A 144,179-nucleotide genomic window follows, 5' to 3' on the forward strand; every position below is an offset into this window, starting at 1 on the left:
TAAGGAAAGACAGACAAACAGACCCGTGGACAGTAATTTTTGGCCAGAGAGTTTACAGGACGTGAGTCGCCCCGGGCAGCCTTACTCTCCTGCCCGCGGGCTGGCCTGAAGGAGCGGAGCGGCGGGCGCGGCGGCCCCCGCGCCGTGCTCTTGGCCCGCCGGCCCCGGCCCCGGCGCCGCTCCCGCCGTGGGGCGGCCCCGCCCGCGGGGTTGTCGGCGCGGCCCGGCCCGCCCGGGGGCACCTCTCGCCGCCTGCGGCCGCCGCCGCCCCACGTGACAGCCCGGCGGGGATAATAAGCCGCAGCAATGAGCCGCGCCGGGCTTCTCCGCAGGGTCAGCCGCAGGGACCTACAGCAGCACCACCAGCACCACCAGCGAGAGAGAGAGAGAGAGAGAGAAAGGGGAGGAGGGCAGGAGAGACAGAGAGGGAGCGAAGGTCACCGCAGGTCACCGCAGGTCACCGCAGGTCAGCACCTACCTGACAGTTTCAGCCCCTGCTCTCAGCAAGACTCATCAATATTCAATCCCCGTCACCTTGGAAAAAGAAATAAAATTAAAAAAAAAAAAAAAAGAATAAAGACACTGCTACCTACGACCCATCAGCAAGTGAACTCAGCTTAACTATATATATATATATATCTCTAAACATAGTAGAAGCCACAACAGCTGAAGCTGAACCCCAGGTAGCATGAGTAGCATGAACCAGATAGAAACAAACATGCAGTACACCTACAACTATGAAGAAGATGAGTACATGACCCAGGAAGAAGAATGGGACAGGGACCTGCTCCTGGACCCAGCATGGGAGAAACAGCAAAGGAAGGTCTGGAAATAATGTGTCTGTGTATGTGCTTCTGTGTGGAATGGTGTCCTCTCTTACTGCATTGTTGCATCTGGAATTGCCAGGGCTGTGCAGTAAGGTGCTCTAACTTTGTAAGAGAATATATTTTACGTCGTACAGAGTGTATAATATATATTAGCGATGCCATACTATGAGGATAAAGCGTTCACCTTTTGATTCTTAAGTGAAATCTACGTAAGGTAAAACTAAGGTATGAGAGTCAGTAGTTTCTTTTCATATTGCAACTGGAAATACTCTGTCAGTACCTCTAGACTTATATGTTAGTATTTCAGTAATTTTTAACTTTGCTTCCTGGGTCTTTTGGAAAGCAGGCTGAATTGGTGTGTGTGCCTGATGGCTTTTCAAAAACAGTCAATTGTAATTATAAACAGGGAGATGAATGAGGTGGTTCAAAATTGGTGTGCAGAAAAAGTTTGCAACATTTCTGAGAGCAGACTGAAAAATTGCTTTTGAAATTGTGATGTTGTGAGTCAGCTCTTATTAGAATTTACTCTTAATTCTGACTGAATGATCTGACAAGGAAAATGTTAAGCTAGATTTGGAAAACTCTGTTTCATGATTAAGTTCCCACATGCCAATTCACTGTCTGGGAAAAAACAGGTCTGTAAAGTCCTTGGAATATACCATCATAGAGGAAATGCTTCTTGCTTTTTAGGTGTAAGAAAGCTGTTATGCCAGCAAGTACTGCCCATGCTCTTTTTCTGAATATAGGCAGAGATTATAATCCCATCAGCAGCCTTGTCAATGGTTTGGTACTTCAGTAATATTTGCAACATCTGATTTCAGAACACTGAGTTTTAAGCAGCATGGAAATGAGAGAGGTGAAATATTGTAAAGGATTTGTTGCTTCCTAATGTAAAATGTGATATTGAAGTCACAGCTGAGAGATCTGAGATTAATAGGTTATCTGCTGGTTACAAGAATGAAAAAAAAAAGGGGGGGGGGAGAGGGGCTGAGAGAGAAATGGCACTGTAGACAATAAAGTTGATTATGCTTTTTGCTATAGCTGAAGAGCTCACTTCAAAGACTTAAGTAGAAGTTTCCAAGTCTGGCCCACTGTTACAGTCACAGCTTCTATAAAAGCTGTATTTAGTATAGCTATAAAAGTAAGAGCTGTTAGAATCATTGGGGCCAATGGGTTTGCTTTTCCATTAAAATCAACAGAGCCAGTATTTTCCTCTCAGCTTTTACTTGTAGCCTTCCCCCTTCTCTAAGTTCTAGCTAATTTTATTCATTTACGTTACAGTACGTCTCTTGACTTTTACAGAAGAGCAGGGAGTATCTAGTATAAGACCCCATAGCAAATTTTTTTGTTTCCATTCCTCCAAGCACACTGCATTTCAGCAGAAAGTCAGGTTTCCACATTGATAAATTAACCTAGACTCTGCTTTACTTCCATGTAGTAGAGGTATTGTGGCTTTGCTACTTTATGTTGCGAGTTCCTTGGGCTTAGTTTTAATATTGATACATTTAAATAAAATTTAGGAGAGATGATCCTCTTTCCTTGATCCTCCTTGGAAAGGAGTCTGAATTTATTATTACATTAAAAATAATTACTTTCATGATAAGGGGCCTGATAAACTTTATAAAATGTCAAGGCTTCTATCTTTTTCTAATTGGTGCTAAGACAGTCGCAGAAAGTGCTTTCTTTATTTTCTTATTTATTAGGACAATATTGCAAATACATGGGCACAGATCTATCTTCTCACTGTAATATAATATTGCAAAGTGATCTCAGTGAGGTCCTGGCAGTTGGCAGCATATATTTTCTATTAGACAGTCTTGGAACAAACCAAAAATAAATGCCATTGTTTCTATTGTGGGCTGCCCTCTCCAGACTTGCCATTTCAGTGATATGCCTGGTATGAGATCTGTCAACAGATGCTGGTAACACATGATGACGTCCATAGGATTACAATGGACGTGACGCCTAATTATAACCATGGTTCATAGAGTATTCTGATCTGCTGTAATCCAGGCTTCTTGGTAGTTGCAGATGTCAGAATAAATATGAAGTACACTATAGGAAAGGAAGCTGAGTTGTAGCTTAGCTCTGACTCTCTGAATGTGAACAACAATTTAAATGGTTTAGTTAGGGTAACATTAAGCCTGTGTCAAACAGAGAAATCAAGAAAATAAAACAATTTGACCATTTACTGCATTAGATGCTATTGGTAAAAACTTAAACAGGATCACATGGTTGGAAATTTCAGGCAGCAACTTGAAAGAAAGACTAAATAACAAAAAAAATATATTTTGGATGGACATGCTGTCTTCAGCAGGAACTAATTAGAGAACTACAGCCTTGGAGTCTTTTGAACATGTAGATGGGAACCATGAGATTGAAACCTTCTGAAATCTGCTCCCCTGGCCACATGCACTTAAGCAGAAGTTGAAAGATCTGTGGAAGGGGTCCCTTGTTTCTTCAGTATGACATGGAAATAGAGAAGTACTGGAAATCAAAAACTCTATCCAGAGGGAGTGGGATTCTCTTCTTCACTCTGCTCTGTAGCCTTAGGCAAGGTCACCTCATCTCAGACCTATCTTTTCCCAACAGTGATAGAAGTGGTTGGTTCTCTGGTATGTCAGACTAGTCAGATTAGTTGTCTTTCAGTCCCTACCCTGCTGGAGCAGAGTGGAAGTAAAAATCATACTAGCTCAGTGAAAGACTTAAAACCTGGTTTCTTTTCTCTCCATGTTAAATTTATTTCTTAAGTTTCCAAAAAAGTTCAACAAGCTCCACAAAGCTTTTAGTTTTCACTAGCCTGTATCTCAATATAACTAAAAGAAACAGGAAAATGCAGTCATTTCTTGGCTTAGCAAACCGAGCATAACAACGCTGCTCAAAATGCAACCATATTGTATTGTTTGCAATGTGTTTGAACTGCCAGCTCTAGTGAGCTGTGTCTTAAATGGTGCTGTCTCTTATTTGTAACTTTTGCTGTAAGTACTTTATTATAGGACTGTTTTTCTAAAATTTTTACATGAAGTATGTTTTTTTAGTTTGTCAATGAAGTCTTAAGCCTTCAGGATAAAGATCTGAAGGTTGTGAAAGAGATGTGATCCCTTTTTCAGGACAGTTGTGTTGTATTGTAAAGCACTAAACTGGCTCCGCATTCTTCATATGTGTCTTATCCAGTCATTCAGACATGTCTCTGACACTGTTGCACTAACACATGTAAGGAAAGAACTGGAAACATACTCCTTGTCTTACTGATACTATTATAGATGAATGTTTTTATTCTAGCTTGCTCTATGGCCCTGATACCACTGCTTTGTTGATGCAGAAGGATTTTAATGTAGGTGTGAATGCAATGTCTGACTATTTGGATTTTTTTTACACTGGTATAGAATAGACAAGAAGGCTCAGAATATTTATTTACCTTGATATTGCACTCTTTGTGAATGCAATTCTTCTTGATGACACTGAATGCTATGCATGAGTGAGGACTTCAGAAAAGGTTCTTTAGGAAAGAAGCTGCGTCTTTCCTGTCTTCAGCAGTACATATCAGATTACATTTTCAGTGTCACCTATAAGGATTTATCTGCATTACCTCCTTTGGCTGGTAATATAACTCCTGTTGTCCTTGCAAATAAAAAAAAAAATGCATTTGGAAGCCACATGTACAGCAGATTCTCCGGAAGAAGCTACCAGGACTATGAATTATGGACAACATCCTTCTTTTTCTAGTGTTGCTGCAAATTCATTAAATTCAGCAGATCTGAGAGGTTCATTGCAACCTGAAAGAGAAACTGACCTTGTGTTCAGTCTGACTTCAGTGTCTATAAATAGAGTTACAGTCAGTGTCCTGGATTCACTCTGAAGCTTGTGTGGTCTTCTATGGATGGGATCTAGATTGATTTCTTATCAGAAACCTCTTCCTGGAAGAAGTCTACTGGTGAGTGAGAAGACAGATGAAGTAGTGGAAGGAAACAGCTTCATTCTTCAACCAGGAAGAGAAGGCAAGAAATAACCAATCCTGAATGAATGAAAAAGAAATGTAAGACGGAAGAATGTTGCCAGGAGAGGCTGGATGCCACCAGCAAAATTCAGTACTGTAGAACCACTCCTCATGGATTTACAGGCTCTGGATTGAAATCATTGTCTTGGAGAATGTAACAGTATCTACAGTGTGTACAGGGCATTCCAGCCTAGGTCTTGCTCTTTTACTGAGATTATCTGGAAATAATCAAAATTGGGGTTTTGGGTGTGGGTTTGGGGAGGGGCAGTATTCGGGATTTTTTTGTTTGTGTTTTCTGTGTTGGGTTTTTTTTTTAGATTGTGCAAAATTCTTTCCTTGAATAATCAACCTTGGGGTTAAGCTCCCATAGCACACAGAGAAACCATCCATCTCTTGAGGGTTTTTAATGAGGTGACACTTTTTACCCACGTGAAATACCCGTTGGATTGTTGAGAAGGCACAGAGATTCCCCTCTGCAAGTGAGCAACATGAACCAGGGTCTGGATGAGAACCAGCAGTGAATGTAGGAGGTGTGAGGGAGACAAAAGGTCCACTCCTTTCCAAGAGAGATCAACCTTCTCATTATTTATTACTAGTACTTACCTGTTAACAGCTGGATACTTCGTATAAAGATGGGGGTCCTGGGTTGAGTACCTTTAGGACTAATTTCAGGAGAGTATTTAATTTTTTAGGAGGAAAGTCCTCCAGAGTTGAAAGCAGATTGATGGTCAGTGAAAAAATGTGCTATACTGAGTCCTACACTGCAATTCTCTGCTTCCCTTACCTTTTATACACAGAATTAGAATGATGTAGGTGTCTTGGGAATTCTGTAGGTTGAAATGGAGGATTTTCTGTTACTACTAATAGTTAGAAAAACAATTTCATATTTTTAGACTTGTTTTTTTCTAGTATTTAGCCAGTACTGTGACTGTCTTCTACAGAAGAACAAAGTCTTGCCAAATGATACATGCCACTATAAATGCAGAGTGTGCCTTATGGTAACACAAAGTTTCAGCACTCCAAGGCCAAATGCTTCTCCAGGTGCCTCAAGAATTTTCTTTTCAAACAGTGGGTGTCAAAACCTCTAGCATTAAGAGCACACACATAAAGCATCTCTCGTTTCCTTTTAAATCCTGGGTGCTCTTTAAGTGACCTTCTCAGTGGTAGGTGGCCCCCTGTAGGGTCTGACTCAGAACTTGGTAGTCAATGGACAGACAATTTTTTTCTGCCACAGCATGTCTTGATTTTTTTAGCATATACTATGAACTGTCCTAAATATTAGGCACTGATGCAACAGAAGGACATGGACTTGCAGTTTCTCTCATGCTATGAAGAGTTGCTGTGAGGGTAGAGGAACTCTACAGAAATATGGGATGTGTTTATGGCTTGTTCTGTATGATTGGCCCCTTAGAGATTAGTGCTTGTTAAAATAGCAACATGTTAAATTCCTCTTGCTGATGTTACTTGCACAGAATAGTGCTTGAGAGGAGCATGCTGAAAGGATAGTGGACAATCATATTTTGTCCGTGCGCTTCATATTCTGTCTTGGAAGTTGTCAGTAAGGGTGTGCAGCTAGAGAGGGCCCTGAATACTGTGGTGCTGGTGTATGAGGGAAAATTCAAAGCTATTATGAAATTCACTTAACTAGAAATTTTTATGGTGGTAGGGTTTTTTTTTGAATGAGAAGGTTTCTTTATAAATACTAAGCATGAGAAATCAGTATTTTACTCAGTATTATATTTTCTATTTAAACTCAAATGGCCCTCAATATTGAACCATTTCAGGCTCTGTGTGCTTTTGTTAGTGTTGTCAAATGGATAATTCCTACAGTCCCAATTCAGCTGTTAATTGTCACTCAGCCCCAAATATCTGCCAGCAACAGAACTGTATGGTTATGAAAAGAAATTATAAGAACCATTTTATAATGGGAAGCAAAGGCTGTGTCCTACCTGCACTCACAGATATATACCACAGCCTCCCTTGAAATTCATATAGTAAAATGTCTGCAGATATGCTGACCCAATTAGTAAGACAATAAGGATTGGAAGAAAGTATGGATCTAAGTGGGTTTTCATAGGCTGCAACCAAGGTGCTTAAGAGCTAGAGAAAAGCTGTCTATTAAGTACTGGAATTTGCTGTAACCTCTTGGGAGGTGGGAGGTCTGCATCTTGCCGTGCCTGAAGAGAGAGGCATGGGAGGTGTTTGCTTGGAAGAGCACTGAGGGTCTTCAGCCCTGAGACCACAGTAAACAGGGAATCCATTCTCGTACAGTTTGTAGCCCTGGGCAAGCAAAAGCAGGGCTCAAGTATATTCTGTAACCTAATGAATCACAGTAAAAATATATCGTAATTATGTCACCAATTTCCAAATCAAACCAAGACAACTCTGCAAACTGAATTTTGCCTGCTTTTTGCCAATGGGGTAACACAGCTCAAAATCTTTCACCAAACCCCTTGAATCCTTTTGCAAGGGGAGGAGATGATAGAAAAAGCAGATACCAAATGCCTAACATAAATTTAGTCACTGTTGCATAAATTTGGATCTATTTTGTGAGGTTTAGCTTAAGTAGTTGTATCTGTATTGAATTAAATTATTTTAATTGAATTGATTAAATTAATTGTATTGAATTAATTTCAGTGAGACTGAGCATTATCATAGAATCATCAGAGAATGGTTTGGGTTGGAAGGGACCTTAAAGACCATCTAGTTCCAACCCCCCTGCCATGGGCAGGGACACCTTCCACTAGACCAGGTTGCTCAAAGCCCCGTCCAACCTGGCCTTGAACACTGCCAGGGAGGGGGCAGCCACAGCCTCTCTGGGCAACCTGTGCCAGTGCTTCACCACACTCATATTAAAGAACTTCTTCCTTACCTCTAATCTCAATCTGCCCTCTTTCAGTTTAAAGCCATTTTCCCATGTCCTATCACTACATGCCCTTGTAAAAAGTCCCTCCCCACCTTTCCTTTTGGCCTCCTTTATGTACTGGGAGGCTGCTATAAGGTCTCCTGGGAACCTTCTCTTCTCCAGGCTGAACAACCCCAACTCTCTCAGCCTGTCTTCACAGGGGAGTTGCTCCACCCCACAATCATCTTCATAGACTCCTCTGGACCCACCCCAACAGGTCCATGTCCTTCTTATGCCTGGGGACCCCAGAGCTGGACACAGCACTGCATGTGGAGTCTCATGAGAGCAGAGTAGAGGGGCAGAATCCCCTCCCTCGACCTGCTGGCCATGTTTCTTTTGATGCAGCCCAGGATACAGTTGGCCTTCTGTGCTGCAAACGCACATTGCTGGGTCACGTTGAGCTTCTTATCAACCAACACCCCCAAGTCCTTCTCCTCAGGACTGCTCTCACTCCATTCTCTGCCCAGCCTGTATCTGTGCTTGGGATTGCCCCAACCCATGTGCAGGACCTTGCACTTGGCCTTGTTGAACTTCATGAGGTTTGCACAGGCCCACCTCTCAAGCCTGTCCAGGTCCCTCTGGATGGATCCCTTCCCTCCAGTGTGTTGACCACACCACACAGCTTGGTGTCATCGGCAAACTTGCTGAGGGTGCACTCCATCCCACTGTCCATGTCCCCAACAAAGATGGGAACAACAAAGGCCAACAAAGACAGCGCTAGTCCCAAGCCCTGAGGAAGGCCACTTGTCACTGGTCTCCACTTGGACATTGAATCATTGACCGCAACTCTTTGAGTGTGACCATCCAGCCGATTCCTTATGCACTGAGTGGTCCATCTGTCAAATCCATGTCTTTCCAATTTAGAGACAAGGATGTCATGCAGGACAGTGTCAAATGTTTTGCACAAGTCCATGCAGATGATGTCAGTTGCTCTTCCCTTATCCATCAATGCTGTAACCCTGTTATAGAAGGCTACCAGATTTATCAGTCACAGTTTGCCCTAAGTAAAGCCATGTTGACTGTCACAAATTACCTCCTTATTTTCCATGTGCTCTAGCATATTTTCCGTGAGATGTTCCATGATCTTGCTGGGCACAGAGGTAAGACTGACCAGCCTGTAGTTCCCTGGGTCTTCCTTTTTTCCCTTTCTAAAAGGGATCCTAAAGATCTGGAACTCCACCATTTGATGATCACTGCAGCTGAGGCTGCCCTTGAGCTTCACATGCCCCATTAGCCTCTCCCTGTTGGTGAGAAGAAAGTGCAGCATAGCACCTCTCATTGTTGGTTTCTCTATCACTTGCAAAAGGAAGTTATCATTAACATATTCCAGGAACCTTCTGGATTGCTTGTGCCCTGCTGTGTTGTCCCTCCAACAGATATAGGAATGGTTCAAGTCTCCTGTGAGGGCCAGGGCTTGTGAATGTGAGGCTGCCCATACCTGTCTGTAGAGGGCCTTGGTCTTCCCCATCAGGTGGCCTGTAGCAGACCCCCATGATAACGTCTCCTGTCCCTGCCCTCCTTTTAATCCTGACCCATAAACTCTCAGCCGGCTCCTCATCCATCCCCAGGCAGAGCTCCAACCACTCCAGCTGGTCATTGACATAGAGGATGACATCCCCTCTTTGTCTGCCCTGTCTCACCTTCCTAAAGAGTTTTCTGGATTTTCTAGGATTTTTTTCAGTTGTGAATGGTGAATACTATATAGATATTGGTAGTATTCTAGAAGTTGTACCGCAGAGCCTGCTTAGAGAAGAATGCGTTGGACTTGTATCTGGATGCAGGAAGAAGCATGTCAGTGAAACAGAGTTAGATGGGAAATTGTGCTGCTTAGCTTTATCCCAAGTCAAGACATCCCTCCTGTGTGTTATTTTATATCCTTGCAAGCAAACAAATATAAAAGTGCTTACACAGTTGGCAAAGTTGGGTTGTTTGGGATGGCTTTGCTGCCAAGCAGAATTTCTTCTGAGCCCTAACTGTTGGGATAAACAATGTGTAACTGATGTGTTATTCCTCTACTGTGAGCCGTGATAAGTTGCTGACTCTGAGCGAATGTGTTTTAGGGCTATGCATTCCTTACTCTCAGCTAATACCAGAAGGAGAATGTATTCACATCAAGCATTCCATTTTCTCCTAAATTAAATTTCATCCATAGTATTTTGGGGTGATTTTCAAATCTTCAATGTTTGAAGAACATAATTTCATGAAATGCTGTGATAAGTGTGTGTGGCACTTGTTTGTATAATATCACTGGCTTTGTTGGTTTTAAATATGCCTCATGTTGAGAGACTTGATGTATAAAGCTGATCATAACTATACAGGTGCTATACAACACTCTTTTTCTACCTAATAAAAATTGGGCATGTATTTAAAGATAAAAGTTACCTCTTTCCGCATCATTTAACCAGCAAACACAATGTTATGATCACCCTATGTGACTGTTTCTGTACATACTCTGTAGTAGCTCTTCCTGCTGGCAGTACAAGTAACTCTTCAGTACAGATCAAGATAGCATGGCCCGAGTAATCCTCAAACTACTGCTGTGAAAGGATTACAGGGCAGGTGGTACAGCTCTGCAGGAACAGAGCATCTGCAGATATAGAGGTAGAAGACTTTGAAATGCAATGCTTTCCTTTTAGGAAAGCGTCCCGCTTGACATGGTAGCTTGTGGAAATACACATCATTCTTTAGAAGGCTTGTCCAGAGGGAAGCAGAAGCTGACAGTTGGCTAATGTTTAGTTAGTTTCTATATTTGGACATTAAATTTCCACGTGTGCACACAGGTGAGAAAATTAGTGCTGAATGTATGTCCTAAGTGCAAGAATTGGCACTGCTGCTCCTATCTCTGGTCCCAGTTTTCACTGCTTTTGAGTTATAAGGACATAACACTTTGTCCATGTCTTCATCTCCAGAATAGTGGTTGTAATACTTAAGTGCTGGCTTTACAGATGGAAGTGCTAAGTGTTTACTGTACTTGGTATGAGTAAGATTTTCCATTTACTTCAAATGCTTCCTCCCAACTGCTCTTAACTGTCAGAATCACTTCAACTTGAAATCTGATGCTTGCTCTTATTTTTTCTTCAAAATCCTGCAAGCAAAATCAGTCCAGACACTCATTACTTTGATAAATAGCAGCACTTAATTTAGAGCAGATTGCTTCTGCTCTGAACTGCCCCCTAGAAAAGCCTTGCTCACCCCCACTACCATAGCAGGAGTCTGCAGAAAGTGACTACCCTGGTCTAAAATTAGCATCTGTGATTATTCCTTAAGCATCTAAGGAAACGCTCATATTTTTTATAGGTGTTGAACACCCAGGCATTTCCACTGACGTCAGGAGGAACTTCTGTCTATTTTGCACCTCTGAAAATCAGCCTGCTGTTCTGGCACTCACAGAAAGGCTTAACCATCTAGCATTAAGTGATACTTTTCTTTTTTTAAACTCCGTTTTATGTTTAATCTTGGCACCAGTGTAGCTTTTCACTGCTGCAAGACTTAAAACATTGCACTCTTTAATATGAAGAAAACTGGTACCCAGCTACACTAAATACAAAATCCAAAAAAATCATAGATGACTGTGTAGCTCTGAGGTATTATTTCTCAGGTAGAGGAGTTTCTTTAGCCTATGGAAGTCCAATATACTGCAAGTTCATGTCCAGCTGTAGTCTGTAGTTCCACCATGTTTTCTTTGGCAGAGCAGCTGATCGCCTTTGTTTCTACTCCTATTCATAGACTTCTAGTCCCCTTCATTTGCTGGTACAATGATCTTATGCTATATACCAGATCACTGAAGAAATTTGAAACAACCCTCCTTGTTTTTACCACTTCTTAATCCCAAGTCATTGCAGTGATGTAGTTTGCAGTGCAGCCCCACAGGCAGCTATATCTGTGCATGTACATATTATGTATAATACATTTATCATTCATCTGGGAAAAAAAAAAAAAAAAAGACCCAAGGGTGAAGTTGGCTTGCTTTCCTTTTGTCTATGGACTTCATTTCTATGACTAAGCACAGGTCCCAGCATGGCTCCTGTTAAGAATAGATACGCTTTAAACAAGGAACTGTGTGTTTAATTGACAAAGCAGTTTGCTTATCACAAACACCGTACTGTCTAAAACACAGGTCTTTATGTTTTCCACAGTTACAGCCATCATTGTTTTTTATTTATAAAACATTAAAGCTTAAAAAAACCAACCCAATATGTTTAGGTAGTATCTTTAACAGCAGAATTTCCAAATTTTAAAAAACCAGATTCTTAAAACAAGCATGAAATAAAAATTGAGGGTTTTTTTTTGTTTGTTGGTTTTTTTTAATAATTTGTTACGATAGTAAACAAATTCACATGGACAGTTTATATGCTTTATGCACTGAGAAATAATGCATTGAGTTACCTGGCATATATGCCACAGAGGAGCTCTTTGTTGCATAGATGGGAATTAATGCATGAGGTTTTAATTTTTCTATAAGAATCTCAACTGACACTTTAAGTGTAAGTAGATTTGGTGATCTTCAAATGTACTACATAACAGAGTGCAAAACCAACATTTACTGTGTGTAAATATCTTGTGGGCTGACTGTTGACATACTTTTCCCATTATTTATTGGTGTCAGGGACTTAAAGTGTTGGTGTGTGTAGAACTGAAAAAAGTTTCAAAATCTACTTTATCTTTATCAGTCAGAAGACATGCTTTTCTGATTATGGATTTGTTTTAAAGAATGTTGATAAATTGTGTAGGAACATTTATCCCATGCTGACTGACTGTATGGCCCAATTTATAATGGATTTACTTACTCACCTGGCAATGTAATATATAATTACTGGATAAAGATAACACGGTGAAGAAAACAACAGAGAAAGCAAAGGAAAGACATTTGGAAATCCAGTCAACTAAATCCTGGATTAGCCTACTTCAATTAATCCTTCTATTTCCAGAGGGCATACCTTTAATTCCTTCCATACTATAATGTGTGAGTGTTTCTTTCATCTCATCCTAAATGGTCATTTAAATATGTATCTGCTGAAACAAAAATGTTAGCCAGCACTATCTGTGATAGTTCAGGAGCTCTTGGGAAACCAGGAGGAGCACTGTAGGGCACAGTGGAAAAACCTGAGACTGGATAGGAGAATAGGAGATACAATCTCTTTATAAGAAGGTTCATTTGGCACTGGTAGGGTAGTGGTATTGCGTGTTCTTTGTTTAATACACTTGAGAGAAAGCCCCAAGCAGTATAAAGGACATAAACTTCTCCTTTAAAGCATACCTGCAGATTTGTCTTTTGCAGATCCACCACAGTATTTGTGACCCTTTTTGGACTAGCTATACTTTGTTTTTAACTTTCCACAGGAAGAGGCAAATATAACAGAGATTATGCTTTTGTTCTGTATTAGTGAAGAAGTGGCCAGTTGGAAAAGGAGAGAAAAATGAGAAAAATGGCTTGTCTCAAACCTTTTGTCATTGCTGAAACAGTTTCCTCCAAACCTGTTGGCATTTTTACCGTGAATCGTTTTCTGAAGATGCTTTCTAGTTTGTTGATACTCTTGGGAAGTAGAAATGTTGAGTATGGAAGGTGATGCTCCAGAATTAACTCCTTCTGAGCCATATAGAAATTAGTTAATCTCTTTTGACCCTATAACAGTTCATCTTTTCATTGGATATTTTGGTCTCATGACATACTAAATACCTTTTGCTATTCTGGTGTTGCTTAGCTTTTCTGTAGTTAGATCCAAAAGTGTGCCTTAAATATAGACCTTTGTGTAACTAGTGCTTACAGTGAGACCTCCGAAATACCACTTTGCTCAAAAGTGATCCAGAAAGCACCAGAATGCGAATAGCAAACTGTTCCATTAATTGAGTATGCCTTCAAAAGTATCAGGAGTTGTCTTGATTTTGTTCACCGAAAAACTGTATCAAAAAAACTTGGAGAGAGAGCGAGAGGGTGTATGAAAGGGAGGTGTTTGGGAGCATGCACACTGGAGTTTCTAACAGAGCCTATACACCTCATGCTCTGCAAGCTCTCTGCTTAGGTGGCTGGTGTCATACCTGATTGGCTGGGGAGAGGTATCTTTTGGACAGCACTTTATGAGATACGAATGCATATTTCTATATAAATGCAAAGATTGCATGGCTGATAGAGTCCGTTAATACTTTTATAAAAATCTACACTTCTTTGCTGCACTCAACTTTGTGCAGTGTAGTGGCAAATCTATTTTAATGCTCTGACAACTGGACGTGAAGTGATTTATTTGTAGGTATGCCCTGTAAAGTTTTGTGGTGTAAAGTGATCAGGAATCCTGTGTAAGACATTAGTTGCTGTAGCCATACTACTTCAGGTTGCAATGTCAGAATTACTTGCTTTTATAGTGTGAATTCAAGTTCTGCAAAGTGCAGTGTATTGCAACAGAGAATATTTGGTTAGTATGCTCTAAAGTTAGGTTACCCTGTTAGAGGAAAATACTGTTGTGCCATGCAAATAGTTGGCAGTCCTCAAGAGGTTCAGTCTGGATGCTGTACACTCCCAGTCATGCAGTGTGGGAGTACTGTGTCTCTATCCAAAAGGCACAGGTCCTTGTGGGCGATGCTTCTCTATTTCTGCAGATTTCAGTAGGAGACATTTTGAAGGGCAAAATTTGGCACTGTTGCATGTAAAAAAAAATTAAAATCTACCATGATCTGTTAGTTGTTAAATGCTAGAAACAATATGGCCTATTGAAAGAGATCGACATGTCCATAAACTTATCCTTCAAGGGAAATACAGAATCAACATCTGAAAATAAAACAAAAGTCATTGACCAAAAATAATTATTCAAAACTTCAAGTTTGTATTGTTCTATTAATCCCTTGTTTGTTTGTTTTTAAAGCTACACTCCCATTTAAGAACTGTGTTCTGATATGGTTGATTCACAGATACTTTTTTCACCTTTTTTGAGGCTTGTGAAATAAATTCTTTCACTTGCTGCAGCATTTTAAATTTGCAACACATACATGAGACTGCAAAGTACAGCACAATCACTCGATTTTAGGATGAACAGAGGCCTCCTAATTCTGCATTTAGAACTCTCAGTCCGTTGGGCATATTTACATTTCACCTCTACTGTAGGGAAAAGATTTTGGACATGCATGTCCAAAATGTTTTACTACTTGAAAGAGGTTGTACAAAAACCTGTGGAAGAGCAAGGACTCACATGCTGAGTCTTTACTCACTGTCTGTCTCTTCACTCTCATTAGAGAAAGCAATTTAATATGTGGGCTATTATAACTCGGAAATTTGTTAGTAATTTGAGAACTTCACGTTTACTTCAGAGATTATACCCTTTATTTACCATTCTGTAGTGCTAATCTTGGACCTTGAGCATTTTAATGCATTGAATAATGGTATGTAATCCAAAAATTCCGGAGGTATTAATTGTGTTATGGCAAGGTATTAACCTACCTGTTGTTACATAAAAGGCAAAGAGAATAGAGTCATCAGAAGGGTAGTGTATTACTGTAATGATGTCACGCATATTGTATTGAAGTAGGAGGGAAGATGAAGAGGTAAGATCATGGAAAGCAGCAAGGGATTGCTCCATCTAACTAGAATGGTTTATCTAGGGCTGCTTCAAAATAGCTGGACATTGCCATCTAGACCAAGGGTTCTCAAAGAATATTGCCTGAATGCTGTTTGTGACCATCCGTTTTCAACAATTTGTGCTTATGGTGTGGATGAACAAACTATACTGCAAAAATAGTCGTTCATGTCCAAGAGAAAGCTGACTTGCAAAACCCTGAACTTTGCCACCACTTAGCAAGATAGTGACAATATTAATTAAAAGTCTCAGTATTGCAAAGCCTTCCCAGTGTCATGTTCTAATAGCTCCTACACCGCAACTCGTAATGAAAGATAACCTTGTATTGAAGACGGACTTTTAATTTATTGGTTGGGAACGCATAGCTGGGGAGAACCTTTCACTTTTAGGTCAGTGTTTTGAACCCAGGTCAGGTGAGTAAGTGACAAGGTTGCTAACACATGCAGGCTGTTTGGTAATGTCTATGAAGTGAGTTGTACTCTCAGTTTAGCTCTCAGGGGGACAGGTGTCCCCATCACTTAAACAACCAGAAATGGCAGCTCCATTGGTGGTGACCAAAACTGACCTTATTAGTGAGAGGTATGGACAGTGACTTTTCATCCTAGAGGTGAAAGCTAAAACAATTTCTGTATGTGGAAATGCTTTCTCAGATTGCATCTGTGGGGTTACTCGCAGTCACTGCTATTCTTAACAGTTCCCTGAGCAACTTCTTTCTCCATACCTAAGTGGCTGGCACATTTTATAATTCACTGAGTTTGAGGAGGGGAGCATAGCTAGCATGGAACTAGATTTACAGTAGTAGGTAACTGGTTTATGCTAAACAGCCATCTTTGGTTTTTAAATGTAGAATTAACTTTGGATGACTGAGAACAGATGCTGAAGATGTTGGTAATTGTTATGTGTTGTTTTCCATCTGTTCACAGTAGGTTCTGGTTTTTATTAGTTTTACAGTTCTTTATTTGTGAGATATTTATAGTTTTGTCAACTTTCTAACCTTTCTTGCTGCTATTTCTTCATTAGCGTTTTTTCAGAGTAGTGCTTGAGCACCTCAAAAGCAATAGTGAATTTTCCCCCACAATAATGCTGTGGAATATGGAGGGTTTATTATTCCCATTATCCTTGAATACAGAAGCGGGACACTTAAAAGTACTCAGATATGGCTAACATCTGCTCTCATTGTTGTTAAAAGGCTTATAGTCCCATATGAGGAATCATGGGTCATAAAATGCTCAGCATTTAGGACAATAAAAACATTTTTTAAATTCCTGTCTTAAATGACTTAAAGGATGTCGCAAAGTTGGGGAGAAAACACAAGTGTCAGGATCTCTTCTCCGGATTCATAATACAGACCTCAGGAAATGTTTGTACCCATAGAACAGATCATTGAATCCATGTTCATTTTAATTTCGTTTATGTTTAACTTCCCATGAACACTATTCTGCCTATTGACTTTGAATCTTCTTTCCCTCTCTCCTGTTATATTTCTTCAGCTTTGTTTCTTTACTATTCTTTGTCTTCACCATTCTACTTTCTTTTTCTCCAATATGCCTGACAAATCTCCAGTACTATATTTCTTTTTGCTAAGGGAAATTAGAGAGTTACATGAAAGTAGGAGAGGGAAAGTAGGAGAGGGGATCATCACAGAAAGAACATCTTGACAGAAACAAAATTTACAGGTATCTGTTGCATGCCAGGTGCTTGGATTCCTAAAAGGGAGTTGGTTTCTGCTGAATGACTTTTTATTTTTTAGTCTTTGAATAACATATACACTTAAGTTTTAGGTCTTCTCAACCACAGAATCTGTAAGGATAAATAGTCTTCATGCCTGTTCTTCCTTTTCAAGGCTGCAGTGTAGATGTCAGTTAGGATGGGAATCTTCCATGAACATCATAGAAAGCATGACTGGGAGAATCTGGAAAAGCATTTAGTCCCCTATGTTCAAGCAGAAGCCAATATGCTCATGCTATTCTCAACACATGTATTGAACTTGATTTTGATGATGTCCAAGAAGAAGGATTCCACGTTTACTCAGACAATCTCTTCTAGTGCTTCGTTGCTTCTAGAAGCAAAAATTAATCTAAATCTACCTCGTTGTTTAAGCTTGTGTCTATCTAACTTAAGTTCTATCTTCAGTGAACACAGAGAACTAATTTATTCTGTTCTCTGTTGTGACTTCTTAGATAGCTAAGTAGTGCTTTCTTTTCAAACTTCTCATGATTAAACCTGCCCAATGGTTCTATATTTTTCATAGATTAAGTTTTCTAGAATTTTATTCTTTTCATGGCTGTTTTGTGGATTCTCTCCTACCGGTCCATATTGTTCTTGAATTTTTTGCCCAAAAGAGGGGACAATATCACAGCTAATTCCTTTCCAGCACTGAGATCTGAAGAAATACTTCATATGTCAATACACCATTTTTCTGTTTAGACATTCCAATATTGTATTTGCCTTTTATAACTACATTTTAAAATCACGTTAGGTTGTGATCCACTGTAATTCCTAGATCCTCTTATTCAGTGCTACTGCCCTACCGGTAGTTCTCCATCCTGTGTTTTTGCAGTTATTTATCTCTGGAGGAGGGCAGTACTTCAGCCTTCTTGCTAATCTGCATCCAGCTTTCTTTAAGTCATTTCACTGATTTGTCAAGATTAGTTTGAAATGTAGATCTGTCATGAAACGTACTTACATACCCGTCTTTTTGCTGTCATATTCAAATTTTATAACCATACACTCTATTCTGTCATATAAATGAGTATTTAAAGTGTAGTGTAGGAAATGGTTCAGGGCAGATTCCTACAGAAGTATACTTAATAAACCCTTCTGCTTAATAATGAGGCATTACTCACCATAAGTGGGAATAAACTCTCTGACTGGCTAAACGCTCTTTTTTTTTTTTTTTTTTTTTTTCCCCTCATATGGTTTTGTGTTTAGTTTTCCTCTTAGATAAGTAGATCTCTGCTGTTGCAACCAGCTTAGGTATGTGACATAAGAGATCTATCTGTAGAGTCATGGTGTGGGGACCTTTAAAATACTCTACCTTAACTAGTGGAACTAGGACAAATGGCTAGAGTTTAGAATGCCAAAATCCTGAAGGGAGGACATATATGTACCTAGATGCAGACTTAAGAAAGGTAGCACAATATAAATTTTTGCTTGCTTGTGCTTGGAAGTGTAACTTTTTAAATGCAAGACTGGATTTTGCAAAAGTTGATGCTACTTGCCTAGGAAAGTTTCCCACTTCTATGTAAATAAAATATGCCAAACCTTTTACCACCTATAAGACTGTGTTTCTCCCTTTATTATTAAAGTTACTACATGTAAATTTACTACAGTCCACTTTGGTCTGCTTAGTGATAGGAATGTGCTAAAAATATTTAGAGTTAAAAGAAAACACTAGAGGTAGACAGTAGTGGTTTTTTTTCCTTACGGTTCCTTTGTCTTTCTAATTCCTTCAATTTAAGAAATTGAGTAGATTGCAGTTATATTGTAAAGATAAGAATGGGTAAAGATAACTTGCAGTTTTTCTATTGCAGGGTAAAACCATGCCCATGCTTTTCCTAAGGACTTTGACTGGGTTCTTGCCTCTTTAATTTCTGTGTTATTTTTTCTGATCAGAATTATCTTATCTGAGTGATTTTTGAAATTCCAAAAATGAAAAGTAGGCTTAGACTAGAATTGTCCTACAGATCCTGAACACTTTTTAGTTTCAAATGGGATTTTAAGCATTGCATGTGCTCCTACTTCTAAAATATCAATGTTCCTGATTGAAAATACATTTAAAATACAATTATTTTAAAAATACAAAAGTGAACAATCCTATGGCACTGCATGTGTTTTGAGAATTCATACACTTGGATCATACAGATGCCTGCTGCTGTAAAACTTTCATAAGGGGGTGTCATCAACAGTAAGAAAAAAGGAAGGAGCTGCTTTCAGGGAGTAGAGCTGTTGTAGCATTATACTGATGGTCCATCAAAGTCCTGAGTTGTCTGAAGACTTACCTAAATTTTCATGCTGAAGACTGATGCTTGTCTTTCACATGTAAAGGTGGGTTTATGTGCCTGAAAACTTCTCTGTCTTTTCCAGCTATCTCAGGTGATCCAATAAAGATATTATCTGCCTCCTACTAATAAACCTTGCAATATTTTAACTGATTTAGCCCCTCTAAAGACCCTGTGAAACTTCTTATGTTCCTTCCTTTCCTTCCTGTTCTTCCCTTAAGAAGGGCTGAGGTGAGGACAGTGCATGCAGTGACCCATACTGAATTTCCCATTCATCTTGATGCCTCCTGAGATTTCTTCCATTTTAGATCTATAGGACAACATAACCTTTCTCTGTTGTCTCCTGTGAAAGAAAGGACTAATGTCACTCACTTTGTAACAAAAGGCACAATAATCTTCTTGACATTTCTCGGGGTTCAGCCTTGCCAAATCATTCTTGAAGGGACATGTACATGCCCTGTTTTTTTTTTTTTTTTTTGTTAATAGTGAGCACTGTAAACCAGACATGCAATCATTCAGTGCTGGGCGGGAGTTGCATGTTTTACAGGAAACCCTAGACTCACATAGGATTAGGCCACCTGCTTTGTAAGGACTGAGGTCTCCCCAGGTTTTTTCATGCAAGCAAAATGCAGAATGCTAGCAAGACACGTGCAGTGTCCTGTGTGCTGAATGCATACCTTTGACTATGTCTCTTGTGAGTGATAAAATTAAGGAACTGGGGTGTAGTTCCCTTAGTTCCTAGAGATCTGCTGACAGTGCTGAGTAAACTAGCATATCACCTCTGACACCAACTGTTCAGCTATATGGATGGATGTGCCAGAGCAGGGAGGGCTTTCCCCAGATTTGGATTTTGGGGACCTTGTGATGGAGCTTCTGCTAACTTCCTTTGTGAGACAGTTCTATGCTATCCTTTCTGTTCCCAGGAATTTGGCTTTGACATACTGCCTATAATTTGAGGGTTTCCTTTTAATGACCTTTTGAAACACACTAAACGTTTCCCTACATTAGCCTTCATGGTATCCTTCACTGTGCTTTCACTGTGCTACATTTGAGTTCTTGCTGTGCTCTGGTGTGTTTAGTGTTAAAATCCCACTTTCCCTACCAGGTGTTTTGGTATGATCGAGTGTACTGGTGGACCACCTCTCCAGTTACAGTTACTCTAGTAGTTTTACTAGCGTACTAATGCATTTAGGCTTCCACTGCAAGGGGAAATAAGAGCAAGGAGACAGTTAATAGTAATTCAAACCAACAAGTAAGATGTAGGATTTTATTTATTTTCAGTTCATAAATATACCTGTGTGTCTAATATACTAAAAGTACAACTGATCTAGATGTTCTAAGAATTGTTCTAGGCAATCCCAAGCACAAATACAGGCTGGGCAATGGGTGGATTGAGAACAGCCCTGAGGAGAAGGACTTGGGGGTGTTGGTTGATAAGAAGCTCAACATGACCCAGCAATGTGCATTTGCAGCACAGAAGGCCAAGTGTATCCTGGGCTGCATCAAGAGAAACATGGCCAGCAGGCCGAGGGAGGGGATTCTGCCCCTCTACTCTGCTCTCATGAGACCCCACCTGCAGTGCTGCGTCCAGCTCTGGGCCCCCCAGTGTAAGAAGGACATGGACTTCCTCGAGCAGGTCCAGAGGAGGCCATGAAGTGATGAGGGGGCTGGAGCACCTCCCCTGCAAGGACAGGCTGAGAGAGTTGGGGTTGTTCAGCCTGGAGAAGAGAAGGTTCCCAGGAGACCTTATAGCGGCCTCCCAGTACTTAAAGGGGGCCAAAAGGAAAGATGGGGAGGGACTTTTTATCATGGACCGTAGCAATAAGACAAAGGGTAACGGTTTTAAACTGAAAGAGGGCAGATTGAGATTAGAGGTAAGGAAGAAGTTCTTTAATATGAGTGTGGTGAAGCACTGGCACGGGTTGCCCAGAGAAGTTGTGGCTGCCCTCTCCCTGGCAGTGTTCAGGCCAGGCTGGACGGGGCTTTGAGCAACCTGGTCTAGTGGAAGGTGTCCCTGCTCATGGCAGGGGGGTTGGAACTAGATGGTCTTTAAGGTCCCTTCCAACCCAAACCATGCTATGCTTCTGTGATTCTATGATCTAAAAGATGCCATGTGTAGTCATTGGTTCACATCAAGCTAGGTTATAAAGGCTGTGCAATTTTCTGCTGTGTTTCACCTTAATGCCCCTTCTTTTAGGAGCAGAAATAGTTAAGAGAACGAGGACCAATGCAGACTGTATCCCAAGCCCAGAGAAAAGCCCTGATCCTGCAGTCATTAGAACACTGTGTGGACATAGGGGCTTGGAGATCATGTTGCAGGTTTACAACTTATATTTTAGAACATGGATAACAGACAGATGGGAAATTCTTCAAGGGGAAACCTCAGTCTGGCCTAGTGGGAATGTTCTGGCAGAGCTCTTTCTGTAACATCATTGCCATGTGCTCAGAGCCCAGTAATGTTCCGTATAACTACAGAGTGAATCACTGAATCCCATTTAGCCTAGAAGTAATGAAGACCCTCAGCTAGCAGAAGTAGAGAGCAAAAACGTTTTAGAAGAAGGGCTATAAAGCAGAGTATTAAGAAACAACTGTACTAGACTGAGGTAATTAGGGATAACACATGTATATAAACAAATGTGTTGAATGTTTATATTTGAAGTTCATTTTCTTCAGGTGTGTTCTCCTGCTCTGGGTATTAGAATTTAATGTCCGCTTAAAATGAGCTGTGCTTCTGCTTTACTTAACAGACACAGGGAGTGTTGTTTCCTATTAACACATTATTTTTCATAATGCGTAGGTTAAAATTGGATTTTGACTATATTTTCTTATATAAACGTTACAGAAAGACTAAAAAATAACCAAATTATTCATGTGGGTTGGTAGCCTTTCTGGTAGGTGTACAGACAAACAGACCTGTTAAAATCAATATTAGTTTTTAAAACTTGTAAATATTATAGCAGACAAATTGATTTGAGTTGGAGAGAGTGAAAGGCAGTGTTAACCTTTGTTATGAGATATACGTACAAAATGGAATTTGGGTATCCAATCCTTTACTGGGCTAGAACCATGTTTCAATTTCAATTCTGATTACAAGTAAATAAATCTTCCTGAACTTGTGGAGTATATCCCCTGTACATGTCCCCATGCAAATTTTGCTGCTGTTTTGGTGATATATGTTTTGGACTCACTGTCAGTGCCAAACTAGAAATTTACCCTGTATCTTCAGCAGGTGGAACAAGTTGTCTTGTGACCCACAGATGGGTAGCAGCATTGGAGAGGGTAGTAGCCTGTGCTTTCTCAATTCTCTTTATCCAATTATATGAAACTTGTTATTATAGCATCTTGTTTTCTGGCTTTGAAGCACTATCAAAAGTAAGTTATTATTACACTCATAAAAAGTACATGTGGGCTTTCTCAGGAGTGTAGGACAATTCAGTTCTCAGAGGTATCACTTTTTCCGTCAAAGTATGTCCTTCACTGTGCATGTGTAAAACATTTGCCCAGAGTGGGTATACCCTATTCTTTTTTGGCATTAGCTGCAGTTGATTGACAATTGATTAGGGATATCTCCTTTTTCTGCCCCTTGGTTGCAGTTCTACTTGTCAAGGGCTTGTAAAATGAAGTGGCCTGGGTAAATTATCAGGTAAGGGTTTGTTTGTTTGGTTTTTTTTTCCTCAGGTACACACTTTGCCATCACAGATCTAAGAGTCCAAATTATGGAGAACATGCTATTGGCAGTCTTCACAGTAAGACTAAGTGAGCATAGAACATGAACTGCACTTTCTTTTCTGGAGTTAGCTTTTCCAAAATAGACCTGTGACAGCAACAGACAATTAATAGTGCATTAAGAGAACATTTACCTGTGAGACTGCAGATTGTTTGGCTTCCTGCTCTGCATCCCCTCTTCTGTGGTCTGTCCTCTAAGGATGTCAGCAAAGTTTCTTTTGTAGTAACAACTTTGGAAAGAAGAAATTTTGATTTACTTATTTTTAAAATTTGTAGAGCCACCTCTGGTAAATAAATTCCAGAAAGAAATGTCTAGCTTTCTAGGCACTTATTTGTATCCTTCCTGGTATTCAGCTTGGTGCCTTCAGTCTTGTCTTGTTCCTCTGGGCAATCTGATACTCTGAAATGTGCTGTACAGCTCAGCAGAAAAAGGAATTTGCTTTGTCTAAGTCATTTAATAGCTTTTAAATCCTAGTGGATTAAAATTTGCAGGGTACTATATGCTGGCTGTATCTTGATCTCCAGGACTTAAACGTGCTTTGAATTGTTTCTTAATAACTATGAATAGAACTGTTAGTTAAAGCCAAAGCAGTGAGAACAAGTGGTATCGCAATAAGAATAGAGGGATGGGGGTTAAATAAAATATGGATTGTGGAAACTGTTAAAATTCGCAAGTTTTGTAGTAGCTTTAATACAGTCACTTATGGATTGCATCACTGAAACATAGTAAAGACTTCCTTAAGTAGCATTCTTATCGCCATGTTTAGTCCTAGGAAAATAAGCCAGTTCAGAAGGCACCAGGCTATGAAGCCATATGCCGAGAGTCTGCTGTAATGTACTGCAGCAACATTTTCCATGAGGCACAAAACAACTGTCATAAGTGGATAGCACCCTTTCATGACCTGGTGCACTGGTAAAACAGAAAGCTCTGAGAAACAGTAGTTTATTAAAAGATCTAAATCTCTTATTCTAGATAGAGAAGATAATCTAAACTGTCTAGATATGGATAGTCTAAATAAAGAATTCACGCACAGTAGAGTGCTTCGGCAGAACTTGTTATCTCATAAATGGAGGCTTTATAGGTAATTCCAAGTTTATCCTTCAGAATGCTACAGTGTCAATGGTAAACACCCATACTACTGTAAAGAGTCTTAAATAACCTACAGATATAAAAAGGCAGCCCATAAAACCAGTGATTGTCATCAAACTACTGAAAACAGCTTGACTCAGCAGTAGCAGTGTCTTTTCCTTGTTTATATCGTAGCAACATTGGCTGCTTGGTGTCTTCATAAAATGAACAAGATTGAGAAGAGGGTTTGTCTCTCAGCAAATTCAGTGTCATTAAAATGTCTGTTTTGAAGAGAAGCTATTTAAATTATTTGAAAACTTTGGGATCTCTGGCTAAAATTCATATTTTGTGTCTATCAGTGTGGCATCCAATAAGTTGAATCAGCTGTTCTAGAGGCCAAGTAGAAGACCGCAGTGAGATCAGTGGTGGACAAAGTTCTAATTTGCTTTTATATATAAATAAAATATATAGTCACAATTATATATGCATATAGCAGCTAAGAAGTGTCAGGTTTCATTTATTCTTTAAGAAACTAAGTGAGAAGTAAGAATCAGATTGGTATTTTAAGACTGCTTGACTGGTGGGGTTGTTGCCATTAAACTCTTAATTAAATGAAAAATAGGGAAAACTGATTTACTTGAGTGATACAAGGTCAGAACATTTGCCATAAGTGTCTAAAAGCAGAGATAGAAACAACTGGGGTTTTCCTCCAAATTCCGCTCAGAGTTTAGCATGGTGTGCTTGGAACAATTCTACAAACTGCAATAGCATCTGCAGATAAGCACGTGTCCATCACTTAAACTTAATTCATGAAAGGCTCATTCATTTATTGGTTCAGCTTTCTAATATTTGTTGCTAAATTGCCACACAAAGTTTGTGTGCATTTACCCTTGAGTGCTTTCAGCTGTTTTTTCTGTATCACTATAATGTTGTTCCTTCCAAGGGTGCTTGTTATAATTTTTAGTATTTGCAAATGACTTAAGGTGGTGCTAAGCCTTTTTAGATACCTATCACTAGAACAAGATACTGCTTGAGGCACACAAATCAGTCTTACAACTAGATCCTAACCCTATAATGACACAAACCAAATACCATCCTAAGACTTCATCATGTTGAGCCCTGGGGGTAGAGGTGCCTAGTATCTCTGTTGTGATGCTTGATACACTCTGGTCTTAGGTCTCCCATGAGCTCAGTAAAGCTAGTTACCTTACAATGAGGAAAGTTTTACCTTCCTGAATGACTGCTTCTCAAGCTAACATCCCTCTATTAAAATAGATGTACTCGCAGAGTTTTCAGTTGCAGCCATACTTATATCCATATGCACACAGAACGATTTTCTTATGCCTCTACATGCAACTCATCCTCTGCAGGTCAACAGGACCCCTGCCCAGAACCACTTCCAATACTGTCTTCTTTGTCCTCATTTCTCTGGGTATCTAGAATTAGAGGTTTCACTGCACAGCTCCCCCACATCCATAGCACTTCTTGTTTCTTCCTTTCAATTGGATGGGAGAAGCTGATAAAACTAAAGTTTAGCAAGCTGCTCCTTGTCACTGTAGGAGCTCTAAGAAAAGAGCCCAGCAAGCTGAACATAAATTCTTCATGTAAACTGAGTCAAACCCAACAACAATCAAAATGGTATTCTTTAACACAAAGTTGCATTTTTAAGAGTAGACCTTTTTTGAAAATTCAATACATATCTTCTTAAGGTATGAAATCTGTCTAGAATTTACAAGATTCAGCTCCAGGGAAAGTTTTTGCCTTCATCTACTGGCCTTTCTTATTCTGTTTCTGAAATATCAGAAATTAAATACTCTAAAAAAAAAAAAAAAGGCAAGAAGAAAGAAGGCCAAAGGAAATTTCATATTGACAAGTGAGATTTAGGATAGATTTTATTTTTTAAGCTATTTACATTAAATGTTTTTAAAACTATGGTAATTTGAAATTCCAGAAAAGGGGGATTCAAATATTTGACAGTTTTAAGTAGCTGAAGTCTAACTTATCAGAATATATGGCCTTATGATATACCTAGAGTTAAATACCTGGTGAAATACCAAGTAAGTACAAACTTGCTTTATATATCTTAACAGACACTGAAAAGTGAGAAGAATTTGTCAGAAGGCTGAGAAGTAATGGATATTTGAAAACAGACTAGTTTTAACTACTAGATTTTATAGTAGCCCATGTTTTGATTTCATTCATACTAAAGGTAATGTGCATATGACCTCTGTAGATCAATGGAGTTCTGCTTTTAATCTCTGTGGCTAAAAGCAGACTTGGTTATTCTCCATGGAGAGAGAAATGCTTTGTGACCATTGCTTTTGTGGTTCCTTTTGTGACCATTTTTGTCTGGCAAACAAGTATCTGCATTTCTGTCTTCGATGAAGTTGTGGTAGTTTTCTGAAAATTATATAATACACTTTAAAAATAAAACCCTTGGTAAGGCAGGCCATATCTGCAGGGTCTGAATGTGAAACTTCTGCACTTGAATTATTGTAAACTTTCAAAGCCTGTTCAAAGGCATTCTGTTTCTCATTGTAGTTACAAGTAGGAGCAGATGCAGTTTTGCTGGTATCCATGCTGTATAACGTCTCTCTTCAGTTACTTTATCCCAGAGAGTGTTCTCATAACTTCCTGCCATGTTACTTGTCCCTTGCATAGATCATCTGTATAAGAACTGTTTATCATGGCATGAATTCAGGTAGTAGAAATTTTTGCTTCTCTGCTTGGTATTGCCTACATTTTACTGTCACACAGCTTCCTTTGTACCATGTCAATCTTTCTTTTCAGGTAGAATGTGTAACAGATAAATCCCAACATAAAATTATGTGCTCATAAAATGTTAAATAACTATTAGAGAAATTTTGCCTTTATGTGTTTTGGGACGTATTTATAAGCAGAGTCTAGCACAATATTGCTTCTAATCAAGCAGTTCTTTGCATCTTCATGAACACTTGGGATAAGAATTTTGAACTCAGTGACATGTATAAAATTAATGGGAGCTGAATATCCAGATTTCTAAGGCAGTAGTGAAAATCTCAGATGCAGTGTTTACTCAGATGGCTTAGCAGTTCTTTTGGAAAATGCCTTGTTGATAAGGTGTTGTTGTTTTGTTTTGTTTTGTTTTGTTTTTTTAATCACTGTTACAGACGTTTACAGCCTGGTGCAATTCCCACCTCAGGAAAGCAGGCACGCAGATTGAGAACATTGAGGAGGACTTCAGAAATGGCCTCAAACTGATGCTGCTCTTGGAAGTTATCTCAGGTTGGCTAAAATAAAGTTTGCTATGTATTTACAGCATGCTAACTGAAACATAACTGAAGCGCTCTTAAAAGAACAAAAATTCTTAACAATTCCAAATAGTGAACACAAACTCTGAGTAGGCTGAAAAGTGAGAGATGAAACACACTGTAAAAAAAAAGGGAGGAAAAAAAGTTCTGATTTTTCCTTATCTCCAAAATCTTCTGTTTTGTACTTACGTTCCAGGATATCACAGTGTATCAGGATATCACTGACATCACAGTGTTGTTGGACAAACCACAAGGACCTGGTCTTAGCCCCTAACAATTAAAAAGCCTTTACACTTAGGTTACAAATTAGTTTTACTACACTTTTATACTAAAAGTTTTGCTTTGCTTTTAATGACTTTATTGGATGGACCAATGCTTTCAAAAGTGAGTGCCTAAAGTAAAATTAGATCAATATTTAGCCACAAGTAAAAGGTCTCATTTTTCAGAAGAGTGGAACATCCAAGAACTCCTTTTGACTAATTGTAAACTCACTATGCCACTCATTTTATGTGTTATTCAGAGGGGCAGTTCCCAAGGCACACTCAGAATGACCCTGAATGGGAAGGTAGTAACTCAAATTACAGAGGTGAAAAAGGACAAGAAGATTTTTAAGATGCCATTATGGAAAAGACAGTTTACATTTTCACTGGAGATTTTAGTGGGGAAAGAAGATATCTTCTTCTTTCTCTTTCTGAAATGGAGAATCATATTTTCAGAAATTATTCTTCTTTGTGATCATTTGTAAAGATAAGCTCATTCAAACACATCAGCCTATGCTCTGAAATAAGCTGCTCTGCTGTACTGGATGAGGTTGTTAAAAGCCATAGTTCTTGGTCAGCTGTGGAAAGATGCTATGGCTAATCTGCTGGATAGAGTCCAGCCTCTCTTAGCAGTCAGGCAGGTAAGAGCGATGAGCTCTGAGAACATCCTGATGCCTTATTATTCAGGTACTCTAACACAGACAGTAGCAATGAACCAGAAGTTGAATAGCAGGAAGCACTCACATATGCTCCAGATGTTTAGGGCAAACATAAAAATTTTACTCTGGTTTTACTGCTATATCAGAAAGATCTAAAACAGATGTTTCAACATTTGAATTTTCTCTTCAGGGTTTTGTTCAAAACCATTTGACATTCTTTCAGAAAAATACCTGTTAAAATAACTGCTAACTTTTAGACAGTGTTCAAGGCATATTCACTCGAGTTCTAATCATTTATGTAACTGTAGTCAGGTGTATGTAACAATAAACACATTAAATCTGTTATTCTACAGGGGAAAGACTACCGAAACCAGACAGAGGGAAGATGCGCTTCCATAAAATTGCTAACGTCAACAAAGCTCTGGATTATATCGCCAGCAAAGGAGTGAAACTTGTGTCAATTGGTGCAGAAGGTATGTGACAGAGCTTGACAATGCACCTTATATAGATCCTAGGCATTCACATTGCAAAGAAGTCTTGACCAAATTGCACAGGCTGTTCTCCATATATGGAAGCCTGAAAAATCCCTTAATATTATTGATGAATTGTATCTGTGAAAGGAGAAGAGGTGGAAATTTGTGGACACCTGGAGAGAGAGATGGGGCTATAAATGGGCTCTAAGATTAGTTTATCTTCAAGGTTAAATTGAATTGTCTGTGTTTCAGGGGGTGTTCAGATAATGATGATTTCTTTCAGAGCATTATGGTTTTCTTTTACATTACTAAAAATAAGGAACTTCTTTAGAAATCAGGTTGGATTCTAGGGCATGCTTTATCCAATCTGGGATCTTTTTTTATCTTTGGGAGATATTATTCCAACAAGATAAAGGCAGACATCACTATCAGGTGGCTGGGACCTATTCCCCTTTTATGAGACTGACGGAATGGCAGCTGTGTTTCTAAAATACAGGTGTAGAGTTAAGGGAGTGATAAAAAGAAATTATGGTAGCTGGAGAGAGACTAAACATATGAAGAAAGTGGGGTGGGATGTTATTTACTAAAGTTATTACTTTGTTATTGTTCTGTTGTTCAGGTGATTAAATAACAACATGCAGTTAGCTAGCTAAATGCTGGTAGATATAAACTCTGATCAAAAGTAGGCAGGCTCTCACTGTAAGTAAACCTATGCCTACTATGAGATCAATGAATTATTTAAGAAGGACAAAGGTCTGTGTAGAAGTAGCTGCTCCGTGGAGATATTTGCATAATGCTTTGTATAGCCATTACCATACAAAGGAGTGATGTGGCTAGCATGATATCCAACTACTTTTGATTCCATAGCCTCAGTGATGTGCTGTCCATTCTGGGGGCAGCCTCTAACATGTCCTTAGAGGAAAAGTCTGGCTGTAACCTCAGTATCATGGTGTGAAGCACTACCTATATTCTATTCATATTGCTAGGCCTTTTTAGGTTGATTTATGAGCCTTCTCTTCCTGTCTTCTGATTTCCCCAGGCTTATGTATGTCCTTATTCTGGCTTTCAAATCTTGATCTCAGGGAACTTACTGCAACTAGGGCTGGAGCAGGAAGATTCATTAGGTAGGATAGGAGCATCTGTAGAAGTAGTGGAGAGATCTATCAGCGTTCATTGATTCCACAATGGTTTAACCTAGCCTGCTTGGTTCCTCAAGTATTGTCCACCAAGTGTGTTCAGTTTCTAGATCTGGAACTCCAAAATCCCAAGAAATGAGTGTTTTTTGGGCAGAGCATTTGTTTGAACTGACCCTTTATTCATTTGAGACTGAACTGCATGGGCCATCTGAGTCCAAATCCATGCCACGTAAGCAACATTTTTGGGGGAATATATCATCAGTGGGGAGAAATGGGCAATTCCCGAAGGCACTTCACATCTCAGAAGAGCTCTACATTTCAAGGGTGCCTGGCTCCCTCTATCAGTTGTACAGGCAGTCAGGGACAGCTGGGCCCTTTTCTCAGTTAAATGAAGTGGGATGGAAAAAATATGCCACTGTCCTAAACCTCTCTAGTTAAGCTTATTCTGAGAACAACATGGCATTGAATGGACAGCAGAGGGTACTGAAGAGACAATTTATGTGTGGAAATGAAAATTAAGAATACAGAAGCCTGTTTGATAGACGATGCAGAAATACTGAGAGTATAGAGTGTGGAGCAAATGAATAGTAGTTTCTGTCATGTCATGCTGACACTCTGAGGCTTCCTGACCAAAATCAAGAGTGTAGCAAATGGAGTATCTTGTGGGACAGAGTGGTCATTCTCTCTGATCACAGTTTGCACAATGTACTAATGTTTTCACACCTAGGTTCTTCAAGCAAGGCTGTATTTAAACTGAGATGTATCAGCTCATATCTGCTCCTGTAAGGAGCAGACCAGCCCTATGCACTCCTATCTCCCTTATTTTACCCCTGCTTATTGCTGCTTATTACTTCCAGGGTACTCAGACTAGGGAGCAGTGCTTGAGCACTTTCTATGTCACCTGAAGGCACAGCATCTGGAATAGCTCACATCAGCCATTAAAACCACTTAACCTAATCCTACTGTTCTCCTTGGCAGTGACTGCCATGAATTTAGATGCTCTGTTAATAATAGGTGGTTCCCTCTGGGAAGGAGGCAGTAGCAAGAGGTAGTAACGTCTTCCAGTTTCTCAGCCAGCTGCTGCAAGGTGATGTCTGTCCATGCACTCAGTATTTCTTCTCGCGTGTAACAGCAGGCCATAGTTAGTAAACCAGGAGATTAAGGTGTGCTGCAGGCTTTTATTTCCTTCTTCTGGAATTCTTAATCTGTAAAATAGAGAGATTAGAAGCAAGAATTCATTCATTAGCCTTAAAAAAAACCATTTTAAATTCTTGGATATAAGCACAGGAGAAAAATCCACTGCCACAATCATAACTTAGATGAAGAGAGGAATCTGTCATTGTAAGACATTGCACTATGTCAAGTATGGCTACTAACACACATTAGGTTACGACCATGTGGGCAGGAGCACATAGATTTGTGTGCCTTCCACTCCTACTCTAAACAGACTGAACACAAAGCCAGGTCAGGCCCAGACGTGCTTAGTGCCCTGTTAAGTTTACCACATCCCCTTTACTAGATTTGTTATCTAAGGGACAGTGCTGTGCTGATGCAGCAATGCAGTATCACATCTGACTGGGTATAGTTTCACAGTGTGGGACCTCTGGCACCAGTACGTGCTGTGCCCCCTTGTCCTGCATACTTGCTCCCACACTTCACAGCCCTACCCTATCACTTGGGCTGACAACTGTTCCTGTAGCTATGCTGAAGTCTGGATCAGCAATCTGATCTGGTTTTAAAACACACTTCACCTCTTTTTTTTTTCTTTTGTTGCATTTTTCAGCATTATTGACTGGGCAGTCATTGTAGTATGAAGATGGAATGAATGCCAGCAAGGAGGCAGAGCACAGGCTTCTTACGCTTCTATTGTTATCAGAGTCCTTAACCCCTTAACTCATTGCCCCTATGTGCTAGCATGGGGCACATGGGCTTGTCTGCACCCATCTGTTTTAGCATTCTCTGAGTTACATGGATGCTTGGAATACTTTTTAATTTCCAAAGCGTGAAAGTTTTGTATCTAAATCTGCTGAGGATCATGTTTTAATCTGACATGTTGAGTGATAAAGATCATGTAGGCCTGATCTGACAAACTGGCATTTAAAATGTGGCCTCAAAATGAAGATTAAACTGTGATACCTGTGGGACATCAGCACAAAGTTCAATTTAGTATATTTAAGGGGCCAGGGATATTCTTTAAAGACATCTTTACTTTTCTGAGGCTGACTTTCTTGGGCTGTCTGTGGAGCAGAAAGAGAGAGGTGATCACCTTTAACTGTGATGCTGAGTAGAAGCCAAATTTAGCTACTCTGATCTGCCTTGTGGAAGACTCTTTCTCTCCATTGGTGATGAAATCAGACTAGGGAGTCGAGAAGCTGAAGCAAAAGCTGTGAAAGTATGAAAGTAGTCCTTATGAGCCATTCACAGTCCAGGAGTTAGAAGTTTTCCCTTAAGTTTTAAAAAAGTGCAATAACTCAATCTGCAAGGTACTTGCATCTTGAATGAAAGGAACTGAGATACGGAGACCTGCAAAAGATAAATATCCTGTTAATAGGAAACAGTTCTATATTGCTTTTCTGGGAAGCGGGAAAAATATTAAAGACCAAATGATCTGTGAATCTGCTACAAGAAGGTTAGGATTAAAAATAAATAAATAAAGCTGAAGCAGAATAAAAAAAAAAAACCAAAAAACTAAAACCTTTGAGAACTTGCCACACTGCTTTGCTTAGCTTTTTTCCTAAACAGTGTTTATTGTTTCCCTTTCTCTTCTTTCCTGTCCTCATAGATCAGCAAGACCTTTTTCTCCAGAAAGTTGTGGCTTTGTGTACATGAGGTGTAGGAACTATATTCTCCCAGAGCAAACAGGCACTGTGAAGAGAAGAATGAATTCTTCTCTTGACCTGTAGAGGAAAATGCTAGGAATGAATCAGTATTTTTTTCATCACTGATACTTTTTAACATTCTAGCACCTTTGTTTTACTTCTGTTTATGTATTTTTCCTTGTCTTTTATATATGTCTTTTTGTGTGTTATGCTAGTAGTAGATAATGAGAAACCAAAGCTGGCAAATCACTTGAAAACTCTCCTGAGGCACAACATAGAAAATTCCCTCTCTTGCGCTTTCATTCTGTGTGTACATACGACTATGTAGATCAAAACAACTATGTAGTGATTATGCAAATCCATGAATTGATTGCCTGACAATCAGCAAGGCCTCCTGAGTATTGAAATTCGTTTATTTTACATTTGAAGAAAGTCTTTTTTACTGTATATACTTATCAGACATCTGATCAAAATACAAATAAATACTTCAGCGAGGAGGAGGGAGGAGAGCGAATTAGCTACATGCCCTAGATGCCATTTGGTCTTTTTGGCTGGAAGAATTTAGTTTTGAGATTCGAAGAGACTTGAGGTCTTTTGGGGCCAATAAGAGTAGTAATGCATGAAAGGCAGGCAAAGTGAGGTAAGAGTCTGGAAAGTTAATGTAGAACCCAAAGGGGAAAGCGGAAAAATAGCCATTCATATATAAACTTGGATTATCACACTATTAAAGTAGTATAGATTAGTGATGGGTGACATATGTCCTACCACATTTGTGAACATAGGTTCAAATGACAGCTTGTCACATACTAATGCAATTTACCATGTATCTCAAGTCTTGGAGTTGGCAGCTGTTTTCTTCTGTAAAAGTTGTCCCTGGATTGAGGCAACTCTTAAGTGGTGGAGTGGCTGCATTTTCTGCTGGCACCTCTAGTGGCATTTTACATTAAATTGAGGAAATTCCTTTTGCTGCAAGTTCCTTCTGCTCCTTCCCTAGAACACCAGTGGGCCCCCAGGCAGCCACAGCTGCTCCACTTTTTGAGGAAGGCTGGCAGTGACTTTCAAGTAGGGGAGCAGCTGGTGCTTTCCTTGCTCCACTGCTCTTTTGGTGTGATGTGACTGAAAAGGGAGTCTGCCCGCTCCACTGTCCCACCTCCTGCCCTTCCAGTGCTGGACCCTCCTTATAGTCTCACTATGTTCTTCTGAGTCTCTTGCCATACTTTCGGGTTGATTTAACATATCACCCCACTTAGGTGGTCTGGCAGTACATTTTTTGGTGTTGAGAAATTTAAGTGGTATCACCGTTCATATTACAATGTAGAACCACTGGATTCTGACTTGGCTTGTGGAAGGGACTCCCTTGTATGTGTTGGAGAAAGCGCCTTCCTAGCGCCCTGTGTTTTAAGTAGACTCAAGCAGTCTTGAAACAATTGAAACCCCAGAGGTAAAAAGTCCCATTTTATACTAAAGATGCATAAATGTGCATAGGCATCAGAGGTGTAAGACATTACAACCTTGTGACCATGTTGCTGAATGGCCTGGCAGGGAGCTGTGTAGCTTAGTCTCAGGAGGTTGCTGTGTCTCTTGAGCTGTTCTTCATATCTGGTCTTTGCTGGACCTATAGGTAAAACTCTCAGAAAGGACTAAATAGTATAGAAGAACTTCTGAGTACCATTTTATTAAAAAATAATATTGTTAATCTTCTGTAGTTTCTTAAAATTTGGGGTAAGATATTTTTTTCAGTTCCTTTGTATTTGAAAACAGTAAGGCTGATATTGTTCAAATTGTAAATAAGTATTTCTCCTCAGGCTCCATCTAAAGAAATCAGCCTAAAAGGTAAAGATTTGAGACAGTTACAAGTACCTGGAGAGAAGTCTTTTAGCATGGAAGGGCCAAAGTGACCTTAACCTCAGTAATCTTCAGTCCTACTGCCAGGGTAGCACAAGCATGGGTTTGCTGAAAAATGAACCCAGATGAAGTCTGTGTACATAAAGAATTATGGTAGAAATATATCAAATTTATTACACACAATGTATTATTTATATAAATATTTTATTAAAATAAGACAAAATGGCAAAGAAATTCTAAATACTAACTACTGCTGTCTGGTTTTTTCACCTTAGAAATTGTTGATGGCAATGTGAAAATGACTCTGGGTATGATCTGGACTATCATCCTTCGCTTTGCTATTCAGGATATTTCCGTGGAAGGTAATAGTAATGTAACTATGTTAAATAATTAGGCAATTCATTTAAAGACATTTTAATGTGAATTGTTCACAAGTGAGATAAGTGGTTTAAAAATGAATTTTCACAGAAAATGATACTGCAAGTTCCCTACCTAGTGACAAAATCAATTCCTGGAGGAAAAAAAGTAGTTGCTCTCCTTATCCTGACAGAGACCCTGACCTAGCTTTCTAAATGCAGAGGTTCTGAGCATGTCTGTCAGTTATAGAGATAGAAACATGCGTGTGTTTCTGAGCTTTGGTGTCCTGAAACTCTGCTGTACCCTGTGGTCCTATTTCCAACATACTTTTTTAGTCCTGCCCATTTCTCACATTCTTTGCACATATTATCTGATTATATCACTCTTCTTTCTATCACTTTTTCCCCCCACTGCTTGAGACTTTTCTTAACTTTCCCTTGGTAACTGACTCCAAAAAGTACGTGTGCTCTGAAAAGTCTAGAATTCTAGGAACTAATCTTGATTTTCAACAGAAGTGGAGTCCATTCAAGCTCTGCATGGTGTCCTGTCCATAATCTGTGGGACGTGAAATACGGACCTAATGGCCTATTTGATCTTTTCTGTCCTTTACTTCGGCATTCAGATGCCCATAGGGTTCAGATGATGAAGGTATTTCTTCAGCACTTATACCTCCCCATAAGCAAATGGACTGAGACTACAAGCATATTTCATGTAGACACCAGCACAATCTTTTATGTCTAGATCCATTATTTCTGTATTGGTTATTTTTCTCCAAATATATATTCTGCTGTTCAACCAATATAATTTCTTAAACTTCTAATATACCAGTATTATTGTGTGGGCTGAGACTCTAGTCTGAGTTGTTCCAGTTGAGCTGACCTCTATATCCTAATGGAGCCTCATTACTCCATATGTATGAGTATATTTTAGGATTAGATGTTAGCTTATGCCAACCAGTTTCAGGTGGCTGACCACATTTAAGATGACAAGAAATTAATTACTTGAGCACTTCTTACATTTTCCCTTTTTTTACTCCCTGGTGTCTTTTACAGAGACCTCTGCCAAAGAAGGGCTGCTGCTGTGGTGTCAAAGAAAAACTGCTCCTTACAGAAATGTGAACATTCAGAACTTCCATCTTAGGTAAACTTCCATTATTTCAAGGGGTAGAAGCAGTCTAAAAAATTGTAGGTCAATTTTTTCCCACCATTGTGCAGGTATAGATTTGTCAGAATTTCACTCTTCACTGTTAACTAGACTTTTTCAAATTCTCATGCTCTGTCTTCAGTCTTATTTTGGTTAGCCTTTGGCATTATTTACCAATGGCTTCCATAGTTACTATTTAAAAGAAAAAAAAATCCCTATTAGGTACTGAATGACCATATTATGTTATTAGAGGTTCTCAGTATATGGGAATATCTGAATACTGCAGCGCAGTGACTTGTCAAATGACGGCTTTCAAATGAGAGCCACTGTAGGTATAGACTGTTCCTGGCAAAAATACCAATGTGTTGAGCATGCAAATATCTCATTATGATGAATCAGTCTTTACTGTTTTGTAACCTAGCTATAAACAAGGAGCCAAAATGCACTCAGTACACAACAGCAGCACTTCAAACATGTTCATTAACAGAATCAGGTTAATTTCCTAAGTTGAAAAATTTAGTGAAGGTGCAGCTTTGTGGTTCTGTGTTTTCATTAAGAGCTAGAAAGGGAGTTCCAGGCCCTGTGCAGGGTGCCTGGTTTGGGGATTTCTCTGGGCTAGTTCCTGTAGCTCTGCCAGTGACCCACCATGTTAAACTATATGACTTGTCATTTGCACTGTTTAACCCTGTGATTTTGCCTTCCCTGACACCTTTATAGTACTTACAACAAGAGCTCTGTATTACAGTGTTTAGGTGTTTTGAATTAATTCTTAATGTGCAGCACCTAAAGAACACATAGAGATAGGGAAGATATGGTTCACACATGCATCCTCAGGTAAAAAGAATTTGTCTGACTTACAGTCCCTGTATTACCTTTAAGAGATCTGAAATTAGTTACCTGTTATTTTCCTTGAATATATAGAGGTATATATCAGTAGAGCTTTATATGGATGCAGGGTATACCATAAGTTGCAGTTATCCGAATCTTAGTGTGCATACATACATATGCTGGTCTGATGTATGGTATGGGGAAAACATCTTGAATGGAAGAATCTTGATTAATGTTTGGGTTATTTGGCTCTTTACAGAACTACTTTACAATAGGCTGTCCAGTCCATTTTAGCCTATACCTTTTGGAAAAAAATATTTTTGTTAATTTCGTGCTCATTTTGATTCAGTTTTACCTTCTGGATGATTTTATATTACACAGTGTATGTATAATCCGCTTAACTGCATTACATTTTTATTGGAGATGGTTCTGTTATTTGAAGGATCTACCCAGACATCTCAGTGACAGGGGTTCTAACAGTCTTAACATGTTTAGTATCACACAATTACTACACAGGATAAGACTTCAAACCCACAGTCCCAGTGATTGCATAAAGTGTTTACATAAAATATCTTTCAGAATACTCTCTTCTTGCTGAAAGGAACCTCTCATAATCTTGCCAAATAGATGTTATTTGTAGCTCCATTCATTGCTTATTCTTCCCTTGAAAGGTAGTGGGCCTGAAGTTACACTGAAATGTAAGAGTTCAGATTGAAGCTGTCATATGTGTAAAGTGATTTAAGTAAACTAAGCTGATTTATGACTTCTTACTTCTGTGAGCACAACATGGTTGTGCCATTAAAATTGTCTGAAATAACTGACACAGTAAAAGCCAATTGCTTCAGCAAATTCAAATAATTGCGGGTTTGTTTTTTTATTGTTCTGCAAACATGCTGTAAGTGTAATAGGAGATTATGCACTTTCATTGATGAATGTGTACTCTGAGCTATGCTGGACCACTGCATAAGTTAAGCAACTGAAATGAGGGACTGTGGCACATAGTGTACACTGCCTAGAGAGTATTATGGAGTCCTTAACTGTGTATGTACTACAGGAAAAAGAGTACAGTAACAGAAAAGCTCAGAGGGATGAGTTGACAGAACATAAGTGTCAGGATTTGACAGGAGAGTTCCTGCTTGATTTTAAGCCTTGAGCAAGGATCAAACTGTGAAATGCCATGAATTTATTAACTAATTTTTTTCCATTCTATTTTTTGTTGTAAAGCTGGAAAGATGGCCTTGGATTATGTGCACTTATCCACAGACACCGACCTGATCTTATTGACTACTCCAAGCTAAATAAGGTCATCAGTCTGGGTGGTACAGCATGCTGTTCTGCAGTGATTTGACTCACTTCTGGTTTGCTTAGCGTGTTTTCTAAAAGACAAGCTGAGGAGTGCATACTAATTCTATCTGGCTTTCTAAGGTCCCTCCAAAAAAAACAGTAACATGGAGGAAAGGACCTCACAACTGTACTGTGTTCTTCTTTCCTTCTCATTACAATGACTTCAGTGTTTAATTGCAAATAATCTGGTCCTCAGCTGCCAGGCAGTTGCTGAAGTCTTTTACGCTGCCCAATACATATGTTAGATCAAATACATTGGAATTCTCCATTCACCACTGGTAGTATTGTACAGCCCATCCTGTTTTGTATCTGGTGTACGTGACTGTAGATTGTAGAGCAGTAAACAATGAGATGAGGATTAATCGTAAAATTCATAGAACAAACACTACCCTTGGTAATCAGGAGTACACAATAAATTACTAGTTTTACATAGAAAATATTCACCAATTCTTAGGTTATACTTCTACTTAAACTTGCAGACAAGTGGAAACAAAACGTTATCCTAACTTCCTTGGGTAGTACCTCATGGGGATTACAAAACTATTTTATCTACCATGTGCTACTCATGGTAAAATGCATGTTTTCTAAAAGATACCAGCCACTTTGGTTTGAGAGGAGGAGTGAGGAGCATGTAATAATGTCAGAATTTTGAGGTATCATTACTGAAGAATAAAACCTAGAAAGAAAGTGGAAAGTTGTTGTTTCACGTTAGCTCTCAATACATATAAACAATTTTCTGCTCTCTGGAATGAATGCATCTTGAGGTGTCATGTAAACACCAGTAGAATAGAAAACTTAATCATGATTTTAATTTGTTGAGTGTAAGTTTTCATTGATGAGAGAGACTGGTAAATTGTAGACTTTTTTTTATTGCATGCCCTTCCATTGCAAATTGATTTTACTGGTGGAATCAACTGTTATCAGAAGGCTTTTGATGAGGGAAAAAATGAATGAAATGCAATTATTTGGAAACTTAGTCTACTTTATATATATGTTAAATTTATCCCCAAGATGTGTAGTGATGAAAATTAAATTACCTTATTCCTAAACACATAAGATTTTAATTTAGGCAGTTGTTAAAACAACTGCAGATCTGAACCAACAGGCAAAACAGTAGCCATTAACACCAGCATGTTGTCTAATTCTATATGCAACATTTTCTATGGATAAAGAGAGTCATGGAATGACTAAGATACCTGGCTCTGTGTACATGTGCTTAAGCATGGCACAAACAGAAGTTAGTTTGATTGAATTTGTGCTTCGAAAAGTGGTACACAGCACTAAAAAACTTCACAGTATAACTATCCTACATATGAATACTGAGGAAAGGGAATAGAACATAAGCAGATCTACTTCAACATTACTATTTCCCTCTTGGATGTTTCCAAAATAAGAACAGGTCAGGTTTCAAACTGAGGCTGAGCTGTGGCACGTAAAGCACATGCAGAAAAGTCCTAAAATAGATCTTGCTTTTCTGACCTGGCTGTGTTTGATTGACTGCTCATTTTGGTTACATTAACAGCTGTCTTGGTGTCTTGTTTCTTGGTTTCTTATCTCTGCATGCTGCCTTTTCCTTTTCTCACCAATGCGTTTTGTGTGAACTTGTAGCTGGAAAGATGGCCTTGCTTTCAGCGCCCTTATCCATAGACACAGGCCTGATCTTCTTGACTATAACAAGTTAGATGAGGTATTTCTTTAGCTGTATCAGAGATTGTTAGTTACTATGGCTTGTAGTTTTGTTTAAAAGGACGAGTGATGGAGATCTCCTCCAATTACTCAGAAGTTGCTGTGATTTTAAACAAATCCTTTACCAGTGGAGTACTATTTACTCATGGACTTATACCAAGCACACAAACAGGAGGTGCTCATCACTCATCCATAAGCAAACTGTTTTAACCTAGTCAATAGGTCTCACTTAGACTTAGTATATTTTTGTCCCATTTAATTTCAGTAAGAGTTTTTGTATACACATTTAGTAAATGTATTACACATGATGTCTTGTGTAATGGCAAAAATAAGTTGGTGGTTTTTAAATATTGTCCGCCTTTTAAGTTCCCCTTAATGACAATGATGCACAAAACTGCTAAATGATGATTGAATGAGAACTTATGATTAGACACTTTTAATTTTTATACCCAAATTGTTGGGTTTTGAAACGTAAACTCTTCTTCATAACACGTTTTATTGAACGTGCATCTTTTAAAGGAAAGGCTACGCAGTATGATATGCCTATAGAAAGACATGTCATGAGCACTACTGCTTATAATACGTGGCATATGGATGTGCATGAGGAACGGACTTCTGTGTAAATTAAATAATTGTTGTGATTCCATGGTAAGTAATCTTACTAAGTTCATTTCAAAATAACAAAAGAAGCCTTGTGACTAGGACCCTTTATAGGGTATTCAAATGGAAGCCCTCAAAATTCCTTACAGAAAATCTGTTAACATTTTTTTCAGCATTCTCTAGCATCTCTGACTTGGTTCTGTTAACATATTTTCAGTGTCCTCCAGCATCTCTAACTTGGCTCTTCTGTGTCCTATTTTCCCAACCTCTCTCTGTAGACAATGGCATTGTTCAGAGTAGCTATGATCATTTAGCAGTTTGTGAATACATGAAAATAATAATAACATTAATGACATGAACTGCCATTTCACATAGGGTGTTTTCTCTTCAAGCTGATACAAGAAGTCTGCCTTAAAAGCAGTCCTAATCTGACACACTCTTCCATTGTCAGCAGTAGCCGTCTGTAGTGTAAGACATGAAATGTGTGCTGTTTATCTGAACTGTACTCACTGCTTCCTTTCTCTTTCTTTCAAAAACAACAACAACAACAAAATCTAAAAACCCGAAGAAGTTCTTGAATTTCCACAGCTCTAAGATTTAATTTATAGAGGCATTACAAATTTGTCTGTCCAAGCCAAAGCTGGGAACTTTCTCTCTGTCTAGAGAACTGTTCTGTTTGTGCTTGCTTCTTCACATGCGTGCACCTGACCAACAGAGAACTCAGTAGAATTCATATCACTATAATATAATGTATAGTAGGTATAAAAACATGCAGAACTAACTCTGCGATGAACAGTCTAGTATAGCCTACTGGACCAGCGGCCTTGACTATATGTATTACTGCTGTACTTCATTCAGAATTAGCTCAGAAGTATGAGTGTACACGGCATATGTTATCTATGTTCCCCTCCAGAATATATTTGCGGCAGAGTTCTAGTGGTACGTAGCAGCTTATTACTGTTTTCTTTTGAAAGTATAGCAGTAGATAGACAAAAAGTTCATGTATCAGACTTTGCTTTTTGAAGAACAATAGTTTTGACTCCAGTTTACAGTTTGGAAAAACAGAATAAGTTTTAGTGTACCTACCGTAGTCTTGCTTCAAGGAAAAAATTCTATCTTTGACTAGTTGTATTTTCTTCTTTAATGCAGGATGACCCCATAGGAAATATCAACCTTGCCATGGAAATTGCTGAAAAGCATTTGGATATCCCTAAGATGTTGGATGCAGAAGGTAAGAGTTATATCTTACTGAAGTTCGTATTACTCACAAGCAGGAGACAGTAAAACTAATTTTGTTGTGTACGTAGCAAATTTTCAACATTCCTTCCATGTGAATCATATGGAGCAACCTGCTTTGTTTTCAGACAATGTTTTCCTTCTTGTTCCCCATGCATTGGATAATTTCACTCTCTTTTGGCTGCATTCCTTATTGTTTGTTATTGTTTGTATTTATTATAGTATTTTGGGCCCTAACCTCAGCACATGGCCCCACTGTTGTAAATGAGGTAAAATGCAGGATCAAAAGATAATCCTTGCCTTTAAGAAATTAAAATCTAAGTCTAATAAAGGTAAATACAACTGTTAGCAGCTTAAAGTATATTCACTTTTTAAAATGTTTAAGTGTGAGGGCCAAAAATAGAAGTGCAGAACTTTCAAAATACACTAACAGCATGCCTCCTATGAAAGAGAGCTAGGTTGAGGGAAGCATTTTTTTGTTTATTTTAATTGTAAAACCATTTGCAGTGATAGTTTTAACAAACAGTTTCATTTTTGGTTTCTCCCATAGAGTTTGTTGACAATTAACAAGGAAATATTTATTAAAGTTTCCTGAATTTCTTCAAGATAGCCAAACTTTGTACTCCGGGAAAAAATGGTGCCAAAATACTGGAATTTGCTTACACTAGTTCAGAGCATTCCTTTCCAAGTATGCAGACTCTGCTCTGGTGGCTTGCCAGTAAAGCAATGATAACACAGGAATTATTCAGAGCACTCAAACTCACTGTGTCTGCTGCCCTTGAAGTCATAGGTAGGAAAGTTAGGCCAATACGGGATGATGTGGAAAATCCAGGTTGTAACCTCTTCATTGAAGAGGCTTCTTGGTTTCACCTTCATGCTCCAAACCCAATTGTTTTCATTTCTTGAATTGCAATTCCCCTTTCAAGCACCACTTAAATTATTTTACTCCAGAATACTGTGCAAGGAATAAACAGTGCTACCTCTTTACCATTGAACACCTCCTACTGTCATTCTCCTTTCCTAATTTTTTTCTTCACAGACAATATAAGAAACGTTTTTCTTTTACCAGATTTTCTGCAAATTCTAACCCTTCTCTTACTATTCTCCTTCTTCACAGGGGAGAGGGAAATGAAATCATGCTTCTTCTAACACCCTCCAAGTATTTACCATCACTTTTTTCTCTCTTTAGTTCCACTGTGTTCTCAGTGGAAACTTTGCAAAGTTTTGTTCACAACTATGTGAAGTAGATGCAAAATCAGTAAATATATTGGTCCTGAACTTAGAATTCTCACTATTAATATTAGAAATTGTCACCTCATTCCCAGGTCTTTTCACAGCAACATCTTCTTACTCCTTATACTGGCAGGAATCCTTGCAGCTTCCACTAGCATTATTCATCACTCAGCCATAATTGGTGTAAACTCGCATTTTTCTGCCTTTCTCTGTTAAGTATTGAAAAGGTCCATTTTAACCCATGTACCCATATCTTGACTGCACCCCCTCTATACTTTTACTCTTTCCTGCCATAACAGGGACCAAGCTATCAGCCAGACAAGCCAAACTCTTTTGTGATCTAAGCTATTAACTAAAAAGACAGACTTGCAAAACTGTTTCTCTCCAAGCTTTTTTTAGTACAAAATGTACTTCTGGACTGCAGGAGTTCTATAGGTTTCCAATATATGTCAATACCCTGTCAGTCACAGGGACCCTGTGCTAATATACACTGTACTCACTCCTATTTTGTGACTGTCAGTGGCTGCAATTAACTCTGGAATAATTCTAGTGATTTAGATGAAGTTGCTTTGGAGTGGCCATGAAGCTGAACCCAGTAGATCTGCCAGCCATGCCATCTGCTTGGAAGTTTCCACAAACCAGAAGGTAGCAATAGCCTTCCATACATTCTCAACCTTCAGATATTTTGCAGTTCCAGGGAGAGTTATATCTTTTCCATTTACTGATTCCTAAAGATCAGGTAGCTTTGCACACCTGTCAGTAAACAGATGCAGCCTGGATAATGGTGTATTTATTTTGAATTCTTACAGCACTGAGGTGACATCACCAGCATAATCTCATGGAAGTACCTTGTGAGAATTTCTGAGCAGTTAATCCTCTTCTCTCTACACAGATGTAGTAAACAGTGCCAGACCTGATGAAAGAGCCATTATGACTTATGTTTCCTGTTACTACCATGCATTTGCTGGTGCTCAGAAGGTGAGATTGTAGAAGATGGATCAGATCTCATCCTTCACCTTCTGTCTTGTTCCTCTCAGCAATTTTTCCTCTTCTGATCTTTTCCCCACTAGTTACTAGGAGAGCGTCTTAGAGCTGAGCTCATTTCCTGTTGCCTCATTTTCTCTCTGAGCCACTATCTCAGTAGAGCCCGTAGTAGTCTATCCATTTGTTCCATAGAAACAAACCTTCCTGTCTCATCTATTAGTCTAATAATATCCAGTAGGTTTTTGAGAGCTGGTTACTGAATGGGCTAGAGGACATTATTCTCTTTAATTGAAATTGTGTGCATTCATTTGAAGCACCTTTAAAAATGCAAGATAAAAATAAGCTCATAGTGAAAAAACAATTTCAGTAACAGAATGCCATCTTTTTTCTCCCTGCTGGATATTATTCCTGCCACAGATGTCAAAATCATCATAACAGATGCTCAGAAAATAAACCCTTCTCTTATGCCTTCCGGATTGTTTTTAAAATGTTAAATGCTTAATGGTAAGTACGAACAGCAACATAAAACGTTGCTACTATGCAAAACAGACACAGAAACATACGCAAACATCTCAGAAGAGCTCTGGAATCATGTCCTAATGAAAAGAAGGAAAATTTAAAAAAGCAAGGCGGTTCAGAGTTGGACATACTTCAGGTATTAGTAGTATAAAGAATACTGATATATAATGCTAAGTTTATAACTAATCCACCTGCCACTTTCAGAGGACATCTCACCAGATCAAAATATAGTCTGTCTTGGAAAAAAACCCCACCATATTCTAAGTCACCAGACATATGCCTGCCAGTTCTTAAGCAGATAGTCCTGGTAAAATGAAAGTCACGCCTCCTGTAGCAATACCGCAGGATCAAGATTATTAAAACATTCCACCTCATTGTAAGAGCTTTTCTTGAATTTCTAGTGTACGTTTTATTCTGTCAGCATCCATGAGTCTAACACTAAATTTATTACAGCTTTCTAGAGTTTCTAGAATACAGAGCTACGGACAAGGAATAAATCAGGACAATATGTTGTGCTTTTATTTATCCATCCTGTTTTCTACTCTTTGATACTTTTTTTTTGTTTTGTGTTAATATTTCCACCCCCCTCTTGTAGATATTGTGAACACTCCCAAACCTGATGAGAGAGCTATCATGACATATGTGTCCTGCTTCTACCATGCTTTTGCTGGAGCAGAGCAGGTATTAATCAACTGTCCCTTCAGGTTGCTGTGTTTATGATTGGTTGTTTCACATTTCCACTAGTTTAATAAAACCAACTAATTTAGTATTTTGTGGGGTTTATTAACAAATGTGAGTATTACCTGAGCACTAATACTTGTTTTTAACCAACACTTGAACCTGTTTTAGTTAAATGTTGTGTAACAAGTTGAACTTCTTTAATTCCAATGGACATTCCTATTTCTAATTTTGGGTCTTTATTTGGTGATTATAAAGACTATCTCAGAAAAACTGTATTTGAAGATATTGTGAAATAGAGTTGTTGTTTCTTGCTACATCATCATCTTCTGTGTTTGCTGCATAAAAGAATGTTTGACTTTTGAAGACTGAGACTATTCTAGACTTACTCATGCTGAGTAGTAGTTTAGGGCTAGATTTCAAAGATGCCTAAAGATGCAGAAAGGCACAGAAGACATCCAACACTGTCTTTGTGCCTGGTTCCCACTGAAGCCAATGGAATTATTTGTAGATTAAAGTACTAGTATAAAAGGCAAGAACATCAGCAGCAGATCATACAGGATGGGATTCTCATTTACAGATGTAGCTGTTCTGCCACTGTTCTGCTTCATACATTTCTAGACTACAAATGGACATAACCCAACTTATGTGAAAAAAAGATAATAAAGAACCCTTAAAATAGTTGATATTTTTCCTTCATCCTCAGGATTTGATTTCCCTTCCTGTCTTGTAGGCCTCCTACACCTTACCAGAGCACAGCTATGCTGTTGTGCCCTCTTGCTTCTGGGTATGAAGGATTGCTATTCAGGCAAAAGGGGGATTCCACATACTCTATAACACAGGAGTCTACATAGATATTTATCTGATACTCCAGAATCATATTTATGCAAGTATAGAGGTCTTATGTCAAATTATTAATGTAAATCTTAAATATGGCAGAGCTACACAGTGTCTTCACAATAAAATTGGCGGGTGGCACGAAAAGGTTTGCTGTCAGTGGCTGAGCTGCATATATTCTCAAGAGTGTATGTACATATGATTTGCAAATATAGAATGGTGTGGGACTCCTGAATCATATGGGGTGTCTTTCCAGTGTGGCTAACAAATCTAATACTTTTTTGGTGTGATTTAAAAAAAATTAACCTAATAGGATAACTTTAAGAATGGCCTAACTCATCTGAAAATAAAAGACTTCTTAGACAACTATAATGACAGTGTGAAATTCCGCCTTGTATAATAAGGCTTCATTGTACAATAAGGTGACTTCTGTGCTGCTCTGTGCCTTATCCAGGCCATTGGAATCTGTGACTACAGAAGGAAGGTAAATACATATCTAAGTAACCTAGGAGCACAAATCAACACCTATAAAACAATGTGATTTTTATTTGCAGCAGCCACATTCTCTTTCTCTAAGCCGGTACCTTTCTCAGAATGTGTTCATTAATATATCCTGTTTATTTGCTGTGTTTTACAGGCTGAAACCGCAGCTAACCGGATCTGTAAGGTGCTTGCTGTGAATCAGGAAAATGAGAGGTTAATGGAAGAGTATGAGAGACTAGCAAGTGAGGTAAAGACAGCTGTATTTGTAACATGGTGATAATTACATTCATGAAATACTGAAAGCTGAAAGATTCATGTGCTGTCTGCAAGATAGCAAAGTGAAGACGTTACGAAGGTAGATCTCACGGTGGTAGGGTACAAAGTTCAGTTGCCCAAGATATCAAGGTTCAGGTGACTCCTTTGCCACACACTTCCTCTGTGGCCTCCAGCCAGTCACTCAGTCTCCTTAGTGTGCCAGAAAGGGTGTTTTGAGGATTGTCATCAGTCTGCCCCAAAACCAGGCTTGCTGTCCCTGTAATTTCCAAAGATAGCCAATCTTGACCACATGTGGAGCACAGAGGATGCTGTCACTCCAGGCAAGCCCCTTGGACAGGGTCTGTCAGGGTGTTCACAGTGCACCTGTGAACACAGGCAGCAAATGAATGAAGAAGGGAGCACATTGTGCTCCTCCTGTCCTTTCTTGGTAAATGGCAAATCGTTTGAATCAGGACTACAGATGTAGTGTGCAAGTGAGAGCTCCCTTTAATGCATAACCGGCAAAAACATACTGAGATCATAGACGCATAGACATAGTGCTACATTGGCACTAATGGACTTCTGAGTGAAGATTTTTATAGGACCTGAGTTACTTGCCTGGTGTCTGTCCTGATCTCATAACTATGACTACTTGAAATGTAAAGACCAATACTTTTAAAAGTGGCAAGTGATTTTGGGTAACTCAGGTTCTGAGTAATTAGTTAGAGACACCTTTCATGTGTGTTCATCTTTCCGAAAATCAGGGTATTTCTAGAAATACCTAGAATATATGGGCAAATTAGTTAAAAAAAGTTTTGTTCAGCTTTGAAAATCTTGTGCTTACTTGCCGTTAAGGCAATGATACCAACTGAAGTCAATAATATTAAAATGGAGCAAACTTGATTAGGATTTCTGCATTTATTATGATTTTTTTTTAGTTGCCTTTCCATTGCCTTTATTTCAATTGTTTGTGTTGGTTTGAAAGCTTTTAGAATGGATTCGCCGGACAATTCCTTGGCTGGAAAACAGGACCCCAGAAAAAACGATGCAGGCTATGCAGAAGAAATTAGAGGATTTCCGGGACTACCGCCGCAAACACAAACCTCCCAAAGTACAAGAGAAATGTCAGCTGGAGATCAATTTCAACACCCTGCAGACAAAACTGAGAATCAGCAATCGGCCAGCTTTCATGCCATCAGAGGGAAAAATGGTTTCAGTAAGTAAAGGAGGCATAAATTTTCCGTTCTTTTTATCAACGTTCTCACAAAAATTTCAACATGAAGGATTGAAATGACATTTTAAGTCATCCTCAGAAACTTCAGTTTGTTGCACTTCATCAATATCAAACCACTTGTTTTACACATTCCCTTTCATTCTAGAATCTTGCTTTCTCTTAAGCATGCTCCTGCCTCTTTGAAGGCTTTCCTCAAGAGCAAATTGTCTTGAGATCTGAGATGATGCAGAGCTTCCTATGGGAGTGTTACCAATACTTCTCTGTCAGTGAGGCCAAATACTGTTTATTTAAGCAAAACTCACATAGCTTCACTCACATTTTGGTCATCAGCCTTACATAAACAGACATTGCTCAATGTATGTTTCGGCTTTTTTCTACTTTTTAAAATTAAAGTTTGTTTTTTCTTGTGTCTGTGAAGCATAGTCAGTACCAAGAATTCTCATCTGCTGATAAGTATTGTGAATTGACTGTGGGTCAAAATATTTTCTGTGGTATATAGCAAATCTGTTTCTGTATTCTGTCCTATCACTGTGTTTTGGTTGCTCAGATTTGATAATCACGCAATTGCACTGTCTGAAAAGGGCCATTGTCCACTCTCCATAAGCAGAAAATCAAGGCCCTGTCACTTCAGTTTCCTACTAGTGTCTTTGAGTTTCCGAGGAAGTTCACAAAATTCTGTGCACCACAGAAAGTGAAATGAGTTTGTATTCCAGATAAAATACGCACCAAATCCTCTTGACACTAATAAGTTTGCTATTGTCAGCTTCTGAGAGCAAAGCACTTTTATTTTGATAAAATATGGGTATGTCATAAGAGAACATGCATATTGTGAAATGGGAGGTAAAAGCAATATATCACTAAGACACCAAATGTATAGCTCTGCTTGGAAACCATATGTATAGGGGTTCCTTTCATGTACCCACCTGAATAGGGCACGCTGTTAGGAGCAGATGTCTGGACTACAAGACTTCCTGAGCTGCTTGACAACATTTTCTATTATTCTGTGGTTTTACAAAAACTGGACATAAAAACTTCTCTTTTTGGAGCAAAATTGTGAGTCAGTCAGAAATCTGCAAATTTAGATAAAAAGAGATTATAGTTTCATTCTCTCTTTCCCATGTATTCTCTTCACAGGATATTGCCGGCGCTTGGCAGAGACTTGAACAAGCTGAGAAAGGCTATGAAGAGTGGCTACTGAATGAAATACGAAGACTGGAAAGACTTGAACACTTGGCTGAGAAATTCAGGCAGAAGGCTTCCACTCATGAACAGTGGGCATATGGTGAGCAGAGATGGCTTTTAACATTTTTGATGTCTTAACGTTCAAGGTTAAACTGTCAGTGCTGAATATTTGACAGCGTAAATAGTTTGGACAGTTTTTGAAACCTGAAATAATAACAGATAAAATTGCAGGTTTTGTTGACTATAGTCATGATGCTTACTTATAGATAGGCATCTTCCTAATGAATTGTAACTGTAAAAATCATACTCTTGAGGTAGTGAGTCAAACTTAATGGGAATATTCAGCATTTGAGTAGAGGCCATTACTGCTAATGCATTCCTATGTATTTGTACACCAGCAATCCAACCAGGAATGCAGTGACACCACTCATCAAGTGTGAAATTATTAGCAGAGTTATTCTGAGTGGATGATCATTTGGTCATCATGGTGTTTTGAATAATCCACATAAACTACATGATAACGGACTCACTTCTGCTTTGCTCCATACCCTGGATTACACCCCATTTATAGTTCTGTTTTTTAGTGGTAACTGTACATTACATGTAGCTGTAACAGCTATAGGAGCATACACTGGCATACAGTTTTGTTGGGGATCATTAAATACAGATTTGCTCTGTCATCCTGTTGTTTGCCCTGACAACTAGTCCTCCTGTTTCTGCTATGCTTCTGGCTTTTTCCAGCTAGAATCTTTTCACCCTGTGAAAGTAAACCAGAGTCCATCCTGTAACACAGTTGCTGGAACCATACAAGGCTGCAAATGGCTGCCAAGCAGACACTAGAAGGGAAACTACAGTGTTTATCAGCCCTGAGAGCCTGTTTTCTGAGTATAAACTAGTCATGGTGATACGTTATGGCTGTTACGTAGGAAAAACTTCACATAAACTGATATACAGCAAGTGAAACAATAGTCCCTTCTGGTTCTAGAATTCACAGAGCTGTGTAATGCCATGTGGTGAGTTGCAGTTGTAGGGGCTGTCTGTATAGATTCATTTGTCCAATACAGGAGCTACTGTGGAATTATATTTCAGTTTCTGATTTCCTCTTTGCTTCTCTAGCCTTAGGCTGGCATTTTCCACTTAAAATGCAGTGTTTGATACAAAAGGCAGCCACGCATGTATTTTTTTTTTTTAATTTTTTTTTTTGTAAGTGCTGAAATGAGTAATGAATTGAAGGTAAAACATGAAAAAGAATAACAGATCACTAGTAAGAGTGAAGCTGAGTGTAGCAGTGTGATTTCTGGTTTTGTAAGTCTACTCTATAAAAGACTGATCACAATGGTTTAGAGGTCCTGTTTTTGCCAATATATGATTTTTATACCAGTTTCTCAAGTGGCATAATACTTGCTATTTTAGACCAGTATAAAGAACCTATGCAAAAATGAAGGAATCGCTGAGAGATCTTAGAAAATATATATTTCTAATTAACATTGTTGTGCTGACAATTTGCTATTGATTTCAGTGGAGGTGGGACTTCACCTCATACATGGGATTTTCACCATGCCTCAGTTAAAAAAGTTGACTAAATTTGCAATTATTCTAACCAATAAATTAGTAAAAAAAAAACCCTAATATTTTAATTTCCTTTCAGGCAAAGAGCAGATCTTACTTCAGAAGGATTATGAATCCGCTTCTCTGACAGAAGTCCGCGCCATGTTAAGGAAACATGAAGCTTTTGAGAGCGATTTGGCTGCTCACCAGGACAGGGTGGAACAGATCGCTGCCATTGCCCAGGAGCTGAAGTATGTTCCATTTAAAGGCTTGCAGCTGCTGACATTTAACTTTGCGATAAACTCTTTCCAATGAATTTGATAGTGTCATAGGTACCAATGTAAGAATTCCAGAGATAGCTTTGTAAGTATATTATCTGAGCTGGTCACTGAGACCTTTCCCTCATCTCCCCCTTACCACCAACCAAATATAGATATTCAACTGACCAAAATTATTTGAAAGCAAACATTTTAAAATTGACTTAACAGTAATCTTTTAGCATTAGCTCTACTGATGAGTCTATTGTGTGTTGATGTGAACCCTGAAGGTTATTTCTCAGTTCATCTGGTCTGTTGAGAGGTCCTGGCTATGAGTTGAACTTAGAAAATAATTTCACTTATGCAAATTATAGATCAAGCATCTTCACTTTAAAATCAAGTATTTTCCCACAAGTATATTGGTCCTGTCAAAAGGCTTCGCATCCCTAAACTATTCTATAGTAGTAGGTAATGCACTGACATTTCTGAAGATTTAATTGTCACTAGTATACTTATTTTCACAATCTCTTCGTATTATATTTGGAAGTGCCATTGCCTCCATTTTACAGAAAGGGCAGTGGGGCACATGGAAACTAAATAACTCGGTCACAGTGATACAAGAAATCAAGCACACAAGCTCTCCTATAAGAGAGCAGGAGTTTTCACCCACAATTCCATCGACTTAGCCACAGGACCAGGGCTTGCTCTCTCAGCATACCATGCGCAGAGAAAACACAACCAAATCTGAGAACAATTCTACAATACATTTAGGCTACATCTGTATTGCTGACATCAGCTACATAGGTCAGGGATGTGAAAAGTCAAGGCCCCTGATTGACGGACACCCTTATGGCAGCAGAAGTCCTGAGTGTTGATGCAGGCTTTATTGGTGAAGCTTGCTTATGTCTGTGGGAAGGTTGTTAATTCACCTGTGAGAAGCACTGTTTTGTCAGCAAAGCTCTGCCCACACTGACAGGACTGTAGTGTTACATACTGATGTCCCTGTTCTGGTAAAGTTGTCTTGGTGTGTATACCAAGCTAAGCACATTTGATTTTATAATCTTATGCGGTTAATTGCAGTGGTTTTGTACTGTAAATCAGTGGCGCTACTCCTGATCTTAGCAATTTGGCACATACTTAAATGCATTGCTCACCAGCAGTATAAATCTGCAAAGCCAACAGGAACAAATGTGCAGTAGTGGTTGAAACAGGAGCCAAGATCAAAATTCTCAGATTCCTGCCCTTGGCTTCAGCTCTCCAAGTTTCAGTTTCTCACCTTCTTGAATAGGCAAAACAGTTACTACTCAGAAATCAAGTGCTAAAAACATGCCCTCTTTTCACTTTGTGGGGGACCATGACTCATAGACAGCTTCACATTCATTAACAATTTAAAAATCAGAGAGTTGTCTAAAAACGTAGTTCATACCTGATAGCAGCAGCACTTACAGTAATTGTATCATTCAAATAGATTAGAAGAAAAATCCTATTTTTCAAGATTATTTAAAGGAGGAAAAGTAGAACACAGTGGTCAGAATTAGTACTGCTTTTTAGTTAGTGTGGGAGAAGTCTGAAAAACAGAGTATGTGAGCTTATGAAACATCTTCTGGCATGCCTTGATCTCTGTTGTTGAGTTATTTGTTCCTCTTTATACTAAAGAAAGTTTCTGATACACCTAATCATTGCTAATTCAGCTTCAGCTTTGTAAGTGATGAGAAACTTTGGGAATGTGGTATACACGGCACAGCATGTGCTTACCAGTGTTTTGAACCCTCTGTCCTTTACCGCTGGTGAGGCCAGTGAACACTGTATCCTGTCTATTTTAGGATTGTCTCTTCTCAGTTGTTTCAGTAATTTGCTGTGTGAAGTTATTTGTGGCCTGGGCTGCAAAGGTGCTGAAAACCCACTGGTTTTAGAGATGCTCTACTTTGATTTCTCTGCTTCTCCATATAATGGGGCTATCAGTGCCTGATCTTTCATTGAGACTCAGGCTTAATGTCCTTGGAGAACACTGAAATAAAGGTTATAAAGGTCAGGTTTTATGATTAGCTGCAAGCAAATGGGCAGCTTCTATTTAAATATTGATGTTAATTATTTATACATAATTCCTCGCACAATGAAATTATGGAGAAAACCACTAATTTCTTTCTCCATTCACATTTTTAAAGAAGGATTGACAAATGCCTGAATGCTAAGAAATGTGCATTGTCACCTGATAGAAACCCTACAGTTTCAGAAGTCAATCTGGGTGTTTTTTATTGGGTTTTTTTCATCACTGGATTAGGCCCTTACAGAAATCATCATTATCATAGTCTGTGTCTAAATTCCAAGTCATTAGACCTCCATGTTTCATTTTAGTCCACCTCTTGGCTGCCTAATGTTGCTATTTCAAAGGAGAACAATTGCTGTGTGACCTTGAACTCCATCAGTTACAGTTTCCTGTTCTGATATTTTCTGCTGCAGCAGTTTAGTCCACTGTGTGCTTAAGGTTACAGTTGCCACAAGCTTGTTGACTGGTGTTGTTTAGATAAAGGATTTGTGCTTGTGTGCAAGCGGATGATTCCAGCCAGGATGCTGCTGTAAGGTTGTTATGTCTCAGCCTGTATAGACTTAGATATTCCTTAGCAATGAGGCATGACAAGACTTGGATAGGGCTATATACAAAGCTAGAAAAAGGCATTTCTAAAATGTGATTTGCCATTTATGACATAGCAAATGCTAAACAGAACTAGAGTGAGCTGTACTATGAAATGCCATATTCATTTATGATCTTGTGTGCTCATTTCAATGTATTCAGTCATCAAGATAAAATTTTTGGAATCTAGTTTCTTGCATATCCATCACTTCTAGTATAGCAACTTATTTTCAGCCAAGAAGAGCACTATCTATAACACTGATTCAGAGAGTTTATTTGCTTATGGAAACCTGGGCTCAAATTGTGCTTACGTGCACGTTTAACATGAGCCTGGTTCTGAAGCAGTACTAGAGCATGTTGCTCAGCAGGTTATTTTTGTGACACTATCACTGTTCCTAAAGTGAGCTCATATTTAAGTGCTTCTCTGGATCAGGACAAAATTTGTCAAAATTTTTAACTCTTCATGGATAAGATTGAATTACTTGTAAGATCAATAGGAATAGCTTAATGATTTTTAAATTCCAAAGGCTGTAGATTTCAAATAACCAAATGAATAGAAGTGATTGTTCTCTTAGAAGATCTGTAACACATGTGCAGCAGTACTTTGTGTATGCATGATAAGCAAAACTTTTGCAAAACATGAAATTTAGTCTCTTCACAGCTTCAATGTTGAGAGATACAAAAATTAATAGAAGGAATGTAAACCTGTGTTTTATTTCCAAGTAAATAATCTCCTATGAGTTGATATTTCTTCCTCAGCTCCTGCTTTGAGTAGAAAAATGTTCTTTGACACATAGAAGACACTTATTTGAAGTAAACTACAGCAGGCCCAGAAAGGCAGTGGAGCTACACTGTTTAATGCCACTTGGTAAACTAATTTGTGATTTTTGACCCATGGCTGCCCTTTTTAAAAGATGTTTTATAATATTATTCTCCTACCTATTTGTCCACAGCACATATCTCTGGAAGAAATAGGATAGCAGAGATCTTATGGGGAATGACAGAACCTCCCTGGCAGAGCTGGTGGAGGAACGTTGCACATTACCTTCCAGGACTTTGACCAGAGTTTGTACAGTCACTCAATTTCATGGAATGGCACCTGACCTTATCCTAATCAACAAAAGGAGATAAGTGATCCATTGAAGCAAAAATAAAATTTTCAGTACTCTCAGGGATGTAACCTGGAGTATCTGGTAAAATACCCTGTCCATATTCTGGTATATTAGATTTAGTATGCGAAAAGAGACCAGAATACAAATGTCCACATCCCATCCACTTAGTGAGCTCACATATCGAACAGAAACATTATCTAATAATCTCAATATGCTATAATGAAAAAACCCAACTTCCAGCCAAAAACTCATAACAGCAAACTATATCTGAGCCTGTTTAATCAAAAACTCCATGCTTCTGACTTAAAATTAATTAACATATAGATGCTTTTTGTTGCATCCCTTGAAGACTAACAAAAAGTCTTTCTTCAAGGAAGGAAGCAAGTTTTCAAGTTAAGGAGCCCTTGTATAGTATAACTTGCTGGCAGCTTTTTCCTTACATGTAACAGTTCTTCTTTCACAATTCTGGGTTAGTTTTGTTATTTTAAAAAATTGTTATGGCATTTTATTTTCACTTGTTTTACCATTCTTCACTTTCATCAGTCAATTGATTGCAGTACATCTGAAGCCTCTTTCAAACAGAATGGTTTACATACTTCTCATCTTTATCCTGAACCAGATTGCTCAGACTGAGCTTGGAGGAGGAAGCGTGAACACTGCCCCTGGCCTACAGCTTCACAAGAGGAAAGCTACCTCTGTTCTCACTTTGTCCTCTGTGACTCTCTAAGTTACTGGTGGAGTGATCTGTACATTCCCCTTGCAAGTTGCCTAGAGAAGAATGCTCAAAAGAAGGGAACAAATTCTATCTGCATTTAATGTCTTGTTCAAGCTTTAAAGTAAATCTTAGCTTCATTTTGCCATGCTGTCACATAATCACAGCTTCTGCAATGTTTAGTACTGGGCAAAGTGTCCTCAAGGAGCAGCCAAGAGCTAAATTCACTGGATAATGATACACCAATAAAAATGAGCTTCCAGAGTGCCAAACACATGTATTTTATTGTGGCAATGATGGCTGCAGCAGAACTAAGGGGATTATCTGCCACAGAGATCAGAAATTCAATTTGAGACAGACTCAGTGCAGAATCTCAGGACAGAGCCTTAAAAAGTTATTCCAGTCTTAGGCAGAATAGTAAATTGCTTTCTGTCAGGATAATACAAGCCTATTAAGCAGGTGAAAAAGCAGAGTTAACTGCTACACCCTTTGTGGGTGCACTGATTCATGCTGGTGGCATACGTGGGTCTGGAGATCCCTGTTGTCTGAACCAGCCAGTTCTAGGGTGTAGCTCTCTGAGGAGTTCCTGGAGAGGAAGATGAAAATTGTTCTTTGTGCCCCAGCTTTGGGCAGCCTCTATTAGGTATTGCCAGGCCTGTGAGGGAGAGATTATGCTTTGAATGCAACCTGAGGTCTGTTTCTCAGTTAAATAATTTCAGAGCATATGAAGCTGGAAAGGATCACTGGATTATTTAAAATGAAAGGTATCTTTCAGGCCAATTAATTTAAAAGTGTACCAATCTTCAGAAACTTGATAAAACCCCAGACTGAAGCATTCTGGTCTTCAAGAGATCAAATGGCTTGTGCCACAGGAATAGCTGAGACAAAGATGGTTAGACACCTTAATTGTCTTTAATACTTGGATGTCACATATGGATACTTAATTTTTCTCACAACAGAGGAGGTTGATCCTGTTCCTGTGCTGTGCGTCTTCAAATGTTGAATGCCTATATCACACATGTCTATACTGTAACACTTGCTTGCCTGGAGGAGAAATACTGCTAAAAAGAGGGCAAGAATTACTGAGGGCCAGTGGAAGAGTGTGGACAATGCAACTGCTCCTGTCTTTCAGAAAGTCACACAGATTTTTGTCTTCACTCTCTTAGTGAACTGGACTACCATGATGCTGCAAGTGTCAATGATAGATGCCAAAAGATATGTGACCAATGGGACAGCCTGGGAACACTTACTCAGAAAAGGAGAGAGGCACTGGAGGTAAACCATATAACAATAATCAGCAGCTCAGCTGAGGTGGGGAATGGGAAAGGAACCATTGTTTCAGATCTGGAAACAGTGAGCATTCACTTTGCATTCCAAACAGCAATAAACCATTTCCTCAGATCTCTATTTCATTTTGGTGTGGTTTCATTTTTAAACAGATTGAATTGCTCAGAGCAGTACTCAGTACTCAGCTGCCAAGGACAGTTCTGAAGCAGCAACAAATGGCATGTGCATGGTGTTAATAGCACCACTCTTTGGGAATTTGCTGTTGAGCGAGGATAACAAAAGTCATTAGGCTCTTACCTTTTCATACTTGTCTGAGCTTAATCAGGTGAGGTACAGGATAATGGCCAGCATTTTTTGTACCGTATTTTTTGGTAGTGAGTATTCCAAAGCACTGAGATACTTTCCAAAACCTTGTTCCTTAAGAAAAGAAGTCACACATACGCATGCCAAGATGGAAAACATATGTCTAACTCCTCCTTTATATACTTACAAGAATTTACTAAAGCAAGATTAACAGATTTTAATTGATTTGCAGATAGATCGCAATAACGAAAGTACTTAAAGTATTAGCAGTGAAAAACTAATTTCAGCTGTTATCCTTCCAAGGCATACCCCCCTTTTAACAAGTTGGATATGAGAATATCTTTACTGCAATTAGTCCTATTGCCTTGAGTGAGAATCCTTAAAGCAGGTGGTGAAATCAGTCAACAATACAATCAATTGCTTTTGAAAAGATGAGGTATGGCTTTGTGCATGGGTGGGTATGGGTGTGGAATTAGGTCTTGCCCTACTAACAAAGGAATGTACCTTTCTCAACCTGTACAGAGGACAGAGAAATTGCTCGAAACAATTGATCAGCTTCACTTGGAGTTTGCCAAAAGAGCTGCTCCGTTCAACAACTGGATGGAAGGTGCTATGGAAGACCTACAGGACATGTTTATTGTTCATAGCATAGAGGAAATTCAGGTAAATGGTTGGCTATTTTTTTGGTTACGGTCAGGGAAAACAAGAAAAGAAGTATTTTCCTGCTTGGAGAGTAGAACAGAAAAAAGACATGATTCTGTCTTGACATTTTCTTTGTGATAGACAATGTCTGTTCTATTATAAATGGGGTAATTTATTGGTATGAAAACATAGTCCAGAGATCATGGCAGAAGTGATGGTCCTGATAAAGTCCATGAGGACTCTTTCATGAATGTGTCTACATGCATTATTTCCTGTGTCTACAGATAAATGTCGACAGGGTGTTTGAGAGGCTGAGACAGGAGCTGTGTTTACTTACAGCAGATCTTCCAGATGTTGGAAGAAACAGTAAAGTTTTCATGCTTTCCCTCTCTGTTTCTGATTTTAGAGTTTAATCTCTGCACATGATCAATTTAAAGCTACTTTGCCAGAGGCAGATGGTGAAAGACAGGCCATACTGTCAATCCAGAATGAAGTTGAAAAAGTTATTCAGAGTTACAGTATGAGAATAAGTGCAAGCAATCCCTACAGCACTGTTACCGTGGAAGAGATTCGTAGCAAGTGGGAAAAGGTAATGTATGCTAAATACATAAAGGACATTGTAATGTAGTATTCTAGTTTAGGAATACTGAGAATATTCAGAGAACTTTACAATAAATCTGTAAATTATTCTAGATCATCAAATGCCAGAATGAACTTTCTACAGTATATTAGGCTCTCCCTTATGTTTGCTAGGCTTGCTTCACAATATCCCTTGCTCCGATCACTCAGTATTACCTATGTTCTTTTTGGCTTTTTGACAGGGCAAGAGAAGCATGTGTTGGGGTGAGTGCAGAGCTGGGGGCTAGCCAGCGGATGGGCTAGAGGGGGCTGTCAAAAGAACAAAAAATGATTGTATTGTTTCTCTCGGTAGAAACAGTGGCTCCATGTGTCTCTTCTACCCAGCTGCTGCTTTTCACAAATGTAAAAAAATTAGCATATTTGGGACCATTAATGTTCTGTCCAATTAGACTGACATTGGCAATTACTTTAAAAGATTACTGGGGAGGGATTAAAGACAGGCTCCTAGAGAAAACACATGAACTTTATTTCAGTAGGAATGAAGACAGATAATATGCTAAAGGTAAATGATTGTGTAGAATGTATGAATTTTCCAAATACATAAACTTACATAGACAAGAATACATCCTCAATGGGTTATAAAAACTAAGCAATAAGGACTAAATTCAGGATCTCCCCGGGCAATCCAGAAGGGTAAGCTAAAAAAAGCATTTGCAATATATTAGAGACCTTCAGATATACATGGTAGACAGAATGTGTCTCATCCTATCACAATGCCTGCACTTGAATAAAATGTTTTGTGCTGACTATTCTTGAAATGGTTGCTTAGAGATTGAAAAATCACCTGTTTCAAAAGAAAATCAAAGTAACTGTTCTAATAGCAGTTCAAGTTAAATAATCGTCTTGAACTTGAATCCAGCCAGAAGTGAGAATTTCTTCTCTTTCCATGTCAGTTTCTCTGGTCAGGCTGCCCAATTTCTTAGGTTAGCACAGAATTCATAAATAAAATAGTGATCATGCCTCTGACTTGGCTTTCTGATATCGGCCTTCAGGCCGATAAGAAAAATTAGTAACTGTAGATTTATTTGTTCTATTATTTTTAAGATTTTCCATTGTGCTTACTCACACTTAGTGCTTTCCCACTGTAACAGGTGAAGCAGCTGGTGCCACAGAGGGATCAATCCTTGCAGGAGGAACTAGCCCGCCAGCACGCCAATGAGCGCCTGCGTCGCCAGTTTGCTGCTCAGGCCAATGTCATTGGGCCATGGATCCAGACCAAGATGGAGGTGAGTGTCAGGACCTCATGCAGAAGCTGACGAACAAAGTGGTTTATAATTTTTAATCTCTGCTTTATATACAGGACAACAGCAATCTCCATGATAGTTCACCAGCTGTCTGATCCCGAAGTATTTAGCACCTGTTAAGGTGATTTTTAAAACTGTGGAAGCTTGTACAAGTGGTATCTTGGTGAGCAGGAGATGTAGCTTTGAAGAACCAATCACTAAACAATAACTATTTAGCATCTGCTTTCTGGAAAGGAAAGATATCAGTATCACTGGGGTCTCAATACTAATTCCAGAAATAAATGTGACACATTTCTTCTGAAATGTGTTTTCTACAGTAAAATTTCTCATCTCCACTGTATGAAGGTTTTACTACCATTGCTTCTTAGTATGAAAATATTACATGTTGGTCAAATTAGCAAATGTGAAGCTTAAATTTTGTGGGGTGGGGGGGTGTCTTTGTTTCTTTTGACAGGAAATTGCCCGCAGCTCTATTGAAATGACAGGGCCTTTGGAGGACCAGATGAATCAGCTGAAGCAATATGAGCACAATATCATTAATTATAAACACAACATTGACAAACTGGAAGGAGATCATCAGCTTATACAAGAAGCCCTGGTGTTTGACAACAAGCACACCAACTATACTATGGAGGTAGCCATTTACTCCCTTTTGTACTTGTTAGTTTATTCTGCCTTCTTCTGCCATATACTATCTTCCCTGATCTGAAGAGACTGCAACAGAGGATGGAATTTGGCAGACTTTCTGATAATCTCATAAAACTCATTTTATTTTCACTTATTTTTACCTTTAGTGAGAAAGTACCCATTTAAAATCAAGTTTCATATTTGTCTGAAGGCCATTTTTATTTTTAATGATCCTTGGTCATAATACAGGGTTAGTGGTATGGAAAAGGTATCACATAAATATTTAAAGCTGATTTTTTGCTTACTGTAACTTTTATACTCTTAGAAGAATATATTTGATTCTTTAATAAATGAGTATTTTCTCTCTCATAGCACATCCGTGTTGGATGGGAGCTCCTACTTACCACCATTGCTCGAACTATCAATGAGGTTGAGACTCAGATCCTCACAAGAGATGCCAAGGGTATCACCCAGGAACAAATGAATGACTTCAGAGCATCATTCAATCATTTTGACAGGGTACAGTACTCCTGCTTTCTCTTAACTAGCAATATTTATAGTTCCCAAAAGCAAGTTTCTTTTCATTCCAAATGTAAACATTTTTAAAAACTGCAAATGCAGTATCAATGGGCGTTTTTTAAAACAGCGAAAAAGATCAGTTAACAAAGAATCTAGAGCCTTACGAAATCATAGCATTGTACAGATATGTTAAAGATTAATTTTTAAATGTAATGCAAAATTATAGTTCTGCTAGTATGGTTAAGTATTTGCTCAAATAACAGGCAGGACTAGATAAATCCATGTTTTGGAAAATAACTTGGCCCTTTATTTTAAGGCAGTGCAGCATGATCTATGTACTTGCCAGCAGCTTCCATCTCATTAAATTTAGCTATAATCTGGATTACAGTTATTTGTTTGCTTTGAATCATAATTTGTCCCCCTAGAAATAGGTTTGTAGGGAATATACAATGTTGGGGCACTGATAGCTGTCAAGGAAAATATTTTTCTGGCTGTGTGTGGGAAATAAGAGGCTGTTTTTTTCGGTTACCTAATCATGGATGAATAAAAACTAGGAATGAAGACACTGTTGTGAAGAAACTTAACTCATGCCTCCTGTGTGTTACACAAGTATTCTTGGATAGAGGGTTAAAAAGACAGCTATTAATAGACACAACAGCAAAATGCATGCAGACAGGGATATGACATTCCCAATTGGATAATGATCTGTACACAAGTTAGCTCTGCTGGCTCTGTGCTCACATGAACCCACCTTTAAAACCAAGTTCACATTTCAGATACTGAAAAAAGATTACCATAATGCAGCAGCAGGCTATTGTCTTTTTCCCAGTACAGGTTCCTGTAGTTAGCACACTGTGCTTAAACCCCGACTTATAGTCTGTTATCACATGAGTCAGCTCCTTCAAATCATTTCAGGCTATAGCAAAATGCCACTTTCTTTTCACGGACATTATGTTTGCCCAGCTCTGCTCAAAATGGTTACCCATACCTAGGTCTATACTTGATGTGCATTGGATGCTGACAATCATGGCTTGCTAAATATTCTTTAGAATATCCTTAACTGTTTAGGGGGAAAAGCAGAATTGCCAAACCTCTGCTTTCTGAAGAAACCCACGTGCGTAGAAAAGATTAGCTACATAGGAACCAGGAACAGATTTTATGGAAAATCTGAATGTGATTCTAGTGCAGCATAATTCCTTTTTGGGTTTTCTAAGGAAGCAGAAGATAACATCACAGAATCAGAGATAAATTTCCCTGGGGTGGAAGGAAGTAGCATACCTAATGGCTTTCCCAATGCACTGGAGCAGATAACCGAGCAATTAGAGCTATTAAAAACAGACAGAGTACCAGGCCTGGATAAATTACAACCAGTATTTTAGAGACCCTTTTAAGGGAAACCAGGGACTTTTCACAAAGATTTGACAGCTCCCTAAAGATAAGGGAGCAAGGTGACTGAATCTGTCTGACACTAGATGGCCCTTTCTAGCATCCCTGTATCTTTGTAGTCCATAGATAAGTTCTCTGCCACGCTCGCAGTGAGGCTGGTTCAGTGGCTGAGGAGATACTACAGGTATCTCTTGGTGCCCCAGAAGGTCTTGAAGGGAGAAGCTAAATCCTACACCAACCCGCCCTATTGTTATGGATCTTTTGACTTTGCAGATATAGTAAGAGTTTGAGGTACCAAAGGATGCAATAGAGAAAGGCCTTAGGAAAGGATGGAAGAGGGCACTCGTGTCGCACAGCTGCAGGCAGGTTGGAGATAGGCTATGACAATAACGTGCAACACAGAAGGGCTTCCCAGCTCCTAGATCCTTACCTATCCCTGGCTGTCTCCTTTCTCCAGGCTATAATGAGTCATGGCTCAGGCAGTGTCCCGTCTGCCCTTGCTTCTGTTCCAGGAGGCCTGAGTGGCTGAGTCAGAAGTAGAAGGAGATGGAGGCTTCATCAGTTTCTATAGCCTTAACAACCTGGGCCTGGACTGCAAGTTTAGCTGCAGACCTTCCCTTCCCTCATGACAGATATAATCCAAGGGCCTTAAAAAAGATACCTGGAAGGATCATGTAAGGGAAGGACCATTTTGTATATGACCCCTTCAGTATGCTCCTTCCCCTTTAGCATCAGACATGGGAAACTGCTCTAGGACGACTTTTGCACTGACACAGTGCAACAATTATGTTCTTATTAGCATAATGCAAGCTAAAAAAAGAAAGAAGGTAAGATCTAAAACCACTCAGCCATCAAGCCAGGCTTTCTGCGGGGGACAGATAGTAGAAACACTGATAAAAGAGAAGCTTATACTGATTAAATTAAACTGTAATTTAATGGGCAGACACAACTCAATCTACACAGGCTAGAAGGAGACATTGAACAAACATGTCTGAGAGAAGCAGGCTTGTTTTTCATTTTTATATCCTTCCTATGTCCTTGCACACTCAAATATTTAGTGTTGGTAAATAAAGGAAACCCAGGGTGCCCCAGAGTTACTTCAGGGTACACAAAATAATGCTCTAAACTTGGAATTCAGATAGAGAAGGCAGTAATGGATCCTTATATCGTTTTGACTATCTTAAATAGAAATGAAAATGAAACTGGATCATCTGAACTTGAGCATTAACATGAAAAATACTGGCTTCTCCATGTCAGATAGAATTAGCAGTATATAATAATTTTGTTGCGCCTAGCAACATTTCTGAATGCCTGACATAGTTTAAACTATACACTGAAAGAATTGGACTGCTATTTGCAATGATGAATAGCCAGAAAAGTTCCCCAAAATTAATACTGTCCCTGAAGAGTAGGCTTTAAATATCTAAGCACAAACAGAATCACTTATGTATGCTATGGCTCTGACTTCTGTGGCATTTCTCCAATTTAAGACATATCTTAATGTTTGACTCAGTGTGTGTTGAGGATGTCAGCAAAATACTAAGATACAGAGTAAGCTCCCTTTCCCATTTTAAAGAATGTATTTTGGTACACATAAACCTAACAATTTTTTGTAAAGTGCTTCCAGAAACAACTTCCTTTGCTTATAAATCTGAGGAAGGAACCCCTATCTTCTTCCCCAGGAAGAATATATAAAAAAATAAAAATTTTACAGCTCATAATTCATTACGGGGCTTAATTCTGCAGTTGTTAATCCTTTGAAAGAGAGCTAAATAATTGGGTGAGTTGTTTTAAATGCCTTCTAAATCTTGAATATTTGAAAGAAAACTATTCAGCATTTTATAAGGGTTTTTTGGGGGGCGACATGCCCCAGATTTGCAAACTGCGGTGCATAAGGGGGCACCATGCATGTAAGAATTGCAAGGGCAGGAAGAGTTGTGTTTCTTTCAGTGCATCCACCAGCAGAGATGTGCTAGCACAGAAAGCATTACAAGTCATCCTTGTTAAAGGCAAGTAGCAAATACCCTATCCCTTGGGGCAAGGGGGCAGCTCTCTAGGCTCTTGTGTTTCCAACAGGCATGTACCCCACTGCTACCCCAGAGGTTATTCCTGAGGATGCTGCTGCTTACCCACTACTCCTTGCTGGAGGCTGTGCCTGAAGGCACAGTCTGGTTGTAGGTATAAATATAAATCTTTAGCAACACTGGTATGTTTCCTTCCTTAATGTGACTGCATAGACAAAAAAAGAGAAAGTGGGACACAACGTCTGCACCACAGAAGCAGTTTAGAAGTGTTCAAAATGGTGCATAGCTGAATTATGGTATGCAGACATATTGGGACACCAACACAGATACGTCGTCAGTTGCTGGTTTTGAAGTCTTTTTATGCAGAGATTCCTTTTTCAGATTCAGCATATTTAGTAACCTCAAAATAAGATTGCGAAGTATGTGATAAAATATCTGCAGCTGCTCTGCATGTAATATCCTAATGGCTGTTAACATATTCTACTATTGATTTTTGTGCAAACTACAGATTTTCAGTAGGAGCTCTGCATGCAGAACAATGGCATCATGCCACCCTATATTTTACTAACAGAAAAACAACGGCTCCCTATTAAAAGAACCACATGATCAGGTCAGTTAGCATTCAGGAAACTGAAGGACATATTTAAGAATAGATTACTTTGACTCAAAAGCTCATTTGTTTTATATGGCCACATATAAATCAGAAAGGAAAAGATTTCTGGGGACTAATAATGAAACATGAAGGGGAATTTCAGTGTTTTATTTTGTATTGGTGGGAAAAGATGAACAAGGCAAAGTTATTTATATGCTTTAAAAAACTAATTTCAGTGCTTAATGTCGGTCTGCAAACAACAAAAATAAATACAAAGAGCCATTTCCCAATGAGAAAGCCCATTCATGGGCTTGATATATGCACTGATTGCAAAATACCATTATATTATCCCATATATAGGCCATATATGGCCTATAGCCCGTATATAGGCCGTATATGATGCAGATTTTAAAAATTCACTATGAGAACGTGAGAACCTGCGACAGCACATTGCACAACTACTTGGACCCTCACTGTGGAGTCCCACTTAACCAGATGATAGTTTTAAGCTTCAGCACAACCACTGCACTCCTCTCCTCAAGAAAATGGTTTTCTTAGTAGATGTGTTAGCCTCTCTCACTCCCGTCTGCCCTTCGCTACCTGTTCCATGACTACTGCTGCCATGTGTGCCTGGTTAGGGAGCTCATGCACGCACTGACCACCCACCCTCCTTGTATGTCATGTAGCTGATAGTCCTCTACCAACACCCCGCAGAGGAGGTGGAGGGACAGGATTTGGCTCTTAGTTCCAATTTTTATATAATTTTGTTTGCAGTCACACAGTAATATCTTTGGTGTTAGAAATAAGGTAAAATGAGCTGACTCCACTCCAGGTGAGACCTGCCTTAGCCTGTCTCCAGGACAGTTTTTGAGTTTCAAGCCAGTCTAGATTAACATTTTCAGAATGATAAAATAAACAATTTTGAATGATTTATAGCGGGAATTATCCTATAAAATGGAAATATTAAAGGAAAAGAACTTCACTGTGATTATAGCTTTAAACTAAATGCAGCTTCGCTCTATCTCTTGTCATTGACTTCCCACTGTTATTTTTCATCTTCCCTTTATGGAGCTGGTGGAGGTTGATGCAGAGGGAGTCAATATAATAACAGCATGATATGTCAAAAATACATGGCGTTATGAACTTAATAAAGCACCACTTTATCCTATTAGTACAATAAATAAACCCAGTACATTTGTTAAAACTCCTATAATTTTAGTTACGCATAGCTATATAGAAATTTTAAAAAATTAATTATTCATCTAGCAGGCAAATGTGTAGCAGACAGAAAATCTTGGATCTTCTCCAAACTGTCAGTCTGCAAAATCAATAAGGGTAATAATTTTCCATCTTAGAACATCTCTTTAATTGTATTCACATTAACGCTGTCTGAAGTACACCTCTGATAGGGAATATTTTATATGAACAGAAAGAAAAAGATGAGCCAGTCTGTTTTTAAGAAGTTAGTGTGAATTTCTTGACTTGCAAACTGGAAGAAATATTGGTTCAAAACAATGATCCAGTTTGATGTGGTACTACTAGGAGCCATTTAACCTGGAATTCACTGGGGCTTTTTAAAGTGAGTTTTCAAAGCAAAACCTTACCATATAGATTATTAAAGAAGACAGATAACTGAAAATAAGTTATGTCAATTATAAATTTATTTTGGACCTAGACAAGAAGTCAATCGTTTTGTACTTCTGATCTCTTTTGAGATATGCATATTTGGTTGTTAAGGAATATTATCAGATCAAGTGTGAAGTAACAGTAAGTGAGCAGGGAAAAATGTTTTGCCAAGGTTTAGTGGTGTTTTTACTGCATCTCACATACACTGTAAGACAACAGAAAATGAAGGAAGCAAATGGCAGTTCAACAGAATAAAAGCTGGTTTATCAGCAAAAATGTTGAAAAAGCATCTGTAGAGGAAGCTCAATTTTAACTCTGCAGTTGAAGTAAGGGTCCTCTTCCACTAAGAAAAAACCTAAAGCATGAAACTGCAAAAGTTGTACTCTTTCATGTAATTCATTGCAATATGTTGACATTATGTTTCCATGAACTTCTGTAAAAACATGGTTATTAATACAAGAGTTGAATGTTCTTTACTAACCACTAACCTGATCAGTGATTTTTCTTTCTTTCCATTCACCCTCCCAAATGCATGACCTGTGATGGGATGCTAGGATGAATCTGACAATCTACATTCTGATGAATTTAAAGCCTGCCTCATCAGTCTAGGACAGGTTGGAAATGACCTGCAGGTAGAGGAAACTGAGACTGTTCTGTTTTCAGATATGCCAATGTAATAACAGCCAAAGAGATTATGGGTTTAAACTCCAAGGTATTGGTCATAATGCTTTGAAAAGATTCTGCCTCTGGGAAGACAACTGGATTAGATGGACTGTCAGCATCACTTGGAGTCATATTTTTCTATGCATTTTTCAAAGATTTTTCACGTTGTTTCTTTTACTTTGTTGGAGATGTTTTATTTGGACTCCACTAGATAGCTATGGGGAGCTCCTATGCTTTTTGCACTCAGACTTTTGCTAATTTTCCTTTCCCTGGACTCAATACAAGCTCTCTACCGCTCTCTCCTGATTTAGGATGACATAATCCTCTCCAAACCACTACATTATAACACAACACAGAGGAAACCTTTATTTACCTTCTTATTATCATGCCATTTTAATGTCTACTCAGCTCTGAGTGAGGAATGCCACAGGTATGTTATTGCCTGGAAAATGAGCAGCATCCTCTTACACAAGGTCTCCAACTGACCTCCTTCTAAGTCTTGCAAGTCTCATCCATTAAGCCAATAAGCACATCTCTCTGCTGTAGCCCAGGTCTGGACAGCCTGCAATCAGAAAGGAACTCCCTGTACTTATTTCCCATATATCAGCAGACAGCTGTCGTAGTGCACCTACCTTAGCCTTGGGGTAGAGTACTTGAAATAGTCAGTGATACACTATTTTCAGACTGTTTTTAACTATACTTTTAGTCACTACAGCATCCCACGCAGAATTTTGCACAGACATTTCATATCAGGGAGGCAGCTTGAGCATCTCCTGATTTTGACTAGTTTAGTAACAAACTTCTCTCCTTGCCCTTCTCTTTGTCTTCTCTGGTTGTGTTATCTGTACTCTTGTCTCATTCACCTCCTCTTCTCCCTTATCTCTCCCCTGACCTTTCCTAATGTTACTTTTTGTGGTCAAAATGTCTGTTTCCTGTGTGAAATATGTTAGTTACTTCTTCCTCCTTTAAAACTGATGATTCTGGTGACCTGCTTGGGCAATATCAATGAATACTGTTCATATACTGGATCCAATATGTCAATGGTCTAAACTCATCATCTCTGGAAATTACCTTGGATTCTTCAAATCTTGTCTTCTATACTCCTTACGTTGTTTTGTTCAATAGAGGAAGAATGGATTGATGGACCACGATGATTTCAGAGCTTGCTTAATTTCGATGGGTTATGATTTGGTATGAATTTTAAGAAACAATGGAAACTGATTCTGCTTATAGCTTCTAACATTAACCACAGCAACACTAAAGCTTATTTAAATTGACAGAATACTAATAATACAATTTACACTAGAGATACTAGTTTTTTGTCGTTGCTTTTTCTCTATTTGGAAATGGTTAAAAAGGAAGTTAAAAGTAAAACTAGACACTTGAAAACCATATTCTATGGTCTGCTGCATTGGTCTTTGAATTAAGGAAGCTTTAAAAGTTGAAGTTAACAGTTATTAAATTTTTTTTCCTTTCTCCTTTTTATCTGCATGAGGAAGAATGAGTTTGATGCTGTTTAATTCTCATAAACTACCTTTGGGGGCTGCATTTTCTTTCCTTCACCTATTTATTCTAAAAATTCCTCCCCAAATTCACCCTTTTTATGGAAAAAAGGGTTAACCTTAGTTGAACTGTCCTATATTTGGCATGAAATTTTCAGAATATTTTTCCCTTACTTCTTCGTTCAGCGGGTCTGCAAGTACATTGCTTCTTGGGCTATTGTTTAACCTCCCTGTGCGGTACCTAAATTAGAATGTTTTTAGGATGGGGTGGAAAATTGTTAAGTTAAAACAAGTTAAACAGGCACTGAGGGAGGGTTGGAGGGGGGAGAAGTTGCAGAAAGTTAACTGAAAGTTACATACTATGTATTTAGGACAAAGAATACATTTTTCAAAAGCACTGAGTCCTTTTTACAAATGAGGGGTGGGCATTTAGGATCCCAGATTTCATTGACACTGACATTTATGTTCCAAAGTCAGGAAGATGCTTTAAAGACTTTGTAACCACTGGTCCCTACTGGTTCATGAGACACAGGCTGCTGGCGATTGATATTACGGTGACCATTTTTTTTGTTTTGGATTCTGTGAAAGGGTGAAGCTGAGTTTGCCCGAATCATGTCTCTGGTTGACCCCAATGGGCAAGGAACCGTCACTTTCCAGTCCTTCATTGACTTCATGACCAGAGAAACGGCAGACACAGACACGGCTGAGCAAGTGATAGCTTCCTTCAGAATCCTGGCTTCAGATAAGGTCAGTCATAGTGCTGCTGGCTGTAAGGATTCAGTAGTTCTCCTATTTAGCCTTTCTTTGTTGAAAGTTTTATACAAGCCTTTCAGTAATAGTGAAGGGTTTTTTCAGTTTGTAAGACTTCAGAGAAAGCACCTGCCTTTTCTTCTTCTTTGGAACCAAGACTTGTAGCTGAAATGGGTGCAGAATTCAAGGCTTGGTCTGTATACCCTTGTCTCACAAAGAGCCAACATAAAATTAGACATCTTAGAGAAGACTTAAGACAGTTTGTCTGTATCATGGATATATTGTACCTCAGGTTATTTCCACACAACAGCCTTGATTAGAGGGGAACTCATTCTGCTTTGCATGCTGTTGTCTGGATGTTTTGGTGCAGAATTTGGCCCACTGGAACATAGCCCAGGTCAGTTGCACGAGACTACACCTAGTTGTGAGCCGCGTCGTGACCTGACAGCTCATTCAGCTGGGTGGTGCGGTGTGGTACAGCCCCGTTCTAGGAGGAGCAGGGGGAGGAGGCCTCCTCTAGTTACTGGGTTCATGGAGGAAGCTCCTGAATTTGGCACACTTTTCTCCCCACAGCCAGATCCACTGGTGAGTGAGTGGTGTATGAAGATGAAAGGGAGGATAATGGCAACACAAGAGCTTCTGGAGGAGTCAGGGCCATAAAAAGTGCTGCCAGTAAACCAATCCTGTGCTCTCCCAGAGAAAGGAGAGATCACTGTGGTATGGGTCTATTTGCCCAAGCTCGCTCTATGGATTTTTTCATTCTGGCTGCTTGTATTGATTTTGTGATCTCACTTACAGTGGACCGCATTTTGAATTCCAGGCATGTTCTCAGTAGGAATTCATGTGGAAGATGAAAGTCAAGGTCTCAGGAAAAAATGGTTTTCATTATGTTGCTATTTTAAATAATGTCAAGTCTGTTAACAGAGGGTGTCCTTCATATCATAAGTGCCAACCATTAAAAGCAGTAATGCATTTTTCATTACAAATATATTAGGACCTTGAAACTAACAGAGATCTAACTGAAAATGTGTCTGTCCTGTCACTGCAGAAGGGGCAGTAGTGCCCTTCAGAGATACGGACTAGCTATCCATGGATTACCTGTATCAGTAGCAGCGTACCCATGGCTGCACAGTGCTCGGTATCTAACATACACAGTCACATATCCTGAGACTGGATTTTGACCTCATCAGTTGGTTGGTAGGATTATCCCCTTCAACTCATCATTAGGGATGGAATTTACCAAGGAAAATATTTGGTCTCGGAATAATAGGCAAGATGTCCAAGTTTATTAGACACAGCCACAGAAAATAAATGTATTTTATTAATATATTCTTTGAAGAATACATACCAAATTTGTCAATCTTTTCTCCCCTCACAGCCTTATATCCTGGCAGACGAGTTACGTCGAGAGCTGCCTCCTGAGCAGGCTCAGTACTGCATTAAGAGAATGCCTCCATACACCGGCCCAGGTTCTGTTCCTGGGGCTCTGGATTACACCTCTTTTTCGTCAGCACTGTATGGAGAGAGTGACCTCTGATTCTGTAACTGACCGTATTCATTGTAGACACTAAAAATACCCACCTAATTGCCCAGGTTGCTTCTCAAAAGCTTTGACAAGCTGATTTAAAAATGAGTTTTACAAATACAATAGGTACCGTCAGTGTAAAGTGCTAGTAGCGAAAGTTAATAGTGTATATTAAAGTGTGCTGCTCACTAGAGGTTTTGCGTTGTTGGTTTTAGGTTGTCTGTCCAATGCAATGCTAGAAAATATAAAAAAAAAATCACAAGATTTTAACTTTGGAAATATCCATTCAGAAAATAGAATGTAAAACCTAAGAACATTGAAACTCACAGAATATTTCACCATTTACAAAATGTTTCAATGTCATATGTGCTTCTTTTACAATGTTCATGAAACTATGTTATGTCATGCTTTTTTATTTCATAGAACAATATTATTTCCCTCTAATGCTTTCTGATTTTGTATGCTTCTACTGGTGGAATTTAATAAAAGATTAAAATTCAATTTTTCAGGGAAGAAATATATCAACCAAGTAAACTACTTAATTTTGAAAATAATCCAGAATGCTATGTTTTCATCTCCTAAAGATGGTTTTATCTTATCACACAGAGTTGTAATATAGGGGGGAAAAGCTAAAAAGCTGATTAAATTGCAGATTTAGAGTTCTGTAAGCAGTACTTTTCTTTTAGGCCTTTAACTTTTACAGCTGAGGGAGTAGAACTTTTATAATCAGAAATAATATGGAAGCTAATTTCACGTGAGCTGTTTTGTTTTAAAACCCTCATTCTTGTCTGTGTTGGACAGTCTGTGTTCTTCAGTATAAGAAAGCCGGTCCCTTGTTGTATTAGTGAGCAACGTTCATCTCTACCCTGCATATTGCAAAATCCCATCTGAGCATACGTAGTGTGGTTGTCTTGCAGCTTTAACTGTTCAGTGCTCAGATTTCAGCTTGTCTTGACTTCTACTGGATCGCAGGCAGTTCTGTCTGTATTATGCTTCTGTGCGCTAGTTGTTTACTGTTTTTTTTCCATCTTGAGAAATAATAGAGAAGTAAATGCAGTAACTTTTTTACTTGAATCCTACCGACACTGAGGAAATGCAATGTAATCAAACAAAACCACTTACAAATGGTGACGTGAGCTGTGCAGCCCAGTGCTATTAAAGCAATGATGTGCCTATTAAATAAAGTCTGCTTTTCAAAACCTTATAAGACTCTGTCATTGGCAATCATCTAGTGGTTCCCTCTAAGAACTGGAAACTTTTCTGAACATTAAAGGAGGTTTCAGTCTGCTAAAAGTAGAAGTTCAAAAAAGTATATTATGCATTTCTATACACTGTGTTTGCATGAACAACAGCCGCTACATGCTGGAGGTGCAGGTGTGGCTTCATGAAGTAAGACTGAGATCAGAATGCGCAGAACAGAGTTTCCATTTACGTCACCTGAGCACAGATGCCCATAGCTTGTCAGACTCCTAGTTTAGATTGATTTCAGTGGTCTTAGGCACTAGTGCTTTTGAAGACAGCCTTAACTTTTCTGTATCTTCTTCTTCACGTGCAAAAAAGCTGAAGTTAAGCATGCAGTGATGCATCACTGGCCTTTGCTTTGAAATCTATGAATCAGAAGCATTACAAATCTGTGTGATTTCAGTCCTAAATAGGCATCCTGCAGGTAAGGTGCATGTGGTGGGAGCAATTTCAAAATGATCCCAGAGGAGACAGGCAGTGACCAAACACTTCTTCCTCCTCCATCTTGTGTACAAAGGCCAGCAGAGGACTTAAGAGAAACTAGGGCTAGAATCACATCTCCTACAGTTTATGTGCAGCCTTGTGCACAGCCAGAAGCTGCCGCTACTGCCACTGACAGGATGCAATGCCATCTCTTCTGTGATGACAGTGCCTGTACAAACTAAATCAGGAAGCTCTGCCTTAAAGCAATGGCATTTCCAGATAAATGACTGCTGGACAGGCTGAATCCTATTAAAAAATAAATCTGTATATCTCTAATTGTCACCGTTTAATGCAAATGCAACTGGAAGAATAAAGCATTTGGCTTCCAAACATGGAACAAAAGAAAAATCTCGGTGCCACAGACAGGATTATGCTAAAAATTGGCACAGAGACAGTTTATATCTGACACGTCTACTGGGTGTTGTTCGTGTTCTCTGCCTGCTAGTTTTTATATTGTGATATTCTTCCTATTTTGATAGTATGAAAGAGACTTCTAAACTCCTCCTTTAGCCAAATGTTCTGTTGATCAAAGGATGTGAGAGATAACATTATCAGCAGCAAGACAAAAAGACTTTTGCAAAGCAGTTTTTTCATTCCCATACCAGGTTTCTAATTTCTAAAGTAAAGTGAACAGAAACAGTGGCAGAGAGCTGCAGGGATTAATTACCCATCCATTCTTGCCTAAGATGTTATACCATGTTTATTACTTTAATATGTCTTCCATGTAAAAAAAAAAGATGTATCATAAAGTCTTTTCTCCCAGCAGCAATTATTTTTAGGGTAACTAAGTTGAGTAAGTAAGCTGTGTTATTTTACCTTGAAGAGGGTAAAATTCAAGGTTCTTTAAAATATTCTGTGATCAAGTTCTAGGGCTATGGGTTTAACAGATTTCCACTAAGGCTTGATTTTTCATTAAGTGGCATGTGTATTTTTCTGTAGAATCACTCTGTTTACACTGGGAATAAATGCAGTGGCATTTTCTGGCTCTGCAATTCTGGCAGGAAACTAGCTTTACTATAAAAAAAGCAGAGTAACTGAGCCCAAGGTAATGAAGGTACCAATCGCAGGGGCCAATTCAAGGTTCAAAAGGTAAGGTACAGCATTATTTTGATGATCATGTGAATTAAAGTTTTAAAATAAATTAAAATTCAAAAAAGTCAGTAAGGTTTTAAGTTGCTTTAATTACTGTAATATAGGTCTCTTCTGTGAGTTTACATGGATACAACAGTTCTTTGAAAAAGTTCCTGCCAAGATAATCTTGATTTTGTAGTAATCATTTTCAGTCAGTGATCTTCAGAAAGGTGCTGATGCAGATAGAAAATAGTGTTGTCACCTCTGTGCTATCTTCATACCTCCTTCCTTTATATATATTTTCCATCACTTCTTTTCTTACCTACTGGCCACAAAAGGTTTGGATCAGAGCTGCTCCTAGTGGCTTATATTTTCATCAGAATACCCTATTCAGTTTGCCTGCTTCTTGGAGGAGACCATGCTCTTTTATTCAGGTTGTTCTTGTTTGTAGAGGTTATCCCAGACACAAGTGGTCTCAATGAAGGAGGAAAATAGTTCCTGTTAGCAGCTGGATCTGGATGGTAAGCAGTTCCCTTTTTTTGACTTAAACGGCTTATGGTTGAGAACAATTCTGTAAGGAAGTAATTGTTTGATCATTGCTAGTATATGAACAGGCCCTTATAAGCATGCTTCCAGCATTGATTGGTAATGTTGTCAATATTTTTTGGTGGACTTCTACAAACAGTTGCAGGAATATTTCGATGAAAAAATAATATTTAGGTAAGAGGTGACACTTATTTGAGGAACATTCATCACTTTTGCCAAATCCAAGTCATTGGTCCTCATCTTCTTCACTGGGACTGTGCCTCTTGGTGTCATATTGAGTTCCAGACTTTTAAGAGAGCAACAAGCCTAAGGTCATTCTTCAAAAGAAATAAGGAACAAAGTCAGTGGAAGTCTGACATACACAAAGAAAGCAGGGAATAATCTGTATGAAAATTACTCATAAAGAAGGATCAGCTCAGTCAAACAAGAAAGCATGTGAATCATTTCCATATCTTAAGCACAAAGTGAAAATTATTAGATCTGTCTCTGCTTGTGTCACACTAGAAAATGACATTAAAGCAGCTGTAAGTTTAGCATAGTGGAAGTTTAGCACAATATGCCTGTGCTTTGGATTCCTGACTACTTATTTCTTACCAGAGAAAACTGCTCAGCAGTCTTTGACTCACTGTATTATGTCAGAATTTATGTCTGAAAAATCTTCCCTACTGCTGGAGACAGAGCACTAGAGGAGGTGGTGCTGTTGTGATGGGAACATTTCAGTGCCTTGCACAAAAAGCACCCCAAAGACTCTTTTTAGAATCAGAAAAACACCCCCCGAGATGTCAAAAATGCTCAAATACATAATACCTACTACAGTTATACAGTATGACCATTGCTAGTGTTGCTTTAACTAAGCACCATGCAGCCACTCGCTCAGTCCTCCCAGCGGGAAGGGGAGGAGAATCCAAAAAACCATAAAATATGTGGGTTGAGATAAGAACAGTTTAATAACTTAAAATAAATAAAATAACACTACTGCCACCACCAATAACAACAACAATAAAAATATAATGATAATAATAATAGTAAGGAAAAGGAATATAACAAGAAGAGAGAGAAATAAAACCGAAGAAAAGACAGGCGATGCACAATGCAGTAGTTGTCACCACCCACTGACCAATGCCTGAGCTGCGATTGGCCCCTCCCATCCAACTCCCCTCTGGTTTATATACTGAGCATAACGTCCTATGGTATGGATATCCCTTTGGATCAGCTGTCCTGGCCATGCTCCCTCCCAGCTGCTTGTGCACCTCCTTGCTGGCAGAGCGTGGGAAACTGAAAAACCACTAACTTAGGCTAAGTTAAGATAACTAACTAAGATAACTAACTTAGGATAAGTTAACTAATTTAGGATAAGTTAATGCTACTTAGCAACAACTAAAACATGAGTGTGTTATCGACATTATTCTCAGACTAAATCCAAACCACAGCACTGTACCAGCTACTAGGAAGAAAATTAACTCTGTCCCAGCCCAACCAGGACAACCTCACTGGTTGCTAAGGTATTTCTCTCTTGGTAATTATTAACCAGGTTTCAGAATAACTGAAATAACTGTTCGTTCCCTGTGTTCCTCTTCCCCAAGTTTTATGGTTAACAACCTGTGCACTTATTTGCTTGTGCATCAGTTTACCTTCTGCTTGCATTCAGAGGGTATTTTATTTGAGGAGCCACTTTAACAGCATAAAGTCTGCAATACAGATAGCTGTTAGTATGTTCTGGTGAGACCAAATATAGGAAAACTGACTGTTCTAAGGTGGATTTTATTTTATATTAGTCTCTTTTTAATATGTGTCATTCCTTTCTAATCTTAAGCCAAGGTGTGGGCTGCCCCCACAAAGGACAAGTCTATCTCCACTTTTTCCATTATCCCATTTATTTATAAATAGAACAGTTCCCTGGTTTGGTAACCATGCTGGCTGGGAATAGGTATCCAGGGTGCTAAGAACAGTAGATTATCCCCTCCAGCAGCAGCCTATATTTACATTACCTTAAAGTGATTGTGTAACTCTGGAATTAGGGACCCAGCCACGCACTTTCACAAGTTCTTTATTATTCACAACAAAAGAACATTTACCTGTGGACAACAAACCTTGAGCCAGTACTAGGAACATCACTTATTTCCCTGGTAAAGTAAGAGAGCTACATTAAATGACAAGTCTTTTGTCTTTTTCAGATGTGAGCTTGACTGGGATTTCATATTCTCAGCTTTAAAAGAAATTCCTCTGCCCATTTGCTAGGTTTTGGGAAATCTCATTATCATTTGTAATACTGCTTTGTACAAATTTGATTATCAGCATATTGCTTTAATTACTTGGAAATCAAATATATTGGATGAATGTCCTGAGGGGATCGATGTCCTGAGGCTATTTTAACACCTGCCCATCTTTCATCTACTTGTTCCTGGCTGCTCTGTTTTGAAACCTGGCTGGTTTATTTGGCCCCAGTTCATGGAAACTTTCTTCCCTTCAATGTACCTGTTAATGCTTTAAGTGAAAAATGCCCTCGAGTGCTGTCCTCAGGAGGAGTGGTTAGTAGATGAGCTCTCCTGAGCTGGAGCCTTCCAGCTGCGCAGGGAAAACTTGTGTCAGAAGCTCAGGTGTGGAACAGCTCGAGTGGCAGACCACAAACACAGAGGGTCCTGTTTCAGGTTTTAGCTGGTCTGCCAATAAGATTGAAGGAAAATAAATATTTGCATAGATTGCCGGCAAGCCTTGCCTTGATTTGGACTGAACTGTCAATATAGGCACACCAAATTAATATAATTTTTAAAAAATCACCATAGAAGAACATAGAATGGCTATAGCAAGCATCTTGTTCAGGCTTGTATCCTGGCTCTGACAGTTACTAATAGCAGGCACAATGGAAAAATGTAAAAGTGAGGCAGCATGTGGCCATATGTGCCCAGAAGTGTATCTGAGCCATCAGTAACTGGAGGGTCAAGAATTTGTGAAACACCATGCACCAATGCCAAAAATTTAGTCTGTTTTTCTGCTAAAGCAGTATCTTCTCTGTGAGTTCTTTTTGTATTCCTCTCAATAGGACCTACTGTTCCTATACATTCTCTGCCTGGCTATTGGATATGCTTGAAAAAAGGGTTTACTGTTTGTTCTTTTATCTTTTGCAAACTGTTCCTCAAAGTCTTTTTGGTTTTCCTTATTTTCTGTTTACACTTAATCTGTCAGAATTTATAATCCTGTTTTCCTCATATGGACATGATGCCAGCTCTCTGAAGGATGCTTGCAAAATGCAGTCAATCCAAGAGAGAGGAAATCCTATCTCCCATGAGGTTAAAAAAACCCAAAACAAACAAAACAAAACCCCAATTACAGTTTTAACAAACTCTTTAGCAAACTTTTATTTAAATTAAAATCAAACACCCAGTACTGCTTGGTGGACGCCCAGGTGTGGGCATGATGAATATGTATGGCTGTCGGACACCACATCCCTGAGGTCCTATCTACTGACACTGTGATTAAGCCAAAGACACAGAATTTAATATTGAGCAGCATGCTGAATGACAGGCTTGCTGTTATTTGTGCATCGTCAAGGGACAACACTTGAGGACAGTTCTAACTTTTATCTTTGTTACTTGCTAATGGAAGGTGACAAAGCCTGTTTTGCCACAGCAAGCTGTCAAGCAACCATACTGTTAGCAAATACTTCTGCCACTTGGAAATAACAACTGTGTCATTACCTGAAGCGACTTGTGGAAGAAGGGGCTGAAATGTAAGTAAAAGTGTACAAGTATCATTACATTCTTTAGCCATTGTATTATACTTCCTTTTTTTCCCATTTTTCATTTGAATATAGTTGCATATGCACTTGGAAGAAGCTGAAATTATGCTTGTGACAAAAAGGCAAATGTAAACTTTATTAAAAAAACCCCACCATATTTTTTCACACTTTTTATCCTTCTCCTTAACAATCAATACATTTCTATCAGCCACCTAAACTTAAGAAAGCTGGAACCAATAGCACTCCAAATTAAATATTTTGATTATACTTGTGCAAACCCCTTCCTTCCATCAAAAATGAATAACTGGCTTTTTCATTTTATCTCAGCATAAAACCAGACATTGTCCCCAGCTGACTGCCCTGCCACTCTCACTCTTCTGGGATTGTGGGCAGATTTTTTGTAAGACTCATTGTTTCTTCAAGCCAGACCAAAAACCCAGATGGCCGAGTTGGCTTTATTTGCAGAGAACAACTGGAACGGCTATAGAGGAATAAATAGGCTGCCAATGTCCTTTTGGAATAGCTTGTTACGGCAACACCTAGCTCGGAGCCCTTACCCCTTTTTATAATGGTGGCATTTAACTGAAGCATTTCTCTGCAGACAGGGTTGCCTTTAGCAGTGGCCATTCATTTGCCTTTTCTGAGGAGGCATCTCCCTTCCTGTGAGCACTAGTGTCTCTTCTCAGATGACTTTGCCTTCTAATCCAGTCACCAGCCTCTTTCTGCGACTGCCCTTTTCCCACTTCTCACAGCTGCCCTTTAGAGCTTAAATGTTCCTGACTGGAGATGTTAACTTAAATCTAGTTTAATGATCTCAAGGCTCACTTGAATCAGATTTTGAAGGGAGACACTTTATTTCTACTTGACCAGAATGCAGTTATTCCTGATTTGTACTAAGGCAATAAATAAAGTATTATTCCCTTTGATTTTATTTAATATCTTTAGATTTACCTGCTACTCCTGAAGTACTTATTAGAGCCTTCAACAGACAGGAATGATAGTATGCCTCTCCAGCCACCAGCTGTATATGGAAAGACAGTTGTGTACCACCTGGAAAAAGAAGACACAAATCACACATTGTGTCACCAGCACTTCTGGCATCAAATTCCAGGTGCCTGCAGTGAGTTTAGCTCTACACAGCAAAGTGGGGAGAGCTGAGTTAAGGCTGATTAACTACTCCCCAGCTCGTATCCTCTTCACACCCTCCTGGTGGCTTTGTCAGCTCCCAGTATACCTGCCCTGCATGCATGTGGAGTGGAAATAGAAGGGAAGGGGAGGGTAATACATTTTCATGTGCCAGAATATATAGGGAGACTCAGATCTACTTTGTCTCGTAGTCCTCTAATGGTACCTACAAGCTCAAATCACTGACAGTCTATTACATGAGGGGTTGTACACTGTATAAAGGCTGCTCCTGATCTAAGGAACAGTTGGGAAATGTACACGAAAAATGCTAGTGGGATGTAGCAATGCTAATAGAGACTTCTGGGGACTTGTCAGCAGATCTTAGATTCCTTAATATGTTTCAAGCTTTACAAGTGTTAAGCTTAAAGTAAGTCTTTTAGTTTGATAAGATAGAGATGTCAAGAAAAAAAATTATCAAAGGGAACTATTGTAGACCATAGGCTACAGAAGGAAATTTTCACTTCCATGTTGAAACCTAGCCAAAAACAAAGACCTGACTGGTGTAAGTAACCACAGGATGGAAATATTAGGCCTTTAGGGTGACAAAGTACACTCAGCATGTTTGTTTTAATGTAAAATCATATTACTGATAACTAAAGAAGGGCTCTGCTTTAGAGCAGTGTTCCCTGTCAGTAACTTTTTTTCATGCTGTCATGACTGCTTGCAGATGCAAGAGGCTGCTTCTTCCTCACAATTTAATTTCTGAAGCTTGAGCAAGATTTAGAACCAACACCACCTGTGAGTACTTCATCATAACTTAAGATACAAAAGACTTTCAGCATTAAGGTTCTTTTCTGTCTGATAAATTTATGTTGTTATACCACTTGCATATTTCTTTCATTTAATATTTTCATTTGAAAACAATTTGCTTTATTCACAGTTAATATTTCCAGCAAAAAAAGTACTCTAGAAGGATTCATATTTCTGGAAATGGTTCCTTTCTAGCTCATGTCTGGGACCCAAATCCTTGCTCCCTGTCTCCTTGCTCCTGACCTCATCAGCTTCATGCTCCCCTCTCTGTTTCTGCTCTTCTTTCTAGAAAGAATTGAACACATGAAAGGGGACAGCATTGCTCAAACCACTCTGAAGAAAGAGGAGATTGTGACTGCCTGAGAAAATGCCACTGCTATGTCTGTGATCATAAGCAGTTTTCACAAAGGGTTGAAACTTAGTGGGGTTAAACTTTACAAGAAATTGAATGAACCGTGCAGTTTCAAAGTCCCTTAAAGGAAAGAAAACTGCCTATAATACAGATTTTCTAACAGCCAGTTGACAACATACAGGATTGTTTGTATGTGTAAGTCAGAGAAAGCCAAGTAGGCCACTGGTCTTTCAAGGTATTTTACATAGAAGGATTCCTTCTGCCCTTCTGAAAAGTCTTAAAAAGGTTCACTGTTCAGTGAAAGAAAGTTGTATCAATAGAGGCTGTTCACTCCCTAGAATGGAGTCATGACTGACTGCCAGGAGCACTGCTGGAAACTCTCCAATGCCACTCACATGTCGCATGACCTGCACATGTCCCTTTTCTCTGCCCCGTTGTGCTACATCTGTACTACCAGGATGAAGATGGCTGTATTACTTGTCTATGTCTGTTGTTCTCCTGTTGGCCACCTTTCCAAGCTGGCCAAACCTTTCTACAGTCCTCCTCATTAGACACATTTTCATAGATCTCAAGCTGTGTTGAACACAAGCGAATGTGCTCGCCAGGAGGAATGTGATCCCATTTATAGTGCACAGGTAGTAAAAGTGCCTAGGGCATGTGCTCTGGTAGTCCCCCTCAACTTCTTGTGTCTGTATGTCCAAGCTAGTCTGTCTACTGGTAAGGCCCTAAGAACACCAGCAGGCTCCAGTCAGCCTCAACAGCTACATATCAGGCCTCCACCCCTGCACTTCCCACCCATTAGCCATGGAGATGCATTTAACACAGGCCCTCATCCTTGCTCCTCGCTTGAGCTATCTTGTATGTATTACTACATCTTGCCTAGTCTACAAGACTTTCTGGCTTGACCCTGGTCCTGTCTCATGGCTATGGATTGTCTTGTGATCAGTGGACAGGCTGAACCTGGCAGCATCACTGGACTGGGTCTTCTTGTGTGGGTACTGCAGAACTGCCTCCTTGCCATCACCCTCATGCCTACTCTGTCACCAAGAATTTCAAGTTCTCCTTCAAAGGGTGAGTGCTGCAGCCTCAACTGATTTTCGAGGCTCTGTCTGTTGAATGGAGAACTTCATAAATGGCTTGCTCCAGCTCCTCAGCTTGCAGATGTCTGGCAACATGGGCAAAAAGCTCTGCCAGCAAGTACGAGAACAGGAGGTACTTTCAGGAACCTGTTTCCATGACCATTCCAGACTGATCCAGGGCAGATGTTGTCCTGCCCTGGGCAGGGGCAGTGCAGGTCAGACTTCACTCAGCTGTGCTAATGGGGAAGAAGAAGCTGAAAAATCTCATGCACATCCACAGCGAAATGTTTTCTAACTCTCTGAGCTCAATGCTGAGCTGCTTTTGCTCAGTGCACATGTGGCCCTTTTTCCCCCAGCTCCCATGCTGTCACGGGACAGCTGGCAAGCCTGCAGTTGTTCTTCCTCTCTCTTCTATGGATTTGACATGGATGCTCAAAAGGTGCATAATGAAGGTTTTAAAAATGCTGCAAAATTCCATAATCATGTGAAGCCTGTAATAAATTGAAAGCAGTAGAGACAGTTTGCCTTGTGCAGCAGCATGGAGAAGCTCTAAGACCACATGTCCTATTGAACTCCCGGTCCTCTTCATGCCAGCGTTTCAGCCCTTCTAAGCATTTACACACTTTTTGATCAATTCAAATTCTCTGAAGAGATGCAAAAGGTTATGTTCAGTTCACTTTAGTGTGTTTGTTTCCACTGTGATGGAGACTTTGGGCTTTTTTTAAAGTAGTGAAGTCCAAAATCTGTTCTATGGGAAGTAAAATAAATTTCTTGATATTCCTCTAAGATGTGTAGGTCTAATAGGGCATTCTGGCATTTGGAGTGTGTTTAGAATTGATCTTGAGACAATCAGCTTTCTTTTGGTTTCTGGTAAAATTTTGGTCCTGGAATAGAAATGTTAACATCATGATTTGACTTAAATGGAACAAATAATTTGTATTTGGATCACAAAAAATCATCCTCTAAGTTTTGCGGCTAGAAAATTAATTATTAAACAGAAATTGTAATTCTTAAGCACAGAGGAAATTTTGAAAATAAAAAGCAAGTAGCATAATTTAGTCATTCGAAATAGGGCAAGAATACAGCTGCAGCAAAACAGCACAAGTGGTGAGTAACCTTACAGAACAGAGTGCCAAGAGCTGTGCTCTGAAATCAGATTAATTTGTTTTCTCTTTCAGATTTCTGCATGGTGCTGTGAATGCTTCACTTGGATATAATCCTCTGAAATATGACTCTTCTTTAGTAACAAGAATAATCCCACTGTTCTTGTTTAAATAAGGATTACTTATGTGAATAGCACATTGGGAACTGCATCCTCAGGAATAAATGCAGATGATGTGGGAATGAAAGGCATAGGTATGTAATTATTATTATGGAGGTATCTAAAACACATACCCAAAGGCTAAAAGAGTGTGCTAAACCCCTGTGTTTACACACACACAAAGTGGGTATGCCATTTGAATACACGGGTGTGCAAGTCGAGTGGTGAACTGGTGAAGTGGATCCTTGGCAGTGGGAAAAAAAATCAAAATACAAAGATGGCTTTGTTTGCTTCAAACACTGCCTGGTTTTAAAGGATCTGTGAGAGGTCAGCTGTGTGTGTGAGCTGGCACAGGCAGGATGCAGGAACAACCACAAAGCACAGATTAAATGCAAAGAATAAATTTATTCTCATTACCTTGTGACCTGAGGGATCTCTGCAGCAGTACCTGGCAGAGGCACGCAACCAGGGATGCAGGTACCACAGAACTCAGCCCTTGCTAAGCAGAAAAAGGAGAAGAAAGAAAAGATCTTGGACTGGCTGCTTTCATCTGTATGTATCAGGGATTTTCACATGTGTAGTTTTCCACTCTGCTCTGATCCTTCCCACAGCAGAGCAGGAATTTTGAGGTTGTTCGCTAAGGTGCCTGTGAGTCTCTCATAGGCCTATGTTATCAAAGTGCAGACATTCTATCCATAAAGCACACAGAGTTACACAAAAAATAGAGAGATATATGTGGTTTTTGACACCCCAGGTGCAAGTCACTTGAGCATGTTTACAATCCTTCTTGTCAATCTTCCACTGTATTCCCACATTCCACTCCCTTGCTCAGGTGACCACTTCCACTGGGGCTGATAAAGCTGGAGGGGTTCATCTGGGCTTGCGGGGTTAGCACAAGAGTGATTTACAGAGGCACATAGAATGCCGAAAATGAAAAAAAAAAAAAAAAAGGAATAAACACATCTCTGCAATAATGCTTTTGGATTGAGTCCCATTCATCCTGTCAGAGAGTTAAACAACTGTGCCAGACACCATCAGTAGATTGTTTCATTAGATGCATTACATCCTGGAACTGTTGAATGTTGTTCTCTACACTGGCTAATCCATCAGTGATGGTGAAGTAACACGTGCTTTCAAAACTGAAGCAGTGTTTATATTGTTGAAGGAGGCAATAGTCCACTGTCAATCAGTTTTGTGATGTACATTGGCATACAGACATTACCTACTTGAAAAAAAAGCGATGAGAAACATTAATATCAAAATCACCTAGCACAGCGTAATTCTGTAACAGAGCTACTGGGGTTAGCATGCCAATGAAACACATTGTCCAAAGACCTGCAGTTGTTAGTGTTCCCTTAATATAAAAGGCAGATGAGTCAGTTACATTAAAGGCCAACCAAATCTAGGCATGTACATGCTGGTCTTGTGGAAATGTGTCGAGGGTATGTGCTTAGAGTACAAGACTATAAAGCACGATAAGCCAACCTGTGATAAGGGAGGAAAACAGGAGTGTCATCTCCTTACAGTAATACATATGCTGTTGCTCCAGCTCCTTCAGATAATGTCACTCAGGTTTGGTAATCTGATGTGGGGTGGTCACTCACACAGATTGGAGACCATGGCTTGTGCTTTTTCAGACTGAACTTCAATTCGATGTTGGGTTCACACCACCAATAGCAGCTTTCCAATGCTCTCCCCTCTAGATAAGGCACAGGTATTCATCAAAGAGACCCAAAATACAAGAACTCGAGAATCTGATATCAACAAAGAACATAAAGTAAGAGGGGCAGTTCGGGTACAAAACCATATGGCATTCTCAGGGGTTGTTATATGGATCTTCATGTATACACGTTGTGGCCCCACCAGACAGTTCGTTGGTGTAAACAATTCCATTCCCCTGTAGCTGGGAGAGATACCATCTGGAAGAATTTCAATCCTCACCATGCTTTCTACTGGAGGTCGTGTAATACAATCATAGGCTGTTTGATTATGAATAGTTCAGCTGTTTAACAAAAAAATTGCCTTAGTAAGATGTGAACTCCAATGTTGTAAAATTTTAGTACTGGTTGGATTTTTTAATTGTTCTTTCAGCATCCCATTCATTCTTTCAGTCAAGACATTAGCTTGGGGATGGTAGCAATGTGGAATATCCAAACTATCCCTAGTCCCTGGGCCCAATCTTGGACATTATGTCTGCTAAAGTGTGTTCCTTGGCCGCTCTGTATTTGGTGAGGAGGTCTGTATTGATTGATGAGTTGTTCTAATGCCTCAGTTGTGTTATGCTGATTAGCACACTTTGTGGGTTTAGCAAAAAGCAGTCCTGACACTGTATCCTCAGCAGTGAACACATATCACCACCTCCCTTACAAGGGAAGGGGGCCCATATAATCAATTTGCCGGGGATTCAGGGCCCATTGACTACGCTTTATCCTCCCCCATGGCCTATATAATGCCCTTAAGTGTAGCTGCACACAAATAGTACAATTATGTGCACAAGCGTTATAAATATGTAGTGGAAAAGGTGTTTGATTGTGAGCAATGTCCCACACGTGCACAGTGTGCGCTCACTGACGTCCATAAGCTGTATGCACATTTATAGCCTGGGCATGTGCTTCAGCAGAGGTCATCTTATCTACTTCCCTATTATTTCACGACAAGGGAATGATCGTTTTGATGAGCTGAGACATACCGTACCGCTAAAGGTTGCCTTTGTACATATTGCCAGATTTGCTGCCATATATCTGCCCCCCATATAGGGTATCTTTGTACATGCCAACCTTCTTGGGCCCAGCACGGTAACCACACTGTAAGACTTTTGTATACCCCCCCCAACTGTCAGTGTGTAAGTAATGAAAATTCCCTTCCAGGATAGCAAGAGATGCTGCAATCAATTTGGCCCACTGACTAGATGTCATGTTTTGTGTTTGCCAGAATATAATTCCTGGTAACGGAGCATATGCAGTCACTCTCCATTGTCGTTGTCCAGTTGCCGTGTACGTTGCACTTCCATTGGTAAAACCAAGCATCTTTCCTGTGATCTTCTATTAACTTGTCATAAAGGGGGGGGTGCTCCTCCACCAGGATGAGGAATATCTCCAAGGGGAATAGTTTCCCCTAGTGTGGGCATATGATCAAATGACACAGTTCCTAGAGGAGTGGCATGTGGTTTTTCTGGTAGAAATCATTGCTGTAACTTTCTAGTGTGTGGCTGCCTGAGCTGTCCTGGCATGGACGCTCACAGAATCATCAGTAACCCACCCATGAATAGGTTTGGGTCCGTGTACAGTGACACTGTCTTGGCCTGTGATTCTTTCAGTTTCTTGTAATACCCAAACTACAGCTAAAATTTGTTCTTCCATTGGGGTATAATGTATGGTCAAGCCTTGTAATGGCTTGGACCAAAATCCTACAGGTTCTTTCCGATTGTTTGGCCCAGTCAACTGCCACAATCCCCATGAGACTATATAATCTAGAATTGTTACTTCTAATTCAAGAGGATTTCCTTGCCTAGGAGTGTGTAATTGTGCCTGTTCAAGCAAAGCATTTTTGCAGGCATCAAAGGCTTCCTGCTGTTGCTTGGTTCAGTGCCAAACAGCCACCTTCTTAGTTAATTTCTGCAGAGGGCGTGTTAATACCACCAGATGTGGGATAAAAGTTCTCCAATACACTAAAACTCCCCAAAAAGTCTGTAGCTGTTTTCTTGTGGTTGGCACATTAAATTTCTGGACTGTTTGCTGTACCTTACTTGGTATTTCTCTAACCTGTCCGTGCCAAACCATTTCCAAAAATTGTGCAGTAGTACTAGGGCCCTGTACTTTCTTTGGGTTAACTGCCCAGCCTGGGTCCTGTAAATGCACTTTTAGTGATTCAGCAGCTGCTTCGATTTCTTGTTGTGACTCTGACATAATCAGTAATTCATCAGTATAATGGTCACGGTACCAGGCCATAGTGCCACATCAGCTGCTATCATTTGGTGGCAAATGGAGGGACTGTGTTTGTATGCCTGAGGCAATAGTTGGAAAGTATGTTGCTTTTGTTGCCAGGTAAAGGCAAACTGGTCTTGGCTTTCTGAAGCAACAGCTAGTGAAAAGAAAGCATTAGCAAGGTCTATTACCACCTTCCAGGGCTGTAGATTTTTTCTGATTTTTTCTATAAGAGTAACCATGTCTGGTACTGTAACTGCAAGTGTGGGGGTGAATTTATTCAGTTCTCTATAATCTACAGTCATTCTCCAAGTGCCGTCTGGTTTACGAACAGGCCAAATAGGATCATTAGAGGCAGTCATAGTTTCTCTAACAATTCCCACTTTGTGAAGTTCCTGAATGATTTGAATAATTTCCTCCTGCCCCCTCGAAATATGATACTGTTTTACAGTTACCACTTTGGCAGGCATGGGCAGCACAAAAGAATCCCACTTTGGGAATCCATGCGAGACTGTTATAGATCAAATAGCAAATCCTGCTTGTGATGTGCTGAAGTAGAAGTGACCATTTAAAATTTCAACTCTTCATCCTGCCAACACATCAGTACTCCAGTTATATTATTTAATTGGGGCAATTAACACTGTTGCGGTAAATGGTGTGGCACTTCCTGTTGTTAAGGTAACTGTAGCTCAGAGGGCAGGGGTTGGATTTCCCTCTAATCCACAGATCTGTGATGTGGTGTCTTTATTATCAATATTACTATGCAATACAGTAACCTCAGCCCCCATATCCACCAGAGCTAACACATGTAATATCCCCCCAGAGCACCACTTTATAGTTAAAGGAACATAGGGGTGTTGGCCCCCCTCACAGTAAGAGGCTACAGTGGTAGCAATTTGGGGGGACCCGCCAAACCTTAATTTCTGCTGGTTTGGCATTTGCCAAGTAGTGTCTTGCACTGAGGTGGCAGGTGGGGCTGAGGGTGTGTGCAAAGTTGGTGGTGAGGTTGGGGGTGGTCAGCTTTTTTACATAAATGCTAACCTTTGCCATTGGTGAGAAATTTCTGATGTTGTGATCCCTTCTACTTCTGACCATGGGATGCTGGCTCGTACAAGATCATTCCACATTTGTTTCCTCGTCACCCGTGCTGTGGCTCCTTTCAGTTTTATCAGCTTTCCTTTATTCATCACCCGAATAGATGGCTCTGAAATTACAGCCCCAGTTTGCCTCAAGATACCTGCTAGGGTGCCTACACTACCTGCAGCATTTGTCACTGCTGGTGTAATCAAGGGTTTTAGTGAGGCAGGCGCTCCTCTCAGAAACTGCATTTTGATATTTCTCATTACTGCTCCATTGTCCGGACTGGATCTGCAACAAACGCCATGAGCCATCCCCATGTGCCACAACAAATTAATACCTTCTTCTATTGCACACCAGCTTCTGAGGGGCGGCACTAATTCAGCAGGTTCTGCAAATGCTGTTAAAATTGAGGCACACAACCACTGATATAGTGTAGGTGCAACAACATTTCGCCCATCAGGATCTCTGATATTCTGCAGCTGAGCATATCCTTGCTGGAACTGATCATTACTGGCCATGGGGCTTAATAAATCTTTTTCAGCCACTAACAAATGACTAGATGGAGCTCCACTATCCCAAGCTCGAAAATCCATGCATGTGCCTTCTCCGCTCCTTTGCCGATAGATCTCTAAAAACTCCCTTAACTCTTTCAGAGTGTAAGTACACCTGACCTGCACTCTGCTGTCCACTTATTCCTGCTGCCCTGTCATTTGTATACAGGGTTGTACATCCACCACCTCCCTGCCTTGCAAGTCTGCATCAAATTCAAACTTCATCTCGGAGTCTGAGGACTCACTCTGAATATTTCTATTCCATTCCTCAAGATCCCATGACCATTTTGTGGTGAGATCATGGACTCGAGACATCGAAACTTTACGTTGCCCATATTTGTCCCTTTATTAGTGATACGTGCTACCAACCTCTTCGTGTTACCTTGCAGCTCTCAGCACTGCTCTGCTTGAGTAGTAATTACTGCTTGCGTGATGGCCCTTGCATCTTGTAAAGCCCCGACTTCCTTTTTCAAGTCTCTCATTTTACTCTGTAATGCAACAACTTCACAGCCAAGAGGTCTGGTAACTAATAACCATCCCAATCTCCCTGCTAACTTGCGAGAAGAATCCGATGCTGCTTGCCATGGCAATCCACATACAGCCATTGCAGCTGTCTGGGGTAACCACCGCCCCGTTATCTATTTCAGGCCAGGCTTCTGGTGGAGCCTATTAGCCAGCATAGCAGCCACAGGGGTCCAGTTCTCAGTACCGGCCCACCCTGGAATAAGGGGAGTCAATGTCACGGCCTCCCTAGTCCCTGACTTTTTTTTTAGCTATGGCATGACTGTCCCTGGATCCTGCCAACTACGCCAAATGTGCGAGCCAGCAGGATGCAGGAACAACAACAGTCCACAGATGAAATGCAAAGATTAAATTTATTCTTGTTACCTCACAACCTGAAGGATCTCTGCAGCAGCACCTGGGCAGAGGCGTGCAAGCGGGGATGCAAGTACCACAGAACTTAGCCTTTGCTAATCAGGATAAAGAGAAGATCTCGAGCCTTCTGCTTTCACCTGTATGTATTAGAGATTTTCACACGTGTAATTTTCCACTCTGCTCTGATCCTTCCTCAGCAGGGCAAGAATCTCAAGGATGTTTGATAAGGTGCCTGCGAGTCTCTTACAGGCCTGTGTTATCTAAGTGCAGACATTCTACCTGCCAAGCACACAGAGCTACACAACAATTATCATGATATAGTTTTTTTTTAGACACCCCAGCTGCAAGTCGCTTGAGCATGTTAACAATCCTCCTCACCAATCTTTTGTTGTATTCCCACAATGTGGGAAAGCAGTAGTTTGAAAATACCTTCAAATACACTTAAAATACCAGAACTTGATCTGACTTAAAGATTTTTTTTTTTTTTCCTAAGGATATTAATTTGGATTTATAGTTTAATCCTATTGCAATTAGGAAGATGTTAGCTTCACTGAAGCACCACTTAAAACCATCTTCAGAAATCAGGATTCTCACCATGATGATCAATGTTTGCATGAATGATACTCTCTCTGTCTGCAACTGATATGTAAACAGGACTAACTTCTAACAGTGTTAAGGCGAGGTTTCTCAGATGTGGGAATGATGTCAACTTTGTGTTCTCCCTTCCTTTACTCTATTGCTCCAGCTGCTCCTGGTGTTAAATGTATGAAAGGGAACAGTATTTTGACAACCTAATTTAGTAATATAAGAACAACACTCAGTAAGACAAAGAAGCAGCACTATTCTAGCTTAAGGGCATGCTCACTGCAAACCCTTGAAGGTTTCCTGCAAACACACCATGTATTAGAGCTTCTCAAAGAAATAGTTCAGAAATGTTGGTAACTGAAGGTGTGTGGCAGCCTTGGGATAGGGACACACACCAGGACTCTCAGCACTGCATCACTGAAACTAAACCAAGAAAAGGGACCAGAGATCCTCTAACACATTAAGGCTAAAGTTCTTTGTTGGATGATCTGGTTTGATAATCACTACTCTTAACCACTCATTCCTCTTCCCTTCACCTTCTGGAGTGTATCTTGCCTCAGTTGTGCTCATTCAGTTGCCTGTACAACTCCAGTTTTTCAAGCAGAGTAAACACAGCCTGAGGATGGGCGGCTGCTGCCCTCTCTTCCCCGCTCCTGCTCCTGTGTCAGCTCTTCAAGACTGTTCAGCTGCAGACAAATTGGATCGGAGACCTGCTCCTACTGAAAACCGACCTTTAAGGAAGAATTGTGTTTGAGGGCTAGAACCCGCACAAGGAAAGGCATGGAAATATGAGTATGGCACAGAGTAGAACTTGGGGCTGACTCTTCACAGCACTGCACAGTCAAACTGGCTCAAACTGGTTGTGAAACTGCAGAGTAAATGGGATATGTGAAACGATCCTTTTCAGAAGCACCTTCAAATTTTCGGCTTTTTTTTTTTTTTTTTTTTTTTTTTTCCCACTGACCTACTTTGCAGCAGTTAGTTACACAAACAACCGCATCAGCACGCAAGGACATGCTGAGCTGTGGTACAAAGATCTGTCGCCACAAAGCAACTGTGGAGACAGTGAGATTTTTAACCTGAATTGCTGCCAGAGAAAAATTTCATAGTGTTATGTGGCATGACATAAAGGCTGCAAGTTGTCCAAAAGTCAAGCAAGGCAATACACGCCCTACAATGTCTTCATGAATGGTTCTGAAACCGCTGTCTGTCTCTATAATATATGCAAATTATGTGTAAAGGGGATAAAATTAAGCACTCTCTAGAAGTACCTGACTTTTGCTTCTGTTTAGCATATTCCACTTCTGTTGGTAGGCTTTGAAAGTTTATGGGTTTCCAGACCACTGCATCTTACACTGGAAATCTGGGACACAGTTTTGCAGTGGAAGCTCGGGCTGACCACAGGAATGGTTTGGTGAGAGGCAAGGTCTGCTCTCCAGTGATGTCTCCTGGTGTTCGAAACTGGAGTGTGGCCTCTACAACTGAAGTTGGACTACTATTTAGTTGATTTGTAGGCTGCCTGTATTTCTTCTGAAGCAGAATTAGACATGTACATTATTTAAAGATCAAGCTACATTTTTTATATGTACTTGTATCACCATTGACCAGAGTGACATCTGATTATAAAAGTTCCTAGATCTCATTGGACTCAAAGGCTTTGTAACCAACTCATTTTGTGTCCCAAAATTCAAGAGTAAACATTTAGCCTCCAGGAATCATCTACACTAATGGTTTTAATTAATTTTGAGTCCCCTGAAAAACTTCCAGGGAAAATGCAGATGCCATTTTTAAGTACAGTACATGTAGCAAACCACAGTCTTAGCTGATGAAAGGCTTTACTGTAGCTGCGCAGAGCTGAGGCCCAGGTGCTTCTTTTCATATTTTGAACACAAAACTAGTCTAAATGACAATGCTGTTCATGTTTATTACTGGCATTTGAATCACTAACACTGTAAATGAGAGCAGCGGTTATTTCCTTGAGTTATTGTGACGCTTGGCAAGCAAGCGTTCGCGGCACAGTGTAACGCTCGTGAGGCTGCTCTGCAGATGTAACGGGCAGGTATTTCTTTCTTTTAAAATGTGAGTCCTCAGATAAGACGCCGAAAGGATGTATCCTCAGAAGCGAAGCTCTTGTGTCAAAATACGGCACATTTGTTCTGTCGATTGTCAAGCAAACCGTGCCTTAATTTGCTCCTTTAGTATAAACTTGTTTCCGCGTTTACATGCCAGTAACCTGCATCCATACATCCCTGGAAAGTCCGAGTATGTAAGGCGTGTTTACTCTCAACACTAAGTCAGTCTTTAATCGCAACACAAGCGTTGCCGGCATTTGAAAGGCACGCTCCCCGCCCCAGATGAGGGGAGAGTTCATTTCGTTTAGCCCTGCCTGGCGCCAGAATCACCCCCCAGCCACGACAGGCGGATCTAAAGCTATCGCCGTTTAACGTCAGGAGCGCGCGCTAGACGACCGGGCTTTGCTTCCCCCATCCAGCCCTAAATTTAAGAGCTGCCGCCCTCAGGCTGCAAAGGGGCAGCAAGGCACCTCCTCGGCCGAGTTTTCCGCCGGCTACTGCGGGCACCGACACCCCACCACATGCGCGGGGCCCTCACACCGCCCGGCGCCCCGCGGGCCAACGGCGGGGGCCGCCCGCGCTTCCTGCCCGCGCTCTGGGCGGAGCTCGCGCGTCAGGGGGTGACGCGGCAGCGCTGCCTCTCGTGCTGCCCTCGGGGGTGGCGCGGCGGCCCCGCGGGGCGCGCAGCGGCGGCGCGGGGCGGCGCGGGCAGCATGGCGCCCACGGGGCCGGCGGGCGCCGCCGACCCGCCGGGTAACGGGCGCGAGCGTTGGGGTGGCGGGGGCGGCGTGTGCGCGCGCTCCGGGCGGCGGGCGAGAGGTGGCGGCAGCGGCGGATCGGGGCCCGCCACCGCATCCCCTCTCCCGGGGGCGGCGGCGGCGGGCGGGCGGCGTGTGTGAGCGGGCGGCGGGCCCTGCGGATCTGCCGCCCCTGCGCCTCAGCTGCTGGTGTTTGGTCGCGGGTCGGCACCGGCGCAGTCGCCCCCGGTGCGGTCCTGGCGGGGCGGTGTCGGTTATTCGCCGCCTGTAACTGCTGGGGGAGCCGCGGCTGGCGGCTCGGCGCGCACTTCGACGGGTCGCGTTGTCCCGAAGTGCGGGGCTGGTGGCGGCAGTGGGGAAGGGGCTTGTGGCGGGAGCTGCCGGGCGCCGCGGGGCCGGGCCCTCGGAGGTGGCTTCGCTCTCCCTCGAGGGGTCCGGAGGGTGCTGGGACGCCCGCATCGCCCTGACGGACGCGCTGAAGCAGGGAAAACAAAAACCAGCTGCGTGAGAGGCTGCAGCTTGGTGGTGGGAACGAGGTGTGCTCCAGCTGCTCGGGGACTTTTAAAGTCAGAAGTGCCATTTCACGGGTTAAGCAGAAGTTGCTTAAAGGGGAGAAACAAAACGAGCTGCTAGTTGGCGGTGTCGGTATTTTAAAATGGACAGTTGTCAGTGGCAGCTTTCAGTGCTGCTGCAGAAGTCCCGGGCACTTCTCTTTTTAATATTTCTGAGGGAATGCCGGCTGCTGAGCCTGCACTTCAGCCCGGGCTTGCATCCCTCAGCTTGTCAAACAGGCCTGCCCGCACTGCTCTCAGCCGAGCTGTGTGCGATGCCGACTGTAATCAGCTTTTGTGGTCTGAGGCTTTTCCAGGTTCCTCTGACAAATATGATGTGAACCTGCCCTGACCTTTCTCCGGTGCCATGTGAGGTCAAGCTATGACTAGCGACTGTCCCCCTGCTGCAGGACCAAATGGGTTTGGCTGAAACGGGAAACGTGGGATGGTGTTTCAGCAACAGCCTGAGAAGTGGTGGCAGCAGCTGGAGAAAAGTTCTGCTTAGATGGAAGCAAAATTTGCGTGCTGGTAGTGTTTGTGGAGCCTGGCTGGACAGGCAGAAGGCCGGAGATGATGGGCTGTACATCTGGCAGGGATGCAAATTGTTCAGGAGCAGGCGGTTGGGAAGCTGAGCAGAGTGTTTCTCCCCAGCCTTTCAATGGCAGGGCATGCCACAAAGCGAGACTGCTGGTCTGGAGGCCGGTTTGTTTTCCTGTGATTCCTACCTGTTACAAATATTTAAGTCTCTTGTGAACAGTTTCATGTCAGGAGGTGGGCAGTTGTGTTTATAACACGGGAAGCTTTCTGAGCCTGAGATTTGCATGTTTAGCTAGACGTGGTGGGCACAACTAACAGGACTCTTATTATTCTGAGGCTTCACTGACTTTTGTGGTTGTCATTTGCCTTTCAAGCTAACTTTGTAAATGCTTCAGCTACAAAAGTTTCTGTCTGTTATGAAAGACCTGAATAGTTCTTAAAACAAGTGCTGACATGGAAAATGTCAGCAAGGTGCACACAGGTACCCAAGATAAAGTGGCAAGATCCAATGCTTCTCTCTTTGGATAGGCGGGTTAACAAATAACTTGGCAGTAGGGTGCTGCTGCCCACAGTTGTAGAGGACCTGTCTGCCATCTGTTGCAGTTCATGAAACTCTTGCTAGAGGGCATCCAGTTGAAGAATATGTAATTAATTAAACAGCAAGTAATGCTGAGGTTGTCATGAGCTGTCTGTGGCAGGCTGATAGCAGGAACATCCTTTCTATGTACTATTGTAATTTCTGCGTGTGGCACAATAATTTTTTGAACAATGGAGAAACTTGTCCTTGATGCTGCTGCAGGGCAGTGCTAGCTTGCTGAATTAGGATGTGAAACATGGAGTAGCCCTTTTGCCCGTTAGGACAGGACCTGGTCAACCAAGGAAAGAGGGGTTACAGTAGGTACCTATAGCTCCTTGTAGTTCTTCAATTTGTGTTGTTTCACATTAACATGATGAAAATACTGTAATACTGCTACAGCTGGGTCGATCCTTTATGAAGAACTTTGGAAGCGGCTTGTAATGCTTTATCACCCTTCCAAGTACTTGTATACCAGACTATACTAATTCAATTTTTAATTGAAATGCATAATAGTAAAAAAACACCTTTGGAGAATCACTGCAGGCATCAGAAAAATGTGCTTTTAAGCAAATTGCAAGCTTTGGAGTCCTGTTTTGTGTGGAGAACATACATTTACCCCTTCAATTCTGCATATATGGCCTGTACGTGAGTTTGGTTGGGGTAAGGAGATGAAGGAACATCACCCGGCTTTATCCCCTGAACTGTTTAGTTGTCATGTTTTGAAAATGGAAGGTTACAGTTGGGCAAATTTTGTAATTGTTAGTTGTAGAAGTGAAGAGCTGTGCCAGAGGGACACCTTGTGTGGTGTGCGAATTTACCTACCTATCTAGAAGGCATAGAAGTTGCAGCTGATGGAATATCTTCTTTCCAGACTAGTAATTCCCTTGTTCATGTGGTTTACCTTGGGGAAGTGAAGTATTAGGATTTTTTTATTCTGTGTTCTGTATCTCATTGACTTTTTAAGCCCATGCTGTTGGGTCACTTCTGTCTAGGTATGGTCTGCTAAACTAGTTCCAGCCCTGGAACACTCTGTGGCATGTGCTTTATATTTTAAGTTTCAGTAGAGTCTAAAACCCAGGTAGTTTGTCCTGGGTCCTGCTATCACTGCTGGTTTGCTGCTATTTCTGTTATAGCTGTAGAGGCAGTTTTTTTCCTGGACAGTTCTGAATGGAAGAGGGAATCCATTTCCCAAGGTCCACCAAAGTTCCCAAACATCACCAGTAATGTTTATAAAACAGATTTTTAACTTCTGGATGAGCAGATGTAGGAGCAGGTTTTGTAAACTAACAAGCCAGAAAAGGGTGACCTGATTTTTCCCTGCTTAGGAATTTCTCTAAACATTTTTTCATTTATTCGGTAACAACCTCTTGCACACTCTCTGTGCTGGAGAGGGGAATTATGTAGGTTGAATGCTGAATTAAGATGGTACTTCTTCAGCAGAGCTGACTCACAGCCTCCTCCTTGCGTTTCTCCCAAGGGCAGAGTTCAGCACTTTCTAGCATGGCTTTATGAATCGAGCCTCTCTGATTTCTGGGATATTTTTGGATCTGTCTGCAGACTGTTTCCAACTTGAAAATTGTGTCATCAGTGTGCCAGAGCATGGCTTCAGGTAGTGCAGGCTCCTGACAGAAGAAGGGTCAAATGTTACCCATAGCAAGGACAGGTAAATTGGGTTTTGGTGAGCTTGGAGCTATGCCATCCATTTGTCAAACAGAGTCTGTGTATCTCTGGCACTGATGGCCACCTTCATGATCCTCACCCTGTTTCCTGTAACTTTTTGAGATGCTGCTGAAGAAGCACAGGTGTTGAAAGCTTCTTCAGAATAAGGCTCTTGCAGAGCTGGGAGCAGAGACAAGGCAGGAGTCTGTGCTTCTATAGGGAGAAAACTATACACTGAAGCGACATCTGTTCAATGAGGCAAGCTGTAGAGAAAACAAAATGGACTATGTGAGGTGCAGGATTTAAATCCAAACCAAATCTTTGTTTGCTTCCCAGGGTGTATGAAACGATTGTTGGGAAGCACGTAGGTAAAAGGGACAGAAGCCTGTAGAAAGGAGAACTGGTTCTGGGAGGGCTCTTAGCTGCCTGTGCTTCAGCTCTCGACCTCGAGGAGCTGATTTCGAAGGCTACATTAAAGCAAAAGCAAGCGCTGATGTGTACGTCACATTGGGTTGTAGCTCTTGCAGAGCACATGAGTTACGCTCCATGGGAGTCTGCACTGCAGACGTACTTTGAAACAGTTCCTTTGGATTGTGCTTCTGAAAGCCTTTAGCTCAAGGACTGATTTTATTTTCGTGAATAATTTTATGGTTTAACATGAGTAGGTTTAAGCTCTTGTATAAGAACCCGTTTGAGCCTGCCTGTGTGGTATTAAAACTTTCAACTTGAAAATGAGGGTGGCTTGCTTTTTTGTGTTTTAATCTCCCTTCAAATGCTTCATGCTTGCTGTAGAGCAAATTTAATTTGCCTTCTTTTCTTGCTGAGACTACATCTGATTTAGAGCTGTTTTTCCAGAGTGTTGATATAAATGTAACCTTGCAATACTTTACTCTTGGCCTCATCTTCTCTCCGGCATATTAATTTTTAACAGTACTAATATGAAAACAGGAGTTGCATTACAAGAATGCCGAAGGAAAAAAAAGTCAAATCAGTTAGCAGTTGGCAATGATTTTTAAGTACTACTGCATGTAAGTTGTAATGAGACATAAGGATATTTTTGTGCTTCAAAAGTCATTCATTTTTACAAGTGTTTTGATGATAGTGCATAACCAAAATGCAAAACAGGTGTTTATTCAAAGTGAGTAAGCCCAAGCTGAATGAAGGAGGGAGATGAGAAATAGCACATCATTCATCTACATGGTTGTGAAAGATAAGTGGGGTCCCATGCTTGTAAATTGTATTTTTCACAGAGGCTGTTTGATTATTTTGCTATATGTGTGCAAGTGTGTCTTCGTTCTGAAATGATTCTGTTTATGTTCTAAAGAGGAAAAGTAGGGTTACTTTTGTTGAGGTTTTTGGGGTTCTGTGGTGGATTTTTTTTTTTAATGTCTCAGGTTATAGTTTTGGCTTTTTGTTTAGTGTTTGGGATGAGCTTTTTTTGGGATCTTAAAGCCTTACAATACTGCATCTTCATTCCTGATGTTAGCTGTGAAATTTCTACAGTTTTCTGTTTCAGTCATTGTTAGACTTACCCTGTCCAGCATCTTATAACTAGCATGTAATTTGCCTGATTTTTTTTTCTTCTGCTGTTGTTGTGGAGCAGAAGATCTTGCTGTGTTTGTGCGAAAGAAAGTAAAACCTGGCTGTTATCTGTTGGTGTATCCTGGTGTTTGCCTACTAACAGAAGCGCAAAATTGTTATTTACTACTTTAATCTTAGGAAGAAGTGAATTTGGGACTCAGCTGAAAAACTGTTTTTGCTTGCTGAGTTTATTTCTCTTATCATTATCATTATGGAGTGGGCAATCAAAGTAGATTTTTTTTTTTTTTAAGATGGATTTTACTAGTTTCTGGTTTGCACTTGTGTACCACTTAACAGTGCAGTGTCCGGTACCAAGAGGCAGCTCTGCATTGCTTTTCAAATATTGCTGTGATGGAAATTATCACACTTTTCAGTGTTTGAGAGTAGTTTATATAGAGTTTGATGTATGTCCTTGTGAACTTTTGCTACTCTTTTCTTCAGGTGACTATACTTAGACAAAGGACCAGTTGAGCCTAATTCTATTTAGATAGGTGCAGCTGTTACGTGACATCAGGTGATGATTGGAGCTGTGGGTGAAGTAAACCAATTACTGTTTGATTTCAGCAGAGGATTTGTTATTTTATTCTGTTTCTTAAATGAGAAGAGCTCAGGTTGCACAAGTGTATAGCTAGGAAATTTCAAAGCCGCTTAAATATTGGATTTATTTTCTTACAGCAGGTCCCCAGAAAGGTGTGGAGGATGAAATTGAATCGGTTCTGCAGGGGCGGATAATGGTTTTGGATGGAGGTATGGGTACCATGATCCAGCAACATGCCCTGTCAGAAGAGGATTTCCGAGGGCATGAATTTAAAGATCATTCCAGGCCCTTGAAAGGCAATAATGACCTTCTCAGTATAACTCAACCTGATATAATCTGTGACATACACAAGGTAGGTGGTTTTCAGTTCTATCTTTTGACAAGAGAAGGAAGGAGAATTTGGCCTCTGTGCTCCCCTTTTCTGTGCTGCAGGCTATTGGCTCTCCTGTGTCTTTTGGGGATAGGGAAGAGAGCTAGGTAACCATGCGCAAAAGAATGAGCAGATTTGACTGTTCTGGTTGTGTGAGCACAGTGTTCGTGTCTTGGTTCCTGATGTCACACAGGCAGTGCTGTTTTTAAATCCCTTTTTGACTTATGTCTCTGATGCATTGCTGTTAATTGTAGATTCTGATTCATTTCATTTTTCTTTCCTCTTGTCCTCAACCAGCACTTGAAATGCATTTAAGTAGGACATATCTGAATTCTAGATGCCTGTTTCTATAATTGTGTATTAGAGCTGTTAAACGTCGCAGCCTGAAGCAGGCTTCTCCATAGTTAATGATTATATGTGCTTGCACAATCTCATTTTTTCTCTAGAGTATTGATGTGTGGCACAGAGAATAAAACAGTCTAAGATTGATCATTAGGAAATTGCAAATAGATGTTATTATTTTCCTATGTTCAATTAGACTTTAAAAAACAACTTCCCATGTGTTATATTTATTGAGTTGAAGGTATTTGTAGGTCTTACTGTAACAACTGGACCATTTGAATAGCATTGCAACTAGTTGATACTCAGTTAAAACCTCATATCTGGATTTTTCCAATTTTTTATTAAAAAGATCTGTATTTCATTGAATAGAATCATAACTGGTTTATGTTCGTTAAATTTGGTATGTAATCTGTAGTTTTAATATTTACATTCTAACTGCCATCCTTTGGATTTTAGGAATGATGAGTAGAAAAGAGTCAAGAGTGTCTGACATATAAAAATATCAGGAGGAAATATTTGCAGATGGGGTTCAGTGCCTAGACTGTCAACAGTCTGTAGTGGTCATGAACCTTGGAATTTATAATAGCTTGTGGTTTTAATTGGGTAGGCTGATTTAACAGTTGAATTTAGCAGGTTTAGCAAAGCAGTAGTGATGTTACTTGAGAATGAATGTGTTGAGTCAAACCAAGTAGGCTGCTATCATCCCTCCAGCAGCCAGTTGTAGGTGCTTTAGGAAGAGTGTAAGAAAAGAACAAGTCTGTGGTGGTGCTCATGCCTGCAGCAGATTTTGGGTCAGGGGCTTTCTGAGCCATGGGTGGTGACTTCAGATTTTATAGCTACCAGTGGTTATTTCTTCAGAGAACTGGACAGAACTTGAAATAATACATGGAAATATTTCTACAAAGTAACTCTAATCCCACTATTTGTATGGTGGGTTTTTTTGTTGTTGGGTTGTTTTTTTTTTTTTTTTGTAATGGCCCAGTGAGTCAGATCTCACAGATAACAGTAACTTGAAAAGTAAATGTTAGCTGTACCTTGTCTGGCAAAGTAAGATTCAGTGGTAAGAGATGGGATGTATTTTCAAAGGCAAAAATGGTCTTCTTTCTCTGAGCATATTACTGTCTACCACCACAGAAAGAAATAAAGTTGAAGGGCTTTTGCTAAAATGACAGATCTGAACTAAACAAAAGGTGGTACAAAGCTGTACACATTTAACCTCTTTATTTAGTCTAGATGATTTTCAGAAGCAATGAAGCCATTCTGTCCCAGTATGCTCTTGTGCTGTACAGCTCCTTTCAGAAAGTTTACATTTTCTAATCCCCTGTTGTTTAACTGGTGCCTTTTCTGAGTCTGTCCACAGCAGCCTGTGCTTGCTGGTGGCAACTGGACTATGTCCAAACATGTCCCTGTACAGAAATCTAGAATAAGCTACAGATGCTGGATTCTGTAAATGTCACCTGTTAATAGAAAGTGTGGCTGACACTAAAACTCTGAAAATTGGTTTCATGGAACACTTCTGTTGCTTCGGTCCTGTGCGTTTGAGTAACACCTTCAGAGTTTGATCTGCTTTGAATTAGGAGATGATTTGTGACTTCTTGTCAGTTGAATGAGACAAAGTAGTTGGGTTGCTTTCAGTCCATATCTCACTTCTGGAGATGTTGAGCGTGTTTTTCTTTCATGTCTTGCAGGAATACTTGCTATCCGGCGCTGACATCATTGAAACTAACACTTTCAGTAGCACCCGAGTTGCACAAGCTGATTATGGTCTTGAGCATTTGGTAAGAATGCTAAACTATTTACACATTAAAATATTAATTGAGATTTCTGTTTTAGCAGCCAAGATCAGGTTAGTCCAAGAGTCCATTGGTATCGTGTTTACTGACTGCATGCTGCCTTTTGAGCCATGTGATGGGGTTGTAACGTGTTTCTGCTGCTGTGGACAATTGTACTTCCTGTGTGTGACAGTCATAGTGTGCCTCTTGTTGACAAAGGCACAGGCAATAATAATTTGTCCTAGATTTTGTTTGAGTAGTCACAGAATGTCTCAGTTCTGTGAACAGAGATGTTTTGCTTCAGTCCTTGCAACTTACCAAATGCCACAGTGGAACTGTTTTTTTTTTCCTGGATGTTATTTTGTGTGTTGTTTGTGGTGCCTTTGTCATAGCTATTTTGTGTTACATATTGTTTGAGAATTTGCGAAATATGTAAAAGAAAATATCCTACTTGAATAAAAAGTGAATTAAAAAGTAGGTTAATTTTGTCCTCAAAGTCCTGTTCTTCAGCTTCTGTTGACTTCAACAGAATTTAATTAGTACCTTACAGAATGAAATTTTTATTATTAGCAGCTGTATGCTGGGGCGTACATGGAATGAGACCTGCCATGTACCTCTGTTGCTGAGATATATAGAGTTATTCTTTCTGAAGTCTTGTAATATTGCTTATATGCATTTGTATGGTTTAGGGATCCTTCAGAGTGTACTGCGAGCTACTGAATGAAAGTGTTGTGTTTCTTTGAGGATAGTTATGCTGAGTTATGCTGTACTGAACTAAAGGTTACTCCGTAACTTTCTGTAATTGTTCTAGGCATATCGGTTAAACAGAGTCTCTGCACAGGTGGCCAGAAAAGCAGCAAATGATGTAACTGCTCAGACAGGTAAGCAATATTTATTTTAATTTCTTACTCATTTGTGGTTTTAACTGTCTTGCTACAGTCTTTGAAATGCTGCTGACTAGAGATAGCTTGATGGTTTAATCATGGGGTGGTAACTTGCGGGTGTTACAAGTAACTTAGGTTTGTATGGCATAAATCTTTGTACTACAGTAGCTGATTGTAGGTAAATGTGGATTACCAGTTACTCCTAGTGTAAGTCTCATGGTTTGACTTTACTCAGCAGCTACTGAAATGTGCTTAGTATGTGACTGTTGTCTGTAAATGTGCATCTTTTACCTTATGGGCTTTATGTGAGAGGGTTATAGCTCATTTACACTGCTGTAGACAATGCTGTCTTTCAGACAAGTAATCTCCGCTTGTATTCTGGCATCAAACTGTATTTCAAGATAACAGTGCTGCTGCTGCTGTCAAGATAACACCTTACTGATGTGATTCATAGTATGCAATAAAAATGTAGGATTTGAAATATGCTTTAAAAAGAAGTGGGTTTTTTTATGAACACATGTCAGAATATTCAAATCAGGCTATCTAGTGAAAAATGCCAGGACAGTTCTATACTGTGAATTTAAAGGAATTGAATGAAGCTTCCTCTGTCAAAGACAAATGATACTTAGAAGAAAAATTAATTGACCCAATTGCCTTTTTTGTTAGATGTTCTTCTGTCTCATGTGTGTACACTGAACATCTTGTTGGATAGGATTAAAGCAAGGAAGTCAGCTGTGCTGGGTAATCGTGCTGATCAAGGTCTTGATTTGAGACAGGAGTTTCCTGTTTTATAGTTTTTTTGTCCCTGAACAATATGCATGTCTTGGTGTCCTTGGAGGTTTTTTTACATTGGCATGGCTATCATTGTAAAACCAGAGGTAAATTGTGTGGTTTGGTTTCTTTTTTTCCTTCTGTGTCTTGGTTTAGGAATTAGGAGATATGTTGCTGGAGCCATGGGTCCAACAAACAGAACGCTGTCTGTGTCACCATCTGTGGAGAGACCGGATTACAGGAACATAAGTAAGCATTTATAGCCATCAAGTTACTTAACTTAGGTGGTAGTCTTGAAAGAAATGCCTCTAGATGAAATTAACATCGTTGCTGTTCTACAGCTTTTGATGAACTAGTTGAAGCCTATAAGGAACAAGCCAAAGGACTTTTGGATGGAGGAGTTGATATATTGTTAGTGGAAACCATATTTGATACAGCCAATGCCAAGGTGAGACTCCTGGAAAAAAATACTTAGTAATAGAAGTATTTGGTGTAATACCTAAGGAAATTCGATGTAGTACTTGTAAGGAGTAGCTGATAGCTCTTACTAAATACATGAAAAGACTCTTCAGTCATTAGTAAACAGGTAGAATGTAAGGAAATGTTTTTTACCAGCCTTTTCCAGAGTTTTTCCTTTGCCTTTTAATATGTGCTGTTAGTATCTTTCTGGCTGTCTGTGCCAGCTGTCCTCTTATTCCCAGAAGCTCTGCTGTGTTGCAAAACATCTCCAGACTCATTTGATATTTGAATTTTTCAGTGTAAGCACATCCGTTCAAAGGGTGCTTGTGATGCACGCTGGAGAGGGTATGTCCAGTGTGTCTGATTGTGGGTGTGGGAAAGTTTGAGAGACAGTTCTGTTAAAATGTGTTCCTTTGGGGAGCTCTGACACTCTGCCATCAGCTTTAAAAAAGAACAATTGGGAGTAGAGAATTAGAAAGGTAAAATAAGAGGAATAAAGTGTTGAAATATACCACAATTTGTGTGATTTTGACACCTGCTTCTTTAATAATTGCTCGGTGCAGGTGATGGACTTGTTAGGACACTTAAAACTCTCTTACAATTTTACGTGGAGAAGTCTGGATATGTACACAGAATTTCTTCAGTCTTCTGCCACAAGCTGGTTAACATGTGCAGTGGCATGATTTGCTCTTTGCAAATTTGACCAGTCAACATGGAGGATCCTATAGGCTTAACATAGTGCTGAGCTCATGTTCACATGCAACTTTCTTACCCTAAGGAGGCAGGACGTTTTCAGGACCTTCCAAGGGGTCACAGCAGACCTTACTGTTAAAATCTGTGGTGGTTAGAATCCTTTGCAAACTGCATGCCTAAACAAATTCAAGGGCAGTGATGTGTGGTGTGGGGGTTGTGCTGCAGATGTGGGGGAGAAGTATGTGCTGATGTAATTTGGGTTTCAGAGTACTTTTGGTCTTACTTGATTAACCCATGATACTTGCTTTCTGCTTGTTACCAAAATGTGTTTTGGAACATCCGGAAGATGTTAGAATCACAGAATCAACTAGGTTGCAAAGGACCTTGAAGATCATCTAGTCCAACAGTTAGGTGTAAGTGCAAAACCTTTTCAGCATAGTAAGTTCTTGCAGGCTACATGAAGTGGCAAGTCTTGTAAACAGCCATAAAAAAATACTTTTAAAAAAAAGGGGGGGGAGAGGGGGAACCACACAAACAAAAAACAAACTGAAGAACTCCTGAAATGTCCATTAATATTTTGCAACTTACTCTTACTCTTCTATAGGCAGCTCTTTTTGCACTCCAAACATTGTTTGAGGAAGAGTATGCTCCCCGACCCATATTTGTAAGTATCTTATTATTTAATGTTTTATATATGCTTAAGCTTGATTTGTGAACTAGCGGAGATGGCAGTTGATTAAAGTGTTTTGAAGTGAGTGAAATAAGTGTCTTGGAAATGTACTTTTTTCACATGATTGTGAAAGGAGAGACTCTTATGTGAAGAGCTTTATCAAATCAGCCTTGGGTATCTCTGTCCAGTTTAACAATCTGAAGGCTAAGGAATTACTTCATTCCAGTGTGTATTCATTCTGTGTATTTCCACAGGAAAAGGCCTGATGATGATTATTTTTCAGGCTTACTGTCTTAAGGGTAATAAGAACCAGTGCTTCAAGGATTAAATTAAGCAAATTCTGCTGTATTTTAAAGTAGAATATGAGTGGACATTTGAAGTTCAGAAAAGGTCTATCTAACTCCATATTCTTTCTCTGACGTGTCTTTTCCTGACAGTGGACAGTCATGAATGCATAGTAATGAGTATAGAAAAAGAATAAGCTTATTTTTAAAGTTCTGATGTATTCCAGTTCTCTGCAGTTTGCAGCCCAGACCTTCTAATCTGCAGTTTGTATCTGTTAGTACCCTTTTGTTGAACGTTTACTCCTTCCTTGCACCTTTGCTCAAACCTGTGTGGGCCCCAAGCATCTACAAAATAATCTGTCAGTAACTTTTGCAGCTTATGAATGCACTGGTTTGAAAGTTTGCTTAGTTTTGGACATTGCAACTGATAACTTATTTTGTGTTTTGCCATTTGTCTCTTGAAAGTGACAGTGAGCAGCTGTTCCATGTTCCCTTTGCTGCATAGTCATGACATATATATTCCTCTGTGAGAGCCTCCTTTAGTCATCTTTTTTCATCCTGAGGAGTCCTTGTCTGTTTAGCTGCTCCATACCTTTTATTCATTATTCTTGTCACCTTTTTGTTTTCCACTTCTTCAAGTCAGAGGGGGATTAGAATATCATGCAATAGTCAAAGTGCAGATGTCAGGAATTTGTATGATAGCCTAGTGATGTTCTCTGCCTTGTCCATTCATTGCTTTGCAGTTCCTGGTGTTTTACTTTCACAGAATCACAGAAACATCTAGGTTGGAAAAAACCTTGAATATCATCTAGTCCAACCATTAACCTAACCCTGACCATTTTCAACTACACATATCCCTAAGTGCTATGTCGACTCTACTCTTAAACACCTCCAGGGATGGGGACTCCATCACCTCCCTGGACAGCCCATTCTAACGCCTAACAACCCCTTCTGGAAAGAAATGCTTCCTAATATCCAGTCTAAACTTTCCCTGGCACAACTTGAGGGAATTCCCTCCTGTCCTATCGCTTACTACTTGGTTCAAGAGACTCATCCCCAGCTCTCTGCACCCTCCTTTCAGGGAGCTGTAGAAGGTGATGAGGTCTCCCCTCAGCTTCCTCTTCTCCAGACTAAACCCCCCCAGTTCCCTCAGCCGCTCCCCGTACGACCTGTGCTCCAGACCCTGCACCAGCTCCGTTGCCCTTCTCTGGACACGCTCGAGTCATTCAATGTCCTTTTTGTAGTGAGGGGCCCAAAACTGAACACAGGAATCGAGGTGCGGCCTCACCAGTGCTGAGTCCAGGGGTCAGATCCCTTCCCTGTCCCCGCTGGCCACGCTATTGCTGACACAAGCCAGGATGCCATTGGCCTTCTTGGCCCCCTGGGCACACTGCTGGCTCCTGTTCAGCCGGCTGTCAATCAGCACCCCCAGGTCCCTCTCTGACTGGCAGCTCTCCAGCCACTCCTCCCCAAGCCTGTAGCGCTGCTGGGGGTTGTTGTGGCCCAAGGGCAGCCCCCGGCATTTGCCCTTATTGAAACTCCTCCAGTTGGCCTCAGCCCATGGCTCCAGCCTGTCCAGGTCTCTCTGCAGAGCCTCCCTACCCTCGAGCAGATCAACACTCCCACCCAACTTGGGGTCATCTGCAAACTGACTGAGGGTGCACTCGATCCCCTTGTCTAGATCATCAATAAAGATGTTCAACAGGAGTGGCCCCAAAACCAAACCCTGGGGGACACCACTTGTGACCAGCCGCCAACCAGATTTAACTCCGTTCACCACAACTCTCTGGGCCCGGCCGTCCAGCCAGTTTTTTACCCAGCAAAGCGTGTGCCCATCCAAGCTGCGAGCAGCCAGTTTTGCCAGGAGAATGCTGTGGGAAACGGTGTCAATGGCCTTACTGAAATCAAGGGAGACAACATCCACAGCCTTTCCCTCATCCAGTAAGCAGGTCATCCTGTCGTAGAAGGAGATCAGGTTTCTCAGGCAGGACCTGCCTCTCATGAACCCATGCTGACTGGGCCTGATCATCTGGTTGTTCTGCATGTGTTGTGTGATGGTAATTTACTGCTAGTGAGCTTTGAAATTGTATTATAAAAATTTCTTTTGCTACTCAGATTAGTATCTTGAGCAGTAAAGGCTAGTTTGTGGTGTCATTATATAGAATTATTCCTGTTTGCAACTTCATACTTGATCAGCAATGAGTTTCCACTTTCATTATCATTCAAGTCAGCATTGAGAGTTTTCTGATTACGTAGTGTTGACTTTTTGTCTTCACTGTCCTGAACAGAGTGGGCATTGAGCTTGGTTGCCTCATTCTCTGCTCCCTTTCCAGTTCAGTTATGTTGAGAATAACAACCCTTAGCACAGCTCTCTCTAGGATGCCACTAGTCACCTCCCTTCACTGAGTAGTTTAAAGGAAAGTACTATCAACATTAAAGCATATTTTGGAGTAAATAAGGGATTTACTGTTGCATGGAGTCTTCTAAACTCATTCCATCTTCTGGAAAAAAGATACGTAGACTTGGGAAGGCTTTCCTGCCTCATTCAAATGCCTTCTGAATTCTCAACTTTGTAGTTGTTATTTGGGGTCACATTGTTATTTAGCATTGGCACATCTCTCTCTCTGTAGTACTAAAGTATGATTATCCAGGTTAAGACTTCAATCTCCATGATGAAGTTACAACATCTGATGTTCCCTTGTGGCAAAAGGAGTAACTTGTTTTAAAGGCCAGTCCCCCACCTCCTCTCCCTCACCCCTGCCCCAGACAACGTAATAGCAGTCCTGAGACCTGAAATACCATAAAGGTAGGGAGGATGATGAGGATAGGAGAGGAGCCGTGACTGCTGATAGCTGCCTTAACAGGTACCTACTGCAGATTGGTTCAGAGGCCGTCTTCAGAATGATACTGGGGTGCTAATACTATCTTGCTGCTGAATGGTTCATGGTAGTTTCCTTTTTTTTATTGTGGTGTGGGGTTTTTTGTTTTGTCTTTTTTTTTTTTTTTTTCCCGTCCCTTTTTTTCTTTTTCTCCCCCCCCCAAGGAAGGGGATTCAAAAGTTTGCCCTTCCTCTAGCTAAATATTTAAAAGTTTATAGGGAGGAAAGGGTTTTATTTTTCTGTTTGGGTTGTGCCTCATCACTTTAAGTGGAGCACAGTAAGCAGAGCAGGTCTCTCTGCTTTCACTTTTAGTAGTTCAGCCATTTAAATTCTTGTTTTTATTGTTAATATACTTCTTCCTCTGTGTTCAATTGATATTTAGGTTTCTGGAACCATTGTGGATAAGAGTGGGCGTACCCTCTCAGGCCAGACAGGAGAGGCATTTGTCATTAGTGTTTCCCACAGTAAGCCACTTTGGTAAGGAAATGTATCTTTCTCTTAGTAAGCTATCTGTAAATTGTGGTTGTTTTCTATTTTAACCCCTTGCTTGCAGCTGAATGGAAGCTATACTAACTGTGATCATATTTAATCATGTGTACTGCTGACGTGTTTTGATATTGTTCCCTCAGCAGAAATTGTTTCCAAAGAATGCTGAATTTGTACAACGTTGTTCTAAATAATCTGGGGTTTTGTGTTTACAACAATCGTTGAAATCACAATTAGGTCAAAGCATTAAAAAATACAATTCTGAAACTGTAGTTTGCCATCTCCTGCTGTCTCAGGTTGTGCAAGGAGCTAATTCCTGGTATGGGCAGGGCTTACATACATCTCTTCCTTAGAAGGAAGCAGTGCCAGCTCAGAATGTTTTGGATGGCTTGAAAGAGAAAATCTGAAGATTGCACTTCAGTGTTCTTTCTACTGAACTATTACAAAAATGTATATATTCCTTGAGTGTTTTTCTCAAGGATGTGCACTGTTGTTTTGAGAGCTCCTGATGCCTTCATTTACTTGCATTCTTTTCTGTTCAGGCAGAAAAGTTGCAAGTATTAGAATAAGATCTGTGAAAATGCATAATATAGCAGATTTTGGTCATTATGCAAAGTTTTGCCTGTTAATTTGAATACCGTTCCCTGATTCTCTATTCTTCTGTGTTTCTATGCCCTGTTCTACCTCCTTCTTGTCTCCCCTTCCCTCTTTACCATTTTTTCTCTCAGGTTGCTTCTTCACACTGAAACTTAGACCAGATGTTTTTTTCCTAGAATATTAGGACTTAAAACATTTAATTAATTGTTAGCAGTGTATGTCATGCACATTGTGATGAGCCATTGTTTGTTTTTACAAGAAAATTCCAGTGAAAACGTGCAATCTGTCATCTCAGTGATACAAAAGCAGAAGACTGCATTCACAGCTTTCCTGACTGCCCTTGAGGCTCCACTTTTCCCAGACCAGACGGTGCTCCAGAAGTAACATATGGAGCCTCTTGGAACAGGGTGGTAGTTGACTCCTTTCAGCATTGCAGCCTTGTGATCCATATTTGGCATGAGTCTGTCTCAGATAATCATGCTCATAACTCACTTGCCTCTGAAAAGGAGAGAAGGGCACTGGAGCAGAAATCAAGACTTTATTAAACCATATTTCATAAAAGCTATCTTATGGATCTGAATGCTTAGGACCCGTTTCTCATTTATGCAGAGGCTACTATACAGGACTGTAGCAGAAGGCTTTTAGTTATTGGAGCAGGTTGCATTTAATGTTTCTGTTGCCGCATTGGTACAGAGTGTCTTTAGGGCTGTGAAAAAGCTGATTAATAGTAGTATCCTAGGGATCATGTTATATATGTTCACAGGTTTCCACCTGGGTTTTGTATGTCCCGTTTTGGGTGATGTATTGTCCTTAAGTAAGTTTGGCTTGGAGTCCTCCTAAAAAATGTGCGCTTTGTGTCTGGTTGATGCAGGTAGTAGCTGAGAAACTTGTGAACTGTGCATAGTAAGTGCTGAAAGATGTGTGGCAAGCTGCTTGCTATGAAAGGTGCTCAGCTGTGGCATGAGTTCTCTTCGTGTTATTTTGGATCCTGTGATTGTTGCTACTGTGGTAGCATTAAGAAGACATACACTGAGTTTAGAGGTGTAATGTGGTGTTCTGGTCCCAAGGGCACTCTGCAGCCTTAGCTTTTGCAGGAGCTGATGCGCAACTGCTGTGAAGTAATGAGCAAAGGAGGGAGGTGATGTTTAAGATGAGGGTGTGATGTTTATTACACTAGGGTAGCAGTGCTAGCATCCCAGCAATCTGGTTCCAGGCTGCTGACTTTTAAGGCATGGTTAACAGTTTGCTTTTCTCAAATGTTTTCTTTCCTGATGATGTTGAGTGCTGTGGGGAGATGGCAGTGGCCACAGAAGCTGCCTTCTGTTTCTTAATGAATGTGCATGTCTGTGCCTAGTTTGACTTGGCAGTTTTGAAACAGGTAATGCTTGGATGGTGTCGTGTTCATAGATGTATTTATCAGTAACCCCTGTAGTGGGTAATCAGGCAGTCTGAGGGCCAGTACCTGGTAAGCCAAGTGAGAACGTCAGAAAGTGCTTGTTTGATGAGTATTCTGGCTGCTTTTGCAGTATCTGCCTGGTAAGGTGGAGTGACAGGTGAGTTGGTACTCAGAACCGGGGACAGAAGGATGTTAAATGTGGTAGGGAGAGATGAAGCTGCCTATTATAGGAGAAAGCTTAAAAAGATGGCATGGGGAGTGTGAGCTGGAACCTTGTAAATTGAATGACTTAACAGTAGGAAATACAGCAGGAAACAAATTGCATTCATCTGCATTTGATAAGGACAGTCTTGTTAACCATTCTTACCTTGCTTTGCTTTGAAAATCCTGAGGGATAAGCTCCCACTTTGAAATAAATTCCAGAGCCTCATTGCTGTAATTAATTGTGTATTCCCTGTGCATGCTGTTTGTATCCAGGGGATCTGTATGAAGGCTTTACACCAAATAGGGAAATGAGAATAAAAGGGTTCTTTTAAAGTTTTTCTGTTTAAATAGAATGGGCCTGTGTGAGATACATTAGAAAGAGCACTTTGAAGGTAGAGCTGGCTGTTTGAAAAACAAACCTATATGCCCCCCCCCAAAAAAAACCCCAAACAACCCAAACCAAAAAACCTCAAACAAAACAACTACAGCCCTAAACTATTGGAAGAAGGATTTGTGTATTTTTTGGTCTTGGTATGTGGTTGTGTGATATTCAAGGCCACTGTTTTGGATGTTGCTGTGAGCCCCTCACATCTCAAGGATTTCTCATTCTGTCCAACAAGTGAATTTGGCTGCAGGCATTTACTGCTGCAGCTTGTACAGTTACCAATCCCCTGCCCACTCCTTGAAAACAGGAGAAAAGTCAAAAACTATTTTGTGCTCCCAATCCTGTGCAGGGCTTTATTGCTTTTGACCTCTGAGAAAGTAAGTGGGCATATGTGACTTTATTAACTTGGCTACCTCTGAGGCAGCCTCTGTGGCTCAATTAGTTGGAAGATGTGGCTGTTATCCATTCCTATTTCAGTGGGTTAGCTTGCATCCTCTCCAAGACTGTTATTCCAGGAAAGGAGAAAGCTTTTTTTACATCTTCCTCTTCCAGCAACACTGTGAGGACCTTTTGAGTTTTGCAGTGCTCATAAGATGGTTTCTAGAATGGTGCACAGACATCAAGAAATATATATACAAGTTCTCTTAGATATTTTCTGAAAGATAATTTTTACTTTTTAATATCAGTGTAGACATTTTGAGTACCAGTCACGTTCATGTATCTGTCATTGAATGGAAGAAAATGTGGTTGTACATCATATACTGATTAAATTGTTTGAGAAGCTTATTTGTGCGAATATACCTCTGCAGTTGTTCTGTCTTGGTTACTGAGATGTAGCAGATTCAGTTGCCCAAGCTTTGTGCTGCCATGAGGCATCTTGGGGGAGGCACTTGGTTTCTTCCCAGGTTGACATAGTTTATATATAATTTTAAAAGAATGATGAGTTAGCAGCTTGAAGCAGGTCTTGCTTTTTCAACCTTTTTCATGCTTCTTCCTGTAACACAGGGTTCCTTTCCAGTCTGTCATTCTCATTCCACTTGTTCTCTCTCTCACCTAGAAAATACAGAGCCATTGTGTTGCTGCAGTTGCTGTCAAAATGCTGTCACTTTCTTCCTGGATGTTGAAATGAAATCTTGATTTACTGTCCCAGTTCAATGCAGGCCAGCCCCCTTCCCCCTTGTGCTTTCCTTCCACTGAAGGTTCTCCTTTTACACAGTCTTGCTGTATTGATGATGATGATGATTAAAGAAATTGAAGATCAGGTTAGTTTTGTTGTAGATGATTGTGGGACTTAGCACTTGCCAGCACTAACATTCATCTGTTTCATGTGTAAAAGGTGTTTTTATCTCAAAATAACTTCAAAAATTTGTTTTTCAGTATTGGCTTAAATTGTGCTTTAGGGGCAGTTGAAATGCGACCCTTCATTGAAACAATTGGAAAATGTACAGCAGCCTACATCATCTGTTACCCCAATGCAGGTGTGTTGGTCCACATGTTCCTATGCTCACAGGCAGATAGAATGTAACTAAACTGTTCCATCTCATTAGCAATAATAAGAGTTGAATTAGCTTGAAAAGGTGATTGCTTTTACTATTAAAAAGATATTAAGAATATTTTAAACTGCTGAAAGTAAACTGTTGTTAGTTCTGTGACAGTGAACCCAGAATGCTCTCTTGCATAATTAAATCTATTGAGTAATGATTGCAAGGGTGATGAGATATTTTAGTCCTCATACATGTGTAGTTACTTTAAATACGTCTTTTTATGGAATTTAATTCTGTTCTTGTGGGATTTAAACAAATTCTAATACTAGAAAAATTACATTTCAAGGTCTTCCTAATACTTTTGGTGGTTATGATGAAACTCCAGAAGTGACTGCCAAGCATATAAAGGTATGAAATATTGAAGTATTTCTCGTGACTATGTCATATCTGACATACTAGTAGACAAGAATTCTTTGCTTATATTTTATGTGTATTTACTACAGTATTGTGGTTGGGTTTTTTCCCTCAGATGGCTCTATAGGTTATTTGGATTGCTTATAGATAATTTGGTGAATGATAGTGATTTGAAATAACAGGTTCGGAAGAACTACTTGGGAAATTCTGAAACCCTTAATTACTTTCATGTCCTACACTAAGTAGCTCTCCTGCAGCTTGATCTGTGGGCGTTACTCGTTTGCACTCCTGTGTTGTTACTTTTACATCTGGAAATTATTCAAAAAGCTGAGTGATTTTTATGAATTTGGCAGAATTTGAGAGTTGTCTGTATAAGAACCATTGATGGTGGTGGTGTTCCAGTGCAGGGTGTCCTTCCACATGCCACTTCAACTGTGCAAGACAGAACTGTGTGGCTGGAGCCGCAGTGTGTCAGCAAGAAGACACTATTTGCTGCATGTTAATTCCCTCTTATAATACAGTATGGCTATTCTTTGATACTCATCCATTTTCATCTATGGCTTCAGTATAAAATAGGCCAGTTTCAAATGTAGTTTCCTAAAATTAGCTGTTGTAATTGCTGGTTAGCCTTGGGAATCCACATCTTGAAATGAATCCTATAGAGGAGATATATAGTACTGGTTGTCTTTTAATTTATTTTTTTTTCCTTGTGATCTCCCTGAATTTCTTAACATATGGAGAAAAAAACCCGCATAGATATATATTTAATGAAAATAATGAAAGATACCTTTATTAACTTGAAACAAAATTCTCTTTCCCTCCCTTTTTCAGAGTTTTGCTTTGGATGGTTTGGTCAACATAGTTGGAGGTTGCTGTGGTACTACACCAGCACATATCAGGTACCTCATTGGCTACAACTTCAGGCACACTGGGAAGTAAATTAAGTGCTGCTTCTGTGAAGCAATATTCCACAGCTTGTCTTAGAGTTTCCTGAAAAGATGGATCACTTGAATGCCGATAGCAGCAATATGTGAAGTAGAAATAACTTGGCTTTCATAGCCATGTGTATCATGAAGAATCAATAGAGGCATGGTTCAAACAAGGATTATACCTCTGCTGTTTTGTAATCTAAAATTGTTTTAGAATTACTCCTTCCTCTTTACTGCTAGATGGAATAGATTTCCTGTCTCTGCTCTTTCTGCCATATGTTCTGTCTCTGGCACTCTTAGCCGCAAGGTGAAACTTAATATTTCCTTTGATGGTAGAAGGAAGGGGAGGTGTGTGTGGGTATCAGGAGGAAATGTCTGAACAGGAGATCTAGGAATACTGTACTAGTGCTAGTCCTCGCCAGTCAGAAGGACCATTTCATACCTTTCTCACTGGAAGTAGGTCAGTGGGAAAACCTCCCTTTTCCACCTGGGCTTGAAAGAGGAGGCGGCCTTGTGATTGATTTTTTTTTTTTTTTACCCTGATACAAACTGGTAAGAGGTGGTATGTGAACATGTAGAGGATGCTGTGTGTCGCTTCTGACTGGCATGAAGTGAAAGTGAATGTGAGCACCATGAGACATTCGGCATCTGAGAAATGTGTCTCAGCACAGAACAATGTTTGTTTGTCATTTGGGGTTTTTTTTACTGCAATCATCAGCAATTGCTCAACTCAGCAAATCATGAATACAGTAAGAGTTGCTGTGGTTGAGGACTGGTTCTGATATCCATCAAGTATCCCATTGGCACAGTATCTCATGTTCTGTATTTGATAAATCTTCAACTTTGTACATTCTCTGCAAACAGCTATGATAGGATCTTCTGGGAGTATGTTTTTGCCTTTGGCCACACAAAGTGAAACTAGCTAATTAGTCTTGTCTGCTACAGGGCAAAATTGGAGATGTAGGTATATGTCTAGTATATTCTCTTTGAGCCTTGTCTGGGATGGTTTAATTTTAATTTAAAACTCTACTCTTTACTTTCCTCTTTCTGTAACTCAGGAAAATTGCTGAAGCTGTGAAATTCTGTAAGCCTCGTGTTCCACCTTCTCTCTCTCAAGGTTACATGCTGCTGGCAGGTAAAACACGGAGTATAACAGTTTGAGCTTTATAACTCATGCAAGCTTCCTTTATAAATTTATTTGCTGTTTTCTGCTGATTAGAATGGCACTATGAGTTTCTGGTTCTACCTGAATCCAGCAAGCTTATGGTTCTGTAATGAGATCTAAATCTTATGCTTTGGCCAAAGGATTAATGAAACATTTTATTACAATTGTATAACATAACCAAGTTAGCATATTTTATTCTGCAAGTCTCAGACATTTTGTAATGGTGAGGGAGTATCTTTATCCTCAGCTTTCAACAGGGGAGGGTCAAGCACAGAGAGATCAGGTGATTTGACTACAGTTGATGGCAGAGCTGGGATGAGATCTTTGCTCACCTGCTGTGAGAGCTGCCCTGTGTCACCTCACATGTTGATCCAGTTGTACTGGGACAGTATTCCAGCAATATATCCAGGTCTAGAATGTCTTTTTTTTAGCAAAGTCTAGATCTGTATGTTCCTCAGCCAGCCCTTCTTTTAAGCCTTTGGGCCATGTATCCAAGCAAAGCAGTACCTTCTTTTTGGTCTGGTAATTTAATCTCAAAGCGAAGTCAGTTTAGCATAAATTAAATAGAACATGGTTGGCCTGTGGTTTCATGGATTAGCTTATTCTGTTCTGCTTTGTTTGCCTCTGAGTTGCCTGCCACCTGAGGGTCCCACTTGGCTTGTTTCTCTGAACTTGGGCATGTGGTTAAGAGCTGTCCTTGCTTGTCAGTCAGTTCAGTGGGCTGCTTCTCTGGTGGTGGTGGAGTGATGAGATAACATCGTTGGAAGCTGGGAGAAGGTGTGTATGTGCATACACATAGATATCCAAAGAGTCGTAGTTTCATGTCATTTTATATTGGACAAATTAGCTGTTGGGTTTTTTTTGTGGGTCAGGTAAATTATTGACTGTCATTGAGGAAGGTTAGAAACCTTTGGCATATGTGTTGGAAGTTGTTTCGTTGCATTTCTTTGCTAGTTATTCATTAGATTTGTGTACATTCTGATGTGCTGAGAAATCACTGTTCTTAAAGAGACACACATCTACTTCACAGTTTAGAAAATGGATTTTGCCTTTCTTACACAGTTTTTTCTTTTCTGTTTTTACAAATATGTTCAAAAATATCTTTTCAAGGGCTGGAGCCATTCAGGATTGGGCCATACACCAACTTCGTTAATATTGGCGAACGCTGCAATGTTGCAGGATCACGGAAGTTTGCTAAACTCATCATGGCAGGCAATTATGAAGTACATATTTTAATAGTAATCTTTATAGCTAATGTTCTGATTTTTTTCATTGCTTCATTGCATTGTGTTAATAGTAGTTTATTTTGCTGGCACAAAGCGCTATTCTACACCAGTTATAAGAGTATGAAAACAAGGAGAATTTACTTTCTCAGTGTCGATTGTTTCTGTGCTTACCAGCTCCTAGTAAATTTGTGAGAAGGGTTTTACAAGGGCTGTTTTTGTATGATGGGGTTTTTTTGCCTTGACAAGTGTCACAGGAAACTTGACTTTTCATTTTGAATTAAGTTACACAGCTGATGATTGTTTAGAAAATGTCTTGGTCTGTGCTGTATCTAGGAATGGATTTACAGAGGAGGAAGGAAGGAAAGTGGGTGTAATCCCTCCTTCCAACATGTGGGGTACATTTGATTTGGCATAGATCGTGTCACCGTGCAGCCCTCACTCTCTTTCCCTTCCTTCTCCAATCCTGGTCAGCATTATGGTTGCGTGTAATTTTTATGTACTTTGGATCACTGGCTACATGAGAGTTGCTACAGAAAAAGCTTCTTGGAAGGTAATTGCTTTCTTGAAACAGCTGCAGGGCAGAAATGAAAAAGCTGAAGGGGGCTCATTCTTTACTGGGGTAACTTGTTACTGTCACATTCAAACAAATAGTAAAGTGACACTTCTTGAGAGCTGAGACTCTGCCCCAGAGTGTGCTCTGCTGTTCTTGTTGGGAAGTCTGACTCTTAAGCCCTTAGAAGTCATAAAGCAGGTTAGACCTATTAAATAAAGAGAGTTTTAAATATAGGTTGTTAGGGACTGTGAGAAACTAAAAAAACCTTTCTTTTTTGTCTCCTCAGTCTGGAGAGTGACAAAAAAGAGCAAATGAGCAGACACGAGTATTTAGATAATTATGTGGGCTGGAGGGAAAGCTTTAATATTTCCTTCTTAACACTTGGTAATTATTCTGCAGCTGGAAAAAATGTCAAACAACCTCCAAAAATTACTTGTTGTTATCACAGAATCCTCTAGGTTGGAGAGGACCTTGAAGATCATCTAGTCCAACCGTTAACCTAGCACTGACAGTTATAAAACAGCAGAGCTTGTGATGCAAGACCCTTACTTCCCTTATTTCATACCATTGAAGAGACTGTTTTTGTAATCTTGTGCAGTCAGAAGTCCTTGTTACCATGCAAATCTTAAATTCAGTTAAGCATATGAACAGCTGTCTAAAATCAATGACACTACCAGCATGCTGGGTCTCGGTGTTATGTTTTCGTGAACAAATTATCTACCAGCTTTTGCCATGCTAACAACTTTTTTATGTTGTTGTACATCACAGACCATTTCCTTATTTTCTTATGTCTTACAAATTTTAAAGTTTTTGGCTGTGTGCTTATTTTGGGGAAGTGAAAAGTTATCCTGAGAAAGACTAGGCTTTTTTTCTACTGACTGTTGGTTTGGTTTTTAACTTTCTTCTTTAGGAAGCCCTGAGTGTGGCCAAATTGCAAGTTGAGATGGGGGCCCAGGTTCTTGACATCAATATGGATGATGGGATGCTTGATGGCCCTGCTGCAATGACCAGATTTTGTAACTTGATTTCTTCAGAACCTGATATTGCAAAGGTTGTAATTGAGTCACTCCAAAGCACAATAAAGAACACTTTATTGAGTTGGAAATCGCCTTTCAGAAAATGTTGATATTGATATATTTAGTAACCAATTTAGGTGCTTAATAAGCAGACGTAGGTGTCCCCCAAGAGGAAAAGATACTGTAATAGGGAAGACCTTTGGGGGAAACAGAAGTTGTAACATTCTCTGTTGGTATTCAGCTAAATATACGCCAGTTCTTTTTATTGGTTAGAAAAGCCAAATTCAGGTACCTTTTGCAGCAATTGTGAGCCATAATCTATGCAGTGCATGATGGTATTGCTTTCCACAAAACTTAAAATTACTATGGGTGTAGGATGGTTTTAAATGATAATTCTGCAATGTGCATTCTCTAAAAATCAATATCTAAATCAGAAATGCAAGGCAATACAAGGAGAAGTAGAGGTCTCTGTATAATATGTGATGGACTTGCCGTAGAAGCTCTTAAATTTTTAGTTAAATTTGCTCCAAATTTTGCATTTAAAGAAAAGTGAATCTACAAATACCATCTGGAAAATTTTTTATTCATAAATGCTGATTAATATTGTGTGTATTTTTATGTCCAAATGGGCAAACAGCATATGGAACTCTAATTCATAACTTGTATGTATTCCCCTGGCTTATGTCTCTGTTATTTACAGGTGCCATTATGCATTGACTCCTCAAATTTTTCAGTGATTGAAGCAGGTTTGAAATGTTGCCAAGGGAAATGCATTGTAAACAGCATCAGTCTGAAGGAAGGTGAGGAAGATTTTTTGGAGAAAGCAAGGAAAATTAAGTTGTATGGAGCAGCTGTGGTTGTCATGGCTTTTGATGAAATGGGGCAGGTGAGTATTTCTTTAAAGGAGAGCTATTTTTCTTCTGAAGTGCAAGGCTTTCTTACTCTTATGCACGACAAAGTTGTTTTGTTTCATTGACACAGGTGGTTCAAAGAGGTGTCTATAGTCTTAGCAATAGTTCTGACCCTGATGTGTAAGCATTTCTTATGCTGCTTGCATGTTTGAGGAATCCAAGTACTGCTCTAAGCATAGCTCTGCCAGCACAAGAGCGTGTGTCTTGCTATTCAGTCAGGCTGAACTCTTCCTTCCTTCATAGAAGATTTTTTTTTTTAGTTCAGAAACTGACTTTTGTGTGAGAGTGGAATCTTTGTGTATTAATTTATTTATGTCAAAAAACATTAAACTTTGCATAGGATAATGAAATGTTGGGGAACAAAATTGGTTTTAATGATTTGAGTCAAAATTCCAGGTACAGGTGTGGTGATACTTTTAATGCAAAATGCTTATATATAATCATTTTTTTAATATTCATGGTGTTCAGATTGTCAGTCTTGAGTAACTGGAACTGTAAATGATTTCTGGGGAGTCTTATTTCTTGTTGTCTGTATGTTTTATGTCAGAATTCTTTTCCTTCACTAGGCAACAGAAACAGAAACCAAGATTGCAGTTTGTTCCAGAGCTTATCACCTCCTCGTGGAAAAAGTGCACTTCAATCCAAATGATATAATATTTGACCCTAATATTTTGACCATAGGAACTGGAATGGAAGAACATAACCTGTATGCCATGAATTTTATCAATGCTACTAAAACCATAAAAGTGAGTTGTAAACTTATTTTAATCTGAACTATTTTGCTGAGATTATTTAATAACCCAAACCACCACAAAACAGAAAAACATCCCCAGCCCCAAACAACAACAAAACACTGCTGCAAAATGATAGACATTTTAAATCAGCAAGGGGAACTATTCCTCTGGAGTACAGCTACTCCCCAGTGTTTCTGTATTTCCAGTAGAACTTCAAATAGTTCTATAAATATATTTCAGTCCATTATCTCTACTGTAAGTATGCTATATTAATTGAGGTAACAATCACATTTATGTTCTAGCTAAAAGGACCTCTTTGAAGGTACGTGAAAGCTGTCTTTTTAAATTAATAAAATTTTTGTTACTGTGGAAGGGATTTGTGCAGTAACCAGACTTTTTATTTAGCCAAAAAGTGTGTAAGGAAGTGCAGCAGTGAAGAGCATCACATGAATACAGCCAAGAAAGATGCACTGTTGTGTTTCACAAGGCCACTTGATTGGTCTGGAGATGATCTGTCAGTAGCAGTCTGGGGCTTGAACATCCCACAGGCTGTTTTGTCACCACAGGGCTTCTGGAAGGGAGGCTGCACCCTTGAGGTTAGCTGCTCAGCTATAGCCTGCTCCTGAGACATACAAGCAGGCAGGTTGACTGCTCCTGTTTCCAGAGGGGTGGGGAACGAGAGCCATAAGGAGGTGTGCATGGAGAACATCTGGAGTGTTGCTCTGGGAGGACTGATATGTTTAGAATAGCACCTAAGACTATATAAACTGTGGTAGTTACTTACATGTAACTAGGCTGGATCTTTCCTTGTGTGTTTTTCAACAGACTTGAAATGCTTTTTATGAATTTGAGTGACTAGAAGGATCTGGAACAGGAAAGAGAGAAAGGACGCATGTCCAGTACACTACAGTTCAGGGGCAAACTGTTTCATGGACTGAATGCTTTGTTTAGGTTTCCCTTTTGGAAAGCACTTTTCTAAAAATCTGTGTGCAATTCCTATAGGAAACACTGCCAGGAGCCAGGATAAGTGGAGGTCTTTCCAATCTGTCTTTCTCCTTTCGAGGAATGGATGCCATTCGAGAAGCAATGCATGGGGTGTTCCTTTACCATGCAATTAAGGTATGATGTGGTCTTGGCTTCCCTATGTTTGCACTTGGCAGATCTGCAGTGCTATGTCTGACAGCTCTGGTTGGGGTATTCTGTATTTTTTTTTCCAGTATGGCATGGACATGGGAATTGTGAATGCTGGGAATTTGCCAGTATATGATGATATCCACAAGGAATTGCTACAGCTGTGTGAGAATCTAATCTGGAACAAAGATCCTGATGCAACAGAGAAACTTTTACATTATGCTCAGGTAATTTAGAGTTTTAAGCTTTGAATAGTAGTTAGTTTAGCACCTGGGCTTTAACTCCTTCCTGCTGATACATAGAACAGCCTATAAACTGCATGTGTCAATCTAACAGTGCGTGTTAGAAGTTTCTGATGCTGCTGCTGGGGGTTCAATTATTCATATAGAATAAAATGCGAACTGTGTGATTGAGCCTCTCCAATTTCATAGGTGTCTTGAAAGATCCTGCACCAGAGTTCTTCATATGGTCAGGAGACCAAGCTGCGTAGGCATTCTTTTAAAAAAACCTGACAAACCCAACAACCCAAAACCAAGAAGCAGCAGAAAAAAACAACCAAATTTGTCCCCACCTCTCTCCAAACATTCTCACAAACAAAAAACCTAACAAAAACCAGAAAAGGCCAACCCTCAAGCAAAGCAAATCTTGGTGCTGCACCTTAACTGAGAAGTGCACTGTGGCAGACGAAGAGTAAACCTGTTTCTCTGGTGGTAATGGTTTGCTTGGAGTATATGTCAAAGGTGAAGTAGTTGCTTGTGGTTCCTGGCTGTGCCGTAGATGTGCAGTTCACGTAACCCGTGTCAAGAGTGAGGATCATCTATTTAGTGGTTTTGTGATCCTGTAATGATGGTGGTGATAAAAGGCAAAGATTACACGCCAGAAGGCTTCCAGATTATCAGCCATAAGACTGGTGAAATCCTGTTCAGAAGAGAAGAACATATAGCATAAGTCTCTCTGGGTTAGGTGGCTGTTTGATTTAAGTGCACAAGAACTGCATGCCTGTTTTGTAGCTCCTGGAAGTATTATTTCCGTGCACAGCTTCATTTGGTTTGTAGTTTGCCCTGTGGTAGTGTGTCCTTTTTAGGAACAATGGCAACATGTTGAAAACCAGTACAGGAAGAATCTTCCTATCCCTTGTGCTTAGGCTGTTTTAGATGATGCTCTTAGCATTGAAGCAATTCACCTGGGAGTGATCTTGTCTGTATAAGCAGAGATTTACCATTAGGGTATTCAAGGTTGCATAAAGAAGGGGAGTTAGAAAGGGATTACTTAAGCAGTGTTTCTGCAGAAGGCAGAATGGGAATTTAAATGGAGTATAAAAAAGTAGAAATGGAAGTGAATGACAATTCCTTCTAGGTTTAGAAGTTTGGGAAGCCTTTGTTGGAATCTCTGCTCTTATTTGTGGTAGTAGTTTCATTGTGGGAGTAAAACATCCCTCAGTTGCAAAAAGAGAGACACTCTTGATTCAAAATGTCTTTAAAAGCTCTATTAAAATTTAACGTAAAATATTACAACTTCAGGTTTTCACTGGAGGTAAGCATCCTGATTTGGGTTTCATCTTGGCTCTGGACAAATGTGAGAGTCCAAATAGATAGTGATTTACAGCCAGTGAGAAGGATTATTACATAAGGTTTTTGGAGTTTGAGGCATATTTCAAAATATTTATTTAGACCTTCCTCTGATATAGTGGAATTGAAGGCTCTAAGTTCTTTTGTCTAAAGATGTTTTTTTTTTAACACAAAAGTGTATTCGTTAGTCAGTAAGTGCATATGTTCTTTTTATTTCCAATTACTGCAGTTTATTCTGCACAAAGAACATAGAATGTGCAGTCCCATTTCAAGTACCACACCTCTAATAGAGTGCCAGTGAAGTTTCCTTCTAGTTCCTTCAGGTAATAGTAATGTATCTTGCCAGTTGCTTGAATGCTAGACCTGTGGGGTAAAACAAGGAACTTAATCCTTGCAGGTTTGGGAGATGAGCCTTCATCTGAACTTTGAGATTAAAACCCATTTTCGTGCAAGTGTATAGCTGCACACATTCTCAGACTAAAAACTTTGTCCCATTTATGGCAATGGGAGTTGTTCTTCCAAAGGCAGGTTTTTTTCACCCCCAGTATGCAGTGTAATCACCCTGTTTTTAAAGATATGCATATAGTGCTTGCTGCTGTGGTCCCTGCATACCCACCCTACAGCTTCATGGGTTGTTTTTAGGTTGGAATGGTTCCCTTGTTAAAGTGTCTGACCAGAGGCTGAAGAGCACTTGGTACCTTTTTGTTGATTCACAGAAGGGCTGAGGAGGGAAGGGACCTCTAGAGATCATCTAGTACAACACCACTGCTCAGAGCACAGTCAGCAAGAGCAGGTTGCTCAGTGACATGTCCAGTTGGGTTTTTAATATAGCTAAGGATGGAGACTGTGCAGCCTCTCCAGGCAACATTTTCCTCGTGCATTTGTTCCCTTTTTACAAACCAGACCAGGATAAGGTTTGGCAATGAGAAGCTGTGAAGTTAGCTAACATTCGTATAAACATGAATGAAAACTTGTTCTGGTTTCTGTTCCCACGAGTGAGATCTTGTTTCCATCACTTTTCCTGTGGCTCTATCTTTAAAAGCTTCCTGATGAGCTCTCAGAAGTATAGGAGGTTGTTAAAGACTGAAAGATGTTAGATTATGTCAAATAACCAAGGAAGGAAAAGAAATTACTTGCCTGAAGTGTGGAGGTTGAGGTAGCGGACAGGGTGCTTTTCCATGAGCCTTCCTGGGGTGGGTGTTTACAACCTTTCTTGCACTGTGAAGCCCTTTTTGCCTTTTCATTCATAGCAAAAGAGATTGTAAATGTGAGGCAAAGAGACTACGTGAGGGTTTGGGATGGTCTCTGTGCATGAGAAACTGTAGTTCTGCAGGCTGCTTGGTTGAAAACACATCTGTGATATGGAATAACATAACCTATTCCAGCAGAAACTGAGTTAGTGCCAAATTAACTAGAATTTTAAAATGAAGTTTAGTGTGTGGGCCAGGAATCAATTTAAATTATGCTCCCAGAAGTAAAACCTTTAGGATTATTCATTTCACCATTTTTAAGAATGTGAAAATTATTAAGCTATATTAAGCTATTCTCTCTTCCCTCCCCTCATCTGCCCACCCCTTTGTTTTGTTTATATCTTCATTGAGGTATATACTCTTTGGGGTGTAGACCCTCTTAAGTGTCTGTAGTGCATCACAGGTATTTGCAGTATGATTTGCATATATATAAAAACATCTTTTGAGTAATCTAAAATTATTTTATGGGTCAGTACTTTAAATTATCCTCACTTTTCTAAAAGTAAAGTCCATAGTTGTACTACTTACTCTTTCAAGCTCCTGTGAATGTCTTTTCTTTTCAGAATCATGCCCAAGGAGGAAGAAAAGTTGTACAGACTGATGAGTGGCGGAAAAGCTCTGTGGAGGAAAGGCTGGAATATGCTCTCATAAAGGTAAATCTGTGAAGGAAACTGTACTATCCATCAGCTCTCAGACATTATTTCAGCTCAGACTTCAAGGGACACTTTTGGCTTGAAAAATTCTTCAACTGCCATTCTTGTAAAAGTCATTAATTAATAATGAAGAATGTATTTAATATGTTTAATTAACTTCAGTAACAGAGAAAATTGTGGTACTTTAGTTTTTAAACTTCACAAGTTGAAGTCTTTGACCGGTAGTATTTTATTCTGCTGGTGCTGGTAGAAACACTAACATACTGCTTTTACTCTCTAGGGTTTTTTTAGGTCCTTTAACAGTACTGCACTGCACTGGTGCTGATGAAGCAGTCTTTGAACGTTTAGTTTTTCTTGGGACATGGTTAAAAAACACAAACCAACCTGTTAACCTGGGAACTCTTGCTTTGAATAGCTTTATATGCTTAAGAACTATGGTGTTTTGTTTCCTAAGAAAACCCATTTTAAATACACTTCTGAGGTATTCTTAAAGCCTAGCAGTATCTAAAATATCTGTTTGTACTTTCATTGTCATTTTTTAGGGGGCAGAAGGCAGCTAAATAGAAGCTTTATTTCTAGCAAGTTAAAAGCTTCTCAGTTTTTTTTTTTTTTTTCCCCAGGGCATTGAGAAGTATGTCACTGCAGATACAGAAGAAGCAAGATTAAATCAAGAAAAATATCCTAGACCTCTAAATGTAATTGAAGGGCCTCTGATGAATGGCATGAAAATAGTTGGTGATCTTTTTGGTGCTGGAAAGATGTTTCTGCCTCAGGTAATGAGAAAATTATTTCATATATTTTCCTATTTTGCAAAAACTAGTATTGTAAAATGTAGCCAAAACATTCTGTGCTGGCTTTTTTTTCAGATATAGCACATGAATTGTGAAAATTTTGGTGCTGCTAAGAAGCAGCCCTATTTTTTTTTTTTTGTTTCCATTGGAACTTGACTTCTGTATGTAGTTTTTATATGTTTGCTCTCTTTCTTGCTGAGTGTTTTTGCTTTAGTTGAAATGCAGTTTTAAGTCTAGGCCTGTGAAAAAGCAAGAGAGAAAAAAGATCTAAATAAAAATTACTGTTTATCACCTTCCACTTCTGGGCCTGTTTGTAGCTTCCAGTTCTGTTGTGAGTGGTCCAAGAGGTTTCACTGTGAAAGCGAGTGTTATGTGTAGACAGTCCGGTAGGGCCAGCAGCCTGCTACCACAGAATGCTTGAGAAGCTGGAATCTTGGTTTGCGGATGAAGTTTTGTTTGTTGTTTGAATGGGTATAAAAGAAAGCTAAGAGGCTATTCTTAACACCAGTCTTTATTGTTTATTTTATCTATGCAGGTGATAAAGTCTGCTCGAGTTATGAAGAAAGCAGTTGGCCACCTTATTCCCTATATGGAAAAAGAAAGAGAGGAAAGGAGAGCCAAACGAGGCAACACAGAGGAAGAGGCAAGCCAGTCCTTTGTGCTGTAGCTCTTTGATAGCATGCCATGACAAAAACTGTAATTATTCTTTTGCTAATGACATTTATTCAGCTTTCATGCTGGAGAGTTGATGCGGTTATATGGAAACTGACAATCTTGGTGTAATTTGAAATAGGTCTGAAATTTGTAAAGTGTAGATTTTGTGGAACTCTGCTTGTTGTGTGCCTAAGCTGTTGTCACATGTTTCCCAAAGGGTGCCATAAGCCTTTTTAGGCCCGTTATACCAGTGTTACTTATTTCTCATATTTTTGTAGGCATTTAATTCTAGTGTTATTTATGGTACTTCTAACTTTTATGGCAATTCTTGTTGTTTGCTTCTACTACTTCTGCCCTCAGTGAACTCTGGAACTCCCTTTTGCATGTTCAGAGCCTGTTACCATGCTTCTCTTTATTCAGCTCTTCCCTTCCCCCTAACCCTGACCATTCTCCCAGCTAAACATAACAATTTTTGCATCCTTTTTCTTCATCAATTGTGACTTCAAGAACTCTTGTTATGATAGAGTAGTATGCTTGTTGCATGTGTAGCCATGACCAAGTTACAGGGGACAAGCATTTATGAAGAGGGTCTGAATATAGTTGTCTACTTATATGTGTGCTTTTCCACTAGTGTCTAAAGACTACTTTTTATGTAAAGTATAGAATACATATAATTGAAAATATGTAGTGATTTTCAGATCCTTGTAGGCCTTTCCTTTACAGTATTTCCTGTTTCACAGCCAACAGTTGGTGATGCCTGAGAATAGTTGTATTAAATACCTGTGCATATACTTGAAGTTGTTTCTTCTAAATTTGGTTAATGGAATATATGATAGGAGCATTGGAAAATGAAGATATACGATGTCCCCTGTTTCTCCATACTAATGAGATTCTCTTCAGTAGAAAAAAGAGTTCAGATCAATTGGACAAAATCCCCTTTTAAATACTCATGTCTTCTGTTTCCTACTAGATCTATAATGTGATAGGTGCTTACAGTTTTGGTTGTTAAATATTTTTCTTCTTCTCTTGTCTTTGACTATGAAATTGAGGTTTGATGTACCTTTATTCATCTTTAGTCCTGTGGAGCCTTACCTTGTCTTTGTGAGTTCTCAGAGACAATAGCTGTTATCAGAATCTTGTACTTAACACACACACACACACACACAAAAGGAAGAATAGCAGGATTTCTCTAAACTGGGATACTTGTGTATTTCCTTTTGGTTTCCCTTCTGTGGATTTTTGAATGGTTCCTGATTCTTCCCTTGAAATCTTCTTACACTGTATCTTTCCATTTGCTGTGGATCTGTTGCATGAATGTTCAGCATAAATATAATGAATACAGCAAATTAGAAATAAGAGTAATCAAATCAGGTTTGATAAGCAAACCTGGCTACTAATCTTAATGGAAGAAGGAGAATGCATAGTTTTTCCCATGTTGTTTCTGGATGTGAAGGTGTCTTCTCTCCAGTATCTCAAGTGGATCTGTTATCTGGCTGTCATGAGTCACCTTTTTATGTGTCATCTCTCTCCTGCTCATGCTGTTCTTTTTTATTTTAATTGCGATGACAATGCCAGTATTTGGCACCTTCTGGTTTGTTCTGTTACTGTTTGAAGTCAGTGAAAATTATTACCCCATTGCTTCCACTAGCACTGGATTAGGATCTACTGCAAACTCTGGCACTTAATTTTCTGGCTAAAAAGTGACACGGAATTTGGGAGGTTCTTAAAAATACAGCAAGCACTCTGAAGAGATTGTGAGATATTCTGTGTGGCTGAGGTGAGCAACAGGGGAAAAAGTAGGGCTTCTGTCCTCCTGCTGGGCAATGGATGTGGTGCCTTCATCTTCAAAAAAAATGTTGTCACTGTATAGAGAATAGGTGAGAGAGGAAAAAACAGCTTAATCTATTTCCAAAGTTAGATGTTGACTTGAAGGAAAATTATTTGCAGACTGTGGTAGCTGATCTGTCTGATGTTACCCAGGCTACTGTAACCTCCAGGACAGTTTTAGTCACAGACTGCTGGGAAATACAAAGCGTTGATAGTTACGTTTGAGGATAAATAGCTGTGGCTGTGGATCTCTATCAGGATTAAAAAACCCCAGCCCTTTGGATGTGTGCCCAGAACTTGAGGACCTCCTTGCATGAGACAATTGAAATCAGTGTGCCCTAGATAGGGTTTATTTAAAATGGTGTGTGCTCTGGCCCATGCTTTTTGTTTCTCAGCACAGATTTTCCTTCTTATGTGCAAATCAGTTTCTTTTGGTATTTTTTTTCTTGGAGGTTAATCACTAGTTAAATCATCAGTAGTTACTGGGTATCATAGATGTGGGGAGTGCTTCTTGTTCTTCCCCCAGTCCTTGATTAATCTCTTTCCCCAGTTTTCTCTTATGTTCCAGCAGTATATTTTCAGCTGCAAATTTTTTTATTGATGTACTGACATGGCTGTCTTACAGATCTCCATTTTGCCTTCTTTGCTCCTCAGTCTTCTGTAAAACAGGAGCACTGGGGAGATAATAGACTTTAGTAAACAGCAGCATTTGTGGGGATCCAGGGATTTTGTTCAACAAATGTGTTAAGACAACGGGAAATGCTAGTATCACTCTTGGTAAACTATAAGAGTTTTTTTCCCCCAAGAAAATTGCAATGACAGAAGGCAATGTAGGTTGATGAAGTAGAGAGTTACTTGATACTGTCCCGAAATACAACATGCTTCATAGAAGGACCTAATCCTCCAGTTCTGCAATCTGCAAAGGAGTTGAGATACTGGTTGGAAAAATATTTTGTGGTTTCACATAGAATATGCTCAGGTTTCCACTTAATTTAAATTCTGTGCAATTTAAGTAGTCTGTTACTGGCATCTGATCCTGCACCAGCTCAGCCATGGCCTGTGATAGCCTGGAGCTGCTCCAAGTGACAACACTGATTCCGAAAATAAAAATGTTGCGCAAAGGCCTGTGTCATGGCAGAGAATTGCTACAGGCAGTTCCACTGTTGCCCTGCTGGTAGGCCCCCTTTGTCAGGGCTGAATGCAGTCTAGTCTAGAACCAGTTTGTGACAGTACAGCTTCCCTTCTTCAAGGAGATCCTTTTTCCAGCCGGTTTGTTCATCTTGAGTAGTCTGACATAGCCTGATTGCTGCACTGAAATGTCTCCCTTGCTATTTGTGTTGCATAAAAAATTAGTCCCTTCTGCTTTTGCTAATTCCTCTTATTCTTCTCAGTATTGCATTGAAAGATTGTTCTTGATGCACAAACAGGCATGTGTTTGAGTGGTCATACCCTTTTGTTCCAAATATTTATTCTATTTAAGCTCTTTATTGATGAAGTTTATATCTGCAGCAGAGATACTTTAGGACTTCAGTTACTGCACTGCATGAAATGGGATCCAGATCTGAAATTTTTTATATGCTATTTTGGCTTTTTAAACACAGATTTTTTTTTTTTTTCAATAACATGCATGCAATTTGCAAGAATAATTCTTGTGAAAGTTTTTATTACCTGGATCTGTTAAAATAGTTTTAATACTGACTGTATTATTTCTACTACGTTTTGCAAGTACTTGTACTACAATAGGAGTCTCAGTCATGGATTAAGATTGTACTGTTGAAGGATCTGTTCAAACATTCTGAGGCTTCTGAGTAGTTTAACTCTTGTGTTACTCGTTCGACTTTCAGGATCCTTATAATGGTACGATAGTACTAGCAACTGTGAAAGGAGATGTACATGATATCGGCAAGAACATTGTGGGAGTTGTTCTGGGCTGCAACAACTTCAGGTAAAGAGACTAACATTAAGTAGCTGGGAACACAACTGTATAGGGCTAGCCCATTAATGTCTTATAAGGTCTAGCTGCAGCTGTGGTGATGGCAGAGGTGGGCATTGCGTGGGAACTGACCTCTGTTCCCTAGATTGTGGTTGGGAACACACATCATATCAACTATTACTAATGGGGAGGCAAGAGGGAGTATAGCCTCTTCCTTTAATACTTTTTTCCCTAATAAATTGGCGTCTGAGGTGAATGCAGTTTAACATCAACTGAAACGTAGATGAGAGCATCAGTTTTTGTATTTGTTTTATGTTAGTTAAATAAGTATTATGTCTTAAATATACAATGATAATGTCTGAAGAAATGAGATATGGCCGTTGCAGTAGTCAAGAATATGTGTGGGTAGTGTGTTGTGTTGAGAAAAAGGAAGTCTTGTAAGATTTGAATGACCCTTTTAGTGTGTTTTTCATGTTAACTGAGGTTTTAAAAACTTGTCTGGGAAATGTTTTGTTAAAGAAGAGATGAGATTCTCATCCTGTTTCTGAGCTTCAAAAGATAGAACTTCAAGAGAAATCAGCTCTTTCAGGGCCTGTGTACATGCAGCAGGGCTGGCAGCAGTGTTGGAATGAATGATCATGTTTCCATCAGAGCCCTTTGTCAAGTGTCTGTCAAATGTTGGGCAAAACTGAATCTGCTTTGGAATTATTGTCTTACTGCTCATTCCTTTAGTTTTGTTTGTGACATGGGACTGTAATGTTCTCTAAAAAGAGATGAAATGATCTCTTTATTTTAAAACACAAATGGTTGAAGCCGGTAGCAGTGCTGTGTATATGCAGCATATTCTGTTTCATTATCGCTTGAAATTCTGTTGATTGATTTCAGGCTTTCTTGAGCTTTATTTAGACTTACTGAACTGAAGCCATAGTGTTTTCTGTCACCATAAGTGTGAGTGAGGCTGAATGAAACTAGCAGGCTGGTGTGGCTTACGTGAAAAAAATAAAAACCTTGGCAGTGGCTAGGGTCAATAGAAGTAAAATGCTAGCAAGGGAAGTGCAGCATTTCACTTCATAAAATGTATGCTTTAATAAGACAAAAACCCCTTGATATGAATCATCTTATGTTCCTGATATAGGATAGGATGTCCACAAAACCTTTTTGTATTGTCCAAATAACTTCAGAAATGCTACTGCTGTTGGTTAACCTTGGTAAGCAGTTAAGCACCACACAGCCATTTGTTCACTTCCACTCAGCCAACCTCAGTGGAATGGAGAGAGAGGAAAGGAAGAACAAAATCAAGAAAAAATATGGTTCGGGATAAAAAATGTTTATTAAGCGAAGGAGAATGGAAGAAGAGAGAAAGAAAAAAAACGAGCGATGCAAAGAAAATCACTCGCCACGTCCCATGGGTAGACTGATGCCTAGCCAGTTCCTGCGCAAAAGATGGCTAATGCCTGCTAAACCCTTTCCTTTCCCTTTTTGTTGCTGGGCGTGACATCATATGCCATGGAATATTTCTTTGGTTGGTTTGGGTCATCTGCCTGATTTGTATCTAGTCCAAACCTCTTGTATACCCTCCAGTCTGTACCTGGGGAGGTTAGTGTGAGAAACAGAGAAGGCCTTGATGCTGGACAAACAGTTATTCAGCAGTTAAAACATTAATGTGTTACCAGCATTGTTTTGGTCACAGATCTGAAACACAGCACCATACCAGCTGCTATGAAGAAAATTAATTCCACCTCAGTCAGACTCAGTACAACCACGAAAAAGTTTGTTGGTGGTTTTTTTTTTTTTTTAAAAAAAAGCCTCTTACACTTGAGTTTTCTTACCTACTGTATCACCTGGATCTCTGATGTATTGAAAATTTTGGCAGACCCAGAGGAATTTCCTCTAAGAAAATTCCCAAAGAGGTCTTAAGAGAAACAAACAGAAATCTCGATTTTAACTTCCATTTTAGGTCAGTCATTTACAATAAGAGCAATGTATTTGCTTTAGCAGAAATTTGACCTGTTTTTTAAAGAATCTTGTATCATTTAACTTCTTTTCACAGAGTTATTGATTTAGGAGTCATGACTCCATGTGATAAGATACTGAGAGCTGCTGTTGAGAACAAAGCAGGTATAGAGATTTCATCAGTACTTCTGAATTCTTTGATTTTTAAACCCCACTCGCATTTTCTGTTACTACTCGTTGCATTCCTATGCTGTCTATGATTTGGCCAGACTATCTTCAGCTAAATCAGAACGCTTTCATTAACGATAGTAATTATTTAGTACTTAGTGCTTCCATGAAACTTAGCCTGAGGACCTGAAAATGTGTATCAAAAGGACAACTCCAAGAGAAGTATTTTAATACTTGTTTTACAGATGAATAAATGAAGACTTGGAAAGGTTAAATAACTTTGGGTCTTAAATCAGTAAAAGAACTTTGGCATTCAGCCTGTCAGATCATTGAGTGTGAAATCAAGAATGAATTGTTCTAATAAGTAATGCACTTTCTGAAACAAGTTACAGTTGTTTTGAAACAGTCTGTTGCATCTTGGAAAAACCTAATTGTGTGGAACATAGGTGTTGAAGTTTGAAAGTGTTTGCTGTTTCTAAGGGCAGAGCTTACAATTACTTTGTCTTATTTCTCTCTTCAGTGCCAAACTTCTGAGGTTTGAAGCTTGCTAATCAGAAGTACTGTGTATTTATTGCTGAAACTAGAGCAGTAGGTGTTCAGCAGCTGTGAAGACTGTTTGAGGAATACCTTAAACTGGGGATTTGGAATTGCTTTCGTTCATGGAAAGCTTTCACTTTCTAATTAGGTCAAACCTCGCTTCCAGACTAGCGACTACCCTGCTTTTTATCTCCCTGTTTTCTATCTGACACATGAAGCTATCTCATGTATGAAATAAGTATTTCTTTATTAATTTCTGTGTCTTTCTAGAGTGAATTCGCTAAACCTTTTGTGTATGTGTGTTTGCAAATTTGCAATAGATATAATTGGCCTGTCTGGTCTCATCACCCCTTCTTTGGATGAAATGATTTTTGTCGCCAAGGAAATGGAGAGACTGGCAATAAAGATTCCTCTGCTGATTGGAGGAGCAACTACTTCTAAGTAAGATATCTTGGGTGGGAAGATGGGGAATCTGTACAAAAATAGTGTTAACCAAGGTAAAATAAAATTTATAGCCATTTTTCTCTCCCTCTCTCATTTCCCTCCAACACACACACACTGGTATGTATTTACTTAAGACTGAATGTTATTTCTTGTATCAGAAGTCCTAGAAGATAGAGGTAAAATGTGATTGGGACACAAATGGACATCTTAACCCTCACAAAAATTGAAATGTTTATGTTATTTGGCAAGTGTATATTGCATGGGGAAGTACTATTATTTTCTTCTAAAAGTTGATATGCATATGAATATAGTTCTTTTCTAAGGGATTGAATGATCTCTTTTGATTCATCAAAGCATTCTGAAAATGTAGGATTTTGAGACAAGAAATGGTTGTGTTGACATCAGGGAGCTATTATCCTAAGAAAGTTTATGTGTTTTCCTGGATCATTGTTCACCACTGTGCTGACTGGGTTGAGCCCGCAGTCCTGCTCAAGCAGGCTTATAGGGAATAAAATCTAGCTGCTTGCCTTTAAGCAGTTACCATGTTGTTTTTGATAGGCTGAGCTTCTCTGTTGAGATCTTTTTCTCTCAGATCTGTTCAAAAGAAATAATACAGCTGCTATGATGTCCTGAAGACTAGTGTTGGCAGCTCACTGACACCTAGTATTAATGTTACTGCAAATGTGTTTTGGGCATGTGTAATGGCCTTGGGTCACGCTTTGCTGACTGATGTACAATATGCTTGAGTAGGTGACAGCTCAGATGACTGCAGAGGTCATTTCTTGTATAACTAAGAACCTGTTAGCAGTGTTGCTTTCTTTATCAGAGCAGCACATACAGTAGCAGAACCATTGTATTTCATATTTTTGGCCTTAGTGAATCGTCCCATAATTTGACAGGCAATGAAGAGTAGGATCGCTACCGGTCCTTATTGGTCCTGTAGCTATAATGCACGGTTAACTGTATCCTTTTTCTTCTCCGTGTGAGTCTTTTTTCCCATGTCTTTGATACTGAGAACAGATGTGAAGTGTTTTTTTCCTACTAAATAAAAAAAAGAAAAAAAGAAAGCCTTTATTTCAAGTGGAGGTCTTAGGAGAGCCCATTCTTTTCAGATCTTTTTAGTGTTCGTACACAGGGCATTGTGGCCCAGTAATGGATGTCAAATAGCCAGCACCGAACAATTTTGTCGGATTTATTCACAGAGATGAGCGTAGCCAATAGCAAGGTAGCACTAGTTTTATCTTTGCATATGGAAATTGTTGAAGAATATATGTATAACTGATGTATAAATAATAATTTTATTCATGTGAAATATATGTAAATATATACTTTGAATATGCCCAGGCAAATACAATTTCTACAAAATGTGTGTCAAGTAAAGGTATTCTTTATGTAAGACTGGATTGGTAATACATATTTAATTTTACTTCCACAGTTTTAAGTTTAATCTCATGTGTGCATTCTCAAGGGTTGTGTACATGTCAGAAGTTGCTAATGAAGAGCAATCTGCACTTTTTTTCTGTAATAAATAGACATTGTTATTTGGAATAAGGAGACCACAAGTATTTGGAAGGGTGAAAAGTCACGTTATTTTGAAAAAGAGAGAGGCTACATTTTGTCTGCAGAATCTGTGTAATGTTTCTTCATAACTTAGAGTGATGCTGATGTTTGCATTCTTACTATACTGCTTTGGGAAATTCAGACACTGAGAAATAATGGTGACAGTTTTGTTGTGGTAATATTTATTTTTAAAAAATATGAAAATTAGTATGTACTAATTGATACAGTGCCATTGTAGGACCATGCCCTGTTTGTTTCCTTTATCTGTTCCTATCAAAATAGAAGATAAAATATCTTTTTTAGAAAAAGGGAACTGCCAAGATCAGAAGTGCATTGCCTGGAAGCAGATTAAGAAGATCCTGGACAGTTGGTTACACAGCTGTGTTGCACAGTCATCAGTAACCTCGATGTCCAAGTGCTTTAAATATTTGACAGAACCTGAAAAAAAAGAAGATCTTATCTTTGCTTGGAAGATCACTTCCTGGGCTCTGATTTAAATTACTTTTAAAAATGGTATTTGATTAGCATTCAATAAAGCAAATTGAGCTTTGGCCTGCAAGGTCTTTGTGCCTGCACTTGCTTGCAGTTTGGCAAGACTGAGCAACAGGGGTAGTCAGCTGCATTTTACATGATCACTTAGGCCTCAGTTTAGGACTCCAAACTTTAATTTGGTCAGCAAAGTACTATGATATGGAAGTGATTTTTTCATTACCATTACATGCTGAAGTGTTTCAGTGAGGATTAAAATATGAATAAATACTAAATAATTGGATGAATTGGGAATTCATGTGAATGACCTGACTGACCAAGCAGGTGCAAGTTTTTAATACTTATTGGCCACTGGCAGAATTCCTTCTTCAGGTAAGAAGGCACGTGCCTCTGGTTTTGAAGTAGAGCATCATAAAAATGGAATAATCATCACTGAAATATGTTAATGCTAATCCATAGACCCAGAAACTAGCATGTGGGAGGGAAAAATGTAAGGTGAGCAAAAAAGATTTAAAAAGCCTTGTTAGTTCTGGGTAGGCTTTGTTTGGAACATTCTCACTGAAATTTCTGAGACTCAAACTGTGAGTTACTGGTTTTTAGTCAGCTGGTGAAACAGTGAGGGAATGTGAGTTGACACATTATTTATAAAGCATTCTGATACTCTTTGAAGAAAAGTGTTTATGTACCTATTATTAAAATCTGTGTTTAATCATCCGTGCGTAGCAGATGGATGAACTGCTTTCTTCTTTTGAAGTTCTGGTCTGTGCGTTGTCAGGATTTATTTTGCTGTGGGTTTTGTCTGATTTTTTTTATTTTTTTTTTTTGTGGGGTTGGGTTTTTTTTTTTTGTTTCAGTTGTGAAATGCTTTCTCTTTTTCTTTTCCATTGAAGAACACACACAGCTGTTAAAATTGCCCCACGATATAGCGCACCTGTAATTCATGTCCTGGATGCATCCAAGAGTGTTGTGGTTGTAAGTTCTAAATTATAGCTTCTCATCCGTGAAAAAATACATGCCCTGTTTTTCTGTTGTACCTCTCGCCTTTCCTCTAAAGCTTAACATTACGGGAAAGAATTGAAGAGGCATGACAGAGACCAGTTTCTAAGCTACTGTTGCTTCAGTTATTTTTTGCTGCCACATGGTTATCTCATCTGACTTGTGTCAGTTATTGTCACTAGATACCTCTATTTAAATGCCTGTTTCTGTTGTGAGAGTGACTTGACTCACTCTGAGTCCTTGACTGTAGTTTTGAGATGTTTTATAGTGAAGTAAGATGCAGTTAGATGTGAAATGCTATTCTCTCTATTTTGTATGTATTTCTGAAGTTTGTGATACAGCAACATTAGTACTATGAAACATGTGACTAGATTTTCTGGGATGGATGCTTTCTCTATCAGACAAATGGATAGTTTTAGCTGGCAAATACCTGCTGGAAAGAAGTAGTCCAAGCTGTGTGTTGTTTCTATGACTATTCAGTCTCTAAAGTCTTGGAGTATTCTCCTCTCGTGTCTTTCCAGAGCCAGTCTTGGCTCTAGTAATATTACCTGTATTTAGGCCTGTGTTCTCAGTAATAATTGTTTTCTTAAACATGTTTTTAATCTAGTTTGCAGATTAGTGGTAAGACTTAGTTTAGTGTTGTCAAGTGATATTGGAAGCGAGCCTGAAAGACAGATGGCTTAGTCTGAAGTTCATATTCTGTCCTTACTATAGTATGTTACAGTATGTACTTAGTGCTTTCTCTTTCCTTTTTTTTCAGTGCTCCCAGCTCTTAGATGAAAGTGTAAAGGATGTTTTCTTTGAAGAAATATTGGAGGAATATGAAGAAATTAGACAAGAACACTATGAGTCTCTCAAGGTACAAATGTAATTGATTTAGTTTCTTTTCTCGTTTGAAGTGGTTGGTACTTGCCTCATTACTAACTCTCTGTTTCAGCTCCTTATGCTCTTCAGGTATACTTGTTCTGATTTAAAATATGTAGTGAAATTGATGGAAAACTTCCAGAAGTGCTTATGAAATCAGGTTTTTTAAACTATAAGGGAAAATTCTGCATGAGTCTAGCACATGCTTGGCATATTCTTGGTTGCCCTCAGTGGGCCATCAGTGGTATCTAGGACATCTCTGTGGAGCTGGCAATCATGTCGACCAACCTACAGGAGACCAGTGCTCTCCTGGAGCAGTAGCTGGAAACAGAGAGCTACCGTGGAGTAATTAAAATGGTGCTCGTTGCTTTTGCTGGTACTAAGCCACACTGAGTATTTTATATAACACCAGGCTTTCCTGATGTTCATATTGTCTAGGTTAGGGATCTGAGCAGTCTCAAAGTAGAAAGCTGAGGCTGCCAATTTAGGAAAGTGAAGAGGAAGAAGCAATGAAATATGGAGATGGACTGTGCAAATTAACAATATACATTATTTGTTAGCATCCTAACTCTGAGGCTGTCCTTGTAAATAAACACAGAAGCAAGCTGAAAGTCATCTGGCTCTTAACTGGTCTCTTGATAAAGAAAGATAAAGCCTGAGGCCTCCTGCTGAGAACATTTGGCTTGACCAAGTTTAAGACTGTCTTTGCACAGGGAACCAGTCCACTAAAGTGAGATCAGTGAGTGCAGCACTCTCCTTTGAGCAGAGGTCGGTAGTGAATTCATGGGCCTTACTGAAGTTGCTATAAATTTCCCATGCCTTTCCGAAGAACTTGCCCAGAGGCATGCTGCAGTCACTGGTGGTGGTGTCTGCAATCCTAGACTTTGTGGAGGCACTAGGAGAACATCTTGCTGTATCTGTATTTTCATGTATTTTGAAGTAATAAAGGAACTTCTGGTGTAGTCCACAAGACTTCTAGTTCCTCTGGGCCAGTTTCATCAGAAGTATATAGGAAAAAATAATGGTATGGTGGTGATATAATCTTACTTTGCACTTGTGAACTGGGAGTTGTTGGAACTGAAATTGTCTGTTGTCAGATTTGTCCCAAAGACTGTTTTGAGAAAAACTCTAGCACCAAGTCAAGTTATAGTTCATCTGTCTGAAAGATGACTGGCTTTGTGAAATTAACCTTTATGTCCATACAGGAAAGAAGATACTTGTCTCTACAGCAAGCTAGAAGAAAAGGTTTCCATAATGACTGGTTATCAGGCCATAAAGCAGGTCGGTTTAAACGTCGTTGGCTGTTGTTGTTGCTATGCCTTTCCTTTATGTATTTATATATATATTTTAAGTTAGATTATGCTCCATTAGACTTCAGGATATATTATTGTAACAACTTGAGTAAACTAGTGTTTGTCTGAGCAGAGGGGATTTTTTTTTTTTATGTAAATTGGAGTGTTGTTTATCTGCTTTATACTTTTCACAGTATATTTAAAAACTAAATTAATAGTTAATTAAAAAATTGGAAAAAATCCAAAATCAATGAGTTATCCATAACACCATATAATCACAGATAAGTCTAATGCCTGCTTTGCAAAATAATCAGACTGGTTCATTATATTGCAAAGCTTACTATAGCATATTTAAAGAACACATGTCGTGATGTGGCATTTCTGTCAAATTCCTCCTTAGACTTTTTCCTACCATTCCCCCATCAGTTTTTGTACCATTTTGTTTTGATATTTTTTTTAATTAGGGACTAGAAATATAAACAGCATTCCACAAGAAGCTGCATCCTGCAGTGATGTTAACACTTCACTGCTTTCTGTCACTTCATTTACAAGACTCAACAAGATGTTAATTTTCAATAGCTCATGATAATAAAGGTTGTGTTATAAAGTCTTGAACAGTACAAACAAAAACAAATGTAAAGCTTGTGGCTACATCATAACATCGATCCATCTTGCTTTTTCATTTGTGCACATATATCTGAAAAAGTGTGTAGTAGTTGCAAAAGTTACTGTAAATTACATTAATTTAGAGAACTATTTTCCAGTACCATAGCATACAATGTGTCTGTGAACAGAAAGAGGGATTTGTAAATATGAAAGGTATATGCCCATAAAATATGTTAGATTTTGATAAGTGTAGGTTTTATTTTTGATCTTCTGTTTTGGCCAATGAAATATCTTCAGAAGTCCAGCAGCTAATAAGTGTTGGTTTATATGAAAGAACAAAAGGCCTTAAACTTTCTATTTCAACTTCATATACTTTTTTTAATCACATTGTAACTGTGGAGTATGGTATGACTTGGGAACGATATGACAGTGAGAATTCTAAGGCAATTACTTTGGAAGAGGTGATTTGCAGTGGTGGAGGCTGATGAGCATCAGTTACGCTGCACATGTAAGAGCGGTATTAAGTTATTTTCATTATGTCAGATTGTACTTTTGATTCCTACAGTTAAACCAAAATTCATTGGCACAAAAGTCTTCGAAGATTATGACCTGAAGAGGCTGGTAGAATACATTGACTGGAAGCCTTTCTTTGATGTCTGGCAACTGAGGGGAAAGTATCCCAACCGGGGTTTCCCTAAGGTCTTTAATGATAAAACTGTAGGTGAGTATTGAAATTGCATTTGCTTTATGTAAATAATCCTAATAGGCCTGCCATGCTGCATTAAGATTCGGAATGTTTTGAAATATGTAGGAATAGCGAAAATATGTGGAAACTTAGTGTCACTGAAGTAATTTGTTTAAAGCAACACTTAGCGAACCAAGTGTTGGCGTGCAGGGCTGAAAAATAAATGGGGAAAAATGCTCAATCATCTTCTTTAGAATTCACCTGCCAAAACTCAGGGAGGTATTTTAATGACAGAAAATGGCAGCAGAGCACTTAATATATCTGCGTCCCCGTTGTGGCTGAAGATAATAAGAGATCTCTGTGTCCTTTTGAAACTAATCAGTAGGCCTTGACGTACATGATGAAAATGCAAGGGTGACACTGAAATCAGTGTTCTGGGTCTGCTGCACTGTGGTAATGTAGGTGCACACACGTGTTCTCTGTGGCTCATTTTATTCTTTATCCTCTGCCTCTACTAGAATGGTGCTGGCTGAAACATTTATTTTTCAAGATATATGTTGTTTACAGCTGTATAGACATAATCACACTGCTATCTCTCTGTTCGCTGTATCTGACAGATTGTTGCAGTCATCAGAGAATTATGTGGAAAATGAACCAATCTTCAGCAATTCTTAAACCCATTTAGCCAGTTGTGAAAACCTGCCTTTTCTAAAGGATTCTCTTTTTCTTTTGATAGGTGAAGAAGCAAAGAGACTTTATAATGATGCTCAAAATCTACTGAAAACGTTGATTAATCAAAAGAAATTACAAGCCAGAGGTGTGGTTGGCTTCTGGCCAGCTCAAAGTGTTCAAGATGATATCCATTTATATGCTGTAGAAGAGGCAGTGGGATCATCAGAACCAATAGCAACATTTTATGGCTTGAGGCAACAGGTACATGACAGAACATTTGTTAAACGCAGTGATTTTTTTTTTTTTCTTGAATTACAAAAATGTAACACAAGTACCCTATTAAAATCTGTGCCAAAAATGGTTGTTGTCATCAGTCTGCAGCCATTCTCTTGCCATTTCTTTCAGTAACAAGATCTTGTTTGTGAACACCCAGGTGTTTGTAATGTAGTGTTTGTAGTGTTTTGCATTGTAGTAGTTCTACAAAATGCTGTATAGATTTGACATCTTCAGATATGATGTGCATTTTCTGTCTTCATTTTAATATTTAAGATGTCCTAAGCACTGTGCTGTATAAATTCATCACATGGATCCTGTGTGCTAAATTAGAACCTAATGAACCTTAATTCTCTAATATCCTTGGATTCTACCTTAAATGAGAGATTCTGCTTGGATGTGTTAAAGGTTAAAAACACAAAATTAAAATACCTGGAAAATAAAGCTCAATGGAGATAAGTGGTTTTGATCATCTTAATTTTTATGTAGAATACCCCATATGAAGGGGCAGGTTAGAATTAGTTAGTTGGCTGCTAATTCTGATTGAGAGAATCATTATTTTAACTATTCATGCTTGAATCGTACTTACCTAGACTTACATTTATTTTGGTAAATTAAACATATTCAAGATATTCTGCCTCTCCTTCTCCCTGCTTTTTGATGTGGCTTCTGCATAGTTCACAAATTCAGAGTCATCAAACATCATAGAAACAAATCGCACTCCAGAAATTTAGGTACTTGTTAGGTCTTCTATGAGCACAGTCCTGCGCTGGTATTTCAGAACTGTACTAAGAAATACATGACTTAAGTTTATCTGTTCCAGTTCCCTGGAACAGATCATCTGTTGCATGGAGAAGGATCTAGTGTATCTTGACAAGCTATGGCAGATGTTTATGTAAACGGTTCTCACAAGCATTCAGTCAGGGCTGTTCCAGGGCCTTACGACCTAGTTAAACAATTTGATATCCCGTGTAAATCAAGTTTATTTTCCTGGCCTTTTCCCAGGGTTCTTGCAAGGAGAATATCTGATTTGATGTTCTTGTAATGGTTTTTATTATTGGAATACTGTTATTTTTCTTAGTCTGTTAATCTTGTATATTCCAAATTTATTCAAGCTTTCCTCAAAGGTTAAGGCCATGAAACTCTGTGCTTTTGAGGGAACTGTTCTTCTGGACTCTCTGTATTTTTGCTGCATGCATCTCTTTCAAAATCTGTTGTATGTAGTAATTCAGCAGAGGTGTCACCAGAGCAAAGTAGAAGAGAATAATTGTCTCCTGTTTATTATATAAAACGTTCCTTCAGTACACAGAGGTCTCTCAATGACGTTGACATCTCAAGATGTGACACATATCTAAAAGTTGGAGATTCATTTAGTATTTTCCTTAACTGTAGTCATTACAGAAGAACCTTAGAGTTAACATAGATTTCACCTGTATGGAAAACTGATATTTCTTCAATTTTATGCTACTTTCTGTAACCTAGTAGGTTATAGAAACTAGGGGAACAGCTGACTATTTTTCTTTGTTATGTGGTGGTGATGGTGTTTTACTTGTTTTTTAAACTGCAGTGGATGGAGTGGGTGGAAAGTACTGTCATGGAATAAGAAAACTTGGAGAGGAATCTTCAGCTAAGTGATAGCCATGAAATAATTCCTATCAATCTCTAAATTGGGTAGATTTATAAGAGCTGTGCTGCTTTCTAAATAGCAGTCATGTTCTCACAATGAATACACTGATATGATGATCCTCAACTGTAAAACTTCTTGTTTGGTGCTATGGCCAGCATTCAGTCACCTCTTGATTCTCTTTTTTTCCATTTTGGGGAAAGGATCCAGCGAGCAGGATATCTCTTGAACTTCGCTCAGGATTCAACTTTTCAGTACCGATAGATGCATTTTGTTTGTATTTGCATGTGGCTGGTGTAAACCTATGTCCTGGGGTGCTGTTTTGTCTGGGTAACTGAGCACATGGTTTGTAGCATAAGAAATTAGGAGTGTTTATAAACTCACAGCCATTCTAAAATGGGAGTTGCTGAAGAATTCTGCAGTTTGCATAACTGGGATGTGAACTATCAGCCATCAGTTTTGCTAACAAGTGTGGAATCTGTGAGTGCTAGGGATCAAAAATTTCTCCTCTTACCCAGTGGCTGGCACAAGAATGTTCCTTATTTTGTAATAATTTTGTTTGCAGAACAAGCTGTTAAATCTTACTATCTGTAAATAGAAGCAAAACATCTCTGTGTGTGTTCAGCACAGCATCTCTCTTGACATTTTGTTCTTCAGTGATTCAAACAGAGCGAGAGAGGTATTTTTCTTCTAATTTGAGTACAAGAAAGCCATCATGGATCAAAGACTAGTTAGGTGTTTGTCAGAAATGCCTTGAGCCCTTTAATTTTAAAAATACTGGTCTTCAGTGTAGTAATTGATATTTTTTTAATGTTCTGATTTGTTGTGTTGGTTTTGTTACTTTAGGCTGAAAAGGACTCTGGCTGCACAGATCCATATTACTGCCTCTCTGACTTCATAGCACCCCTGGATTCTGGCATTTGCGACTACCTAGGCCTGTTTGCTGTGGCCTGCTTTGGCGTAGACGAGTTATGCAGTGAGTTTAGGAAACAGGATGATGAATACAACATCATAATGGTAAAGGCTCTTGGTGATCGTTTGGCAGAGGTATGAGGTTTTATCATGTGTTTCCTTGCAAATTTTCTGACTGTGTGCTAGATCTGCTTGGCAGATTGCTGTTTCAAGTTTTAGCAAAAACTTAGACTGTTGTCTGTAATGTACGCTCTGCATTAAATCTGAAAGTGGACTGGTTCTACTGAAATTGTCTTGAGAGGAGAGTCCTCTTCTGAGCCTTTCAGCTGCAAAAGCATCTTTGAGCACTTTATGAGGGTTTTGATGATTGATAGGATTTAGTAGATTTTAAAATGAGACTACTAAACAAGATTTAAAGACAGTTCTTTTTAATCTACATGAGAATGTGTTTGTCCCAGGTGTGACCCACTAATTACATTCTTGAATTGCAGAGTGCCTTCTGCTTTTAACGGTGACCATGCAGATGTATCCAGGGTACAAGCCTTTTGACTTGACATGCCTTAGGCTTAGACAAAGAAGCTCTTAAAGCTCTAACTGAGGTGGTTTAGAAAATGTCATCCCTTCTCTCATGCCCCTCTGTCCCCATCTGCCTGCCCCCATGCTTACACCTAAGTAATCATGATAAAACTTACAGTAACTTCAGTGCAATGCAGAATGGAGTTAGCTCTAGTTGTGTATTTCAAGCTATAAGAGAGTTTCAGAAATTATTATTAGATGCCGTCTAATAAAGTACTTTACAGTTACTTGTCCACATCCTTACCTCTTCAGCTATGTTGTTCTTTTAAAGGACAACCAAAAACCCACTGCCTACCAATAAGAGAAAAAGCTAAAATACTTGAATTAGCAAAGTAAGTATTGTATGTGAATTTTAATGCTATAAAATTTCTCACCGATGATAACAGCTCCTTTAAAAATTAAAATGGGGAATGAGGAGAAAGTCTCTGTTTGTCTTAGCTATTGCATCAGTCTGCACAAATGAAAAGAAACCAAAACCAACACAAACCAAAAAAAACTTTGCATTCCATTCCAAGGCATTTGCTGAGGAGCTCCATGAAAGGGTTCGAACAGAGTTCTGGGCTTACTGTAGTACTGAGCAGCTAGATCTCTCTGACCTGCGCAGAATGAAGTATGAGGGAATTCGCCCTGCCCCTGGATATCCAAGCCAGCCTGACCATACAGAAAAACTCACCATGTGGAAACTTGCAAACATTGAGGAAACAACAGGTACCTCTGTCTGCTTTACTGAGATTCTTGAACTGGTTTTATGTAAGTGAAAGATTGAAATGCCAACAAAACAGCAAATTTGGGTGGTGCAGAACTGCATAAAAAAACCGAATTGAAGTGGTTCTGGGAATTGCTGTATTCCTCTTGCCATTGCCATTCTTATTTTGCTTCATTCAAGGAAGAATTTGCAGAATACTGCCAGTGCTTTTGGTGAAGGAGTTATGTCCCTAATTAGCAGTTTGCATGCGAACATGGCTCTGCTGCACAGAGGAAAAATTCTAGCATCCTTATGGTTGCAAGAAGCCATTCCAGGTATAAACAGGAAAAAAGCCAACTCAGCAGTGTATTTCCTGATCCACAGAAACTTTGAGGTGGTAACTCTTAAAAAAGGAATGAATTCCATCCATTTTCCTGTGATATTTTACATGGCAGACATTTCACTTCTACTTCCACAATTCCAGAAATACCTTCTTGTCTTTCAGACTCTAGTTACCCATTTCATTTGCCAAAATGTTTGGTTTTTTTTTTTTCTTCAAACCATACAGTTACTCTACTACTGTAATGAAAATCTGAAATATATTTAAAGCTATGTGTGGGGTTTTTTTAACAAGTGGAAAGTGGTTTTTGTTTTAGTTCATCTGGAAGCTTCTTGTTTTTTGAGTTTGCTGAAGCTGCCAAACAAATAAATGTTCTGAATTGATGTTTATTAGCAAGTCAGAAAATAAGAAAATTCTCATTATCTTTTCCAGGAATTGGTTTAACCGAATCACTAGCAATGATACCTGCTTCTGCAGTTTCCGGTCTCTACTTTTCCAGTCCGAAATCAAAATATTTTTCTGTTGGCAAGATATGTAAAGATCAGGTAACTTGCACTGTCCTTTGTGGTAGCGTTACAGCATTCAAAAACACTTTGTGAGCAGATGTTTCAAAAAACTTTGAAAGAGTAAAAGCTGAAGCTTCCAAATCTTCATCATGTTTTGTGGTCCCTTTTCAGGTTGAAGATTATGCGCTGAGAAAAAATTTGTCTGTGGCAGAGGTGGAGAAATGGTTGGGACCCATTTTGGGATATGATACTCAATAACTGACACTTGTGAGCGAACATTTTCCTTTGATGGTCTATTCACCAGAAGGAACAAGAAAATCCTGGAAAACAAATTTCTCTATCCATCCCAATAGTTTGTCTGATTGTTTTTAATTTTTGATCGAGGAACTTAATTATTTCCAATCTGCCCTGTGCTCTTGGCTTGGGACCATTGCAGATCTTTCAGTCATAGCAATATATTTTTATTTATTTCTTGCTCAAATACTCTAGCTGAGCAGCTAGATGTAGGGTGAGATATGGAAGCTGTAAAGCTTTCCTGTCCTTGGGAAGGCTTTGAAATGAGGGGCAAGAATTTCTTTCCCATTGGCTGTGGATATATGTAGAACAGAATTTGACTGTTGTTATTTTCGTGTGTTTTGGCAAGTCCCGGTACAGAAATACGATGTCATTTTTCTGTGAAGTCAGCAAATGTTTGATACTGAGTGATCAAGAACAACTTAAGTAGAACATATCTCCTTGTTTAAAATCTGTCTGCTCCACGTTTAGGTCTTGTGATTGGGGATGTATGTTGTTCTCTCTGACTAATGCAAAGATTT

At 39.5% G+C, this 144,179-nt stretch overlaps 2 protein-coding genes across 25 annotated transcripts in view; both read left to right on the top strand.

Moving 5' to 3' along the window:
- Window positions 1-307: 307 nt before the first annotated feature.
- ACTN2 (actinin alpha 2) lies at window positions 308-71,965 on the top strand. Of its 17 annotated transcripts, none has more exons than XM_074896798.1 (22): window positions 309-823; window positions 27,237-27,351; window positions 28,650-28,769; window positions 34,845-34,931; window positions 35,979-36,066; window positions 38,122-38,200; window positions 41,677-41,758; window positions 43,889-43,974; window positions 46,652-46,744; window positions 47,738-47,968; window positions 49,121-49,268; window positions 50,817-50,967; window positions 56,596-56,704; window positions 57,542-57,682; window positions 58,068-58,250; window positions 59,392-59,526; window positions 59,999-60,178; window positions 60,544-60,690; window positions 66,873-66,950; window positions 68,107-68,172; window positions 69,072-69,230; window positions 70,612-71,965. In XM_074896798.1, the coding sequence occupies exons 1-22, from the start codon at window positions 689-691 to the stop codon at window positions 70,768-70,770; spliced, it is 2,772 nt and encodes a 923-aa protein (XP_074752899.1). In that variant the 5' UTR covers window positions 309-688; the 3' UTR covers window positions 70,771-71,965. The 17 variants fall into 17 exon arrangements, with proteins under 17 accessions (XP_074752909.1, XP_074752899.1, XP_074752900.1 ...); XM_074896799.1 differs by lacking the exon at window positions 38,122-38,200 and adding an exon at window positions 39,850-39,928; XM_074896808.1 differs by lacking the exon at window positions 58,068-58,250 and having other exon boundaries at window positions 308-823.
- A 20,296-nt stretch (window positions 71,966-92,261) lies between these two features.
- MTR (5-methyltetrahydrofolate-homocysteine methyltransferase) overlaps window positions 92,262-144,179 on the top strand; it is a 52,625-nt gene continuing 707 nt past the window's right edge. Inside the window, exons 1-33 of one of the 8 annotated variants that reach the window (XM_074896816.1) lie at window positions 92,262-92,303; window positions 97,889-98,103; window positions 100,152-100,241; window positions 101,047-101,116; window positions 102,047-102,139; window positions 102,232-102,338; window positions 103,647-103,706; window positions 107,258-107,352; window positions 111,321-111,421; window positions 111,774-111,835; window positions 112,673-112,740; window positions 113,829-113,905; window positions 115,046-115,158; window positions 116,625-116,765; window positions 117,431-117,616; window positions 118,208-118,387; window positions 119,378-119,494; window positions 119,593-119,733; window positions 122,888-122,977; window positions 123,598-123,750; window positions 124,304-124,411; window positions 128,094-128,194; window positions 130,233-130,300; window positions 131,161-131,281; window positions 134,224-134,305; window positions 135,090-135,188; window positions 136,399-136,474; window positions 137,657-137,812; window positions 138,513-138,709; window positions 141,192-141,392; window positions 142,349-142,541; window positions 143,291-143,403; window positions 143,536-144,179. The exon at window positions 143,536-144,179 is cut by the window's right edge and continues 707 nt beyond it. In XM_074896816.1, the coding sequence (XP_074752917.1) occupies window positions 92,264-92,303; window positions 97,889-98,103; window positions 100,152-100,241; window positions 101,047-101,116; window positions 102,047-102,139; window positions 102,232-102,338; window positions 103,647-103,706; window positions 107,258-107,352; window positions 111,321-111,421; window positions 111,774-111,835; window positions 112,673-112,740; window positions 113,829-113,905; window positions 115,046-115,158; window positions 116,625-116,765; window positions 117,431-117,616; window positions 118,208-118,387; window positions 119,378-119,494; window positions 119,593-119,733; window positions 122,888-122,977; window positions 123,598-123,750; window positions 124,304-124,411; window positions 128,094-128,194; window positions 130,233-130,300; window positions 131,161-131,281; window positions 134,224-134,305; window positions 135,090-135,188; window positions 136,399-136,474; window positions 137,657-137,812; window positions 138,513-138,709; window positions 141,192-141,392; window positions 142,349-142,541; window positions 143,291-143,403; window positions 143,536-143,622 (3,801 nt within the window). In that variant the 5' untranslated portion in view covers window positions 92,262-92,263 and the 3' untranslated portion in view covers window positions 143,623-144,179. Of the gene's footprint in view, window positions 92,304-93,195; window positions 94,291-95,130; window positions 96,661-97,888; window positions 98,104-100,151; window positions 100,242-101,046; window positions 101,117-102,046; window positions 102,140-102,231; window positions 102,339-103,646; window positions 103,707-107,257; window positions 107,353-111,014; window positions 111,206-111,320; window positions 111,422-111,773; window positions 111,836-112,672; window positions 112,741-113,828; window positions 113,906-114,575; window positions 114,713-115,045; window positions 115,159-116,624; window positions 116,766-117,430; window positions 117,617-118,207; window positions 118,388-119,377; window positions 119,495-119,592; window positions 119,734-122,887; window positions 122,978-123,597; window positions 123,751-124,303; window positions 124,412-128,093; window positions 128,195-130,232; window positions 130,301-130,823; window positions 131,141-131,160; window positions 131,282-134,223; window positions 134,306-135,089; window positions 135,189-136,398; window positions 136,475-137,656; window positions 137,813-138,512; window positions 138,710-141,191; window positions 141,393-142,348; window positions 142,542-143,290; window positions 143,404-143,535 lie in introns of those variants that run through there. The other 7 variants (XM_074896817.1, XM_074896819.1, XM_074896818.1 and 4 more) reach the window with 7 other exon arrangements.

Source organism: Athene noctua, chromosome 1 (assembly GCF_965140245.1).
Source record: "Athene noctua chromosome 1, bAthNoc1.hap1.1, whole genome shotgun sequence".
NCBI classification, from domain to species: domain Eukaryota; kingdom Metazoa; phylum Chordata; class Aves; order Strigiformes; family Strigidae; genus Athene; species Athene noctua.

What these genes read in the sequence shown, in the direction of transcription:
- ACTN2 (XM_074896798.1), top strand. Translation starts at nt 689, where the DNA reads ATGAGTAGCATGAACCAGATAGAAACAAACATGCAGTACACCTACAAC. An exon ending in GCTCTTGGAAGTTATCTCAG is followed by an intron (nt 27,352 to 28,649) that starts GTTGGCTAAAAT and finishes GTTATTCTACAG; the next exon opens with GGGAAAGACTACCGAAACCA. An exon ending in CATTTGCTGGTGCTCAGAAG is followed by an intron (nt 43,975 to 46,651) that starts GTGAGATTGTAG and finishes TGTGTTTTACAG; the next exon opens with GCTGAAACCGCAGCTAACCG.